Below are 144179 nucleotides of genomic sequence, written 5' to 3' on the forward strand. Positions count from 1 at the left end.
AGCTCTGGATGGTCCCGGAGCTGAGCAGCTGCAGAACTGATTAGATTCTGAGAACAGGCTGTGGCTGTGTTTGCCAGCTGCAACACCGGTTCCAAGGTCTCTCTTCTATCATCAGCCCTTCCATTCCTGCAGTAGCTTTCCCCTGCCTGGCCGTGGAGTAAGGCTCTCATTGCTCATGGATTCTCATGCAAGTTATAATTTGCTTCCATGGCCATGACCTCTTCACACATACAAATGAAGGACATCACAAGTAACTGACTAAATCCATGGTTTCTCCTGGGGGAGGCGATTGGAGTGGTTCTTTCTTCAACTATTTCCTATCTCATTGCATTTTGCATGGAAGATTTTTCTAAAGAGCAGCACTACCCGATAAGGTAACCACTAGCCACACATGAGGCTATGCAGCATGTGAAATGGGGTTAGAGAAATCGAATTTTTCATGTAATTTAATTTCAATTCATTTAAACTTAAGTGATCATATGTAGCTGGTGACTACTGTGTTGGATAGCACAGGTCTAGAGGCTGTTCTCATTATATTGTTCTTTTGTTAATTTATTTTTGGCTAATATTTATAGAACATTTTCTACGTGCCAGACACTATACTTAGAATTTTGCATATATTCATCCAAGTTTTGCAAAATCTGATGAGGCTGATTATACTATTTACATTTCTCAGAGCAGAAAGTTGAATCTTTCAGAGATGAAGTGTCCTGCATCAAATCACACAGGCAGAAGAGAGGATTCAAAACAGTCTGCCTGGCTCCAGTCCTGTGTTTCCTGTACAGAAGAACAAGGCTAAATCAGCAGGAATAGAGGGTGAAAAGAAATGGACACAAGACAATGAAAATATAATCCTTGTTATAATAGATTCTTTCATTTTATTGCTTATTGTAAACACTTTGGCCACAGCAAATATGTTAGTTTTTAAATAACCATAATTCAAAGCTTTCACATCATAGACTATTTTCCCCCAAGAAACATCATCTATGAAAAACAATCAGTGAACTCCAAAAGTCTATAATGATAATGTGCACATTTGTGCTATTGTGACACTAAATACAAACAGTAAAAATACTCATCTATTGTAGGTCTATGGGTATGTGATATGCCTTAAGGGAGGCCATAAACAACTCAAAAGAGAGATAGTGTGGACTGAAATGGCTTCTATGCGGGGAATATTTGCAGAACATAGGAGGTATGCAATAAATGTTTATTGATGGTGAAGATGATGAAAATTCTATTTCTGCTGGTCTTTTCTCTCCATTTTTCTTAAGGAACATATGGTATACTTGCACCCGACATTCTCAAATCACACAGACCCTGTCACTTTGAGTGTCATAGCTGCAGTATAGTTGAGTCTGATTATACACAGAAGAGAAATAAATTAAAACATACGTACTATTAAAATTGTGCTAAAAACTGCATGGAGGTCAGGGAGCCCCTGACTAGAATAGGTTGGAACTCTTGAATGCTTTGATTCCTCATATGTACGAAAATCATCAGTGCCTAAAAATCAAGCAAGTCATTCAAAGTAAATCTAGCGTTTAGACCTTACTGGTAGTTAGACTTTATTTCAGTTAGACCAGTGTATTTCTAGTATAGTTATTTGAAAGTAAAATATTCTATTTATATCAACTATGTAGTAAGTTTCTTAACATAATCTATATCTTAAGACATTTCTTTTGATTGTTTTATTCAGCAAAATTCTTGGCATCACTTTGAAATTTCACTGAATTATGATGATGATATTGGATTAAACATTTTAGATTTAAACATGTATAGTGATACAAAAATCTGATTATCTATTCCCAATGTTCAAGACACAATTTTTAAATACATGAAAGGACTCACATAAAAACTGTAGAAATGTTAAGGCCACTTGCAGCAAAATATGGCACATTAGAATTATTTATTAAATGTTTTTATATCTAAAGGTAGGCACTTCATAAAATTTGCATTTTGGTAAAAGGTGACAATTTGATGTCAATATCTTAACTTTTCTATGAACTCTGTAACTTTTTCAAGAGAATATATTATCAAAATTTTACAAAAAAAAAAAAAAACCCTGAAATTTGTCTAAGACTTTTGCAGAAGGGAATCCAGACTTCATTTCCCCCTCTTACTTCTTTTTGTAGCCTTCTGTATATCTTTATGGTCAAGTTCTGAGATTTCACTCCCCAACCTAAAATCCTGTGGGAATATTTGGTTTCTCATCTTTTGCTCTGAAGTGAAGTATGTCTTGCCTGTAGAACTTGATACATTTTTTTCCCCTTCACAGTTGGAATAACCTTTACCTGATCCACTAAATAAAACCAGATGATTTTTAGGTGGCAGTAGCTAGTGTTCAAGAGCTCTTGGCTTTAAGCAGCTGTTTAATCCCTTTGATCCTGTTTTAGCTTTCTAACTGAACAAATAAGATTCAACTATTCCTGTTGTTTTCATTCCTGAACGCATATAAATTCACTTCACACCTACCTAAAACATAAGCAGAACTTGTGCGGCCCAATGGACCCATCTGCCATTTGACTTAGATATCCCTTCTAGAGCATATCTCTAGCTGATAGTCGGCCAAGTTGTGTTTGAAATCTTGGCAGCAGGGAGCTTCATAAATATAATCCAGTGAATCAGAAAGCTCCAATTGCTATTTCTTATACTAAAACCAAAGTTCCCTTTCTGTAACTTCCATCCAGTGTCTCAAACAGTGCCAGGCACATAGTGGGCTCTCAGGCACTTAATAGACGTTTACTGATGAATGAAAGAATGAACAATTCTAGTTCTGGTTTGTAAAGCTACATAGAATAAAGGCGCTTCCTAATGCAGCCCAAGCCATTCTCCTGTCCTGCCTTAAGTCTTCTCTTTTCCAGGATTGATATCAAAATTTAAGGACTTCATCTAGTCCTTAAACAACATGATTATCAGATGTTTCACCCATCTCATTACTCTTCTTTGTGCTTAAGTGGATCAGTAGATCTCTTAAAATGTGGTCTTGCAGAACCAGACATAATACTCCAGATGAGGTCAGCTTTGAGCCGAGTAGGAAACCTGTGTCTCTTAGCATGGACATTCCACCTGAAAAAGTATTCCTTAGAGTAATCCTTTCCTGCCTGTTTCTGAGTAGAAACATTTCATTCCAGGCAAGATCACTGGTTGGTACATGTTCTGTGCTGGGGGAAGGATTATTTCCTTGAATTTCCGGGATAAGGAGGGGGTGGAGAACGCTGTGCTGAAGGCTGAGGGGTCGGGGAGTAGGGAGGAGGCAAGTCTGCGGGGTATTCCATCTCGTGGTCGTAACTGTAGGGGGGTGGCGCTGTTGAAAAAGAAAGGGAAAAGAGCGTCAGGCATTTAGCAAATATTTGAGTGTCTACTCTGTTGAAGCCACTGGGCTGAATACTTTGGGAGGGGGAATAATTTCAGCTGTAAAAATCTAAGCTTTGTAAGATTAAGGACACATATGCATGAAAGGGCGAATGCTCTGAAATGTGGGGCCATGGGTCAAAGTGTTTAGAGGTGGTGGTTTAGGGAAAGTTTCTTAGAAATAGGATGCTGAAGGGGCAGAGAGAGAAGCAGCTGAGGGACAATTCAAGTTTGAGCAAAAGCACAGAAGCAGGAGAGGCCTTTGGCTGAAGCAAATTTACAGGGAGGGGAGAAATGGGAAAAGACACCGAGGACTCTGCTTGTATCATCTTCATGGTGGGCCTTGAAATTCATGGAAGTAGTGCATGACATGGAGTTAACAGAGATTTTTTGACTATGCTAGTGAATAGGCTTTGGGAAGATGACTCTCTCTGTAGTATGGATAGAGGAAGACCTAGGAATATGTGCAATGATTTAATCGCATACTTGAAAGATTATAAGGGACTCATGACAGTGAAGGGGAAAATTATAGAGCCCTTGAGCAGCTGAATACTTAGGTGATGATTGTTGTGTGGAAAAAAGTGGTGAGAGAGTAAAAGAAGGGTTGAGGAATTAGGTATCCAATCTGGGACTCTCCTGTAACTTGGAGGATGGTGGAGCCATTACAGAAATAAGAAAAAAAGAAAGAAAAAAAGGAAGACAAGCAGGTTTGGGAATGGGGATGAAGAATTTAATTTTCCGAATCTTATGTGAAACATTTTCTTCAATTAATTTTTTACTGTACTATATGTCAGGAGGCTTTTAAATCACATTTAATATACGTTATAATGACTATATGTGGAAGTCTATTTTGTAGTGATTTCAATCCCGTCTCCAGGGTTGAAAGAAAGATACTCCTTGAACTGAAATTCATCCATATCTTCAATAACTGAATCATTCTGCAACATCTGAGTAACGCTCCTGCAACCAAATCTGATGATTCGCCAGTAGTTGAATCACTATCATGATCCTGATTCTGTTTGGAAATTGACGTGTCTTAACTGCCTACCATGAAAATAGCCTAAATCACAAGGCTAGTGTCATAATAATGCAAACAAATGGCCAAGTTTTTAACATTAAAATGGCAGAAAAGAACAAGCAACACTTCAATAAACGTTACTAACTGTCTTGTAAATTGCACTCTTCCCAGCAAGAATTTGATAGTGTTCTGATTAAACAGGCATATACAAACACAGAGCCTCAACGGATACAGAGACACAAGCTATGTTATCTTCGGGATCCCTTTAGTTTGCCTCTCTTTACCAAGAGCTTGATGATTTGACTAATTTACTGATCTCCCTATACTTGGAGGATGTGAGGAAGCAGAATTGAACCACTGGAGAAAAGAGGAAGACAGAGTCACCGAATTGGGTGAGATGTCCCAGAGTATTGCTTCATTGAGCAAACTTCATTGAGGACACAGCTCTGCTAAGAAATCCGAGAGGATGCACACAGCTTCTCCAACGCTCCTCAGACCCTCAGAGACTGGGTGACTCCGATCTGTTCTCTACAACAAAATGTAATAACTCCTGTGGAGTCTGAACACACGTTTTCTCTGCATTACACCCACTCCTCGGCTTCATTATAGCTAGGACTGAGACAAAGAGATTCATAATAAACTTCATCCAAGCTAAGACAGAAACACCTCAGCCTCCATGGAAAATAGGAAGTTCAGCTGGATACCCATTGAATTGTTTATTACAAGCATGTGGTTCTACGGTGGTTTTGTGCCAAAGCTTTTCCCTGCCTCCCACTTGAGGAGCACACACCAACTGATACCACTGATTGATTCGACATCATTCACAGTCATGAAGCCACGGCATGTGTTTATGTGTTTGTAACAAAGCGTTTATATTCTGCCATCTGCATAAAAACTGCTGGAGGGCATTTCAACAAGAATTCCTATGGTTTATTCAGCTGCATGTTCAATATGAGAATCTGAGATATAAAACGGCATTCTTTCATTCATATATCTTTGAACTTTGATAAAGTGATATAATGTTAAAGAGCAGTATTTTCAGGACTATGCATCATGAAATAAAAATGGAACATCTTTTATAACATCAGCCCCTGGAGGACATTTGAAATAATACTTGTGTAATTGTGGATGTGTGCCCTTTCTTTCTTGCAGATGGGATTTCACTAGGACAGAAGCTTTTGGAGGTATCAATTTTAGAATTCCTATCAATTTTAGAACAAAACAAAAGAAGTTTTGTTCTTTTTTTTTTACAGGTCTAATCATCTTTAAAAGATGTATGGATGCAGTTGGACATATGGTGTTTTTGAAATTCTTTCATAATCGATATTCTAATTTTCCGATTTAAATAGGGTAAATATGCCATTTATCCTCAATGTCTAACATAGTTGTCCACAATGCTAAAACATTTAGGATGCTATGAAATTCAGAGAAGAAATGTCATGTTTTCAACCCATTCAGTCCAGTTTTTCTAAAGCTGGTGTGGTGGGAAGATGTATGGTGTTATTGAAACTATTCAAGATTATTTTAGAAAATTTGGAACAGAGGAAAATCATCTATAATTTTGTCAGCCTAAATAACAAATAATATCTTTGCATACTATTTTTTAGACATGTGTATTTATATCCTTGCAGTCATGGAATATGGTATATACTTTTTCACTTTGTATTATGACATGCCTTTTTCATTCTGCTACATATTTTTCATAAACTTTATTGTTAGTGGCTGCATATTATTCCACTGGCCATTCACTTACTTGAAGGTTAAATTTTTTTATTATAAATAATGGAATGATGAATATCTTCTTACACATAGACTTTTAAAAAATTATTTTGATTATTTCTTTAGAATAAAATTCCAGAAATTGATTAACTGGCTTAAATAATATGTAAATTTTATTGCTTAGAGAACATTATAAAACTGTTTTCAGAAAGAATTGTTTCATTTTATAAGGATATCAGCAAGGCATACAGGGACACTATCATTTTATATTTTGGTAATTTAATAAGTGAAAAAATACAGCTCTTTATTTTACTTTATTTATCATTTCTTTGATAATATTTAGTTTTGACATTGTTCTACATCTTGTCCAGTGTAATTCATATTGAATAAATTTTTTTTGTTCTGTACTGATAATCTATAAATAAGGATCTTAATTAAAATTAAGATATAATTAAGATATAGACAAGCATAGAAAATTATATATCTTTTAAGAATGACTCTGTTAAAATGGTTTATTTTATTATATAATTTTTAAACTTATTGACATACTGAAGTTTGAAACTTGTATATAACAAAATATATGGTTTGTCATTTTTTTGATCTCTTTTGTGTTGTTTACAAGTGTAAAAATTAGTCATCTTTTTCACATATTAGATATATAACCATCCTATTTATGAATTTATCCATTTGAATTTATATATTTAATGCTTTTTGACATCTGTTATTTTACTTGGTGTATTTTTGCCTCAGAATTTATTCTTTCTAAGCTTTTAATGTCAGTTAAGCCAAATTATTTGAATGCAGCCTATTAAATAATCCTCACTTTTTACAGTTTTTTAAATGTCTCCTTTCGACTATGTAAGATTCTAAGCTATCTGTTGTGTTCCAATGACCAAGGCATATCTTTTTGTACCAGAAACACCTTGATTTATTACCGGTTTTAGTACCTGGTTTTAGTACCTGGTAGAACTGGTGAATCTCGTCACTTATTTTTAAAGACAATTTCTAATATTTTTGCTAGACGCCAACCTTCTCTGCTCTCCTCCAAACCCCACTATTCGCAATTCACCTGAACCCCTCCCAGAGTAGAGGGTTTCAATGAAGGCCCACAAAGCCCCTGGCAAGACTTTTACTATCTCTACTTGAGCCATGTAATCTCCATACTGCCTATTTCTCCTCTACAAAGGCCTAAGTTGCTAAGATATATTTGAACCCATCATTCCTGTTCTCCTCAGAAAATGTCAAGACAATTCCCATCAAGTTTTATATCCCTCTGTCACCATGAGAGGGATGAGCTCCTAGAGCATCCTCATTGTAGACCTCTAACCCTGGGAGGCTTTGCACATCTAATCTCATTGATTTTCCAAACTTTCTCCACTCCATTTCTCTGTGCTCAGTGGGAAACAGTCTACCATCCTCTCCCTCTTTTTATTGCTCTACCATGTTACTGCAGCTCAGAACATGAGGAAGCTCTCTTCTGGTCATGCCTGTTTTCTCAAAGAAATAAGATCTGTTGAAAATCATCTGCTGAGAGTAAGAAAGGCTGAGGGGATTTTTGAGTTTTAAGAAGAGAGAAGAATGTATGATAGTTACCCTGGAATGGAAGGCAACATTCACTTTACCTTTTTACTCTAATTAAAATCTGATTTTCATGAGAGGACAGCTTCCTGGGCAGCACTACCAAATCAGAGCTGTTTTTTTTCCTCCCCCATCCTACAAACTACAGGGCTGGGGGGTGCTCAGGGTGTGTGTGATATTCATAAGCACTTTTCAAACCATTATCTTCCAAACACTCGAAAAACCTGAGCTCTGAGTTCGAGACCAGCCCGAGCAAGAGTGAGACCCCATCTCTACTAAAAATAGAAAACTTAGGTGGGCACAGTGGTGCATGCCTATAGTCCCAGCTACTTGGGAGGCTGAGACAGGAGGATAGGTTGAGCCCAGGATTTTGAGGTTTCAGTGAGCGATAATGATGCCACTATACTCTAGCCTGGGGGACAGAGTGAGACTCTGTCTCAAAAACAAAAAAATAAAAAAACCTAAAACAAAAAGCCAAGCCCCTGAACGTTTTTGCAGCACATGTGCTACTACCTTCCACTCTTCTTGTTATCAATATCTGGGGCCCACCCTGCCCCAAACCCTCATTCACTGAAGGTTTAGCATCTGGCCCATGCTCTTTCCACCACAACTTCTATTATTCTCCGAGATTTCAACATCCACATAACTCTGCCTCTCAGTCCCTTGACTACTTTGGAAGGTCACTGTCCAACAAAGAGTCAAGTATGGCAGCCGAAGGACATTTTTTTCCTCCCTAGTGCAGAGTAATAATGTTCACTGTAAGGTTTCCCACTGAGGACTTTCACCAAGGGATATGATAACCTTCACTATATATGTTCTCCTTATTTTTCTGGCCTCTAGGCAGTAGGACTACACAATAAGTTAGGCTGTTATCTCAATTATTACAGGGTTAATTAATTAATGTGGGTAAAAGCATTCTGTATTTCCACAGATGAAAGATTTCAAAAAGGATTCAACACTATTATATGTTGTTTGCTGATCCTTTAAGTAAAAGCTTAGTGACTTTGAGAAGGAAATGAGAAGTAATCGTGTACATTATGTTTTTGAAGACCTAGTCTTTTTGCAGTAAAAATGCTTCCAGCAAAAGGTTCATTATATTTCTTGCATTATTCAGTTTTTAGAACAATGCATTCACTGAAAATGCAACACGCTGCTGTGATCTGCCAGTATGAACGATGCCACTATAAAGCTTTAAGAACATATTTCCATGCACAAAATAGAAACCTCAAACCCAAGAAAACACATAACATCACTTTAAAATATCGAGCCCCATTTTGTATCTTGTAATTTTATTCAAAGTTTGGACCTACAGAAGGGCAAAATAAAATGTATTTTATTAAAGTATTTAAAAATGTTTTTAAAAAATATTTTTGAGCAAGCGAGTATCTAGACTGTTTCTATGAAGCAATTCTCACTGTCTTCTCTCCAATTGTCTCTGCTTGACCTTCCTCTGTTCTTCTCTTGGGTTATGGATTGACCCAGGGACAATGAAGAGATGTGAAGAATAAAAAATAATTCCATCCATTTTTTTTTCCTTATATCCCAACATATTGACACCATCCCCAACAATATTCTTGCAAGTTGGGAAGATCTGAAATGGCAAATTGCTTTTGTAGTGAGTAAAAGCTATGTATTTCAGGGTGGAATTTAAGGTCAGTTCCACAGGTATTGATGTATTACTAAATCAGGTCTTGTCACTAGCTGTGTTTGTCATTCATTCAGCTGACTGCCCGCCATCTTCCAGCCTGGTCTTACCCGCTAGGGTTAGAGTAGTGAACAAACTAGAACAAAATAGTGTTAACATTCTAGAGGAAGGAGATGGGCAATAAATAATAAACATAATGATCAGGTAAACTGTATGACATCTTAGAAGATTTAAAGCACCCTGAAAAAAAGCAGAGTGGCACAGGAGGATTGGGGTGCTGTGGGGAGGGACACATCACGATCTTAAATAGGGTGTAGTGGGGCAGACTTCATTCAGGAGGTGACCTGTGGTCAGAGACTTGAATGAAGTGAGGGAGTCAGTGTTCTCGGCAAAGCCCTACGGTGGGAATGTGGTCTGTGTGTTCATGGAACAGCAAGGGGAAAAGTGTGACTAGAGCCAGACTAGTGGAGACAGAGGAGAACGGTTGGAGAAATAAAAAGAGGAACCAATTAATGTGGCACCTTGAAGGCCCTGGTAAAGCATTTGCCTTTTACTTTGGATAAAATGAGAAACCACTGGCTTTGGCTCTTCCTCTGGGGCAAACAAAGAGCCACTGGAAGGTGTAGAGCACGGGAGTGATATGATCTGACATCTACTTTAAAAGGTTCACTTTGGCTACCGGCTTGAGAATACACCCCAGGTGCCGAAGGCGGATGCTCACAGTAATGGAGGAGGAGTAAAACCAAGGTAGTAATAGCGTTTATTTCTCACTGTGAGAAGTAGGCAGATACCAGATGTATTTTGACGATGGAGCCAAGAAGTTTTCCTGGTAGACTGCATGTAGGTTTGAAGGAAAGAGGGAAATCAAGGATGACTTCAGGGTTTTTGGCCAGAGTATCTGGAAGGCTAGAGATGTCATCAACTGAAATGGTGAAGGCTTTGGGTGGAAGGGAATTTGGGGGGAAGATATAGCTTTACACAGGTTAAATTTGGGATATTTATTAGACATTCAACTGACTATGTCCAGTAGGCACTGGGATAAAATGAATCTGAAATTCAGCAGAGAGATTTGGAATGGAGATATATAACTTTGGGAGGCATTAGCATATAAATGATACTTAATACCTCAAGGCCCAGTGACACAACCAAAGAAGTAAGCGTAGACACAGTGTAGGAGAAGACATAAGACTGACCCCTGAGGCATTGCAGGACATGAAGATGTGAAGATGATGGAGAAGAGGACACATTGACAAAAGAAAAATGGGAGAAACTATCATTCCTATGATTCATCTGAAATTTGCTCCCTCAAGCTGAAGATGATAGAGAAAAGATTAAAGGAGGAAGGAGGGATTAGGAAATTAATACACAAGGCAGATTGCATGTAGAGGGTACCCTGTCCTTTTTATATAGGGACTGACAGAGAGGGGACATGAGTGTAGACAGGAAATTATCTTCCTAAGGGTGTATTAAATTTAGAACTTGCTTGCCTTTTATACGTCACATTGTACATGCACAGATTGACCTAGAAAGCACTACTGAAATCATCTAATTCAAAATGAAGTATTTTGTTTATGGATTCACATGTGCTCAATATATTTATATGTGGAAATTTAGCATAGTCTCAACAAATACTTGTCAAATTATTAATATATTACCTTTGCTGTTTGTTGAGAATTTTATTAGATTAAAGCTATTCTTTGAATAATGAGGACATATAAAAACTTTCTTCAATAGTTTTTCACAAGACATCTATATCTATTGAATTGGATGCCAGTTTATTGAGACATATAACTTTCTCTATAATAACTTGTCAGAACTCACCAGCAGGTAGACACAGTGGGTGTGAATTGTCTATTTATCTTAATTCCGGCTGACTGGCAATTGTAGTCGATGAGACAGCCATTGAAAATATGAATATCTTCAAATATGAGATGAACTTTATTACTTGTATCTAATCTCTGTTCAAAGCTAGAATGTCAATCTTCAAATACTTAAAGATATCCTATAAAATGGGAGATTATTTCAGTGAGAGTCTGTAATGTTTCCTTCTCTCTCTAAGGTGTAGAGCCTAACTCAAAAATCTGACCTCTCCTTGGGGAGTAAACAGTTTGCTTACCAGGGTAGGAGGCGATGGTGTTGATGTGGGTAGTTCTGATGACACCCACCCGGGTGCCCCGATTGTTTTTTATGCACATGCAGATGCAGATGGCAATTCCAGCAATGACCCCCATGATAAATACAATTCCAAACACGATGCCAGCAATTGCAGTGCCCCTAAAAAGGAAACACAAAAGTATGTTCATTTAGAAGGCTCATAAGGATTCTTCAGTCTTTGAAACACAGCTCGCTGACTATATGACAAGTGATTCTTTACAAATGTTCTTAGGGATAATGTTGAAAAAAGAATGCCCTAAATTGACCAAGCAAATACTCTTCTGTATTTCAATAGATAAGAAAAAGTTATAAATCTTTAGGGCATCTTCTTTCAGCACAGTTGACCAACTCATCGTTCAGTCTTGTTCTTAAAATTTGTATATTTATACAAAGCACAATTCTCTAGATATGTTCTCTAAAATAATAATTTAAAAACCATTATGCTGTGTGCCTAAACAGCAAAGAATTTATCAATCGGACATACAGCATATATGTTTAATAAATGCAATTTGGTAAATGTCAAAATATTAACTAAAATTTAACATTTATGACTGACTAAAACTCTTTGTAGAACAAGAATAATTTTTTTTTTCTTAACAAAACAATAAGAAAACCCAAACCAAACATCACAATTTTTAATTATCCAGGGAACAGTTATGACAAACAAGTATTCCCATTAAATTCAGGAACAATGTAAGCAAAAATTCTATGTCTGTTAATGTTAATGGTTTCTTCCAGAAAGTTTTAGATCATGCAACAAAACCAAAAATAGAAAAAACTTACACAAAAGAGTAAACATTATCACTATTTGTGGATAATACAATTTGCAGGTGTAAATCCATTCATCCACTATTTTGAAAAGTAATGAGGAAATATTTGTTAAAATGTAAGTTTTGACCAGGCAGTATCATTTCTGGCAATGCCTCCTAAGGAAATATAGCACATATATGCATAAATAACAAGGATGTTCATCAAAGTGTTGTTGTTAATAGCGAAGTATGAGAAACATCTTAAAGGTTCATAAAGAGTGATTGACAGAAAAAAAATGGTACATAAGAAAATGAATCTTATATAATGATTAAAAAGGATGAAGAGATCCACAAGGATTGAGGTGAAATGTTTATAATACATGGTTAACTTAATGACTGGAGAAGCAAGTCCTAACAGGATAATACCAGTATTAACAGAATCATTGCAATAGGGTAAAACTGTATTTTTATATATCAAAAATTTCTATATATTAATATATAGTGATTATCTTGTAAATATGTGAAAATAAAGAAAATTTTCATAATGTGCCTGGATTTAAAAAAAAATCTATTTTGTCAGATCCTTAGGATTCTTCATGTTTGGAGACTCATGTTCTTCAGTTCTTGAAGCTGTTTCATAAATTGAAAATTTCCTCTCGACCATTTTCTGTTTCTTTTCTGAAAATCTAGTCTGAAATAAGCTCCTGAACTTTCTGGATGGCTTCACTAATTCTTTTAAAATCTCCTTTTTTTTTTTTTTAACTACCTTCTGGGGACTTTCATTGATTTTATCTTCCAAAATTTTATTGAATTTTTAAATTTCAGCTATCATATTTTTAATTTTCAGATGCTCTATCTTATCCTCTATTGCACACCCCCCTCCTTTTATAGTGTCCTATTTTGCTTTCACGGGTGCAGTCTCTCCTGTCAATCACTGAAGGACCAATGATACATTCTTTGAAACTTTTTCTGCTCTTTGTATTTCCTCTGTCCTATCTAAGTTCCTTCTTATTGATTGTTTATTTTGATCTCTTTCATGTTTGATGTTTTCCTCAAATGTCTGGAGATCATTGAATCCCCTCCTATTTAAAACAGCAACAATGAAAAAAGAGGCTCTAAGCATCTACTTAAAAGTTCAGTGGGTGAGGCCAGAATCTGACAGGTGAACTGCACAGAAGAGTACCATTTGAGGTCAGTTCTCATAGATCTTTTCCTTGGGGCTGTTCATTTTTCTCCATGAGAGGATTCTCCAGTTTTATACGTTTGAGGTATCAACCTGACTGCCTGTATCCTGGAGCTTGGAGTTTGACCGGTAAGGATATGAACTTTCACAAAATCTTCACACTTTCAGGTCAGAGACCTGGTTTCTGGCTCTTCTGTGACCGCTGTCTTTCAGGTTTAACTGTGGAGGCTTACAGGTTTATGTCTTTGGAAACAAATCTTTGTGGTTTAAAACCATGATCTCTGAAGCCAGACCACCTATGTTCCAATTGTAGCTGGGGGATCCTGGGGCAAATTGCTCGACCTCTCTGTGCCTCAGTTTCCTCATTTATAAAATGAAGATCAGATTGATGCTTTTCTGACTCTCCTCTCAAATGTCTTACAATGAGTCTTGTGCTTATGGACTTATTTGTAGGATAAACAAGTTCTTATTTTTAGCACCATCTAAACATCTATTCTATATTTTGCTAGGACAGGCCCATAATTTCTCACCCTAAACTTTGGGGCCAGACATGTCTTATAGTCAGGAATTTTCAGATTTTGGAAAGGGAATACAGTCTATGTGCTGTATATTGTATAATACTCCCAGGGACAGCTGGGGCAGCCTCCTGAAGACATTGAGGAGACATTTACATTTCTACAGTGAAGGTGAAAATATTAACACTCGTAGATAATATAGAGACTACACAAAAGCCACAGGTTTGTTCAGGTCCAGTCTTGCAATTTCAGAATCTGCAATTCTGAAATCCTCAAAAAGTTTTGAAAAGTGAAAGTGCAGATAAAGGACTATGAACCTGTATTTGTACTTTCCAGAAGATATTTTTCTCTCTAAGACTTTTTCCCACTCACATCAAAAAATGGAATACCATTAAGAATTTCAATACACTCCTTTAAAATATTTCTATAGGCATTTTCACTTTGTTATCAAATTAAGAAGGCAGAATGTGAGACATATTTGGATGTGCTGCTATTAGTAATCAAAGAATGGCAGAATCTAGTAGTTTATTTAATATTATAAATCTTTTCAGAAAAAAAGATTTATTAAAGGAGATAATTTGAAGTAAGAAAACTAAAAGTAATCTGGAAACCTCCTTTTTATTGTAATTTTCAGGTCCAAATAAGATTAAATTGGAGGGCTTAATTTATGTTCCAGAAATAATCAATGGCCCAATTACTCAGAAATGGAGTTTCCAAAGTATGTGTTATGGAAGCTGTTAAGATATCAAATTAGGGCATATTTATGTTCCTTAATTCCTTTTTTAAATGGAGGAAAGTAGAAAATTAGTCACATTTTGTGTTGGCAGCTCTAGCAAAAGTGCCTGCTCTTGAGGTCAATAATAAACTTTCAACCAATGTATTAAATTAGGATTTTTGCTTAAATCATGATTTTGGTGTCCTTCGTTCTTTGATATCCACTAGCAATTGTAAATTAGTTATTTAAGACATGGCAAGTATAAAATTTATAACATCATTTACTGTTATTAATTAAAAGAAACAATAAACAAATAGTAACCTTCTTATATATAAATAATTTGCTTTAGTCAACTGTTGGAAATAGAGAAACTATTTATTTATTTGAGAAATTTGGTATCATTAAAACCCTGACAAAATTTTAGGGAATGTATTTTGTTTTGAAACAATGCTTTGTAAGGTTTGCACATTCTCCGCCCTCTTTTAAACTTTTATTTTAAAATAATTATAAATTCACAGGAAGTTGTAAAATAGTACAGAGAGTTCCCTTCACCCGGTTTCCCCTGATGATTACATCTTAGGTAAATATAGCGGAACATCAAAACCAGGAAATTGGCATTGTTATAAAGTGTGTGTATAGTTCTGTGTCATTTTAACACATGCACAGAATCATGTAACCACTAGCAAGCAAGGCACAAGACTATTCCACCATCACGAAATATTTCCCTGGTGCTACCACTATGCTTTATGGTCTTACCCACCCCCTTTTTCTCCCAATCATCAGTAACTCCTGGCACCACTAATTTGTTCTCCATTTCTGTAATTTTGTCATTTCAAGAATGTTATACAAATGAAATCATACAGTATGAGACCTTTTAAGATAATATCTTTTTCTCTCAGCATAGTGCCTTTGGAATCCATCCTAGTTTTTGTGTGCATCAATAGTTCATTCCTAGAGGAATAGTATTTCATGATATGGCTATAATACAGTTCGTTTAACTATTACTTATGGTAGGATATTTTGGTTATCGGCTTTTACAAATAGAGCTGCTATAAAATATCATATGCAGGTTTTTGTGTGGAGAAAAGAATTCATTTCTTTGTGATAAATGCCCAGAAGTGCAAATTCTGGAATGTATGATAAAATAGATGCTTGATTTTTAAAGAAACTGCCGAAGTATTTTCCAGAGTAGCTGCACCATTTTTAAATTCTTTGTGTTAGAGATCCAGTTTCTCTGCATCTTTGCGAGTATTTGGTGTTTTCATTAGTATTATTCTTTTGCAAATTATGAATTTTACTATAAAAATTAAATTTCACAACAGGGAATATAGTTCAGAAAACAATTTTTAAAGGTTAGGACATTAATCAGAAAGCCTTATTTAACAACAAATGATTTAAATTGACTTGTAGTGTTTATATTTTGATTTATGCCACTACTTCTATTTGGTCCTTCTTTTTCTAGGCAAAGATCTGTCTCATAATTGACACAAATACCTTTTCCACAATCCTCCCCAAAATTTGCACATAGCACAATTGTCAAATAAAATACAGAGTGGCTTCATTATTTTTTATTTTAGCTGTTTTAATAGATGTGTAGCTGTATCTCACAATGGTCTTATTTTGCATTCCCCTAATGGCTCGTGAGATTGAACATCTTTTCATGAGCTTGTTTGTCATTCATTTTCTTCAGTGAAATGTCTCTCCAAATCTTTTGCCCATGTTCTAATTGGATTGTTTGGTTTTTTAATGGTTGAACTTTTGAGATTTCTTAATAAATTCTAGATATGAGTCATTTATCAAATATGTAGTTTGCAAATATTTTTTTCCAGTATGCAGCTTGTTTTTCCATCCTCTCAATTGGGTTTTTCACAGAACAAAAGTTTTAATGAAGTCCAATTTATCATTTTTTTCTTTTATAGATGGTGCTTTTGGTATCATGTCCAAGAACTCTTCACCAAGCCCTAGATCCTAAAGATTTTTCTATAAGATATATAGTTTTACATTTGATATTTAAACCTATGATCTATTTTGGTTTAATTTTTGTATAAAGTGTCAGGTTTAGGTTCAGGTTCTTTTTGTTTTCTTTTTGCCTGTGGATACCCTCATTACTCCAGTACCATTTATTAAAAACACTATCTCGCCTCCATTGCATTGCTTTTGCACCTTCGTCAAAAATCGGGTGATCATGCTTGTGTGGGACTATTTCTGTTTTGTATATTTTGCTCTTATTGCATAAGGGGTTTTATAAACGTTAATTAGATTCTATTGGTTGGTGAAGTTGTTCAGTTCTTCTATATCCTTGCTGAGTCTTTTTCTAATTGTTCTATCAATTATTGAGAGAGGAGCGTAGATGCCTCCAACTATAATTGAGGATTTGTCTATGTGTCTTTTTAGTTCTATCAGTTTTCGCTTCACATATTTTGAAGCTCTTTTGTTGACCTTTGCCAGTTGGCATTGGGGTCTGGTTGTATTTTTTTTTTTCTTGTGGTGTTTGTAGTCAAATGATTATTGTCTAAAAGTTTTCTGTCTTGCTAGGCTGCTTCTTTCTGACTCTTTTGGACACAGAGAGAAAGCTTTTGTTGGGGCTTTTATTGTGTGAGCCCTTTGGTGTTTCCAGGTTGGCAACTTCTTCATCTCGAGGTTTGGGATGATTGAGGCAAAAAGAAAACCCATGGAACTTACAGTTGCATTGTTCTTCAGGCCATGAGGTTCCTAGCTGTTCTGCCTTCTTTTCTGCACCTTTCAGAATCTTCGTATATGCTTGTTTTATATATAACATCTAGGGATTTTAAGTTGTACTTAGAAGGAGGAATAGGCAAAAATATATCTACTCCAGAAATATACTTTTGTACAGTAAAATGCTGTAATAAGAGACATTGTTTAAAATTGTAAAGGGATTTTTTTGTAAAGTACAAGTAACATATAAACACCTTTATATAATAGATTAAAAAACGTGATGAATATCTTTAAAGACACAGCTTTTAATACTGCTTAGGTTTTTAGGGCAAAAACAATGGTCATTGACCTACATATATCCTATGATTCTGGACCTTTTCCTTTGCATATTGGAGGTGCTCAAAAAATCTTTACTATATACACAAATTAAGCTACTTCAACCACATTTATTAAACTATTGTGAAACGATTACCTACAAACTCTTCCTCTGTAATAAAAGAAGTGGTACCCTTCCTTAAAGGGATTCGTCAATTTTTAACACAAATCAAACCTGAAATGGCATTTTTTGGAGGGAGAAGAAAGAAATATAACTTCTTTTTGATGCTGTTAATTATTTTAATTTTAACTGCCGATTATCTGGATAATAAGGTACAATCTGGATAAGTATACACGGAAAGAAAACATTCTGTTTTCAAAATGCTACTCTAATACCTTTCAAGAATTCTACAAAATTTCAGAATTATCTTCTCATGATATTTAATAATTTTGTGTGAGTTTGGTATTAAACAAAAACATTCAGCTTTCATGGTTACCTACAACAATCAACAGAAACAAACCAAGGCAGTATAAACAAATTTTTCTTTTAAATTATTCATTATAATTATTCCTCATAGTGAATGCTTTTTTAGTCAATTTAGTCCAGGAATAAGCAAACTAAAGCCATGGGCAAAATGAGGCCCACTAGTTGTTTTTGTAAATAAAGTTTTATTGGGATGAAGCTACATCCATTTGTTAACATGTTGCCCATGTTTGGTGCTTTGGTGCTACAATATCAAAATTAAATAGTTGTGACAGAGACTACTTGGCGTACAAAGCCCAAATGTTTACTATCTAGCTCTCCATAGAAAAAGTATACTGATCACTGACTTAATTGACTCATGAGTAAATTAATGTTGCCTTTCCCTAGGGGACTTTTTCTAAAAAGTTATGCCACCAATGACACTGTAAAAAGCAAGTGGTAGCATAGGCAGGACAATTTGTACTAAAAATCTAACATTCTATGGTATTTGGAAGCTCTTTTAATTCCATTAATTAGAAACTCTCAAGAGTTGCAAGGTTTGAAGATTCTTTTTGATTAACCCTATTAATATTATTTATTCACTATAGTACATTTCTGATGCTACCTCAACACAAAAATCACTAATGTCTTGTGGGATAATAAAAAATATTTGATCTTTGTCTTTGGCTCCTGGCACATAGCTCTGAAAACCCTTGGAATCTCTGGACAAATGAGTGTCTTTTGTATGCTAACAATATACCTGGTGGCTGGGGGGTCCCTAGATAGTTTCAAGATAGGGGCTGGTTGCTAGAAAGAGCAAGGCATGGTTAGAGCCATTGGAACTTTCAGCCCAATGGCCAGTGATTTTATCAAATATGCCTATGTAATGAAATTTCAGTTAAAAACCCCAAATGAACTGATGAACCCCAAATGGATGATGAACACATCCATTTGGACGGTTGCATGCCTGGAAAGGGCATGGAACTTCTAGAATTTCTGTGCCCCTTCCCCCATACTTTGCCCTATGCATCTCTTCCATTTGGCTGTTTCTGAGCTGTAAGCAATGTGTTGTACTGAGTTCTACAAATTATTAAACTTCAAGGAGGGGTTTGTGGGCACCCCTGACTTTGTAGCCAAGTCGGATGGAGGTATGGGTAATGTGAGGACCCAATGTGACTGGTGTCTGATGTAAGGGCAGTCTTAATGGGACTGAGCCCTTGAGTCTATGGAGTCTGAGGCTAACTCTGGGTAGGGTTAGAATTCAACTGAATTGTAGGCAGACACTCAGTTGATGTCAGAATTGTTTGGTGTCAGGAGAAAAAAAAAAACTCACATGCTTACTTTTCTGTTATACAAAAATCTTTGTCGATTTTGTTTTTTTTTGGTAGATGCATGTAAGTATCAGCTGTTAATGTTTAATTCCATAGGTAGATATTGACCACTTACTGATAATGAAAACATTTTGAATAAAATCATGGGTTGAAAATTTATAACAAAATGAAATTTTGTAATCAAGTTGTTAAATGTATCTGTAGTGGCTCTAATAATGATATGAAACTTTTTATATGAAACCTTTTATAACAGGGCTCAGAGATAATATATTTTATTCCATAAATAGCTTTCATAAGTAAAGATGATTCTGATAATGTTGCAATTGTGACAATAATATTTATAATACACTTTTAGGCTTAGCACTGCTATATAACAAGTTAATACAGATATCTTGATGTGGTTTTGCTATTAAATAATACTTAAGGAAAATAGTAGATATAAAAAGAACACCAGTGTAATAATTCTCTTCTCTGATATGACCCAATTTACAAATGCATTTTGCAAAACAGTATAATACAAAGGACTTATGAATATTCTATGTGTAATTTGATAACATCAGTTCCAATAAAATAGGAAAATTAAAAAAGGCCATGGGGATATTTGATATCCATATAAGAAGTAGGCAAAAGTACAGAATATTTTTGTTAAGAGAAACTTTCATATTGACATAAAAGTTTTTAAGAAGCATATAAGCAAGAGGTAAAAATTTTAGAAGAGGAGTTTTTTAAAAAAAGACCATATTTTCAAAAGAATAAACTTAAAATGAGTTTATTTCTTATTATCATGAAAAAATAAATTATAAGCAAAGCAAAAACATTTTTATCTTTTTATTAAAGAAGGGAATATTTAATAGTCCTATTTATTTATGATGATACATATGTGATGAATAAAGCAATGAAAAAAATCCTATTTTAATTACAGGGATGAAAGTATTAATAAAATGCACACATGAGAAGAGCAAAACTTGGCAAAATTCTCCATCAGACTATTCCATTTACTCAACAATCATTCTTTTGGCCAATGTAATGCCCTTCAAAACCAATATTTTATTATCAACTTATTGGCAATTTATAAGGTATATATTTTAGTGAAACTTTGACTTGCTTAACTTAAAAATAAAGCATTTTGTTCTCTGTTGCTTTAATAAATCATTGCAGAATGGTAAGAACAGACAAACATACTCAATGGAATATCATTTTCAATATTAAGAGTATTTACTTCTGTAACTTCCATTAATAACTAAAGGACCTCAGAACTATCTTTCCTTGTTTCTATTTCTATCTTAAGGTCTGTATCTGGCTACATATACATCTATATATATCAAATAAGAAAGCTGTAATTTCAAGTGGCTAAATTATTGCTAAATATTGTCACTATTCCATATATAAAATACTTATGGAGGGTAAGGAAAACAATCCATATGATTTTCCCAATGTCTATATAACTTGCAAAAAGTCCTGCAAAATCCAAATTTGCCAAAAATGTTTACTTTGCCTTTTTTCATTTTAGTGGCTTCCCTTTATAACTTTGCTCAACAAATCTTTTTTTTCGGGGGGGAGATTTTTATAGGTAACGTCTTTCTGTCCTCCTCAGAATAATAAAACTAGAAACTAATGTCTCTGAATGAATAAATTTAAATGATTTATTGATTCAAGCTCTATGGTTGAGTCAACTGTCTACTTCAATATCTGTTCTCTATGTTTTCCTTGATAAGACTTGAAGATTCACTTGATATATGGCTACCTGAAATAAATACTACATCTTCTAGATCCCCTTAAAGCTAGTCGTTTTTGTATTAAAAGTTTTAGAAAATAATTATAAGTAAAATATGTTGTGTCATCTTTCAGGAAACCTCCTTAAAAGATGGCTGGAATGGGCTTTTTGTCTCATCTTCTTCATCTTACCCTCCATTGTACTTTCTGAAATGTGGGTTTAATGGCTGAGCTCTATTCTCCATGCTGGACCATGAGGACTAGGGCCATAGCCTAGAGATAGAGAAAGTATGAGTTTGATGGAGTTCACATCCCTAATAGGTACAGGGAGTTGTGATGCAGATTGAGTATCCTTACCCAAAATACTTGGTACCAGAAGTGTTTCAGGTTTTGGATTTTCTAAGTTTACGGAGTATTGCATTATATTTATTGGTTCAGCATCTCAAATCTGAAAATCCAAAATCTAAAATGCTCCAATGAGCATTTCCTTCGAGCATCATGCAAGCACTGAAAAAGTTTCAGATTTGGGGGCATTTTGGATTTTGGATTTTCAGATTTGGAACACTTAACCTGCATTAGATCTCAGTTGCCTTTCTCTGGATTTCCCTTGCATGGGAGTGAAATGAACTAGTTTTTTTTTTAATTTCATTAAAGCTTCTGTTATTTTGGTTTGAGTGCAAGTGTGTGTGCACATGCATTTGTGAGATACACTGCCTAACCTAATATTCCCTAATACGACTCCTTTGCCAAGATTATTATACAGTGTAAACAAACACAAACATTTAATGTGGAAACAAAAGTTTTAATGAATTTACAGGTACTCTGAAACACTGTATAAAGGTTCCAAAGAAGCATACCAGGACCAAGAAAGCAAGAGACTGTATTTAACTTCCATTAAATTGGGATCATTCCCCTTACATCTTATGTGGAGTTAAATTTTATAACTCAGAGAGAGACTTTCAAGAAATATCTGTCTTGCTGAGATGTCAAATAAGTATACAAAATGAGAATAAAAAAGGGCCTTGAATGTGTCGTGTACAGTAGGGTGATCTACACAATAATACTGTATCACTGGAGTTCAATTATAAATGCCTTGATTGATGAAGAAAAACTACTTTTTGAGAATTGGTTGGTTTACCCTTATCTCTACTGATAAAATTTTCTGAACAAGTGCCTAATTCCTACCTGATTTTATGCCAATATAGATTCAGTAAAGTACATATGATTAAATAATAGTAATTTAAAAATATCAATTAAACATTGTTTTACAATTTGCTATGAGGTTTTATGGAGAGAGAGAGAGAAGAAGAGAAAATTGATATATAGTTCAGGGAATCTTCACTCATATTCCTATCTTTCCCCCCCAAATCAAATATCCAATCTATTTCTCTCATATATATTACTGTGTGGCTACCAAATGTCATTATTCGATTAACGGTCAGTATAGCTTTGAGAAAGCACAACATAACATATTGTATATCAAAATCTAAATGTGGTAATTCATAGTTACAGAAGTTTCTAGAACATTTCATGATATATACATTAAAGTGATTCATTTAACTGTTTGTTTAACAGCAACATTTGGAAAAGTAGTATTGACTCACACTTAAATAGTTTTAATTTTCCAATTATGCCCTCAAGGTGTGTGATTTATCTCTCAGTCATTGTGCCTACAATTCTATAATAAATGTCTGCCACTAGATAGCAATGTCCAGTACCTCATGAAATATATACTGAGCATCTACCATGTGCTAGCACTATGCTGGGTACTGGGGTACAAAGTTGAATGATACACAATACTCCCCTTGAAGGATGTTAGAGCCAGAGTAAACAAAGAGAGATTTTGGAGGTCAACTATCTCTAGGCATAGAAGATTAAAACAACAAAACAATGAAAGAATTTGGTCATATGCAGGAAAAGAGGACTTTTTTTAAAGTATGAATATAATAAACTAAAAAGAGTACTAATGATTTTTTAAAACTTTCTCTTCATTACATATAACAGTTTTTTGACCCAGAGGGTGCTTATGTGAAGTTGAATCCAACCCACGTGTTTTACAGGTGAGGAAACCAAACCTGTGAGAGGCTAAAATAAAACAGTTGCCCAAGGTCTCCTAGCAAATTTCACGGTAGAGTTAAGAACACAGCTCGGTGGTGCTAATTTTCACCACAGAGCTGTTTAGATAGCAATGGGCTGCCTTCCTCCCGTTCTCTCATCCACTGGACAAGCGCTTACGGAGGCTCTTCACTGTGCCAGATACTCTACTAAACACTAGGCCTGTAGAGATGAAAAAAGTCTAGTTGGGAAGTAGAGAGAAAGAAGAGAGAAAAGATTTCTGGAATGTCTGGGAAACTGGAGCTCTGAGATATGATGACTGATTCATGGGGAGGGGGGAGAGTAGAGGAGAGGCAGGAGTGTAGAATGCCTTCCATATGGGTGATTGCCTCTTGGTGCACCATGCAGTCAATAAAAATGTGTTGAAATGAAAAATGTGAGACATGCTAGATTTAAATAGATACAGTCTCTGCACACAGGTTCCCCTGCCTTCTCCCTCTCAAATCTAAAAAAATTCTCAATTACTTCTAGGTGTAATATTCTCATTTATAGTGCACTGGCATAGTTCACCCTTGAGAAGTAACCTTTGCTGAAACTTCCCACTGAGCTAATTACCTTAACTTGCTTATGATGATTACTTTAGACAGGACTTTCTTCTTTTTCTTTCTGTACCTTTTTATCATGCTTTGAGGGGAAAAAAGAAATCACAAACCAGTTTTTCAACAGTCACTACAAGGATCTCTATTGAAAGTCCATTTGTTGAGATTTAAATCCTAAGAGCATATAATATTTAAGAGATTGAATGTGATTATGAAAATTCAAAGCTAATCCGCTTTCCTTTCCATTGACTTTAGGATGGAGAGTTTCAAATAAACATGGAGGCTCACACAGTCATTGACATGGCAGAATAGCAGCTACCTTTCAGGGTCCGGAAATTTAAAGATTTAGTAAGGTTCTTATAGGACTGGGGTTGATGTTGGTGGTTGTAAACCTTTTCAAATTAACTGTTGAAGCAGGTAACAAACAGACCTTGATGGCATAATGGAGCCCTGGCAATGAGCCCGCATGCCTAACGAAGTGTGTTGTCCTGTGGCTCTGCCGGCTGCTTGACTGTGAATTACTAGCTGGCCTGCCCACCCAGTCCTCTGCCTGGACCCTCACAAGTCCTCATCCTCTACCAAGACAAAGCCTGTGATTGATTACTCTCTGCTGAGGGGATCTCCTGTTCTAGCCCTGCCAATGATTTGCCTGGTTCTGACATTATCTGCACATAACTCTCATGAGCCTGGGGCTGCCCATACCCGACAGCTGCTGCCTAGTAAACACCTCTCCAAAGGGTCTTGCTCACAACCTCACCTGTGCCAGCCTGATGTGATTGATTACAGGTGTCATAATTTGGCTTCCTCTTAGAATCTAGCCTCATGCTTTTTAAAGTCATCCATAAGCAATCCATTCTCATGACAGCATCATTCTTTTTCACTATAGATGGCTGCTGCTACACACCTCCAAATATTTTGAGTTTTATGTCTTACCATTATCCCCTAGATTTCAATCTTGTCTCATTCTAGTAGATTCAATCCCAGAGAAGGAATGTGACTGGCCCAACTAGGGTTGGGAACCCACCTCTAAAGCAATTCATATGGCCAAGGCCAAGGATACTACAATTACCCCAATTTGGATTAGATGCCAGTCCCTTGACCTACCATTTGTAACCAATGAAAAAAGACATGAAGGAAATAGAGGGAGTAGATTCAGGAGCAGAGGCAGGGGGTGGTGGTGGGGGGGAGCGGGTGGCTGGTAAATAGAAACATAAACATTTACACACATTATAACTTCAAGTCCAAGTATGAATTTAGTCTACAGATGTGAGCTAAAATTATAAAGAATAAAGGACACATAGAGACAAAAGTCCCCAAATCTCCATTTCATTTGCTCTTCACCTAAACGTATAAGTAGTATCACAAAGTCAGAAAGGTAATTTTGGGCATGTTTGCAGGTGTGAGAATATGAGATTTCTAATGGCCATTTGTCTGGCAGACCTTATTTAAAAAAATAATTTAGTCTCAGGTTTGGTGAGAATCATAAATTATGCCTCACCAAACATTTATTTGTATTCAAAATATTACAGGAATACAAATATTTTTGGTTATAAGGATCACTTTTGTAATGCTTGAGGCAGGGTTTTCAGTGTGCCTGTCACCCAGATAGTGTTCACTGTATCCATTAGGTAGGTTTTTGCCTGTCTCTTCTCCTCCTCCCCCTCCTCCCTGATTGATTCCCACTGAGTTATACTTCCCTCTATGCACATGTGTGCCCATTGGTTAGTGCCAATTTAATGGTGAGTACATGTTCACACCAAACATTTTTGAGCATCTCTTCTGGCCTAGGTATGGTGTGGGAAATTCAAGGAAGACAGAAACTGGGAAGACACATACACATGCATGTAATTATAATGTATGGCATTAAATGCAAAGGGTGAAGCACAGACTAGGTTCTATGACAGCAGAGAGGACAGCACCTAATTCAAATGTTTTAGTGTGTGTGGGCACGTGTGTGCGTGTGGGTGAGTAGAGATTGGGTGTGTGTGAGTGAAAGAGGTCATGTGTGTATGCATGTATTTTGGGGGGTACCTGAGGGAAGTAACCCTCTCTGAATCTTAAAGGAAGAGTAGGAATTAATCCAAGAGAATTGAAAGGATTGGAGCAGAAGCACATTTCAGAGCATAAGAAAAACATAGAAATGCTTAGGAATGTAATATATCATGATGTGTTTAAGGGACCATGAAAAGTTGAGAGTTTCTGGAATAGAAAAGAAGGCAGTAAGGCTGGAGAGTAAGCAGAGGTTTGGGGGCAAATTAGGAAGGTCTTCAATGACACTGTAAAGAACTTGAACTTTTGGAGTTCATGGGAAACAAATGAAAAACTCTAAGCATGGATCAGTCTAACAGTAACATGGAGAGTGGATTTGATGGGTACCAGACTGTAGCCAGGCGCTCTTACTAAGAGATTGTTGTAATTATCTGGACAAAAGATGGTGAAAGGTTCAACTTGACAATGTAGTGGGGTAGGAAAGAAGGTTGGGAGGAGGGTGTTCAAGAACAACAAAGAAGGTAAAGCTAGTTACCAACTCACCAAGTCATCAAGTTCAAATACCTAAAGAACTATTATAACTCTATGTTATCCCCAGCCAACCAAAGCTTTTGTACACCCCTAGTATTTAAAAGTCACTAAGTCTGGTGACAGCTTATTCCATTACAGAACAATACTCCTATTGTGTGTGACATTTTAGGATGAATTTAGTCTACCAGTCTCTTATCACTCCCAAAGAAAGGGCCTCTACAGAGGGAAAGCTCTGACTCCTTATAGGAAAGAAGTAACAGGTCAGGCCCAGGAAGGTATCATAAAGAGGGCAGGAGATAAACTCTGCTTACTCTCGTTGCCTACTGGTCTAACTTTAACCAAGTGTGTTTTCCAAAGATGAATGTGTTTATAAAAGGCATATCTACTCCTTAATAGTGCATAACACAAACTTTTAGCATAATGAGCGTGTATAGATAGGTTTGATTTATTTATATAATCAATGGACCCTTAATTGTCCTTCTCTGAAACTAATGTTCTTAAACTTCTGTAAAACATAAATTAAAAATAATAGTCTTTGAGTTATTCTCAGATTGCTTCATGCAGTTTGATCTTCCCATCCAGATCTTTGTACAGTTGGAAACTAATTGGATCAGACAATGCCTGAGGTTCCCTCCAGCTCCCCAGTACCACAACTAATTAGCAGAAATTCTACTTTAATAATGCAGTTACTGCAGGTCAAGAAAGGAAAGCAAAGCAGAGGTGGAAATCACAGCCTAATGAACATTGAAAAAAGATTAGAAGTAAGTTAAATTTCAGTGTGATAATTAATTACAGTCCAACAAGAACAAAATTCTGTGAATATTGAGTAGTTGTAATTTAGCCTATATTTATTCATACAATTCTCTCCCCCAACATCACTTCCAATTCTGAGGAAGAAAAGAGAATATTTCTTTTCAATAATTCTTGTCTCATTTATTGTCAAGATAAGCAACAATCTCCAGTCTGTGAAGATATTATAATCAAGGTATCATTCAATAGTTTACATAATTATAATTGCATGTACTCATTCATATGATAATATCTAACTAGCTCTTAATTACTTCTTTCTTGTTTGGAAAGATAATAGTTCAGGCTCAAAGATCTTGGCAAAAAATGGATATACCATGACATACTAGTTGGTGGAAAAGATATCTTACATGGTTTTTTTTCTTAAGAGAATGAAAAATTCAAGATATGTTAATTAGCTTGATTTACTCATTGTACTATGAATACACGTATCAAAACATCACATTGTACCTCATAAATATATATATTATTTGTCAATTAAAAAAAGAATAAATGATTAAAAAATCAGGTGGATTCTGTGCATTTTTAGGAGCAGCTATTATAATGTGTTTGAATGTTTCACTGTATTCGTTGGAATTCTCCTAGGCCAGAGGGTTACTCACTCAGACAGCCACACAATTTACAGGGCAAAATTTATGCCAGGTTTGAACCATGTGATTAATGGTTCTTACACCACAGCTTTGTCTCTTTTGTAAGTCCCAGAAGTCAGGCAGACTTCATCCTGTTTCATGTATTAGGACAGGCAAAACGGAGGAGTAGCCTGAGAAATGACTGTTTTTCTACCAGGGGAGAAAAAAATTAGTCATGATAAACTGTGTAGACTGGCAGAATAAGGCAAACTACAAATATTCAAGTAACTTACACAGCCTGTGTAGACAGGCAGAATAAGGCAAATTACAGTCTAGGCAATCACCACAGATTAGAGATTCTTCTGATCAAATTAATGCAGATTGGGCAGTGAGAGGCAGATCCAACAAGGAGAAACACAGCAATTGGGGATTAGGAGGGAAATAATCTTTAGTTTCATAGATCCATCTAAATCAGGCGAGTGCTGGCAGCAGACCTGAGGCAGAGGCAGTTAAGGCCAAATGTCCACACATTCTCTGCAATTCACAGCTTCCAAGGCCTCTTGGAGGGGCCACGTAGCTAATTTTCCCCACAGACTATTAACAAAAGTGATGTGTCACTTCCTGTTGCCATCAGCCTGCCTCAGTGTTTCCTCTTCACGCCCTGCACTCCCCAGCCTGCTGCCCGCCTGGAAGCAAAGGGTTCTGGGATGGCACCCACAAAATGGAAAGAGACTGAGTCACTGAGGCATGAGGGAGGCCACCCAGGTGAGCTGCTGATGTGATCAAGAAATGAAAGTGTGTTGGGCTAAGCCATGGAGATTTCAGGGTTTATTTGTTTCTGCAGCATAATCAACTTCATGGTTAAGAGAACAGGATGTGGATTCAGAATACTGGCATTTAAATCCAGTTTCCACTACTATAAACTGTGTGGCTTGACCCCTCTGAAATTCACTTTTGGGGGCACGAATCTTGTTATCAGAATGGGGCTTGGGGTGGGGCACGGTGGCTCACAACTGTAATCCCAGGACTTTGGAAGGCCAAGGTGGGAAGATCGCTTGAGGTTAGGAGTTCTAGACCAGCCTGAGCAACATAGCGACAACCCACTGATACAAAAAAATAGAGAAATTATCCAAATATGGTGGGGCATGCCTGTATTCCAAGCTACTCAGGAGGCTGAGGCAGGAGAATCACTTGAGCCCAGGAGCTATGATGATGCCACTGCACTCCAGCCCTGGCACAGAGCAAGACTCTGTCTGAAACAAAAGGAGGGGGAAAAAAAAGAAGAATGAGACATAGAAAGGGTTTTAACCTCAGGAAATGAAATGAAACGTAAGTACATACTGTGACGAGTCCCTGGAAATACTAAATTCTAAGACAGATGAAACTTCCAAGGACTCAGGTTTGGCTATTAGGCTCCCTCTAATAATGTCACTTATTTAGCTGAATGGGGCTATGCAGGGCACCTGATTTGGTAAAGAATAACAGTCGGTTCCATTTTGTCTCTGAGCGAAGGCTATGATCCTCAACTCTGGCCACAAGTTAATTTTAAATTAAATCACAAAAATGCTTTGATGCCTGAGCCCAAAGCCAAATCAGTTAAATCAGAATCTCTGGGGATGAGATCCAAATATTGTTATATTTTTGAAGTTAACCTGGTAGTGCTAATATATAGCCAGAATTGGGAATCACTGAGTTGGTGTAACTAAAGGCAAAGATTTCTATTACACAAAGGAGTCTAAAACTGTCGAAGAGCTTTCTGTCTCAGTAGAAATTGGTTCAGGAGGTGACGGACTGAGCCCAAGGGGAAGAAACATCAGGCAGACTCAGACATGCGGGACTAGAAAAGATGATTTTATTTAATAGCATCAATTTCTCAGAGAAAAAAGAGATAGCAACTTAAGTCAAAATATTTCCATTGATAGAGATTACATAAAAGAAATATCATTATGAGTATTACTATTATTTTCTCAGCCCTCATTCTATTTCATATTCTCAGTCTACTAAATGCATTTAAAATATGGGAAGAAATCACAGGTGTACCAAAATGAATATCCAACATAGAAACCTTTTATGATTGGTTAATATATGAAACTAAGAAAACATTACAAAATGTTACAGAGATAGGGACACTGAACAATTGCTGGCAATGTTTTCTGTTTATATGTAGCCATTAAAAGATATGTTTGACTATATGAAAATAGGCAGATAAGTACATCCCAAATAGGGAAAATGAGGAGGAGATTTAGTTTAGCAACTTAGAAATTTCTACATTGGTTCAGTCCCATTATTTATCCAATATCCTAGTCCATTGCTGACCTAACCCACATTCAGCAAGGAAGATCAATTTCCCACCAGAAGTGAGTGAATCTTAATGAAAAGGTATACATTAATTTCCTTTAGTTATTTATAACTGTTACTCATAAAATTTCCCAGTTTGGGGACCACTGAGGTCTAGTGGAATGATAAACTTGAAAATATCTGCTAGTAAGGAAAGATACTTGTTGGATAGTACCTTATTAATTATTTGGTTTTGACACTTTAGAAAGTTATTTAGAAATAACCAAATAACTAAGTTGTACTGGTTCCAGAGCTTTTTATTTTTCTTTGCTTGAAATCAAAGTCAACTTCCTTAATAATTTTGACTAGCGCTTAAAACATTCTCACATTTGGTCAGATTTAATTTGCAAAGGGGCCCTTTCCCACCAATATGCCTTCAGAAGGAAATCCAGATCATAAAAATTCCAGGGAACACCACCAATGACTTATTTTATAGAAACAGTTTTGGATTATGCCAATCAATTCACCAGTCCATGATTTCAAAGACTTTTTCATCAGTCCTATGTTACTCAAGTCATAGAACATAAAATAAGCCCTTTAACAAGAATTTGGATTTGATTCTATAAGAAAGACAAAGTCATTTTTAAAAAGCAGATCAGCTAGGAAGAATTCTATGAGAAGCATACCTACAAAGAAAAATGGTCATGGAGGCTTCACCTCTGTTCCATAAATCTTGACCTTTATTTTTCCCTTCTGCTACTAGCAGATAGTTTGCTTCTTATATAGTTCCCTAAGGGAAGTTCTAGTATCATACGGGGCTAACAAATGTAATTTGGTCTTTTACCATTTTAAATTCAAGTTATTAAAATGCCATGGACTCAGTGAAGTATAGCTCATGTCCATATGACCCACCTTAAAAGGAGTCATACACACTGCCTCCTACAATGATATCACAATCATGTAAAACTAATCATTGCTTTTATGGGGGACCGATCAATTTAGAATCAAGGCCCCTAACTCTTATGTTGCAAAATGCCTTAGTAATGCACATTCTTTTCTACATTGAAAGACACGTGAGCATTTCCCTTCAGCAGACCCATGTGTAAAAATTTATCTTATGCCCTCTATTGAATTAAATTAAGTCTGAACTGAGTCTTTAATTGAGGCCACATATTTCATTTATATTATATATTTTTATTTGGTTTGAAATTTCAAGAAGCTAAATTTGGTGTCAGCTTTCCAAGATGTCTACCTTTTACATGTGGCAACTTCTTCAAAAAGAGGGGAGGAAACATCTCTTCATATAGGCACCTTCACAGATAAAGCACCTAGTAGAGGTGTTTTTCTAGGAGCTGTGGATACAATGGTGATCTAGAAGGTGTCACATTTGACCTCCACTGGGGAAGAAAGGCAGACAGACAACAAATGTATTTGATGTTTAAGATGTTAAAGTGTCAAGGAAGTAGTAATTAAAATGAGATTTGAAAGATGAGTTAGTCAAGGAAGAAAAGAAAGAGTATTCAGGGAGAGGAAACAAACTTCAGGAAGGTGAGATAGTACAGGCCTATTTTAAGAGAGAAAAGTTCAATATAGCAAGTTCTGGGTATAGTTTGGATGGTAGGAAGGTGTCTGACTGACTATTGGTTGCAGATCAGACCTGCTCATGAAAGGCCTTGTGAGCTATGGTAACATGGGAGTTGGAACACAAGGGGGTTGGTGGCAGGAATAGAGTTGTGTTTCAGGAGGGTGTCAGAACAAAAAATAGAATCCCAGAGGCAAGACTGGAGACAGGGACACCAATTGGGAGGCTGCTATAGTAACTGAGGTGAGGAAAGGTATTGGTAGGTGCAGTGGTTGAATTGTCACCAAAAAGGTATGTCCACATCCTAATTCTCAGAGCCTGTGAATGTTACTGTATTTGGAAAGGGTCTTTGCAGATGTAATAAAACTAAGGATCTTGAGGTATAGAGTTCATCATGGATTACCTGGGCCCTAAATCCAATGACAGGTATCCTTATAAGAGACACACAGGGGAGATGTGACAGACAGAAAAGGAGAAGGCCACACGACCATGGAGGCAGAGGTTTCAGCATGAGCCAAGGAATGGCAGCAGCAGCAGAAACTGGAAGAGGCAAGGAAAATTTCTCCTCTAGGGATTCCAGAGGGAGCACGGCCCTGCCAAAACCTTGCTTTCAGATTTTTGGTCCTCAGAACTATAAGAGAACAAATTTGTGTTGTTTTAAGCTAGAATTTTTGGTAATTTGTTACAGCAGCCACAAGTAACTAATGCAGTAAAGTAAGAGACAGACATAGGAGGAAAGAGAGAATATGGTGCATTTGGGTCACTGCACAAGTCCTGTAGGACAAATCTAACAGTATTCTTGAGTGAGAAGCTGGCAATGAGGTTGGACAGATCAGCAGGAGGTTATGTGTGTGAAAGGCTGCTGGGTCTGAATGCACATGGAATGTCAAAAGATCAGTGAGTGGATCAGACTGGCGGGAGGAGGAGTATGTTTTTGAGCCATGGAACAGAAAAACTGGAAAGGGAGAAAAATGAACAGAACACAATATCTTCATGGCAGAAGAGGGGTCTATGGCAGTGTAGGGAGAGAAGAGGAGAGGGCTGGGGTGGGGAAATATAACACCCTGCCCAAAATATGGCAGTGACTTAGCTTGCATGGCTTAAAGAGTAAGATATTTATTTCTCACATTTATGGAGACTGAAAACTCTAAGATCAAGGTGCCAGAAGATTCAGCTCTTGGTGAGGAGACACTTTCTGGCTTGTAGGCATTGCCTTCTTGCCGTCCTCACATGGCAGAGAGGAAGCTTTGCTTTCTTCTTATAAGGACACTAATCCCATCATGGGGTTTTCACCCTCCTGACCTCATCAACCTAAATTTCCCTCAGAGGCCTTGCCATTCTAATACTATTCCAAGACCATCACATTGAGGGTTAGGGATTCAATATATGATTTTGTGGGGACACAAACATTCAGTCCATCACAGGCAAGGAATTTAACTATTCATGCACTAGGTATGGGCAATATGGGATAGAGAGTCAGCCTGGAGCTCTGCTGATCCTGAGAGAACCACCTGGAAGGGCAATGGGCTGCAAAAGGAGCATCTTGAGTCTGTGTGGAATGGATGAGGGAAGGCCAGGAGGTGGTGCAGGGAGGAAGGGACAGCAGCCACTTGTAGTAGATGCTTGCAAGGCTTCCAGGCCAGCAGAGGAGAGGCTCTAAGTCCTGGGAGGTGCTATCAGAGGGGCCCAGCAGCTTAGGACAGTAATTATTGGGCACCAAGCAAGAACTTTCCTCTGCCTCCATTTCTGTCTTTCCTCCTGCAGCTCTGGTTGGGCAGCACTGGCAGGCAGGAACTGCTGGGTGGGAAATGGGTGGGAAAAGAGAATACTTGGCCACACCCTTCTCCCCAAAGGCAGGTGACCCACTGACTGCTGGCCTCAGCTGGAAGCTGGGGAGAAGCCTTGGATAAAGTCTGAAATGTTTGCTGATATTTTAGATTAGATATTTCTGAATGAGAGTGTTTTGAGACCTAGAAGACTTGAAGACTAAAAGTGAGCAGAAAAATTAGATGAGTCAATTTCAGCCATCAGAAGGGAAAGCTTCCTGTGAAAAGGTCGTGGGGTAGAGCTGTGTTTTGCCTATCTGTCAAGTGTCATGTTTGTTCCATGTACTGTTCAGACATTCAAAGAAAAGAATGGGCATTTCCTCTAAGAAATCCTAGTGAGTTACATTTCTTCTTGGAACAAAATCAAGAAGATGGCAAAGGCCCGTTCTGCATAGATGCTTTTCCAATTCCCTAGTGCTAAACTTAGGATGCACAAATCATGTGCAATGTATTTGGTTAGTTCTATCACTTCTAATTCTTAGAGAAAGTTTTATACAGAACTTTCTAAAGCATCATGTACAGATTCCATTTGTTTTCCCAAGCTAAGAGAGGCCTGTAACAAGGTAAATACAAAAGACCCAGAATTGAGAACTGGAACTGACAAGCCTTTTCCACTCTGTTCACAAGGACTCTCTTTTTCCCCTTAGTTCACCACTTAATCTTTCCGTCTCATTTTCTTCATCTGTACAGTGGAGATAATGGGTCCCAATTTCATTTTATGTTATCTTGATGGAAGGATTCCCACAGTTAGGCTGAATGAAAATCTGACCAGTAATACCCACTTATCTACCTCTCTGAAGTGTTGTAGGAATTAATGACAGCCTGCAAAGCACACTGAAGATGAAGGGCACACCATGAGAGAGAGAGAGTGCGTGAACTGATGAGTATTATTAAAAGTGTCAAAGAATAAGTATATTTTAATGAATTTGGATAGAAACATGCAGCATAGGATCATGGCTTGCTTGCCCTAGTGCTTCTATGCCTTAGGGTAGAAAGGAATTTGGATAATATCTGAGTAGAAAAATAAAAACAATAAGAAAGTCTGACAAACCCAGACATTAATAGTGAACTATTCTTTGCATGCTAAAAAGTTTCAGCCTAAAATTTTAAAATAAAGCACTGCTTTATGCACCCAGAATCTAATGAAATCAAGCAGTATGTCTTGGAAATTTAGAATAGTGTATATAGGAAGGCAAAGGACTAAAGACAGATGTTCAGAAATAGAATCAAGGCAAAGAGATCAAAGATCCTCTCTTCCTCAATTCAAAATGTAGCATGTGCAGAATTCATTTGCTGTATATAAACTTGATAACTGCTTTTTTTTTTGGTCTTGCAAAAGGAGATGAAATGGATATATGAATGTTGCTTCCTTAGGACAGTCAGGCAAGTACAGCAAATTTGACAGGAAGAGCAACTAATAATTACTTTGGTTAGTTACATTTATAGAGCAATAAGAGAAGAATAAGTTATTTATAAATTTAAACAATTTTAAAGAAAAAGTCACTGTTTCCTTCCTATGCACTAATTATTTCAGGTTATGAACTCTCCAGCAAATGAAGAATAAATTTTGGCCCTTAGAATTTCTCCTGGTTTGTGCACACATGAGGGTGGGATATGACGATGCCTGTTTCTTCTTTTAGAGGACTCTGATTCCTTGTGTACACAAAACAGGCGTCCGTTAGTCTAGTTGTAATATATTTAACTGCAAGTATATTTTCTATTTCATACTTTGTCTCTGTGTTGTCATACACCAGTGAGTTATATAGCTAATGTTAAAGAAAAGACGTTTAAGTTCTCTTATCTTTAATACTATATGCGAAACAGGTGGTACTCTACTCTTGAAGATGATGAATTGTTTTCTTTTTATTCCTTACTCACATGCACTAGTTTATTTTTGCCAAAATGTTTGTGTTCTGCCCTATAGATGTGATCTGAATGTATTTGCTGTAGTCAAAAGTAACTATTTTATACTTGATTCTGGAGCTAGGTGGGAAAAGGAAACAAAAGTGAATGGAATTCATAGTGGCCTTACTGTTATTTTCTCTTTTTCTCACAAGGCTCAATTTTAGAACTGCACTGGAGTCCACAAAACCATCAGTTTCTATGACAACAATTCTGATTTCAGTAGAGTAATTTTAACACCATTAAAGCACTTGGAAATACCATTATAAAGAAGAGAATATGGGAGGGCTTCATTTATCTAGGATATTAGTGAGATAATTTGTCATCTGTTCTTCAGTGGGGGGCATACTTGCAAATATTTAAGTTTTACCTTCTTTAGCCACTTGTTTCATTATTTAAAAAAGTAAGTAGCAATTTGAAGTATATGATCAAAATTAAATCAAAATTCTATTTAAAGAATATGCTACTGAGTATTACATTTTATTGGTAAAAGTTAAAATATTATTAAGCAAATCCTGAATAAATAACTAAAAATCCTAGTCTAATTTAAGCAACTAATTACAGATTGAAAATTTTCCTGTTAACTCTTCTCTCTGAGACACTAGAACATTCCTGTGTATATGGAATTCTTCTGTTTTCCAATGTACCATCTCATCTTATCTGTTCACTTTTGTGTCCACGGCAGTATCTGCCTGGGAAACCTTATTGCCTGGAGACCACTCTGGAAGAACATCCCACCTCTTTGGCCTCTTTGAGATTTAAGACATCTAATGAGGAGCTGGCAGAAAGTCACAATAAAACACTTATTTGGATATTATCTATTGAGGTAATCCTAACAACTAAAGTATAGGTTGCAAAGGAGAAAATAAGTACCTTTAGAAAATTGTACAAATCCATACAAAATGAAGAGGGGATGAAAAATAAAATCTATACTTTCCTTATGGGAGAACCTTTCAGATCCTCCCACACTATGTATTTATTCTGAGTTTTAAAACTATTCTAAAAGGCTTATATTAACTGTACTTTTAATTCTATTATTTGTCTGTTGTTCTCTTTAGCCCAAAGGAATTTTGAAGCAGTAAATTCAATAAAATGGTATAAGGACAACTGTGAAAAAAGTCAACAATAAAGGAGACAAAATGCAGCTATACTAATTCCATATCAACTTGTGGCATCCTGAGTGTGGTCCAAGAGTCCAGCACATCTTAATTGTGTCTGAGTATCTTACTGTGTGCTGGCAGAATACAATCACCAGCAAAAGATACTAAGGACAGATTTATACGTGGTGGAAGGTGTGCTCTGTTTAAGAAGTTAGGAATATATTTGGGCTATATTTTGCATTTTTGAAAGGTGGTTAAAATACTTTAGAAAGGTTTATGCTCAAAGGGAAAAAAGTTCTGTAAACTGGAAAAATTGTACCAATTAAAACACCCCTCAGAGATGAAATCTGAAAGAAAACATGGCCCCTCTTTGCTAAACTTTTATAGTTTGATGCTATTAATTACACTTTGTTTTTCATATGGTGCCTCATGGTCAGCAAAATAAGGGAAATTATTTAGAATTAATAATTTAAATTTTTATCCCAAAACGTGTAAAAAGCAATAAAAGGCTGGGTGCAGTGGGTCTTTGCCTGTATTTCTAGCACTTTGGGAGGCCGAGGTGAGGGGCTCCCTTGAGCCCAGGAGTTCGAGGTTACATTAAGCTACAACTGGGTCACTGCATTCCAGCCTGGGCAACAGAGCAAGAACCTGTCTCTAGGAAAAAATAATAAAAGCCTGAGTTGCCAATAACAATGTGCTTCTACAAGAGAATTTGAAGAGAATTTGGAGGCTTTTGGAAAGTGGTACTTTCCAGAGAGTTTAAGACTGAGCTTTGATAACAGACAAACCTAAATTTCTGCCACATTTCACAATGTGGCCATGCGTTGCCTGCTGAACCCTGCTAAGCTTCAATTTTTTGTAAGAAGAATATACATATTTATTGTACCTAGAAGGTTGTTAAGAGAATGAAATGAAAGTATGTATATAACCAGAGTACCTGGAACATTAAGTGCTTAATGCACATTAGCTATTATCCTTATCATTATTTTCAAGTTAAATTAAGCCAATATGATCATAAAGTCCTGAGGCAAAGTTTACGAGGGCAGTTGCAGAGCTGCACAGCTAATCACGAGCTGCTGTTTAAAAAAATGGAAGGAAGTTATTGTTTACGTAACACCATACAAAAAGGACATTCTGGAGAAACTAGGTTAATATGAGGAAACAAACAAAAGAGGTTTTTAATGCTTTTCATAGGGTGAGAGAAGAAATTGAGAAAAGGCTGCATTAAGGAACTATTTTATTCTTGGGAGATGTACAAAATCCAGGTCCTGCCCAGTTCTACCTTATCTCTGCTTTGTTCATCCTTTATGAAGGTACAATTTACATCAGTAGACTATATACATATTAAGTGTGCTGCTTGATGAATTTGATGGTTTTAGGTATATGCCCATGGAACCACAACCACACCAATATAGACAGTATCGTCATCTCAGCAGGGATCCTGTGCCCATTCACTGTGGACCCACAACCCCCCAAAGGTAATCACTCTTCTGTTGATGGTAGGAGGCTTCTGAGTCCCTTCCTAATCTAAGAAAAGGACCCTTGAGAAGTTTGAAGCTCTCATTCTCTTCCCTAGCTAAACTTGAATCCTCACCCATTAATTTTACTTTACTTACATTCTAGGTCACCTTGGCTCTAGCCTACAGTCATGCTATCATCCACATGCCCCTAATCCTAATTTGTCTGCATTATGACATTCTTCTGACATTTAGGGGGCTTTCTCTCAGCTATTATGTCAATGAGGTTTCACTGAGTTTTTTGATTCACAAACCCTATAAATATTATTTTTTTGACCATCATTCTATTGTGTTTTTTAAAGCATCCTGGGCCAAGGCTAAGTAAGGAAATGGAAAATGGCGCTTTAAGAATACAGGAAGGTGAATTGTAGAGGCAGCTAAACTCTCAAACTCAGCTTCCCTGAATAAGGTTTTCTGCTTCCAATTTCAGAGTGAAGTCATGATGCAACAGCAGAACAAGCTCAGTGTTCTTTTCTCAGTATGAAGCAGCTCTCCATGTGTTTTTCCTGCCAGTATCTCCTGTGCTCTTAACCTTACCAGGGAGACCTGACTCAGGTGTCCATGCTGTGAATCCTTCCATTTTAGGAAAGAGAAACAGGCTCAAAAGGTGTATTGACCTCTCTAGGTTTCTTACCCAGCCTAGGTGGGTACCCACTTACTAAAATGATTCAGGCCCCTGATTTGACCACTGGTAATTCTACCAGTAAATGATGTCCCTGGTGACCAGAGGATCAAGGTTTATAGTGGATCACAGTATTATTCCTAATATCATCTTTTTTCATAACCACTAACCGCTTTGAGCTTGGATTTTTCCACTCACTGTATGAAAATACAAAGAGTATAATAATGTGACTTGGAAAAACAATCAAATAGTAGCTATGAAAACGCTCAGCCCATAGGTTGCTGTGATTTTGACTTCAGTATGCTGAAGGTTTCATTTTACTTTCGGCTTTAAAATTCACACTCAATTTTGACACATGAGACATATGTCTCAGTTCCTTACAGTACCAATCGTGTAAAAACAGATGACTCAGCCACCAGTTAGAATAGCATATTATTGCAGTATTCAACCAAACATGCCTTATGCTGACGAGAGAGGGGTTTCAAGTTGATGAGGCAAAAATAGCAATGTCCCATCTCAGAACATATGCTATACCGTAGTAAGAAAAAAAGAGCCAAATATAAATACCAAACAATGTTGTAGTGCAGAAATGTAATCCTTTAGAAACATTAGGTGTCTTTATGTTTCCCATTATTTGATCATTAATTTTAGAGTAGCTACTCTTTTAAATGAAATCTATCCTTACACAAATTTTAGAACTAAATCTCCACATGAACCAAGAAACCAGGAGCTGATTTTTCTTAACGAGTTTCTCCTTTATAGCCAAAGCATCTGATGCACAAGAAAATGAGGTCAGTCCTAAGAAGAATGGCAATCATTTAATAACAACAGCTGTTATCCAAAGAAGAATTACAAAATAAATCAATTTGGGACAATAAAATGCTAAAAAACCCCACCCTGAGTAAGAAAAAATTGGAAATTGAAATACTGTTCATTTTCATGTTACCCAGCAAACAGCTCAAAGAAATTACTGCATTTTCCCTTATGAAGGATATGACAATATGACATCATTTTCTATCCGCTGAGCATCACAAAGGTGGGTCTTGAGATACAGATATGACAGCCTCCTAATTATCTTAACACCAAGCAGCGGAACCAGAATGGTATTTAGAGTTATTACTTTATTCAATACAGATTGAGCACCTGCTATGCATTTGCTTTTGTTTTAGGGGTTTGGCATAGAAAGAGTTGTCTTGTGGGGGTATCAGATGTAAGCTCTCCAAGTCATCACTGAAATAAAGTTACCTATGAGGGGTCCTGAAGGTGAGGTCAAGGAAGACTTCACAAATGACATGACATATAAACAGAAGCGGAAAGCAAGAGGAATTTGCCAGTTAGACAAGGTGAGAAAATACTCCAACAGAGGGCATGCCATTTGCAAAGTCATGGATGTGTGAAATAGCTTAGGATGACTGAAAAACAAGTAGCTTTTTGTGGCTGCAGCAAGTATGGCAAACTAGAAGTGGTAAGAGATGTGGCTAAAAATGCAGGCAGGAGATTGATCATAAGGAATCTTTTTTTTTTTTTTTTTTGGTATTCTTTCCTATCAGATAGGTAATATGCTGATGTTGTAATAGGTTTCAGGGAGGCACATCTCACACATGAGCACGAAAACCCAATCATTATGCCTATGAACCACAAAAGGACCCAATGAGTTTTGGTCATTCCTCGCAGGGAGAGGAGTGACACCCCAGAATTGTATTTTAGAAAGATGCTTTTTGTGGCAGTGTGAAATGAGAGGATGGTGCCTTAGAGACCCATTAGGGGTTGTTCCACCAATTCACCTGAGAGGGAATGAGGGCTGGACTTGAGGTTGGATTGGGTCCTGGGAAAGGTGGATTTGAGAGGTGTGTAGGAGAAAGAATCTTTAGAAACAATTACTAATGTCTGTGGTTTCCGACTTGAGATACTATGGTAATGGGGATTTTCTGAACTGAGAAAAGGAATATAATGGGCACGAGTTCTGGAGTAGGTAGGTAAGGGTGGAGAATGATTTTATTTTTTTGAGATACTCAGTCAAAGGTGTCTTGGGTATGCAGGTGGAAATGGCAAAGTAAACAGTATGGGAGAAATGCATTCATTCTGTCATTACCTAGGACACTCCAAGTGATAGCTTCATATGCTATGAAATTATATCCAACTATTTTTGATGATTTATAGTGGAGACTCTGGAGAGTAAAGGTTCTTGCAAAGATCTCTTGATAGCTTTATGGACAGTGTTTCAGATCAGGAGATTGCAGCTTAGGGTATTAGGAACCTTAGATAGAAGCCCAATTATCATCAATATAATGTGCACTGTGAACTATTACTACTGGCATTGGTTTGGTCAGAATTACTCATGAAGCAAAAAAACGCATGATCAAAGCTACCAATATATTGCAACACCATCTAATGTAAATAACTGTTCAGTGCCATAAATAAGCTTTTAGAAGACAATCCTTTAAAAATATAAATCAAACCACATCACTGCACTGCACCACACTGCCCAGTGGCTTCTGGTCTCACTCAGAGTAAGAACCAAAGTCCTCACAATAGCCCAGAAGTTCCCCCCAGGAGATGCCTCCTTCTTGTCTCTCTGACCTCAATGCTCTTCCCACTCCTCCCTCTCAGTCACTGTATTCCAGCTACACTGGCCTATTTGCTGCTCCTTAAACATCAAATGCTTGACAATTCCTTTTTGCCTAGAATGTGTGGCTTTAAGTCATGGATCAGATGTTAGCTTTTAAGTGAGTTCTTCCTTGACCACCAATTTAAAACAGTGGCACGTAAACATTGACCACTCCTTGCCACCTTCTGCATTATTTTCTCCATACTATCAAAGAGCAATTTTTGTGCTTCCTTTAACATCTTAACCAGAGATAATGGTATATTGGGAGATAATATTGACCTACTGCTGATAGCATCTGTAGAAAGGATCTGGATGAGTTGTATTAGAATAGGCAGAGCTTATGCTGCTATGACTTAAGAAATCTCAATGGCTTAATTAAAAAAGTTTATTTCTTCCTCAAAGTCTGCTTAAGTCAGATGACTCCCCAGGATAGCGCTCCTCTATGCAGTGACTTAGTGATCTGGGATCTTTGCATCTTATGGCTTCACCGTCTCAACATACGGCTTCCGTGCTTGCCACCAAAGGGGAAATGAGCATATTGAAACATCCCACCGGGGCTTTCACCTAACTCAGGCTAGATGTGATACACATCATTCCTGCTCATGGTTTAATGGTCAGAACTAGCGCCATGGTCCCACCTAACTGTTAAGAGGGCCGGCTGGGAACTGGGAAGTGTAGTCTCTTAAATGCCCTGTTAGGAGAGGACACCTGGCTACTGGTGAGCATTCCTGAGGTCTGCCACAGCAGCCAATTTGGAATGATCTTCTTAAGATGCAGAGTGATGCAATGTGGAGAGCACAGAAGTAGGATTCAGCAAGACTGGGGATAGGTTTGTTTGAACCAATCACTACCCATGTGGCTTTAAGTAAGTCAGATATCTGCTCTGCAACTCAGTTTTCAAACTCACAAAATGGGGGAAAGGATACATACTCTGCTCATATCAGAGAGGTTTCTGAGTCTCAAGTATAAAAGTTTGTAAACAGTATTTCCAAATGTAGGCTCCCATTCAAATGCCAGTCCATGAATAATGCAGTACAGAGCATAGAAAACCTGCCCAGATAAGATAAAATGAATTATACTCCCATTTTATGTCAATATTTATAAAACTATCTCATTGTTAGAGCCATAGAGAATGGTACCATTTCCAGACCTGCTGGCTTAACAGCTGGGATACCTAAGCAGTGAAGTAGGGAGCTGTTTATGTATCAGCATTGGTTTATTTTCTATGTGTGAAGCATAAAAAAATGCCAAGGAAATTCAGATATATAACAAACATTTAAGATTACCAAAGGCGAAATTCATTCAAGAGTGAGTGAATCCAATATTGGCAGCTTGTGTGGTATCTTATGTTCTGCTGCTGGAGGACATTGGCTATTGTGCAACATAGTCAACCATTTTTCCAAAGATTCATGAGTATTAAGCACAAGGTGTGATGTTCAAAATATCAGCTATTTGAAAAGTCTCATTAGTATGTATTTAAGGATATATTGAAATCTTTTAATGACATTAGTTTTTATAAATTTGGGGAATTAATGAATATATTTGTTGTCAGACTTCAAAAAGATACTGAATTTATACATAATAATTTTGTTAGCCACCTCATGGTTGTTGATGACGATAAAGTGTTAATGTTAGTAATGAAAATAATGATATTCTATTTGTCAATTTTCCCTATTCAAAAGTCTTATAAATAGCAAATGTAATCTTTTAAATAAATTTAATGCAAAATACTCAAATATATGGATTCCACTATTAAAATATGCTTTGGGTCCTCTAGAAAACTTAGCAAAATTCTACAACATTAGGGTAGAAGGAGTCCAAGTTACCTCTTCCAATTCGCTACCCAATTAACATGCTGTCCCTTTGGAGAATTTCACATTAATTTGTGATAGCATACCATTTATTATCAGTGAGAAAGTTCATTTCATTTGTGTATATTTATACCCAATAGAAAAGTATTTTATATATGAAGCAGATATTTGCCTCTGTTGAAACTCCACTCATTATTCTAGATCAGAAGATGCTTCTTGCTGCTAGTGACTGTATTGTACACACACATACTAAATATTAGGAGCATCTTTACAGTCATTTAAAGGTCACAGATTGAGAGACTAAAATATTAGAGACCATAAAGCTGTCACTATTAGGGTAACCAACACATAAAAGTCTAGATGAGAATTTTCTAATTTTGAACCTTGTCATGGAATTTTCCTGCCTAGTCATTGGCAAGAACAACATAGCTCTACTGTGAAGAACAAAAGAAGATGGATCCAAAAGGCCAGACACAAATAGCTACCCACAGCCACGTGCTGGAATGCAGACAGCATATCAACAATGAGATAAAGCTTTCTGCAACAGAAGTTCACTGAACCAACATTCTGAAACATGCCAGGTGCTTGCTTTTAAAATGGAGGGTGACAGAAAGCACAGTGAATTTTATAAGATGTTCTATATGATGTTATGATCAAAAAAGGGGCAGGTTGTTGCAAAATGAACGCTCTTTTGTTTTCTTTAGCTTACAACTTATACTACTGCCTCCACTCAAGGGTTTGGGTTACTTTCTCCACCGAAGATTATAACCTTGAGAATGATTGCTTTTCTCTTTTTCTTCTCTTTAGACATTTCTGCTGTTGTCTTTTTAAAAAACACTCAGTGCCAAGTTGATGGTACATTGTGTAGGCAATTTGGAGTAAAAAGTGTAGAAAAATAGCTGCATAAAAACAGAATGCCTGGCTCAAATGTCACTTTTTAAATGGCAGTTCAGAAATGTGTCAAAAATATTGTAAATACACAAAGTACACAAACATACATACACTGCTTGAACTATGGCAGGAGCCTCAGAACTGAATTCTTTTCTCCCATCTTTTCTCCCACTGATCTGTTTCTTATCCAGATTAGACAGTCTCATGCTTGTCTTTAATAAGCACCATCAATAGTTTTCCACCATGGCCCCCATGTCTTGCAGCTCCAGGAGTGTCATTTGCATTGAGTCTAATCAGGAGGCAACACACTATATCCTGAGGGCCAAATCTGGCCTGCTGCCTGTTTTTGTGTGGCTTAGTAGCTAAGAACATTTTTGTTTTTTACATTTTTAAGTGGTTGAAAAAAGTAAAAGGTAACATTTCGTGAAATTCAAATTTCAGTGTCCATAAATAAAATTTTGTTGGGATACATCTTCACTTATTTGTTTACATGTTGCCTTATGACTTTTTTTGAGTTACAAAGGCAGAGCTGAGTAGTTGTAACATAGACCACATGGTTTGCAAAGCCTAAAATATTTACTATATGGCCAGGTAAAACAGAAAAAAGTTTGCCAACCCCCAGTATATATTAATGGGACCCTTTGGGAATTGGCAGGGCATAACCTGTGTGGCTGTGTAACACAGCTCTGCTCTGGAATATCCATCATATTAAGTGCTTTTTCCCCTAGCCAAGAGTTTAAGATTTTCCACAATCTGGACCCAGATCAGATTCTTTCTAGCCTCCCCCACTCCCTTCTTACTCTCTTCCCTTGGTACCATTTAACTACTTCTGTGTCTTTGTTCATGTTGCTTTCCTGTACTAGCTGTGTCCTCTCCTTTATCTGTCTGTTGATATCTTGCCTAACGTTGAAAGCCCAGCTCAAATGTCACTTTCAACATGGCAGTTCAGAAACATGTCAAGCTAATGTGATTTCTTGCTTTTATGAATTCACACAGTGCTTTGTACTTTGTTGACACACTTAACCCTGCCTTGCCTTGTCCTTAGTTATACACACATCTCAAATCCTCTATTACAGTTGTCCCCAACCTTTTTGGCACCAAGGAACCATTTTTATGAAGACAGTTTTTCCACTGATTGTGGGAGAGGAGGGAATGGTTTTGGAATGATTCAAGTGCATCACATTTATTGTGCACTTTATTTCTATTATTATTACATTGTAATATATAATGAAATAATTATACAACTCACTATAGGTTTGGAACTCCTGCTCTATTATATCATGTGATCCTTAAGTCTAAGAAGTGGTCTTGGTCATCTTTGTACCTTCAAGAATGCTGTAGAAGTGGAAAGGCCTAGTTCAGATTCCCATAGACTGAGTGGTACAAGAACAAAGAGCCACGCCAACCCTTAATATGCGCACAATCACTTACTTCCTTAGTTGCACAGTCCAGGGGAAATTCCAGTGGTGTGGCAAAAGACCCAAGTTAGTGCTCCAACAAAGCTGCTATGGGGAAGGGTGGCTTAGTTCCATAAAAAACAGACAACAGTTTTGAAAGGCACAAGCCAATACGGAAGGGGATAAAGTGGGGGCTGGGGAGTTTGGCAAGGAGATGATGGAGGCTCAGTGTTAGAAAGACCAGGGCTCTAAGGAGGTGACTGGGAAAAAGTCCAAAGACAAGAAGCCATGCCTAATTTCAGAGAGAAACTACTACAGACAGGGTGACTTGAGCTGAGTCCCAAACATTGGGGGCAGGGAGATCCTTAATCTCCTCTTTCTCAGGTTTAGATGTAATCCTAGGGTTTTCAGAGTGGAGAAACTTATAAAGAAGGAAGACAAGAGACAGCAACACAAGAGACACAGAAGAAGGGACAGGGCAGAGTGTGGAAAGGGCCAGAGTGAGGGGAAACTAACTTATCTTGTGCACTAACCATTTGTCAGGCCCTGTGATAAGGCTTTTACTCACAATATCTCATTTAACATGCATAGTAGCTCTGCAAGGAAGTAGTATTACCCCCATTTTACAGATGAAAAAATTGAGCTTTAGAGAGACTAAGTAATTGGTGGAGCTGAAAATTGAAGACAGGCCTAAAAGAACCCAAATCAATTCCCCCACATGTCCTCACCACTATATCACACTTCTTCAATAAAGGAATTATGAAAGTAGGAAAAGTATAAATTGACAGTATTTTTACAGTTCAATATGATACATGTGAAAGTATTAATCTTTTCCCTCATGTTTTCTCTAGTTTTCTCTTGCAAGCTAGATAGCTTTTGTCTCTTCCATCACTGGACCACTCAACTCATCACTCAGGCATACTCTGTGTCCCACATGTCAACAGACGCATGAAGTAATCTAAGAACATACGGATTGCTCTAGGGAATTGCTTTGGATCTCTGGTCTTCAAAGCCTTCCACCAACTCATCCAAGTTTCCAAGAAGTTCTATTTAAATCACTGCATAATTTCTTTTACTACATAATTTACATTGTTGTGACAGTTTGATAGTTATGAAGGCCCTTTGAAAGCTAATTTGAATTGGAGGGCAAAACATATTTAGGACATTTTAAAAGCATATTAAAAGAGACTTTTCTTCTTATTTGATAAATATTAATGTATTTATTAATGGATTACCAATGGGTACTAAATTATGAAAAAAATTGAGTTTTCAGTGAATATAAGAAAATCCACTGCTATTAAAGCTAAAAATCTGAAATACATTATTCTGAAAATAGCACCTTAAAACAATTGATGGGAGAATATCAAACTCAAGGATTCTGCTGGATGTTAAGTTTCCTAGTTTTGACACGTTTATAGAGATCTTCCAAAATATAATCAATTTTTAATTATCTGTCTAAATAGGCAATAGTAGCTGTATATATTATGCATGATAATAGTAAAATTTAAAAGTCACTTATATTGGCCTCTAGAATGTCTTATGTATTTTAAGGAATATTTGCTTCAAAAATCTTTGCTTAACATTAAAATTCATCTGCAGCTAACAAGTAATGAAGGGCTCCCAGGGAATAATAAAAGCAATGTTTAGTCAGGATTTAAGAATTAACTAGGATAATCTATCCAATTATAATTTTGACTATAATCAAGGTTTAAAAGTAATGTACCTATCAATAAAGTGAATTGCTGTGGAAGAAATAGAACAGCCCTATACTAGGATTATCTGAGCCTATTCCTTCTACAATCCATTTTTTACTTTTCATGTTATTGTACACAGTTTTAATATGGTATTACTTTTAATCTTTCAAGTACCCTGTCAGATAAACGTAATTATTTCCCAGAAGTGGCTTGCAAGTGAAAGAAAAATAGAGCAGAAAACTTATCTGGATTTATTTAGTTTGTATAAAAATATTTTCCTCCTTATTCTTTTGTCTAAAAGGAGAAGACTTAGATGGGGAATCAGACATATTAAACCTTCTTGGCGTGGAGAGGTGAATTGCAAATTTGAGATAGCCCAGCTCAGACCCCAGAAGATTTCCACACAGGCACATATAGGTATTTCTTGGAGACCTCAGCACTTGTCTGTGACCTGAAGCTTTATCAGTGTCCCTCTCACATGGCCCTGAGGTCTTGGCCCACCACATCAATGAACCTTTGTGTCTCAGCACTTACATTGACTGGCTGGGTATAGCTGTGTTGAAGAAGTTGGATGTTTAACAAGAAAGGATTTATTTCAACATGGGTGGGGCCCCTGAGCATTTGGGAAGACAATGCTGAGATGGTGTTTGGGTTATGACAGCAGAAATCAACAGCTATGTATCTGTGACCACCTGAGGTTCCAAACTTAGACCGCCAACATGTTTTTCCAGGACGCTAACTTCTTAATCCTAATTGCTATGGTTTGAACGTACCCTCCAAAACAGTGTGATGGTATTGGGAGGTGGGCCTTTAAGAGGTGATTAGGCTCTGTCCTTCTGAATGGATTAATGTCATTATTACTAGAGTGGGTTGGTTATCACAGAAGTGAGCTCCTGATAAAAGGATGAGTTCAGCCCTATTTCCCCTTTATGTCTCACATGTTTGCTTTCGCCTTCTGCCTTCCACTCTGGGATGGCCTTTACCAGATGCTGCCACCATGCTCTTGGACTTTCCGGACAGACTCCAGAGTCATGAGCTAAGTAAATATTTTCTTTATTAATGATCTAGTCTATGGTATTCTGTTATAGAAGCAGAAAATGCGGACACGACTGCTTTAATCTGCTCATTTGTGAAATGCAGAAATTATGCTACTTTGTTCCTTGTAGCTCCATACTTTATGATGCTTCCAGACCAGTATGGTCCTAAAGCTAAGCCTTTTGACACATTAACAAGTAGTTCAATTAATTTGGATCCTAGCTCCTCAACAATTCACTATCTTAAGAAAGGGGCATGGCTCAGCATCAGGGTGTCACTCTGAGTTCAAGAATTAGACAGTAGCTTACATTTTTGAAGTATCACTGAAATCCTTGCAACAGGTGCCTTTTCTCCCAAAGTAGAATAACTTTTGTAAACCATCCCTGCTCCTTCTGGAAACTCAGGCCTCTTTGTGATTATCTGCAAACATTTTAATATAGTCCCAAAAGTTAGAGGTAAAGTCAGTTAGTTTTTGGAAGATAGGACCAAATCTTCTTATTAATTTTTATAGCCCCAGAATGAATTAAAAGCAAATTCTTCGGCTGTACAGCCAATCCATTCATTCACTTGACTCAGCAAGTATTTATTGAGAGCCTTCTATGTGCCAAGTATTATTTTAGATATTTGGAATACACCATTATGTAAGATACTTGTCCTTAAAGAGATTACATTTTGGAGGGGGTTGGGGAACAGGCAATAAACATAATAAATAAATAAATAAAGTATAAATATTGTCAGAAGTTATCAAAGTCTATAAGGAAAAAAAGAATAAGTCAGTAGGATAAAGAGGATCAGGGCAAAGGTTGTAGGTGAGTTGGGAAACAAAGACTTCAATGTGATGAAGAAGTTGGCTAAGTAGACATCTGGGCAGGAGCATTCCAGGCAGATGGCTCAGCTAGAGCAGGGGTCTGAAGGCCTGACATATTCAAGCAATAAAGTAAATGCAGCTGAAAACAAATACACATGGAAAAAAATGGCAGGAGATGAGATCAGAGGTTAAGGGGCCAGGTCATGAAGAAATTTGTAGGCCATTTAAGATTTTGGTCCTTACTCTGTATGAAAATGGGGACCTACTTAAGGGTTCTGAACAGAGCAATGACATGATCCAACCTCAGGTTTTGGAAAGAAATTACTCTGGTTGCTGGGCTGAGAATAGACTGCTTGGAGTGAGAATAAAGGAGGAAAATGAATTAGAAGGAAATTGCAGTAATCCAGGTGAGACAGTTTTGAGAGATTAAATCAGCAACGTTGGTTCCCCCATTAATTAACCCATCATGTTAACTAGCCCAGACTGAAATTGCTTTATACGTATACTAAAGAAATCTGTTTAAATTAAATAGTACTGCCAATCAGTTTTCACCTGGAGATAGTTTAGGTATTTTCTTAGTTCTTACATTTTGTAAACAGGTGGTACACTGAGTGGACACTAAATTCAATAATAAATTCCAATGAAAACCAACAGGACTAACTTATCCATAAAGGAACATTCAAATTAACATGAATCATCAATAGCAAATAATAACCTCCTTCATCTTGTTCCAATTTTCACTAAGGAGTTGTATTTCCATATATTTTCTAAAATAATTCCTGATGGACTGTTACCTCTATTGAACTCTTGAGTATATCTCATTCCAAAGAGAATGGTCAGCAAAATATTGTTTCATTGGGTTCCAAATACATGCTGTTCATTCCTATCTGTATACCCATAGCTTATCCATGACACAGCCTCCAAAGCAAGGCAGATTAATCATATTTCAAATAAGAAAACATGAAAAGACAGACAAAGTATTTGCTCATGTTTTGAAATAAAATTCAACCCATTTATTTATCAGGCAAAAGTACCATTTATAATGTTTTTCTCCTTGTTTTGGAGCTGTACTGTCCCCTTGTTAGCTGTTTTGTCTTTCAGGAAAGGACCTGGGGTGGTATGGATTGAAAAGTTTACACTAATCATTGTACAAATAAATTCTATCTGAGGTGAAAATTCACTAACAGTTTTACATTGATTTTGTATTATTCCATGTGGTATTCTGTCAAAACTATTATGTGCATTCTGGAACAAAGATTTCACCTTTATTTTTTAGCACATTTCAACCAATCACAGTATCAGACACCTACACTAGAAGGTTAATAACAATTAGCAATATGGGCAATATTCCTGTTATAGAGAAGATTTACCATGCATTATTGAAAAAAAAATATCTTGACCTAGTCTTGATCTACTCCATGAGTAGGTTTTAGTGGACCTAAAAGCCCCTAAAATTATTTGTGAACTTGTAAATCTGTTCAATGATCCAATAGTTTTTATAAGAATTTCAAAGGCATCTGTGATGCCACATCCCTGCAAAAGAAAGAAAGAACACTTAAAAACACTGATTAGACAAACAAATAAATAGTATTTATTTTCTTCAAAATATTAAGGGGATACAAGTACAAATGTTTTTGTTACATGAATATGTTGTATAATGTTTAAGTCAGGGCTTTTAGAGTGACCATCACTAGAAGAGTGTTCATTGTACCCAATAGTTAAGATTTTATCACTCAGTCCCCTCCCACCCTCCCCTCTTTTTTGTTTCCAATGTACTTTACATCTCTTTGTGCCAGTGTGTGCCCATAGTTTAGCTACCATTTATTAGTGAGAACATGTGTTGCTTGTTTTTCGATTTCTGAGATACGTCACTTAGGATAACGGTTTCCAGTTCTATCCAAGTTGCTGCAAAGACATTATTTCATTCCTTTTTATGGCTGAGTAGTACTCCATAATGTGTCTATACATATATGTATATACGCACATTTTCTTTATCCACTCATCAGTTGATGGGCACCTAGGTTGATTCTATATCTTTGCAATTGTGAATTGTGCTGTGATAAACATTTGAGTGCAAGGGTCTTTTTGATAAAATGACTTCTTTTCCTTTGGGTAGATACCCAGTGGTGGGATTCCTGGGTCAAATGGTAAGTCTACATTTATTTCTTTGAGGAATCTCCATACTGTTTTCAATACAGGTTATACTAATTTGCAGTCCCACCAATAGTGTATAAGCATTCCTTTCTCTCTGCATCCATGCCAGCATCTATTGTTTTCAGACTTTTTAATAATGACCATTGTGACAGGGATAAGGTGGTATCTTTTAACTTGCATTTCCCAGATGATTAGGGATGTTAGGCATTTTTTCATATGCTTGTTGACCATTTGTCTATCTTCTTTTGAAAAACTTCTGTTCATGTCTTTTGTCCACTTTTTGATGGAGTTGTTCATTTTTTTCTTGCTGATTTGTTTGAGTTCTCTGTAGATTCTGGATATTAGCTCCTTGTTGGATATGTAGTTTAAGACTATTTTCTCTCATTCTGTGTGTTGTCTATTTACTTTGTGATTATTTCCTTTGCTGTGAAGAAGGCTTTTAATTTACATCCGATTTATTTATTTTTATTGCTGCTGTATAATATTTGCCTTTGGGGTCTTACTCATATGTATTTTGTCTAGGCCAATGTCTAGATGAGCTTTTCTTATGTTTTCTTCTAGAATTTTTATGGTTTCATGCCTTACATTTAAGTCTTCTTTGCATCTTGAATTAATTTTTGTAATGGTGAGAGGCAGAGGTTTTATTTTATTCTTTTGCATGAGGCTATCCAATTTCCAAGCACCATTTATTGAATGGGGCTTCTTTTCCCCAGTGTATGTTGTTGTCTGCTTTGTTGAAGAGTTGGTCATAGCCATCTGGTTTTATTTCTGGGTTTTCTATTCTGTTCTGTTGGTCTATGTTTCTGTTTTTGTACCAATACCATGCTGTTTTGGTTACTATATACTTGTAGTATATTTTGAAGTCAGGTAATGTGATACCTCCAGATCCATTCTTTCTGCTTAATATTGCTTTGGCTATTCAGGGACTTTTTTGGTTCCAAATGAAGCTCAGCATTACTTTTTGTAGATCTATGAAATCTAACATTGGTATTTTGATGGGAATTACATTGAATCTGTAAAATCACTTTGGGCAGTGATTTTACATTGCTATTGATACCTTGCTATTTTGTTTTCCCTTTTGTGCTATTGTTTTATAAGAGCCATGAGCTTTAACTTTCCAGTGTTTTTACACTGGTGTATATCTGTTGTGCTATTGCATGTATAATGCACTCTTGAGGATTTCCTGTAGGGCAGGTCTAGTAGTGACAAATTTCCTTAGTGTTTGCTTGTCAGAAAAAGTCTTGATTTCCCTTTCATTTATGAAACTTAGTTTTGCAGGATACAAATTCTTGGCTGGCAATTGTGTTCAAGAAGATTAGAAACGGGGCCCCAATCCCTTTTGGCTTTAAGTATACTGCTGAGAAGCCTGCTGTTAACCTGGTGTGTTTTCCTTCATAGGTTAATTGTTGCTTTCATCTTGCAGGTTGAATTTTCTCCTTCATTTTGACTTTGGCTAGGTTGAAGACCATGTGTCTTCGAGATGTGTTGTTTGCTATAATCTTCCCAGTGTCAATGACCATCTAGTATCTGGATATCTGAATCTCTGGTGATACCAGGGAAGTTTTCCTCAATAATTCCTTCAAATACGTTTTCCATGTTTTTTTCTTTTTCTTCTTCTCCATCAGCAATACCTATAACTCATATATGGGATGGCTCTACATGGTCCCATATTTCTCTGAGTGATTGTTCATTCTTCTTTATTCTTTGCTCTGCATCTTTGACTGATTGGGTTAGTTCGAAGCCTAGTCTTCAAGTTCTGAGATTCTTTCCTCTGCTAGGTCTAGCCTGTTGTTGAAGCTTTCTGCTGTATTTTGAAATTCCCTAAATGCTTCTTTCATTTCTTTAAATTCTATTATATCCTTCCTTATGTTGTCTATCTTTTTACCAACTTTTTCATTTCTTTTCATTCATGTCCTGAAATATTTTTTTGGCTTTAAACTTTTTCTTCAATGCCATTCGTCTTATTTACCATCCATATTCTGAATTCCATTTCTGACATTTCAACAATTTCCTTTTGGTTGGAGTACATTTCTGTAGATCTATTGTGATCCTTTTAGTGTTTTGAACTATCTCGTTTTTTCATGTTACCAGAGTTCTTTTGCTGGTTTCTTCTAATCTTAACTTCTCTCAGGTCAGGGCAGATAGGTGCATGTTACTCTGCTCTGCACAAGAAACATATAAAAAGGCATTTGGACATTTGGAGTAAATTAGAGCCAAAGCAAAGGCCAGAAATACTGCTAGTTTCCTTCTTCTCTCTCTAGGCCAAAATATTACCAAAATAAGTAGTCTCATCAATAAGCTATGGTATGGAATTTGGAGTTAACCAACTATAATTTCTAAAGTATTATGGCCATTTTTTTTTTTTTGGCAGGAATGAAGTTGTGTAAGCTCAATGTATTTTAATTATATGAAATAATCCAACTTATATAACCAAACAAAATCCAATCATTTTTATTTTTACTCATCGAATGCTGTATATACCTCAAAGGTTAGAAAGCCAACCAAAACAGAATGTCAAATATGTAGCTTTCTATATTGGTTCTGAATTTAGAAATCTTTCATTATATGGACAATTACTGCTTGTTGAATAGATCTGTTTTCACCATCAAGTAAAAATGGCCTGTGTTGGCATGAATATGCTCCATTTTATTGCTGCTTTTGTACATTTCTTTTGTCCGGATATGTCCAGATCAATCATATATAAAGAAAGCTCAGCTCCTCCAGAACATTGCTATTTTATAAAGAGTGCTGCTGCCAAATTCAAAGCTAAATTCAGGTTTGAGATATCAGAATTTTTTATAGGTCCCAAGAGAATATTTTTTTCAAATAATATAATAGCTCAGTGATTGGGGTCTGTTCACCTGTTGAGTCTCTAGAAATATAATATTCTATAAAGTCAGAGATAATGAAGGCTGAGGCATCATTATTACCTGTTTTTTTAAAAGTTCAGACAAAGGAATAAATTGTTTCATAAAAATATCACAGAAATTTCAAGAAATAAACTACAATTTTATAAACAATAAAGTAAAAAATTCAGCAACACTTAAGATGAGTAAAAATCCAGTGACATTCTATTAGAAATATGGTTAACAATCAATCAAAAAAAACCAAATATCACCATAGAAAAAGGATTTTGACAGAATAGACATAGAAATATTTATTTTATTCCAAATTATGATTTTTTTCATAACTAAGTTTCTGACTTTAGCTCAAAAAGTTCGCATTTAAAACTTTTTTTCTTTCTCTCATCTCAGTATTTCTTTCTTTCTTTCAGTATTCCTGTTAAATACTATTTTCCAGAAATTTGTTAATGCAACTTGGGAAAGAACTTAAAATGAAGGAAATAAATGAAAGTAAAATCTAAGACTCAGTTCAATGTATTAGATGGTACCATTATTTATGTACTCAAAGGGAAGTGATTTCCGGATCAGAAATTAATTTGACCTACTGTTACCGAGGAGCTTTGTTACTCATTATATCTGGTCATCAGAAAAGAACATATACAAGGGAAGGAGGAACATTCAAATAAATATCTTATGAGCCTTTTCAACATAGGTTTTGAGGTAGCAGGTGGACTAACACTGCAAAATTTTCTTGGCTTACCATCTATTTAATGCAAACGTAACCCACTATTAGCAGCAAACAAAGGGTCATAGGTGGGATTAAAATAATTATTGAGTCCTTCCTCTTGATGGAACTTACATAGATGCTTTACCTATAATACTTATTTGTCACAGCAATCCAATAGATGTGCACAGTCATTGCTTCCTAAAGTATAAAGAAATTAAGGCTCAGAGGAGTTTAATAACTTGCCTAAGGCCACTTAATAAGTGGCAGAGGTGGCAATTTGGATAGAAGTAGGTCTAGTTTAAAGTTTGTTTTATGTTATCACATCAGATACTCTTACATGTGTTTCTTTAGCATCTTTTTAAGAAATCCAAAGTTTTATGAAATAATTAAGTTTCTGATAAACTGGATATAAATTAATTTATCAGCTGATTCACATATTAACATATATTGGAGGCACTCGCTTATTCAATAAATGTCATGCATTACACTTGTAAAGTATACAATTCATGAAGTAATCAGGTTGCCACAATTTTAATTTAAATTTTAGATACAAATGATCACTCTTGGCTTTGCCTAAAATGGGTTAAATCTACAAAAATTGTAGTTTTGTTGCATCCAGTAGCAGCCATTAGCATGGTTTGGGAATAAATGCCCTGCTGACAATTTGGAGGATGGCTGGACCAGTAGCACGGCACATACAAATGCAGATCCTGAAGGCATAGGGGAGCATGGTTTGCAGTAGCCAAGGATGATATCATCAGTCTCTATTTCATCTAATTTAAAATTATCAGCCGTAGGTAGTACTATTTTTGACAAAGGTCAACGAAGTTCAATGCTATTATCTTATTAAGCACTTAGTTGTTTGCTAGAATGATTGAAGGGCACAGGTATATTCAGAGAGGTTAAAGAGTTAGCTCTTAGACCTTTGGTAACAATGAATAGCTCATTTTTGAAAGCTCCTTTCTTGAAAATGTTATGTTATGGATACCCATCCCATCTTTTCTAGTGACAATGATAAACTGTGTTGAAACACTAATATATGTCAATAGGAATAGTGACATATGTTGTCATATACAAGTGTTGGTAAGCAACTCTACAGCCGTGGTAAATAAATGAACCATTCTTCCATCAGAGACTAGAGCAAACCCAAGCTATGTTATTTGGGATGCACTAATTAGCTTTGTTTTGTCAGCCAATTTGCTTGTACTTGTATGTCATGAAAACCATCAGAGCTGAGGAACTGCTTAAAGAATTAAATCTTCTCACAAGAAGATTGTTTTGCCAATAATAAAATTATTTTTTAATGGAGAAATGGAGTATTACATTATACTTACTAGTTCTCCATCCCAAATCTGAAGATCCAAAATCGAAAATGTTCCACTGAGCGTTTCCTTTGAGTATCATGTAAGCATAGCAGCAGCACAGTGAACAAATGCCACTTAATGCTATGTCGATCATGAAACAAGTAAAGGTCTATTACAATAAACTGAAAATTGAAGGGCTGTGAATATTCAACTGGCTTGGTACAGAAATTTAAGAGAAGACATGGCATTAAATTTTTAAAGATTTGTGTTGATAAAACATCTGCTGATCACAGTGAAGGAATTCATTGACAGGTTTGCCAAGGTCATCACTGAGAAAAATCTGATGCCAGGACAAGGCTATAACACTGAGGAAACATCACTGTTCTGGTGTTATTGCTCCAGAAAGATATGAACTACAGCTGATGAGACAGCCCCTACAGGAATTAAGGATGCCAAGGACAGGGTACTTGTGCTGGGATGTGCTAATGCAGCAGGCATGCATAAGGGTAAACTTGCTGTGTTGGGCAAAGTCCTGTGTCCTCCCTGTTTTTAAGGAGTGAATTTCTCATCAGTCCATGATTATGCTAAGAGAAAGGCATGCATCTTTAGGGACATCTTTTCTGACTGGTTTCACGCAAACATTTTGTATCATTGGCTTATGCACACTGCAGGGAAGCTGGACTGGATGACAATTGCAAGATTATGTTATGCCTTGACGACTGTTCTGCTCATCCTCCCGCTGAAATTCTCAACAAAAATAATGTTTATTCTATGTACTTTTCCCCAAATGTGACTTTTTAATTTAGCCATGTGACTAGGGTATCCTTAGATCCATATAAAAACACTTCCTTGAGCAGCATGCTAGCAGCAGTGAACAAGAGTGAGAGTGTGGAAGGTTTTCAAAAGGAGTTTAGCATGAAATATACTGTATATGCTGTTGGCAATATTTGGGACACACTGACTAAAGACACAGTTGTTGCATGCCTGGCGCAACCTCTGGCCTGCGATTGTGTTTAGTGATATTGATGAACAAGGTGGTAACTTTGAAGGATTTCATGTATCAGGTGAGATATGTAGAATATATTCTGTATATCAAGCGAGAAAAAAATGTTTGACCTCCTTACATAAGCAAAAAATGCACCTTATATACCTTCAGACTTCCTCACCAGGCTGGAGGAAGTGGATAGCAAAGATGTTTTTAACATTGATATTGAGGCTCCACTTGTTTATTTATTGACCAATGGTGAAACAGTAGAAATGGTTCTGATTCAAGGTGATCGTGAGAATAGTGACAATGACGATGATGATGTTAACACTGCAGAAAAAGTGCCTATAGATGACATGGTGACAATGTGTGAAGGGCTGATCGAAGGGCTAAAGTAGCATGCATCTTTAGAATAAGAAACCATGGTCAATTTATAAAATTAAAGGGAGACTTCTAAGACAAAAATTCTTGTTAATAATGTAGATGACTCTGGAGGAAACATTTTATAAAGCCATCCGGCAGAAGGCCTCCTCATCCCTAGAGGACTCACTTTCTGGTCCCTCAATTGCTTCTGGTGTTTCTTCTCATATAAAAAAATAAAATATGTGTAGAGTAACCTTTTAATCAAAATAGAGCCTTGTAGGTGAAGACTGAAAGCCTGATGTTGTTTGTTTTTGCTGTTGTTTAGCAGCTGATACAGGTATCTGGTGATACCATTGTGTTGTTTAGTTACCCTGAACACATTTTTTTCACTGTATTAATGGTACATCACATTTTTTACTGTTAAGCACTTATGTGTGAATAAGGGTAAGAAAATTATTGCTTATTGATAGCATATAAATTCAGTTAGGAATGACGATGATGCCAAACAATCAAAGATTATCCCCATCGGTGGCTGAGATAGTGACACCTTTGCTTTCTGATAGTTCGATGTACGCAAACTTTCTTTCATACACTAAATTATTAAAAACATGGTACCAAATTGCCTTCAGGCTATGTGTATAAGGTGTATGTGAAACATAAATAAACTTTGCATTTAGACTTGGGTCCCATCCCCAAGATATCTCATTATGTAAATGCAAGCATTCCAATTTTTTTTTTTTTAAAAACCTGAAATCTGAAACACTTTGGGTCTCAAGTGTTTCAGATGAGGGATATTCAACCATACACACACACATACACATATATACATACACACACACATTCACACATATTTACTTATTATGGGACTGGCTCACAGGATTATGGAGGCTGGGAAGTCCCATAATATGCCATCTATAAGCTGGAGAACAAGGAAAGCTGGTGATGTAATTCATTCTGAGTCCAAAGACCTGAGAACCAGGGGAGCCAATTGTGTAAGTCCCAGAGAAAGAAGGTCTGAGAACCAGGAGCACCTTAGAGAGAGCAAATTTGTCCTTTTTCTGCCTTTTTGTTCCAGCTGGGCCCTCAATGGATTGGATGATGTCTGCCCACATTGATGAGGGCGAACTTCTCTACTGAGTCTATAGATTCAAACGCTAATCTCTTTCAGAAACACCTTCACCGACACACCCAGAAATAATGCTTTACCATCTATCCGAGTATTCTTTAGCCCAGTCAAGTTAGCAATAACCATTACAACTAGATTGCTGCTACTGCTGCTGTTGTTATTGGTAGTAGTGGCGGTGGTGGTATGTGTGTGTGTGCGTGTGTGTGTGTGTATGTGTTTTGTGTTCAGTGCTTATTGGTCCTGAGAGTGGAAAGACTGTAAAAGTGAATGATAGCAAATACTAGTTTTCATAAAAACCAACCAGAGCCACTTATTCTTTCACAGCAAAAAGCCTAGAAGCTTTCGTTAAGAATTAAGGACTCAGATGTATCTCAGATTGATTCACATAATATCAAATTCAGTATCCAAGTCTAGTACCACTGACATGGAGCTCTAAGCACACATGGCATGCCACTCACCATTATTTCTAGCACTATTTCAGCATTTATTTCAAATCCATTTAAGCAATTTGTCAACTTGAATCTCATAATGATCTTGCAAAAGTACTTTGTCAATATTTCACTAATATTGCTGTAATGTATTCTCCTTTGTCTGTTTACCTGCCTAATTTCTCTATTACTACACTGTGAGGACAGAAATGATGCCTATTTCTTCATGACCTCAGAAACTAGCGGAGTTTCCTTACATAATAAGGGCTTAATAAAGTTACTGTTAAGTGAGTGAATTAATGAATTAGTTGCTGCTTTCTCACTCCACCAGACTCAGCTTCTGAGGCAGTGGCCACACTGTACCTCTACTATGTGTTAATGTGCTGGATATTTTCTTCTTATCCCTCCCAATCCACCCTTCTACCTTTCTCTGTCTTGCTCAGTAATCAGGAAGCCTGGCCCATAATGACTGTATCTAGAGACCAACTTGTTCTCTGACTTCTGTTTGAATTTGGCTTGGTATAGGAAAACAGATGTTGAGAGAACAGTGAAAAAAAGACCTTTGATCCTCAGGTTCCCCATCAGTGCTGCTGCTAGTGGGCTGTCTTACTCTACAGACAGCCCTGGCTCTCACGGATGCCCTTTGGATTTTGGCAACTGCTCCCTCCTTGCCCCTTTCAGGCTTAGGGATGGTAAAGGCTCTCAACTGTTGATATCCCAGAATACCATCTTCTGTTGGTTTCTCCAATCCCTGCCTGCACCTTTAAAAAAGATTTTTTTTTTTTTTTTTTTTGTTAAACTATCTTCACTTTCCAGTGTGAGTGTACTATTTGTTCCTGCTGGGACTGACAGATACACACAGGTACAGTAATAGTTGCTTGCATAGATTTCATGTAACTAATTTTACTCCTTGCACTTGCAAGGTAAATATGACTATTCTCATTTTACAGAGTAGCTATGATAGAACTATCTCTTATCTGGAACTTTTATTTTATTATTTATTTATTTAATTCATTCATTTTTGTTTCCCACAAGTCACTGGAAATTTGTCTCTTGATATGTGACTGCTAGTGCGGTTGGTACAGAGACAGCCTGGCCCAAAGGGAGAATCTCCATTGGATAAAAGGATAAGCCAGTTTAAGAGGGTTCTTTGTTGAATGAAGCCAAATGGGGGAGGGGGAAAGTTATAAAAGGTATAAAAGGAAGAATGGAAGAGGCTCAGCTCAGAATAATTTTGCTACTATAAAGAACTATATTATTAAAGTTTTGCTCATTCTCTTTATTTGGATGGAGGAAGGAAGGGTTGTGAGATTCTCACTAACAAATATCTAGCACAATGGCTGTGGAGTCAAGACAATGAGTCCTAGACCAGGTTTTACTACAGCACCCTCTAAAAACCAGGGGTTCTTTCATTTCATTTGTTTTATATAAAATATTGGCATTATGAGAGCTCCTATCCCATGTTGCAACAGGGAGTCAGTGGCCACTCTCAGATCCCCACTCTCCAAGGGCTACCTCAGTTTCTCCATCAGACTCAAGAGCAGAGTGAATTCTGAGGCACCTCCACAGGAGGATGTTTGTAACCTCCCTGTCCAGTAAGAATCAGTGAGTTATTATGTCTCCTTTGCCAATTCAGTTTTCAGTTGCCTGAGAAGTATAAAACAGAGGCCAGAGGTAACCTCTTGTTGAAAGCCGCACAGGTATCAGCCCTGCTTTTCTGTGAGATGCTTTATTATGCTTTTGACAAATGGGCCTATGTATAGTCTGTGTGAATTAAGAAAAATAAAACTATCTTATCCTAAAAAAAAAAAAAAAGAAAAAGAAACTGCACACACTATCAAAGAGAGGCAATGTCAAATTATAACATTTCAAAATCAGGTATGGCAGGAACGTAAGACTTTTTTTGGAAGATATAAGTGAGTCACCTTAGTCCATTTGAAACACTATTTCCTCCATACTTCAGAGGTTTTCGCTTTAGGAAAGCATAACAGGAGTCACTCTAATGTGATTATAAAGGGCCCGAAGCTTTGCTTTTAAAATTCAATACCAAGGTAGAAAGAAAATGATCACTTTTTCCCTTTGATTTTTATTCACTATTTTTATACCACTAGCAGCCCCAAGACACTGGAATGGAAATGTCTACACCTCTTGATGTTACCTGGGCACCATCACATCACAATCCTTTATGGGGTCCATTTTCATCTGTGCCTTGATCTTTATTTCTGCATTCCTCCCAAACGACATCACTTCTGCATTCTCTAGACTTAATCTCAGCTTTCTTGATGCTACGTTTGCTTGTTCATTCATTCAATAAACAATTTATGGAGAACCTATTGTGTACCAAGCCCAGATAGAGATCCTGCCCTCACAGATTCCAGTCAAGCAAAGGAGCCAAGAGTGTGTAATTGTAAATACTGATAAGTTCTGTTAAGGAAGGTTTAAGCGTAGGGGTGTAAGGCAAGGAACCTTACCTGGTGTGTGGGTTCAGAGAAGTTTCCTAGGGAAATGATGTTGGAGAAGAGCTGTGATTGATAAGCCTAAGCTAATTAATTGAAGGGTACAAGAGAAGGTCTAGGGAAGTTTAGCAGATAGAAATAATGGCATACGCAGGGACTCAGAGACTGTGTGGTGCTGAAATCAGGTCTTGATACATGCAGTGTCTGACTTAAAACCACTGTACTCCAACACACTCATGCATAAGGCTGAGGCTCGGTCATTAAGAAGTTTAGGTCTGCTTTCTCTATCCTATTCTTTTTTGCAGAAATCTTCTTTAGTTCACAGCTCAGAACACAGAATGAGCAGATACAGGGAGGTAGATGGTAGAGATTCTGGCTTTTATTGCAGCACAAACAACCTCAAGCTCTCAGTGCTTGGTCCAAGCAAGGTTTACATTGCTTTATGTCCAACTCGGGCTAGCAGAAAGGGAACTTTTGTCCTGTATGGGCACTCAGCAATTCAGGCTGGCAGAAGCTTTATTTGTGACAGAAATAAGCATGTGCCAAATAGTGAACCAGCTCTGAAAACTTGTCTCCAGAAGTGTTGCATGTTTTACTGGCCAAAGCAAGTCAAGGGCAATGCTTAACCTCAGAATAGAGCAGGGTGGTGAAATCCTACCATGAGGCTGATGAGTAGGGAGCTAGAAATATTTGGTGAGTGCTACAGTCTGAATGTCTGTGTCCCCCCAAAATTCACATGTTGGAACCTAGTCACCAATGTGATGGTGTTAGGAGGGCAGCCATTGGGGAAGCTGTTAGAATGGGATTAGTGCTCTTATGAAGTAGGCCCCAGGGAACTTCCTTATCCCTCTTTCACCGTGTTAGGAAAAGGTGAGAAGTTGCCACTCATAAGAAAGCAGGACCTCCCTAGATCAAATCTGCCCATGCCTTGATCTTGGAGTTGCCAGTTTAGAGAACTGTGAGAAGTAAATTTCTATTGTTTATAAGCTATCCAGTCCATGGTATTTTGATATACCGGCCTGGAGAGGAGGCGTTAATATAGTTTGGATGTTTGTCCCCTCCAAATGCCATGTTGAAATTCAGTCCCCAGTGTTGAATGTGGGACCTGGTGGGAGGTGTTTGTGTCATAGGGGGGATCCCTCATGAATGGCTTGATGCCTACGAGTGAGTTCTCACTTTACTAGTTCTCGCGAGAGTTGGTTGTTTAAAAGAGCCTGGCAGCACCTCCTTTCTCTCTTTGCTCCTTCTCTGGCCACGTGACAGACCTGCTCCTGCTCTGCCTTCTGCTTGGATTGGAAGCTCCCTGAAGCCCTCACCAGGAGCAGATGCTGGCACGATGCTTCGTGTACAGTCTGCAGAACCGGGAGCCTAATAAACTTACTTTCTTTATCAATTACCCAGCCTCAGCTATTTCTTTGATAGCGGTGCAAATATGGATTAACACAGCCTGAACAGACTACAGTGAGCAAGAACAGTGATCACCAGAGAGACAAATCTTCCTTTATCAGATATTACAGTCTATGGAAAAAGCAAATTGCTGATGCTCTGCCTGCAACCAACATGTTTTTGAACCTTTCCTTATTTCCAACCATCTGTCACTGCACAGGTGAATGGGCGTGGGCAGGGCCATTGTAGTGGAGTGACAGTGTACAGAAGTGGAAGTCAGAAGGTGTTTACTTAAGAGGCTCAAAGTTTTATAAGTGGAAAATAGTTATATTTGACTTTGCCCTCTGTTTCCTGGAAGAAGGAAAAAAGTAATGTTGTCCTTAATATTATTTTCTAATTATCTGTTGAATTCTTTATTGAAGCTACCTTAATTTAATTTCCAAGAGCTCCTTTTTGTTCTTTGTTCTTTTGTACATAGTGTACTGGTCTTGTTTTATGGATGCAACATAGTCTTTTATTTCTCTGAGGATGTTAATTATGATATTTCTTTCATGTGTTTATTTTTCCACCACTTTGTTTCTCTCCTCTCTTTTTTTCCCATTTGATTCTGTTTTGTTTTGTTCTGTCTCTAACTTTCATGGTAGAGGCTTTCCCCAAAGGTCAAATCTTCCTTAGCTTTCAAATTATCTTTAAAAGTGAGGCTCAAAGAACCTGGTTTGAAAGCATGAGCATGGCTTATCCATTTGTGAATCTCACTGTAGGTTTGCTACTGTGGGATCATTTTTTTTTTTTTTTGGTTGGAGAAATCTCCAAATGCCTAAGTCCTTAGTTTAGATGTTCTTAAATGTTTTTGGTGCCATGGCAATCACGTGAAGCCATGGACCATGTTTCAGAATTATGTCTTTAAATGCATGAAACCAGTTATATCATAATCTGGTTATCAAAATATTAAAAAATTAAATCTGTGATATAGTAATATATGCTTTTTATTAATGTATTATAGAATAAACTCTAGAGTTGCATCTAATAACTACTATAATTTTGAAATAATGATGCACATAAATGCTATTTTGAGATATTGCCATGAGTAATGTAATAAGAAAATAACTGTGATTTCTATTGGTCACAAAGACACAGGTACTGATTATACTATGACGGTTTGGTGCCTATATTCAGAAATGACAGAAATGTGAACTTTCAGAGGTTAGTGAAAATAAAAATGAATTATTGCTCTCATTCAAGTTCACTGAACCTCTGGTTAAAAATTCCTGCTATAGGTCTTTACTTCTGGGTAGATTGATTTCTTCAGAAAGCAGTTCAACAATCTCCAACCTTGAGTGTGTAAGCCTGGCTGCCAGCCTTTCATAAGTCATGTAGGGAACAAATCTCTCTTCAGTTGGAAGATTTTCCCATAATCCCCCTGATTTTGACACAGTAACTCACCCTCCAACCTCAAATGTACTTGCTGACTTCAAATTCAGAGTCTGTCTGATAAAACCTCTCCAAAAATAAACCTTAGGTTTTCTCTTAATGTAGAGAGTTGGAAAGGGAATATTCAGAGTCTAGCTTCTCTTTTAAAGATGTTTAATCCATACTCCAGTTTTTAGTCCCATTTTTTGTACATCTGCCTTTAAAGTACCAGTTGTCTCCAATCCCTGAGATTTCTGTAGCTTTGTGTGGAAATGACCAGCTATTTGGCTTTCTCCCTCAATATACTTGAGTCTCTGTATTCTCTAGCTTAAAGCAGTTACCAGCAGTTAAACTATTTCCCAGATTTCAAAATGTTACTTCTGTTGTCTGCTATCTTCTTTTTGTCCTTGTGAGTTTTTTAAAAGAACTCCTTTACTGTTATTGCTTTGTGAAGATTTAGGAGAAAGTACAGATAGACATTTGTATTCAATCTATGTTATTTAACCAGAAGCTTTGATGCATTCATATGTAGCATTTTCTTACGTCTGGGATTCACATCTTTCTTCCTCTTCATAAAAGTAATCTATCTCCTTCTCTGTGATTTAATATAAAAGTAAGTGGAAAAACAAGGCTGATATGCACTGCCACATTAAGGAAGACATCTATTTTGTGTTTCAAGGAATTGTTTCTTAAAAGAACTTATCTTAGACTGTCCCTAGATGTTTTCAGCATCTTTGTTTAGGACATTAGACTATGAGTTCTTCAAAGGCAATGACCAAGGATGTGAGCAGTTTCCTTTTATTTTGCTAAAATGGTAGGCTTAGCATAAGCCTACCACAGGTCACAACTATATAAATTCTTGACAAAAGTTAAAAACAACTCCCTAGTCACTGGAGAGAAACCAAAAGCAAGCGTAAATTGAAAGTGAATCAAAACTGGGAAGGAGGAAATGGAATTGAGTGAATGTCCCGTTGATAAGGCTTTTCTCCTAAGGGCATACCCCAGTCAGAGTAAGCAAGTTAGGTAAATCTTGGACAGAAACACCTGCAGTGCACTGGTGTTAAGAACCAGAGGACAGAGTTTAGATCTACCAAACCAGATAAAATATGAGAGGGGAAATCAGGGAAAGGAGAAGCTACAGAGGGCGGGTCATCAAAATTTGTGCATAAATTCTGGGGAAAATCTCAGGATACATCTGAACCATGCCTGCACGGGGTAAACTCCCAGCCCCCCGCCTAGGTTAACAGAACTGAACAGAAATTTTTAGGAGCTACTCACTGCAGGAATGACAAAAACTAGATCTGAATCCTGCCAACTTAACTACCAATTAAAAATCAAACAAAGAAATCAATATTTAGAGACATAACAGAGTTCAGTCTCTTCCATGTACTTTTTTTTTTGCAGTGTTCAGCATATAATCAAGATACATAGTCAAGAGGAAAGGCAATTAAAGAAACCAATCCTAAAATGATCCAGATTTTAGAATTAGCACATAAGGATTTTAATGAAACTATTATAACAATACTCAAGAATTTAAAGGAAAATATGTTTGTGATGAAGGGATATACAGGAAATCTCAGCAGAGAGATGGTAACTATAAAAAAGAACCAAATGAAAATTCTAGAAATGAGAAGTAAAAGGTCTGAAACAAAAAATGTTCATTGGATGGGCTTAATAGCATGTTAGAGATGAAAGAAGAGTCAGTGACTAGAAGACATCTCAATTGTACAATCTCGAGAACAGAGAGAACAAAAAGATAGAAAAAAATAAGAGTCTCAGTAATTGCAAGATGGTATCAAAAGGTCAAATACATGTGGAGTTTTAGAAGCAGATCAGAGACAGGATCAGGTAGAACCCCAACATTTGAAGAAAGAATGGATAAAAATTTCCCACATTTTATAGACTCAAAAACCTCAGATATCTTATGCAGTATAGAGAAAAAAAAACTTGGAAAAATCACAACTAAGTTGATGAAAACAAAAGATAAAGAGAATCTTGAAAGCATGTGGAGATAAAAGACAGATAACATATACAGGAACAGAAATACAAATCACCACTAACTTCTCAGCAGAAACAACAGGGGCCAGAATATAGTTTAATGTCATCTTTAAAGTGCCAAATGAAGACAACAATGTACAAATGTAGAATTCTATATGAAGCAAAAATAACTTTCAGAAATAAAAGCATTTTCAAATGAGCAAAAGCAATGATAATTCATCTCAAGGAAACCTATCCTATGAGAAAAGCTAACAGAAGTTCTTCAAGTAAAAGAAAAATTATATTGGATAAAAATTCAGATATTTATTTAAAATACTTATGACTGTTTAAAATCAAAATGATGGCATGCATAGCATTTTATGTAATAAACACAAAAACTACAGCATCAATGAAAGGGGCAAAAGACCTATAGGATTGCAAAGTTATTTCATTTCATGAGAAGTAGAAGAATACTAACTTTTAATAGACTGGAAAATTAAGGGTACATATTGTAATCTGCAGAGTACCTCTGAAATAATAATACAAAGAAGTAAGCTAAAAAGCCAATAGATAAATTAAAATGGAACTCTAAAAGCAATTTCAATTAACTCAAAAGTGGTAGGAGAAGAATGACAAGGGAACATGAAACAAATGGGACAAATAGAAAAAAATAGTAAACCAATAGACCTAAATCCTACCACATCAATAGTTACATTAATTAGAAATTAAGTACTCCATTAAAAGGCAGATTGTCAGAATAACTTAAAAAGCATGAACTATCTGCTCTCTATATGAGAAGTACTTTGAATACAAAAATTCAAGTATATGGACTCCGAGTACAAAGATTCACTTAAAGGCCAGGAAGATATGTTAATACTATTATACCATGCAGCATAAGCATCTAAGAAGGTGGGAGTAAGTACGTGTGTGTGAGAGAGATTTCCCCAGGAATGCAAGGGTGGCTTAAAATTTGAAAATCAATCAAGATAATTCACCTTACAAGAGAACTAAACATGCAGTCATAGTAATAGATGTAAAAAGTATTTGATGAAATTCAACTTTCATTCATTATAAAACTCTCAGGAAATTAGGAACAGAAAGAAATATCCTCAATTTGGTAAAGAGGATCAATGAAAAAAATTACAGTTAGCATCATACTTAATTGAGCATTTTCCCCTAAGTTCCAGAACAAGGCAAAAATATCTACTCTAACAACTTCTATTCACTATTTCTAGGGAAATGGAAAAAGAATTAAAAGTTATACAGATTAGAAAGAAGCAAAACTCTGTTTGCAAATGACTTTTTTACATAGAAAATCCTAACATATGTATAAAATAATTATTAGAAGTACGAAGTGAATTTAGCAATGTTGTATACATGATCAATAAACAAACACCAATTACATTTTAATACTAGAGCAGCAAACAACCAGAAAACAAAATTAATACTAATTCTATGTATTAGAGTGTTAAGAAACAAATTACTACTCAAAAATAAATTTAACAAGAGCAAGTACTGAATCATATTTATCTTTATTTCCACAATGATGAGGAGAGTGCCTGATAAATAGTATATTTAATAAGTTTTATTGAAAAGCTAAAGAATGTTTGTCTGCTATAAAAGAGATTTACATTAAAGTCTTTACAAATTAGAAGTTGTTTTCTCCTTTATCTATCAGGACTTAAGTGCACAGGGTTCAAAGGATGGTACCCTCATGCTTTTTCCCTTCTGTACTTGAACCCTGCACTACTTGTGCATTCCAGCCAGAGTGTGTATTGAAGTTGCACATGATCACCTCTGCTCACATACCATTGGTTGAAAGTCAGTCAAATGGTCACGTATAGCTGCAATGGATGGTGGGAAATGTAGTATTTATCCTGGAAAGCCACTGCACTCTATTAAATTGATATTACTATTGGATAAGAGAGATTGAATATTATTAGCAGAAAACAATTAGTCATCTCTAATACACCGGTTCCAACTGTCTGCCAGATACAGCCAGGAAGAATTTTAATTGCAACATTTTACAGTTCTTAAAGTGAAAACACTTTGAGATCATCAATGAGTTTAAAACTTGCCCCTAATCTACCCACCAGAATACATAAAAATTTCTGTTCAGTTGCTGTTTTTATTTAACTGAATTATGTGCAAATAATCACTTTTAATCATCAAAATCCTATGATATGAATTTATGAGACTCACTGCTAAAGGCAGAGCACTTGAAAACTAAAAACCTACACTGACTAGGATTTATGAATCCTATGTTAAAACAGAAATCAGAGAATAAGATGTATGCCTGATCAAATTATAGATTTTAGCATACTCACTCATAAATCAGTCACTTGAATCCCAAGAGCAATGAAAGGATTTATAAATCAAAACTTATTTAGAATTTATTGGCTGAATGTCTATTATAAGAAAGCCATGTTTATAAATCTCTTCTGGCTTACGAAACTAAATTTTATAAATTCTGCAGTCAGGGTCCATCTCTAATGACACTTTTGCCAGCTATACACTGATGCATCCTGGTGACACTTCAGATGTACTGATTAATGATAATGTCAGAGGAAAGATAACTTTATTAAATTTATTTAACATTATGTAAATAAATTTTAAAGGATAAACTTATAATTAAAAAATAACATTTTTATATTATGGAGATATGGGTTTAAATAAAGTATAAGATGAATTATTATGTGAGTATAAAATGACATACAAATTATGGAGCTCAGGAAATAGTACTCCAAAATGAAGACCTCAGAAGCAGAATTTTTTCTCTGAACTTCTCCTGTCCTCCTGCCTCTCAGCCCCATTTTTCCCTGAGGCTAGCCATAGAAACTAGAATCCCTCTTCCCCCGGGTGGGTCATAAAGGCCAGACCCCCTTTTCCTGAAAGCTAGCCATAAAACCTAAAATTAATCTATGCAAAAACTGGCCATAAAATAATTATGTGACTACCTTCTTTGCCTGTTGGTCATAAAACCCCCATTCCTGAGAGGACTCTGCCTTACACATGGAAGGAATGAATGAGCTAAGAGGCCAAGAGGAGTCTAGACAGGCCTTGCTGGGTTTCCCCACTCAGTATGTTAGCATTAGATCATACCCTTTTTATCCAATCGTGTTTCTACTTGGCTGTCCATACTTTGTTGAACCTATGCATAAAAATGGGCAATTTTCCCTGTATCCTCGGGTGTTTATTCTGAAGGCTCCTGTATATACATATTAAATAAAATATGTATGTCTTTTTCTCCAGTTAATCAATCTGCCTCTTGTCAGTGGTTTTTGAACGAGCCTTTATGGGGCCAAGGGCCTTGCTTCCCACAGTTGGACGTAATCATGGCAGGATCTCCAAAGCCACTCTGTTTTTCTGGAAAGCTGTAGTGAAGAGAACCCAGGAACCTGATCTGCTGCCAAAAACGGCAAGAATTTCTCCCCAGGCTGGCTCCTGGCCTCTCTCTCTGTAAAATCCGATTGAGCAGAACTTAAAGATCTCTATTTGCAGGGTCTTGATTAAGGGGAGAAAAAGGATTTGTGTGACTAGTCTTCATGCAGCAACTCTGGTGTACTTTTGGTATTTTGTGATAAGAATTCATACTGTTTGACCCCTTTTCTCCCAGAAATATTGTTTTCCTTTGTTCTTTTTGTGTTGTCTGTCATAAAGAGGGGTACTGCATAAAGTTCCCTCTTGTTTTGTGTCCTTGAGGGCTTGTCACGTGGGAGCACTCTCTCTTAGTCTCCACCATCTGAGGGACATAATTTTTGGGTGAGGTGGCCAGCAGGAAAATGGCTGGGAACTCCTGATTTTTTTTTTTTTTTTTTTTTTGAGACAGAATCTCACTCTGTTGCCTGGGCTAGAGTGCTGTGGTGTCAGCCTAGCCCACAGCAACCTCAAACTCCTGGGCTCAAGTGATCCTCCTGCCTCAGCCTCCTGAGTAGCTGGGACTACAGGTATGCGCCATCATGCCTGGCTAATTTTTTCTGTATATGTTTTTAGCTGTCCATATAGTTTCTTTCTACTTTTTAGTAGAGATGGGGTCTCACTCTTGCTCAGGCTGGTCTCGAACTCCTGAGCTCAAACAATCCGCCCGCCTCGGCCTCCCAGAGCGCTAGGATTACAGGCGTGAGCCACCTCGCCCGGCCTGATTCTTTTTATTGTTATTGTTCAGAACATGTCCAGTTCTTAGGAGTGTTTGTCATAAGAAGTCCTATCAATAATGGGCTTTTGTAATCTCAACCCTTGTTCCCTGGTTAGTGCTGAGAAAGTCCAAGCCCAGGAGGGCCTACTCAGTGTCACAGATTAACTGGTCTGTAACCGGCAGCAACCTCCAACAAATGTGTGGGTTGACATTATGCCTAACTATCTGTGCCCGCAAGAGTCTTTTGTTATCTTAGCCTATTTCTGGTAGAATGAGGGGATGTTTGGGATTGCTGCTTCTCTGAAGTGGCTATTGGATTAAGTCACTTTGGAAAAAGTACATTATTGAAAATTAATGGCCAAAAGGTGGATTAAATTAGAAAGACTTTTTAATTAGAAGACCCTTAAATTAGAAAGACTCCTATATTAAGAAAAAAAAGATTTTAGAGCTCTCTCATTCTAAACAATTGCCTTATTTGTAGTGATAGAAAAATTAAATTAAAAGAAAGATACACAATAGTGTCATGGCTAGCCTTAGAAATTCTCTTGACAAGATTAGAAAGTCTGACATAAAATAAAGATAAAAATCCTTTGTATGCTGCTCCTGCAGGGATGGCTCCCCCTTTGGAAACACCAAAGGCCAGTTCAGCTTGTGGCCTAGTGGTTAAGATTCTGTACTTCTACCCCAGCATCCTGGGTTTGAGTCTCAGGCAGGTAATAGTCTGTTTTGGTTTGATATTTGTGTGACTTTTGCTATTTATTGATCCTTTTCCTTTCTGTAGACAGCCTTAGATCCCTGTTTTCTTCCGCCTGTGCGAGGCACGTGAGGCATTTGAGCTTTTGTTGTGTAGACAGTCAGCTGAGAAGCTAAGACCCTAGAGAATATGGCCAGACAGAAAAATGGGCTGTATCCTGTTTGTGGCTAGCGAAAACTTCCTTTCATAGAGCTGTTTTTGTGGTGTTTTGGGATCTTGTGAAAATTGCTCTCTACCTCTTTCAAAACACCTTGTAGGTCCTTGGTTAAGTTATAACCTTGGTTAAAGCTTATTGGTTTAAGGGTACCTTTTAAAAAAAAGAGTTTGAAAGCCAGAAATACCAGCTGTTTGTCCTGGCTAAAATCTGCCCCCATCTACTTTTACTCCTCCCTACTTCTCCTTTCTCTTTGCTGTCTTCAGTACTACATGAGAAAACCTAGAGGGGACTTCTTATGACTCAGACCCCTTTAGGAACTCAGAAAAATGTGCCACTCATTGCCTTTTTGGGGTCTTCTGCTTTCCTTATGGCGTCTAAAGAGTCATGGACAGATTCCTTTCAAGTATAAAACTCTACTCTCTTTCATATTACCTCGGTATCCATTTTTAATCTTACTCTGACATATTTAAACCTCTTCTTTAAAACAAAAGTTCAGACTCTCTCTTTCTCTGTCCTTTGATGTGTAAATTGCTACCCTGTTTTCTCGAAAACCCAGAGAGGGCTTCAGGCCAAATGTGACAGATAAGCTTTAAGCTTTTCCAGTCACAAAGAGTTTGAATCCAGCTGTCCTTTTAAACCAGTAAATTTTGCTTAACTCATAGTTAAAATTCTAAAATCAAAACTACAAAGTCTTTGTGTGTATATGTGAATTTCGTATGCTGTATCTACTTAGACGTATATGTCTATACATATGTTTATATATTGTCTACACAAGGTACCAAATTAACTTAAAAATATGAGTACTCATAAATTAAGTAAGCCCAAATGCTTTTCAAGTTCATTTGACTTTAGTAATCTTTAGCAAACAAAGATAGTTTTAAAATTGGTAAAATAAAAACATCTTCAAAATTTAATTTAGATCTTTTTTTCCCCTGAATATACTGGGTAGGCAGGTTTATGTTATTTCAACTAAATGGTTTAAGGTCATAAAATTGTCGTTTCTGTGATATTTTTAATACATGCTTCACTTGTCTATAAGCTTATGTCTTTAATTTGAGCCTTTAGGCTATACTGAGGTCTAGGAAAAAACACAGGCCTGTCTTTCTGGCCCAGCTGTGCCTCTTGGCCATACTAGAAAAGATTAGATACTCCAAACATTGTCTTTTGTCCTGGGCTCTGTATCTGATACATAATTAATATTGCGTCCTTCCTGGTTTTTCACTGAAAAATAATGTTTACTAAGAGTTGTAATTAATTGTAATATATTGTAATTAATATATATAAATAAAACTACTAAATATAAGAGAAACAACTCTATATACAAAGTGTATAAGAAAAATAGGATGTGAATTTTGGTTAAAAAAGGGTTATAAGAAAGCATGAGAATGTGGTTTCTGTTAAAGGAAAAGCAATTTTATGTAGTTTAGACATTTTAAGGATTATTTTAAATTAATGTCATAAAAATAATGGATAAACTAAATGGATATAAAAAGTTGGGAAAGAAAGAGAATAAGGAAATTATAAAGGGTTTATAACTTTGTGGTCAAGCTGATTAAAATTGGATTTATTTATTTATAAATTTTTATTAAAATGAGCTTTAACATTAACAATACAGTAATTACTAAATACATTCATAATACACCAATACAAAGGTAAAACTTGGTTTTATCTTTTGAACAAGATTTTTGTGTAATATTAATAAAGATAGTGAAAGACTATTGTTCACCTTTTGAGTAAACTGACAAAAAGAAAGGGGAGAAAAAGAGAGATGTAATTTACCTCTTTATTAGCTTGTATTTCAGTTTGTCTTTATTCGGTCTTAGAATTATTTTAGAAACTGAGTCTCCTCTCTATCAAAGGGTAAAGTTTTTGTCTTTTAAAATCTTTGAATTATCACTGTAGTTAAATAACTTATTTTACACTGAACTGTGATCCTGTTTTGTGATGACAAGTGTTTTAAATCTTTGATACTAATATTTGACAAGCTTTCTAAAATCAAAATTCTAAATTCAGTCTTTTTGACCCAAACTAACTTTATTAATATTAGAGCCATTGAAATCCCAAGAGAGACATATTAGGCTTATTTGGTATGTTAAAAACATTGTCAAGTGTGAAATGGTGTTTAACTTTCTTTGGATTATATTAATATTTGTATGTGTTATTAATATGTGTTTCAAAATTATATGAGATTCCTAAATTCTGATATGTCTTGATATATGTTATTAGTAATAATTATGAATATTATGTTAAATTGTTGTATGACACAAAAATAACCAGTGTCAATTGTCTCTTTAACTATGGCTATTCTGACACTTTTTTTATTGCCCACAATTATTGTTTGACTTTGATTCTTCTCAAAATTGGTTTTTAACTGGCTACAGTCTAAAATTTGCTTCTTCAAGGAAAGTCATAAAAAATACTGACAAGTACTCTTGAATACAGGTTTCTGATAAGTTTGGAGATCATACTATTTGGACAGAGAAAACTTATAAGACTTTAATTAAAAAGCTTATGTGTTCATGGAGATTGCTAACCTAACCTCAAATAGAACAAAAATTAATTACTTGGAACTGAACTACTTTTTTAATGATTTTTTTGGTTGTTTCATTGCTAATTCTTTTTTGTGTTTTGTTTTCCAGTGCCAAGAAAACTGTTTTTTCCCTTTTTAGCTATTTATAGCTTACCAAAAATTGGTAAAGTATATTTACGTGAGCAAAATTTGAAGCGTTTGTTTTTCTCTCTACGTGATTTCTCCAGGTTTTGGGAACTATTTGTGAGTATACTTAATTTATGACAATATAGTTATTTGATAAGTTCAATAAGAATCTGTTTTCTTTTATAACAGGACACAATTAGAGACACTGGTTATTTTACCAGAGCTTTAACTAGAACGGCATATTTTCAGATATGTCCAAACTGCTTTGAGGAATTAAGGTTGACTTTATAGATCCAATAAAAAGCCCTTTGGAAATAATGGCCTGGTACCTTGTCCTTTAACAAGGTTTCCCCATTCAGTCTGTTAGCATTAGATCACACCCTTTCTATCCCCAAATATATTTCTACATGGCTGTCCACACTTTGTTGAACCTAAGCATAAAAATGGACAATTTTCCCTGTATCTTTGAGTCTTCATTCTGAAGGCCCCTGTATATACATGTTAAATAAAGTTTGTATTGTTTTCCTCCAGTTAATCAATCTGACTCATGTCAGTGGTTTTTCAGTGAATGTTTATGGGGCCAGAGGCCTTGCTTCCTATAGGAGGAGTAATTTACCTAAACACCCAAACCATTTCTGTGCGTATTGAATGTTTTAGAACACATTAAATGACAAAATTTCTCTACTATATATCCCATTCTCTTTTCAATTTCTAATTTGGCAAATATATTTGATTTTATGTTAAACTTATACATTTAATTAATATATAATTTTTTGTGCTACTTTGTACTATTTTATTTTGGGGGTTCAATTTTCTAATTTATCACATTCTGTTTAGAATGTCAGGATTTGCTCCCACTTGGTAAAATGGTTTTCTTCTAAATATTCACATGGGTGACTTCCTCATTTTGTTCTATTCTCTACTCAGTGTCACCTCCCTAGGGCCTCTTCTATGTTCATCCCTGACTGTCTAGCACGAAGTAGCACCCCATTACTCTATCTTTTAAGCTGCTTCATTTTCTTTTTTCATAGAAAGATACTAATAAGCAACTTGAAGTTTCAATTCCAAGATGGCAAAGTTAATGAGTGACAGCACAGGCAAACAGTTGAATTGTGTAATAGTTCTATCTTTGGTTTTATTCTTAATAAAATTAAAGATGGTTTACATCAGTGGTCTGCAACTTTTTTGGCACCAGGGACCTGTTTCATGGAAGATGATTTTTGCACAGACTTGGCGGGAGATGGTTTTGGGATGATTCAAGCATGTTACATTTATTGTGCAGTCAGACCTCTCTGCTAATGATAATCTGTATTTGCAGCCACTCCCCAGTGCTAGCATCACCACCTCAGCTCCTCCTCAGATCATCAGGCATTAGATTCTCATAGGGAGCTCACAAATTAGATCCCTCACATGTGCAGTTTACAGCAGGGTTTGTGCTCCTATGAGAATTTAATGCCTCTGCTGATCTGACAGGAGGTGGAGCTTATGCGGTGATGCGAGTGATGGGGAGTGGCTGTAAATAAGGTTGAAGCTTCGCTTGCTCACCCGCTGCTCATCTCCTGCTGTGTGGCCCAGTGTTGGTCCATGGCCCAGGGGTTCAGGACCACAGGCTTATATTATTCACGTCTCAATAAGGGAAGATCAAACAGATAATCTAAAGTAATTTAAATAAGCAAATAAATTCAGTGTTTGCTTAGATGGGACATAAATTTTGTTGTCCAGCCTACATATCAGAGATTTCTAAAGCAAAATAAATTAGGAAGAAATAGTTTCTGACTTTTAAAACAAAATGCAAAGTTCAGTAAATGTATCAGCAAAATTATGATCTGCTCAGTTATAAATTTTCAGAAAAGGTTGGGATAATATTTCTGTGGTCTTTAATTCTCTTGATATTTTCTTAAAATGCAGTTTTAAAAAATCAAAATGGAAAGTGTGATAGTACCTTTATTATAAAACAATTTATTATTGAACTGGTTTGGTTACATGTATCCCTCCCTCTTCACAAGATCCAATAATTATAGTGATGATAATAATAATAGGTGATTCTGCTATGATATATGAATCCCACCAAAACAAAACAACCCCCCCCCAAGTTTTACAATTTCACAAATTTAAAATAACAACACTTATGAGAAAAACAAATTCAAGGCAGTGTGGTTAAAATCGATGTAACTTGCTAATCACAGCCAGTGAGGGATCTGTATTTCTTTTTTTTTTATTTCAAAATATTAAGGGGGTACAAATGTTTATGTTATGTGGATACCTTTCATAATGCTTAAGTTGGGGCTTTTAGTGTGCCCATCACCTGAATAGTGTTCATTGTACCCAAGAGGTAGGTTTTTACTCCTCACATTCTCCTCTCTTGCCCCCTTCTTGATTTCTAAAGAACTTTACATCTTTTTGTGCCCGTGTGTGTCCACTGATTAGCTCCCAATTATTAGAGAGTAGGTATGGTGTTTGTTTCTCCATTTCTGAAATATTTTACTTAGGATAGTTGTCCACAGTTCCACCCAAATTGCACCAAAACATATGATTTCATTCCTTTATATGACTGAGTAGTACTCCTGGTATATATGCACCACATTTTGCTAATTCACTCATGAATTGATGGGTACTTATGTTGATTCCACATTTTGTGACTGTGACTTGTGCTATAATACACATTCAAATGCAGGCATCTTTTTGAAAAAAAAATGACTTCTTTTTCTTTGGGTAGATACTCAGTAGTGGGATTGCTGGATTGAACTGTAGGTCTACTTTTATTAATAGTTCTTTGAGAAAATCTCTATGCTGTTTTCCATAGAGGTTGTACTAATATGCAGTCCCATGAACAGTGTAAAAGCATTCCTTTCTCTCTGCATGCATGCCAGAATCTATTGGTTTTAGACTTTTTAATATAGGCCATTTGGACTGGGGTAAGGTGGTATTTCAGGTTGTTTGTTCTTTTCTTGCTGATTTGTTTGAGTTCTTTGTAGATTCTGGATATTAGCCCTTTGTCGGATGTATAGTTTGTGAATATTTTCTCTCGTTCTGTAGGTTTTCTATTTACCGTGTTGATTATTTCCTTAGCTGTGCAGAAGCTTTTTAATTTAAGCAAGTCTGATTTATTTATTTTTATTTTTATTGTACTTGCCTTTGAGGTCTTAGTCATAAATTCTTTGCCTAGGCCAACGTCTAGAAGAGTTTTCCTCTATTTTCTTCTAGAATTTTTATGATTTCAAGCATTACATTTAAGTCTTTTATCATCTTTAATTAATTTTTGTATATAGTGATAGATATGGGTTCTGTTTTATTCTTCTGCATGTTCTATCCAGTTTCCCCAGCACCATTTATTGAATAGGGCTTCCTTTTCCCAGTGTATGTTGTTGTCTGCTTTGTTGAAGATCAGTTGGTTGTAGATAAATAATAGTTTTATACCTGGATTCCCACAGACAACATTATACTGAGTAGGGAAAAGTTGAAAGCATTCTTCCTAAGAACTGTAACAAGACAAGGGTGCCCACTGTTACCAGTTCTATTCAACACAGTACTGAAAGTCTTAGCCAAAGTAATCAGGCAAGAGAAAGAAATAAAGAGTATTCAAATAAGGAAAGAGGAAGTCAAACTATCACTTTTTGCTGATGATATGATCTTATATCTAGAAAATCCCACTCCATCAAAAGATTCCTAGAATTGATAAACAAATTCAGGAAAATCTCAGGTTACATAATCAATGTACACAAATCAGTAGCATTTCAATGTACTAATAACAGTCAAGCTGAGAGTCAAATCAAAGCCTCAATACTATTCACAATAGCTACAAAGCAAATAAAACACTTAGGAATATATTTAACCAAGAAGGTGAAAGATCTCTACAAGGAAAACTATGAAACCCTAATGAAAGAAATTGCAGAGGACACAATTAAATGGAAAAACATCTCATGCTCATGGATTGGTTGAATCAACATTGTTAAAATGTCCATATGGCCCAGAGTGATTTACAGTCAACGCCATCCCCATCAAAATACCAATGTTATATTTTACAGATCTAAAAAAAATAATTCTACACTTCATTTGGAACTAAAAAGAGCCTGAATAACCAATGCAATCTTAAGGAAAAAGAACAAATCTGGAGGCATCACATTACCTGACTTCAAATTATACTACAAGGCTATAGTAGCCCAAAGCTCACCAGTATAGTACTGGTATAAAGTAGAGACATGGACCGATGGAACAGAATAGGGATCTGTATTTCTTCAAGTCTGAGGCTTGTAAAATTGTGGGGGCCCTCTTTAAGGAAAATAATACATTATATTAACTGACTGACATATGTCAGCAGAGTAAATTACTACATGTTTTACTACAATTTTTGGCTGCAAATTTTTTGAGCTCCTCTTCATGGGACAACTTTGCAATATCTTTTTCAAAACAGAAGAGAAAGATAATATAGAACTTCCTATAGCATGATGTATTGTAATTGGTTTTTGGCTATTCTTGGTTTAAAAAATTCTCACAGCTTGTAAGTGGTAATGTGTAAATATTTAGGACTCTTACCACATTTGAGAAATCTTCCATTAGGTTTCTTTCATATACAATGAGTAATATTGTATTTGGAAGAATTTGCCACAGAGTCTCTTTTGGCTCCTATATTTGAAATATCGTTTCTTTATCACTACCCATAAACTTTCATTCTGCTTAGTTGTAGGACACACTTCAATCACACATTCATGTTGCCATTTGACCTCTGGTTTTGCCCTTCCCGTTGGACTACAGGATGAGTTGGTGCAGTGGGCTGCTGATCATGCTAGGGTGATCATTCCTGTATTGGAATGGCTAGCAATAACTTAACTATACATGGAAGTGACTATGACTTACATAAATATATACGAAACTCAAAATAAACTTATTCACAATTCCGCTTCCCCCAGCTGGATCCGCTAAATGGTGCAGCCAATCCAAAGCCCCTGAGGGAGAGGAAATTGAAGTGGAAAGGGACAAAGCTCTTGATAAAGACAATTAAAATATCTTACTTTTGCAAGTGCTACAAAAATGCAAGACTGTGTGAATGCACCCTCTTAGATGCAAGGAAGGGGAGCATGCAAGACAAAAACCCTGAAGTGAAAGCTTCATTAGTGTCACAATAGACTCTACTCTGCTTAGAGTACTACAGCAACAATAATGGATAGATACCTCAGGAAATAACTTGCCTAGCTCAGGGAGAAGCTCATGGTGGCCTCAGGCTGCTTCAGAGGACATTAAAAAGGCACAAAGACAATCTAGTGGAAATGCCAGCTTCCCAGCTTCCAGACAATGAAGGTGGAAGTGGCCCTTGAGCACAGGAGGAAGTGCAACCTGCCAGAAGAAAGAGCGAGCAAAGCGTATTTTTCCGGTTAGGGGCCAGGATGGGGCTCAAGCATTCATTTTTATTTTTCTTAAAATAGAGCAAAAATGATGGATCCAGCCTGTTCAGCGTTTGGGCTCAGAAACTAATATCCCCAGATACGGCGTTTTGACATGCTGAACTGAACAAGAATCCTCAAGGTCTCTCTGACCTTCCCGCACTGCTGTCTCTCAGTCCTCTGTCTCTCCCAACACACCGCATAGACTTTTGCCACAAACCATTTTCTGCTCTGTGGGCCCTTCAGGCTCTGCCCAGGCCATTCTATGTTTTTGAAGCCCATTGAATTTTCCACAAAATCATTTACTATCCCTCTAAAATTATCCACACTTGCCCATCTTTCTTGCCCCTAAAAAGAAGGATATAGAACCATCTGTACCTCCAATGCGTGGTGGGGTAATCACTCTGGGTAATTCTCCCTTGTGCATGTTAGTAAATTTGTATACCATTTCTCCTATTAATCAGCCTTTTGCCAGTTGATTTTCAGCAAACCTTCGTACAGCAAAGGGGAAGCTTTCCCTTGGCCCCTACAGCAGCATTTAGGCTAAGGGTGTTGCCTTTTGCTGCTGAAGGTTGTAATTCTATGTCCACTTTTTTTGGGCTCCCCTTGCCAAGGAAAAATCATGTTTGAAACAACACAACTTCCCTGTTAATGCTAATGCCATTCCCTGATTGACCCATCATGTATGAGGAGTTAATTGATGTAATGGAAGCATACATGAGAGAATAATAGAAGGTACCTAAGAATTACTGAGCACCAGCTGCTGTTCTAAGTAGATTCATAATTATTAACTCACTTAAACCTTGTAGCAACCTATGGGGCAGATTCTGATGTTACCACTATTTTATACCTATTACATTTATGCCATTTATATCACCTATTTTGGGTAGGGTAAAAGCTTTGTAAATTTGACTGTTTGGGGGCTGAGAAGCCATTGGTTTCCCCTCCCTATTTAATTACTATGACCAAACAAAAATTAATCTTCATAGCATTTTATTTTCAATAGCTCTGAATATATTTACCATTGTAATTTAAAATAACCCTACGAGGTTTTGCAGATCTTTATGTAGGTCTACGCAAGTGTGAAGTTACAGTTAATGAAATGATGGCTGATTATATCTTATAATTTGATAAGAGGAGTACAAAATGAAATGTTTTTTGGTATGATTTATTTAGACCAGTGTGGTCTAAATAAAATGGTCCCAGGACCATTTTTTTCCAAAATCTCCTAGTTAGGGACAGTTAATAAAAATATAGATTTCCTGCCCACATTTTGTACCTACTGAATCTGAATTTCTAGATTAGATCTTGGGAAAATGTATTTTTAGCAAGCACTCCCAGGTGATTCTGATGCATACTAAGTTTGAGAACCTCTAATTTAAACTAATTTAAATGCTGTGAAATCTCTACTTTCCACTGAGTAGATATAATTAGGGTCTGGTGTTTACAAATGAAAGACATTTTAAAGCTTGAATGTGATTTAAGAAATGAACAAATATGATAAATATGTTTTTGCTCCTTGTATGCAAATACAGGCTTAAAAGTGTTACCTGAAACAAATGACATAGTCCAGGAAAAAAAAAAAAAAGCCTTACGAGGTTTTGCAGATCTTTAAATCAGACCATGGATTAATTGAAACATATAGGGCTTAGTCTTCCTAATAGCATAATCTGAAAAGGAGAACAGATTTTACAGGCTTCGGATAAATCGCTTCAGGATAAGGTCTTTTCCCTTATGTACTACTACTTTCTCCCTGAACCCAGAAAGGAATGAATTTTGGGGTCTTGCCATTCTATGTGAGTGCTCCCTTCTCATAAATATTCAGATTAGAAGAAAAAAGCCAGGATCATTCTTTTAAAAAATTTAATGAATTTTTAAAAATGTATGAACATAGTTGGGAAGCCTGCCAGTGATTAAAGAGTCTTGGTTTTAATATTACTTTCTTTTCTCTCCCCAAATTCTCTCCCACATTTCATGAAATAGTATATTTCTCTTAATAAACCTAAGGTAAAATTATTTTAGTCATTTTCATCACAAAATTTAATTATCAAAGTTCTTCATTTTCTGTTTCTTATTGTTTTTATCCCAGGTCACTTACAGGAAACACTGTCTACACAGTATGTTAAATTAATATTTCTATCGCCGGCGCAGTGTTTTTGGTTCACTACTGAAAAGTGTATGGTGTGGGCTATTTCCTCAAAGATCTCAATTCCCAATTGAGGTGTTTACATATACACAAAATGTAGGGGACTGCTATGTTTTAAAATGGTTTAGAATTAGAATAGAGTAAATCTAAGCTTCTATGGTATTATTAATAGTTACAATCCACTGGCACAACTCATAATAAAATTTTAAAAAAAAGAAAGGAAAACTGTCAATAATTTCATTTAACTCTGTATGTAAATCAACATATTGGTATTGTTCCTTTTCCTTTGTCAGGTGAGTTTCAACAAATTACAAGCATACCTCCTTTTATAGCGCTTCATTTTATTTTGCTTCACAGATATTGTGTTACTTACAAATTAAAGGTTTGTGGCAACTCTGCATCAGGCAAATCTACTGATGCCATTTTTACAACAGCATGTGCTTATTTTGTGTCTCTATGTCACGTTTTGGTAATTCTCACAATATTTCAAACTTTATCATTATTATTATATCTGTTATAGTCATCTGTGATCAGTAATTTTTGATGTTACTATTGTAATTGCTTTGGGGCACCTCCAGTTGCACCAATATGATGGTGAACTTAATCAGGAAATGTTGTGTGGGTTTTGACTGCTCCATGGGCCAGGCGTTCCTTGCTGTCTATCCCTCTCATGGCCTCCCTATTCCCTGAGGCACCATGATATTAAAATTAGGTCAAGTAATAACTCTACAACGAGCTCTACGTGTTCAAGTGAAAGGAATAATGCATATCTCTCACTTTAAATCAAAAACTAAAAATGATCAAGCCTAATGAGGAAGGTATGTTGAAAGCTGGGCTAGATAGGCCACAAGCTAGTCCTTTTGCAACAGTCAGCCAAGTTGTGAATGTAAAGGAAAACCTCTTAGGGAAATTGAAAGTGCTACTCCAGTGAACATCCAAATGATAAGAAAGTGAATCCACCCTATTGCTGATAGGAGACTGTTTTAGTGGTCTGGATAGATCAAAGCAGCCACAGTATTCCCTTAAGCCAAAGCCTAATCCAGAGCAACTGTCTTCAACTCCCTAACTGTCTTTAATTCTATGAAGGTGAGAGGTGAAGAAGCTGCAAAAGAAGTTTGAAGCTAGCAGAGGTTAGTTCATGAGGTTTAAGCCAACTCCAGAACACAAAAGTGCAAGATGAAGCAGCAAGTGCTGATGGAGAAGCTACAGCAAGTTCTCCAGAAGATCCAGCTAAGATCATTGATGAAGGTCGCTATACTAAACAACAGATTTTCATTATAGATGAAAGAGCCACCTAGTACTTTCCTAGGTAGAGAGGAAAAGTCAATGTCTGGTTTCAAAGGACAGGCTGACTTTCTTATTAGGGGTTAATGCAGCTGGTGTCTTTAAGTTGAAGCCAATTCTCATTGAACATTCTGAAAATTTTAGGGCCCTTAAGGATTATTGTAAATCCACTCTGACTGGGCTCGATAAATGGACGAACAAAGCTGATATGATAGTACATCTATTTGCAGCATGGTTTCCTGAATATTTGAAGCCCACTGTTGAGACCTACTGCTCAGCAGAAGAGATTCCCTTCAAAATATTATTGCTCATTGATAAAGCACTTGTTCACCCAAGAGCTCTGATGGAGATGTACAAAAAGATTAATGTTGTTTTCATGCCTGCTAACACAACATCCATTCTCTAGCCCATGAATCACAGAGTAATTTAGACTTTCAAGTCTTATTATTTAAGAAAAATTTTTGTAAGGCTATTACTACCATACATAGGGAATCCTCTGATGGATCTAAACTAGTTAAATAAAAACTTTCTGGAAAGGATTCAGCATTCTAGATGTCATTAAGTACATTTGTGATTCATGAAAGGAAGTCAAAATATCAACATTAACAGGAGTTTGGAAAAAGTTGATTCCAACCCTCATGGATGACATTGAGATGTTCAAAACTTCAGTGGAGGAAGTAACTGCAGAAGTAGTGATAATAGTAAGAGAACTAGAATTGTAAATGGAGCTGGAAGATGTGACTGAATTGTTGCAGTCTCATGATAAAACTTGAATGGATGGGGAGTTGCTTTTTGTGGATAAGCAAAGGGAGTGGTTTCTTGAGATGTAATCTACTCCTGAAGAAGCTGCTGTGAACATTACTGAAATGACAACAAAGGATTTAGAATATTCCATAAACGTAGCTGATAAAGCAGTAGGAGGGCTTGAGAGGATTAACTCCAATTTTGAAAGAAGTCCCACTGTGGGTAAAATGCTAGCAAACAGCATTGCATGCTACAGAGAAATATTTCATGAAAGGAACTGTCAATGGTTGCAGCAAACTTGATTGTTGTCTTATTTTAAGAAATTGCCAAAGACACTTCAAACTTCAGCCACCATTACCCTGATGCTTAGCAGCAATCAACACTGAAGCAAGGTCCTCCACCAGTGAAAAAATTACAACTTGCTGAAGGCTCAGATGATCGTTAGCATTTTTTAGCAATATAGTATTTTTAAATTAAGGTACATACATTGTTTTTGTAGACATGATGCTATTGCACACTTAATAGACTACAGTATCATGTACACATAATTGTTATATGCACTGGAAAATCAAAATATTTGTGTCACCCCCTTTAATGAAATATTTGTTTCAGTATTTGTTTTATTCAGTGGTCTGGAACTGAAGCTGTAATATCTCTGAGGTATGCCTTTACTTTGTCTTATGTCAACATAGCCACCCCAGCTTTCTTTTGGTTAATGTTTGCATAGTATCTCTTTTTCCATTCTTTTACTATTAACTTACCTACATCAGTAGAGTTGGAGTGAGTTTAACATTGATAACATATATTTGGGTCAGTTTAAAAAAAAATTCATTCTCTCTTCTTAGTTGGTATGTGTAGACCATTAATATGATTATTGATATGTTTGGATTTAGGTCTATCATTTTATTATTTGCTTTCTATTTGTTCCCTCTGTTTTTCATTCCTTTGATTTCCCTTTTCTGCCTTCTTCTCAATTATATGAACACTATTAGTATTTCACTTTAATTGATTTATTGTGATTTTGATTAAGGTGCTCTGTAGTTTTTTTATTATTGTTTTTCAGTGGATACTCCAGGGATTACAGAATATATACTTAACTTTTCATCACCACTTAAAATCAATTATATACCATTTTAGTTGGGATATAGAAACCTTATCATCTTATAGACCCCTTAACCTTTCCTCCTGTATGATATACTCATGTTAAATATTACATCTACAACCATTGAAAGTGCTATCATGCAATGTTATGTGGTTTTGCCTTCAACAGTCAAATGCATTTTAATGAATTCAAGAGGAGAAAAATAGGCTACTATTTACCTGGACATATACCCATTTTCTTACTCTTTTCCTTTCTGCTATTTCAAGTTTTCTTCTGGTATCATTTGCTTTCTTTCTGAAGAAATTTAGCAATTCATTTAGCTGGCTTAATATTTTCTCAGTTTTTCTTAATCTGAGCATGTCTTTATTCCATCTCTATTCTAGGAGAATATTTTTTACTTGATATAGAAATCGATATTGACAATTCTAATCTTTTGGAACTTAAAAAAATATGCCACATGTCTGACCTCTGTGGTTTTTGATGAAAAATGTGAAGTCATTCAAATCATACCTCCCCTGTAGGTAATATATTATTTTCATCTGGCTGCTTTCCAGATTTTTTTCTTTAGTTTTCAGGAATTGATTTTGATGTGTCTGGGTGTGGATTCCTTTGGATTTATCCTGTTGGAATTTGCTGAAATTCTTGAATCTATAATTTCTTTCTCTCACCAAAGCAGGAAATTTTTTAGTATCACACTCTTTCTCCTCTCTTCTGGGCCTCTTATAACGTGAATGCTAGACCTTGTCCACATTCATGTTGGGTATTGTCCCACAGATAACTGAGGCTCTGTTAGTTTTAATCCCCCATATTTTTCCCTCTGTTGGATAATTATCTGACTGGATAATTTCCATTGATTTATCTCTAAGTTCACTTATTCTTTACTGTGATATTTCTATTTGGCTATTGATCTCATCTAGAGAATTTTTTTAACCTTGGTTACTATAGTTTTTGTTCTAAAATCTTCATTTCATTCTTTATATTTTTTATATAAATATACATCTTGAGAATTTTGATCTTTTCACTAATTTCAAATAGTGTTCACCCTTACTTCTTGGATACTTTTCTGAATAGCTGCTTTAAAGTCTCTGTCACATAATTCTACCAACTCTGTTGTGTGTTGATGATATTTTCACATATGAGTTGAGATTTCTTTGGTTCTTTGTATGCTGGGTAATTCTGAATTGTGCCCTGGATTTTTTGAATATTATATCATGAGACTTTGGGTTTTGTTTAAGCCTCTGGTTAATTTTGATATTTTTGTTTTAGAAGGCAATCAGTTAGGTTCAGTTTGGACCATAAATTCTAGCAGGACTTCTTTGGGTTGTGGTTTCAATGTAAATTCCATTTTCAGAGACTGTGTAGTCAAGTTTTGATATGTACCAGGTGTACTATATACTACTCGGTCGCCAGTCTGGGACTTGGTTGGTTGTTAATTCTTTAGTCAGTTATCAAGGTCTATGGGAGGCTGTTTAGGGTCAGATCCATGTGTGTGCAACTTGCTATGAGCCTAGGAGTTCACAAGCAACTATGGGGGTCACTTTCCTGAGTTCCTTCATCTTGACAATCTCCCTAGTACTTTTTGGTTCTCTTGCCAGGAAGATGGGCTTTATTTTCCCTACTTTTTGAGTAATTCCACAAATGGGTTCATATCCAGGGTCAAACAGTGGAAAGACAGAGGGAGAAAAAAACCAGTGAAGATTTCCCCCATCTTCCTGGTATTGCATCATTCTGATCAGAAAAGAAGATTCTCCATTTTCAGAGTTTTGGGGTCCTGTTGCTGTCATTGTTACTGATGCTACTGCAACAACCAAAAGATCACTTGGCAATTGGGGGCATGAGAGAAGAGAGAAAAGAATAAGTATCAGAGTATTTTCCCCACTGTCTTTGAGTATGAAGAGACATTGCTTATTTAGCCAAAACTAGATGGCTTCTCCTACAACTGTGTCCATGTCCTGAAGCTCACTTAAGTCTTTTGGGCTATATTTAGTGCAGAGCAGAGTAAACAGAAGAAGAAAACTGGTAAACTTATGGCTAGTTAGGCAGGACTTCAAATTTTGGTCTTGTTCCCCAATCCACCTGCTATTATTTACTTTCCATGCTCCTGAAATAACTGCACCAGGCATTCTGTCCTGGTTCTATAGCTGCATCAGTGGGAGGCACAGGGTGGCATGTGCTTTCTCCATCTTACCCAGAAGGACCCAACCCTTCCAGCTAAAGATAATGAGACAAAAACTATTTTACCACAAACACTAAGCAAAATACATAACGTGTGTAATAATCTGGCTGTGTAAAGCCAATAGGCTGAATAAAAAGAAACTCATTTTAGAATTGATAGACCTCAGCTGATCCTTGCTATGATCAATGACTTTTTATTTGGCCTGCCATCTGGCATTTATTTACTACCACTGAAAACACTTTCAATCTGGCAGTTGTTGCAAATGTAGGTTATGCACAGTATCATCAGAGGCAAGTCGTTGCCCTTTTTATTCTTATAGTTCTTACAAGCACTGACTTACATTGAGAGAACATCTGATTAACACAGATTTTTCAAGAGCTTAATCAGGACAATTATAAAATGTTACATGCAAAGGCACACTCAAATCTGTAGAGCACTGTGATCACTCTGCTAAAATAGCCAGCAGTTAGAACAAGGTTGTGTGCATTCGTTATTGACATATTATCATCAGAGATGAACCAGGCTTATGCAGAATATATATTTCTGAAAAGTTGTGAACAAAATAAATTTTGAAAGAGAAATTCATTGGAATTCTATAATGAATCCCTTTGTAAAGTAAATCATTACCACCTGATTTTTGATATTATATGTGTGATTATTTTCATACATGGGGTTTAGATGTATGAAAATTTCATACATCTAAATATTTTCATTTAGATTTGGATTCCTGGTTTCTGGGTGGGTTTCTCCCTCTAACTTAGGGCAACATGGCAGGTTTGTATACCAGTGCACACGACTTTTCAGGCTGTATTATGGTTTTAGCAACCACTGGGCAGCAGGACACAGTACTTAATTAGCTGCCTTTGCAGTTATCAGACTGCAATCACATTTGATCAAGAAGGCCATTTATTTCACTCAAGGCTGAGAACACACTCCTGGGGAGAGGCAGGTGGTACTCTCCTGTTGATGAAGTCCAGAGAGCTAGGGGGAGAGCCTCTCGCCAGAAGTGCACTCTGGAACTCAGTCACAGACTTCCCAAATGACCTTGGAGAAGTCACTTTGCTCCCTATAGTTTCCCCTTTCCCCCAGATCCAGATGTTTTCAAAGCCCAGCATTGTCATTAATGACAGGAAAAATCTGTAAAGTCCTTCACCGTGCTTTTATGTACAAATATATCCTTTGGCCCAATTATGAGAGAAAGGCAAGTCGTTACCACTATTCCCTTTTTACACGTTAACAAACTGAGGCTCAGTGCTATCAGGAGAACTAAGTTCACACAACATAAAGAAAGAGGAACTCAAACCCAATGTTTCTGAGTCCAGACATTCATGGTCTTTCTTCTACAACTTCCTAATGCTAAAACTACTGTTAATTAAGAACAGAATTACAAAGAATTGTTTCCTGTTTGATTCTACCTGACAAAGGGCAAGAAGGTCTAGCTACTTAATATAAGAATGGGTATTAACCTCAAAGCAGAGTTTTGAGCATTTATTTGATAAACCTAAATTCTAATATATTCCTATGTGTAATATTTCAGAGGCTGATCTTGTATTATTCCCAGTGTTTGTAAAGGAAAAATGTCCTATCAACCCTGCGGAGTTGGTTATTTGCAACTACAGGTAGCTCTTATTTTTTGCAAATGCAGCATACAGTTCTACTCATGTTTTAGGACAGGGCAAATTCAAAGAGAAATATTTTAAAGGTAATTCAACATGTTTTTCTCTATATTTGTCAGATGTGTGCAAAAGCATGAGAACATTCTTCTTATTAACTGTAAGGTCTTCTTTCTTCTTTCCCTTTCTATAGCAGTGAACGTAGATACTACAAATTCTGTTTGTCTCTGAGTCACAGAGAGTGATCGTGGGCTAAATAGCTAAGGCTTTCACCCATAGCATTTTCAGATGGAATCCTATTGTACTTTATGAGGTGATCAATGCCCTCTGAAATTTTCATTAGTAACGGGTGTACACATCCCAACATTTTGTAGTTGGGAGACAGCTGGGAGATACTGTGTTCGGGACGGCAGCCGCCCACCAGAATTCTTTCAATATAATGGAGTAAAAATCACTGAGTGTCTGTAATTCTTTCCTCCTCCATTTGATCAATAGAACATTTTATTTCCAAAAATTATGCAGGTGACTAGAGTTGCATAGGAGCCTGTTGTCTTAACAGATCATATTGCCTCATTGATAGAGCACATGACAAGAGGTTAAATCATTTTGGCATTTCAATTCTATTAATAGTTCCTATCATCTGATTATAATTTTCTTAAATAGTGTGATTAGAAAGTGATGATTGATTCCATCACTGCTTTTATGCTGTAATGCTACCTAATCTGTATTCCATGAAAAGATATTATCTGAAACCAATAACATATTCAAATGGTGATCTGATTTTTCTAAGCAAATATTTATCCAGATAATGCACATTAATTTAGGACCCACAAAATGTCAGGTTTTTCATGTTTGAACAGAAGATTGACCAGGGTTTAAGTGATCCATTATGGATCATTGAGTCCATTAGGCCCCGTAGCTTCGATGGCGAGTTGGCCAACGAGCTGCTTGTCCTCTATAGTCTGGAGTGTAGAAGGGTAGACAGATAATTTAGAAACATCAATGAACTGATAAATAATAATTTGTTCTGGAAAGGATAATGTTACAGCAGCATACGGGAGGGAATTTAATCCATATATTAAGGATAATAAAAGGCTTTCCCCAAAATATGGTGTTTAGGTCTTCATAAGGACAGCAATGACTCCTTTCCATTCATCCCATCTCGAAACCTTCAGATCTTCAGGAGTCAGTGGGGAATAGCAGAAACAGGTCAAGAACATCTCATTTTAAATGCCAACTCATTACATAGCAGTTGTGTGAAATTGGGACAAATTACTTAACCCAGAGCCTCAACCTCCTCATCTGGACAGACAATAATCACATGTGGGTCACAGGGTTAGTCTGAAGATTAATAAAACAAACATATTTTAAGCATCTGTGACAGAGAACACATTAAAAGGTAGTTCTTGTCACTCTAGTTCTTGCCACCACCTAACACACTTTCTTTTATAATACCCATCTGCAATTTCTATCTAATTAAGGTAGCTCCTGAAACTGGAATAAGTTGATCTGATTTGGGCACAGTCCAAGTAAATAAAAATGGATCCTCACATAAACTGCTTTGTTACATAACATTAAATTCAGAATAAAGTGAAATGTCACCAATCCTACATTTTGTATAATATAGAACACAAAAAGCAAATAGAAGAAAATAAAGGCATTCATTGTTCCCACCAACATAGGATGTGTATTCAGGTTTATCTGTGAAGGACAGAACAGTTTTGATGGAGGTGAAGGAGGCTGAAATAGCATCCAATGTAGAGAAGGGAGAAATCAATGTATTCCTGCATTTGCTTGGGGTTCTGTTGTTGGCTTGCTGTTCTCTTTCTTGTACCTCTCTGCAGAACATCTCATTTATTCCAACACACCTTTTCAACCAGCACCTCTAGGCTTTTCACTCCCAAATTTTTGTGTGATGCTTCATGCTCTCCACTGAGCTTCAGACCGGAATATTCCACAATTGAAAGATCATTGAATTTGGTTCATAGCCTATAGGTCTCTCCCTATTCAATGTATTAGAAATGAAGTTCATTCCCCTCTGTGAACCTTCCTGAATATTCCCCATTAGTTCCTGGCACACCAGCCACCCAATTATCCAAAGCAGGAACTTCAGAATTAATTCAGACTTGATCTTCTCATTCAGCCTGGTCCCTAGCCCCACATCCCATGAGTCCTAACATCCTAATCTCCTCTACCCTTTCATCCTGTAGCACAGACATTGCCAGACAGCACCAGCACTCACTCCCAGGTGCGGCTGAAGGCTGGGCTGCATGTTAACAAGGTGTCCAGGGGATCCCATTCCAGCCATCATCAAACTTTTCCATTGCTTTTTTTTTAATTTTAAGGATTTCAAACATATAAGGATTACAGATAATATAAAACACCCACATACCCCCACCCAGATTTATTATATGTTAATAATTTATAATATTTGCTTCAAATGTTTAATTTTTTTAAAAAAAATTTGAGATGAACTCTTGCTGTGTTGCCCAAGCTAGTCTCTAATTCTTGGGCTCAAGATCCACCTGCTTCAGCCTCCTAAATAGCTGGGATTATAGGTGCATACCACTGTGATTAAGTAGTAAAATATTAGAGTTGAAGGCCACACATCCTTAGGGTGACATATTGTGCCAATTTTCCTGGGACCATCCAGATTCCAGCACTGAATGTCCTGCATCTCCGGGAACCCCTCAGTCCTGGGTAGTCCTAAAATTCATGTGTACCCTTCTTTCCCTCATATATTTGTATATTTACCACATTTGCATGTTTTCATAATAAAACACAGATTTTACGTGTTTAAGTTTATGCAAGTAGTATCATGTTGTATAGACTCTTCTTCAGTTAGCTTTGTTTCACACAGCATTTCCTGTATGGAGATTTACTCTAATGGTATATGCATTGAGTTATTCTAATTGCTATATCCTTGGCATGAATATACTCCATTCATCTACTCTCTTGTGATGGAAATTCTGGTTGTTTCCAAAGTTTTGTTGTTTTAAATATATGTCAGACAACATTACAAATGACTCCTTGTTCATATCTGTGAATTTTCTAGGGAATATATCTTGAAGAGGCATTATTGCTAAACCCTAAAGTATGTCCATTTTCAGCATTACTACCTGGGGTCCAATTGCTCTCCAAGTGTTTGTAACAGTGTATGTTCTCCCATTGGCAATGTGAGAACCCTTTTATCTTTGCCCACATTGCTTGATACTATTAGACTTATGGAGTATTGACAGCCTGATGGGTGTGAAATGGTATTTCATTGTTTTAAATTTTTTCTTCCCCTGCTTTAGTCAGGTGAAGCACCTTCCACACGTCTATGGTCCATCCAGTTTTCTGCTTTATAACATTTTTTGTGCACATACATTGCCCAATTTCCTATTGAAGTGTTCTGGAAACTAATCTTTTGTGAGTCATATCAATTGCAAGTATCTTCTCCAATTGACAGATTTATTTGCCTTACACTTTTATCTATGAATCCTGTTGCTCTATAAATTTAAAAGTTATTTGGGAAAAATTGAGATATAATTCACATACCATAAGACTCACCATTTAAAAGTGTACAGTTCATTGGCTTTCAGTAATCTCTTCTTTTACTATTTGTGCTTTTTATCTTTTATTTTGGAAATCTTTCCTGATGCCATAATGCCGTTCTCCCCCGTTTTTAAAAAATTGAAAACTTTTGCTTCTTGTATTTATGTATGTAGTCTGATAAGAATGGATTTTTGATTGTCAAATGATGGACTGATCTAGTTTCATTTTTATCCATATAGATAACTAATTGTCTTAGCATCGTTTCTTAAATAATCTATCCAATCTATCCACCTCCAGTAGTTTGTAACGCCATGTAAGTTATTTATCAAATTCCCTTAAATACATAAGTCAGCTTCTAAGCTCCATATTCTTTCAGTTTATCTGTGAACCAATGTCACACAATTTATTTTTTATTACTTTATAATAAATCTTGATGTCTACAAGACATGTCTTCTCACTTTTTCTTTTTCATAACTATCGTCTCTTTTCTAGGCCCCTTACTGTCCCACATAAATTTTAGGCCCAGTCTGTCAAATTTAAGAAAAAATGGTCCTGTGGATTTTGATTGGAATTGCATCGAATTTACAGATAGTTCAGGAAGAACTGACATATCCCATTATTAACATCCTTACCTTATTTCCATCCATAATTCGATACATCTCAATTTCTTTAGGTCTCTTTTTTATCCCTTGAAATTGTTATATATTTATATTACTCCATAAATGCCATGCATATATTTATTATTGTATTTCCTACCTGATATCTTATAGTTTTTACATTTTAAATCAGGTTCATATTTATTTTAATGTCAAATTAGGTACTTATCTTTGTATCATTATTAAAACAAAGTCTCCTACAAACCTTGACTTGTTCAGTATGTACTTTTCAGAGGTGTTTTTTTCATATCTAAATACTGAGATTATTTTAATTTAATTAATTAAGTGATGTTTTTTTAAATGCCAAAGGCCTTTTTAAATGCATTATATTTCTGTCTGTGTTTGAATAGCCTTTCGTGTTTAATCCAGAACACTAAGCTACTTAATGATCATAGGACCTCAAATGCCATTCGAAAATGTGAAACCTTTATCTTTTAACTCAGTTTTGCTTTCATGCATAGCATGGCTCTAAAATCACAGTTGTGATATTTATTAGCTGTCTTTGCAAAACTGTGGGTAATACATCTTTCACATTTCATTGAGAAGAAAAGAAATTTAATCCCACCAGGATCTCCATTATTAGTTCTTCCTCTTGAATTTTTTTCCTATGGGGATTTTATGCTGGCCAGATGGTGCTCTGAAGAATCCTTAGACAGATCAGCATTTTACAATGGCAAAGTGAAAAATCAAAACTCTATCTCTAAGTTAGGAGGTTAAATTCTGTATCTTGTCATCTGGCTCAATATGTCCAAACTTGTCAATATTTGGTTCATATTCAATATTGTACAATTACTGTCTTATGTAGTCAAGGACCTTCATTTTCAGTGAAGTCCTGTTTTTGCTTTGTTCCATTGGATAAAAGTAATTAGCCACTCAGTTGCACCTTCTAGTTCCTTGAATTCTACCAATTCTAAAGAAACCACATCTTCACATTGGATCTTCTCTCTAGGGAACGTAAAAAAATTTCATCAGCAGCAAAATTTATATATTCGTTTCCATATTCATCACAGAATATTTATCTTCCATGGAGCAGGGTTGCTGAATGAAATGTTCCAGAATCAATCTGGTAGTAAATTGTTTATTTCTCAAATTGGCCCAATACTCATTTTTAAACATCCTGAGGCTTCTAATCTTCAAGCAGTTGCCTTCATGGTCAAAAATCTCTTAAATGGAGTAACAATTACAAGATCACATAGTCTGTCATAAATGGCTTCAAAGAGTGTAACCATCTCAAAGTGTGCGTTCCAAATCTTTCATCTATGGAATGAAAACCCTATCTTCATTTGGAGCCTTCTCACCTTAGTCCACTGTCTTAATGATGTCTAAGAATGTGTCCTTTCTCTATAAAATCAGATGTCTTATTTCCAGAAAAGTACTCAATTATTTTGTTTTAGCTTTGCAATAAAAGGATATATCTTTTGCTTTACCTACTTATTCCTACATTATATCCACAATTTACCCTTCCTGCTCTGGCTACACTGAAGAACATGGATTTTTCCAAATGGACCATTTCCTTTCTTAAATCATTGCCTTTGTATGCAAGAGTCTCTCTGTCTGGAAAGCATTTCCCTTGCTTCACTGTCCATTTATTTATATCTACTCTTCCTTTAAAATTCTGATCAAATTCCATGTTTATGATGAATGTCCTCACTCACATACACACACACACACACACACACACACACATGCGCACACACAAAGACTTAGCTATAGTCTCTCTTTCCATCCTCTAATAACACTTCATAGATTAGTTAATTCAATTAGAATCACTTGTCTGCGCCCTCTTCTCTTATTAGATTTTGAAGTCTTAGAAATCAGAGTACATCACTTATTCATCTTTGGATCCCAGGACCTAGTACAGCACTGCCATGGTAGGTAAAGCCACTCAATGTGCATTTATAAATAATTAATTGATTGAATTGAACATGCTGTAAAAATTATTCTTAAATTCTGGAAGATAACACTATGGTTCTTCTGTACTGAAGTCAGTATCTGTGACCATAATGACCCAGAGTAGATGTGCCATTTTTAACTAATTTTTAAAGTTTTTCATGAGAGAGAAATAAATCTTACAGTTCCTAAGGCAAATAAGAAAAAAATTTGGCCTGGGGATAGACAGGGAATCTGAATTTATTTGTCAAAATTCATATTTAGAATAGAAAACATTTCAAAAAAGGGAAGAGACTTAAGACTTTCCAATGAAGAGATAAATTGAAAATTAGCTCCTGTGATTGCTTTATAAACAAATTGTAATGGTTGGTTTGCAAACCAGCAAGGGCAATTGAAGTTAACAGAATTAAGGACTAAACATCTCTATTCAACTCTGATTATTTTAGGGGGTGACTAGGGAGGCCTCGGTTAAGAAGAGTCAAGTGGACCAAACCTTACCAATACACAGTCTTGAATGGCCTGAATGACATTTTACGCTCTTTCTATAGCTCATTTTAAACTGAGGCAACAGTTTTATTTCTCAAACAGAAAAATACAAATCAAATTATAAAATTACTCATTTATGTTACATAACATTTCCTTGTATTTATTTGCTTTCTCCCTTATTACTTTTCTGATAGCCACAAAGATTTGACTTTCTATTAAGACAATTACAATGATTTCACTAAGAATGGGCCTGGATGCTTGAAAGAAAGGAAGCATAGTTTATGAGTTTCAAAACAGCAGTATTTGAAAACATGTGCATGAAAGAACTCTTATAAGCATTCTTGGAATAAATCTTTTTAATACCTACTGCACCCCCCGCCCAACTTAAAAAAAGAAAAAAAACTTTGGGTGGAGTTAAGAATTCTTTTCAAATGTTAAACAATAACTGGATATCCTGCAAATGTATTCTCCTTTATCCAGTAGGAAAATATTTTAAGGTCCCCTCTTTTTTTGGCTAAGAATTGGTTAGCATGAGATTTACTCAGTGCTTTAGATTTTGAATAGAAAGTTCAGTTTTCACGGCCTGAAATATAATGCCATCTGTGTTTATTTTCCCTTCCAAAGCACAACTCTTTTTTTTCCAAACATAACAAGTACATGCTCCTAATAACCCAGATACATGTATCAACTCAACTAATTCATTACTTTAAGCAATAGTGAAATTAAAGACCTAGAACATGTACCATATGAATGTGAACTTCATTGTAAACACAAATCATATCAAACACATTTATAAATTCAAAAAATTTTAAATATTCTGATAAATAACTAATCCTGTGTTTTATATACATTTACCAGGGTGGAGGTAGCTATGAAGTGAGAAATAGGTGCACAATGCACACCATGGTGTAGTTAGTGCACAGAGAAATGGGCCAGAGGCCAGAGGACCAAAGAATTATAGAATCAATTTGACCTCATGGTCCTCAAATCTAAACCACCTGCTGGGCCACTCACACCTCTACCTGGAACAGCAGCATCTGGCATGTGGAGACCACTTGAAAATAAAATTTTAATTTATTAATAATGTATTTTATTATAAATTACTTTAAATACTATAAGGGGATATACAACTGTAAACACTATTATATATTTATATTTGGGCTGACAAATTCCTGTAAAAAATCATTCTGAAAGTTTTCTAACATAGGAAGTGGGCATAATTTCTTTGCCACCAAATTATCCATGAGGAAAAATTCAACATTTTATGAAGAGTTTATTTGCATTTCAAAGAATGCTTAAAATCCATACATCATTTTTTATTACAGCCTGACATTTCTTTCATGGCTATCATGGTGCTCAAGGGCATCCCAAAGTATGATTTTTTGGTCTGTATTCAGAGGGACGTACTCTCTTACCATCAGCCCCAACACTGATTCTAGAAAGTTTATGTGGTGCCAAGTTTTCTATTCTCAGGAAACTGAGGATGTGTTATGAGCCGTCTCAATGGACACGTCCCTAAAATAGCTGGGCACGTATGACTTAGTGCCTAATATTTCCTGTTTCCACTGGAGCCTGCATAGGACATGAATTACGCAGAATTGTTTAGGAACAGAACATTTCCCAAATCATCCTGATACTCACTTGAAAAACAAAAACCGAGGAGGACCGAGGCTAGATTGCTGCTGCTACCTCAAAGCCATGGGATTTTTGACTCAATAAATTCTGCTGTTCCTAATCCTCTAGCTTTTATTTCTCAACTGTGTGCTGCTCTCTGGAGGAACTGGCAAGTGCACACTTTTACAGACATACGACCCTGGAAGCAGGACCTGCTTCTCCGTTTCCCTTGGCCCAGAATCAGCTCTAACATTCTTAATTTGTTACGGAGAAATGCTTAACACATTCTACATGTATGTATTTCCTTCATGTGTACGTGCTTTGTTATTTATCACTTTACATTATTCATACCTAGCTTTTCTTAGGCTCCAAACTTGTCTCCTGAAGTTGTTTTATATGTGTTATGTGAGAACCGACATTTCATATCTCAACTGTTTTTTCATTCATAACCTTTCTTTTCCCTGACATACACTGGATACATTAAATTAATACATAACAAAATAAACTGGCCACAATTAAGGAACAAATTTTGACTTACAAATCCTTCAGCAAAGTAGAAAAAAATATCATTGACATTGTTAAAATACTGTCAGATGATGTCTACTTAAAACATTATTATAATATGCAAAATTAAATAAGAGAATACTCTTTTTAACTGTCTTCTAATAAAGGCAATTTATTTTGTATATTAATTTCCACATTTTGTCTAGTAATATAGCACATTAGATAGTGATGAGTGTTTAATATCTCTTGTAAAGGTTTTATGTCAATAACCAATCTTAAAATCTCTTGCCTTAGTACTCCTTGAAAGTATAACCGGATGAAGGAAAGAACATCGATATTGCCAAATTTGACTAATACTCACGAGAGGATATTCCCAATGTAAGCATAGTAGGAGCAACAGTAGGGTGTGGTTCCATCACAGCAGTAAGATCTGCAGTCTTTGCCACACTGAGCAATGCAATTGTCTACAAAATAAAAACCACATGTGAGCCGTTAATGTTGTAAAATCACAGTTTAAGGAAAAATTATTCTATTTCGCATCTTAATCAGCCAATGACCACTCTTTAGTACATTTAGATCTTCATTTTCATACTCAGAATTCTAAAATAAGGGTCTAAACTAGCCTCTCTTCCCCACTTTAAGCTGGTAAAGGCAAGGACAGTGCTTGAATCTTGTGCACCAAGAACCATCACTGGCAGTTAGGGTTGGTTGAATGACATAATGAAAGAAGGAATGAATGAATAATTCAATAATCAGTCATTAAATTTGTCAGTAAAGTTTTTATAATAATTTTTAAATTATAAAGTCTTTTGACTTTAGGGTATTATATTTTCAATTAACCTCAATTAATGGAAAGGGTTACTGACATAGATAATAAATAAGGATAATGCATACTTTCCATGACAATGCACTGTAAGCTTTTCTTTTATACCATTTTTTTTATCTTCATAATTACAGTTGGCATACATATAGTAACACAAATGAGTCTGCTTCCTGTCCATCCCTTTGGGTTGGAAGTTGATGGGTGAGTTATAGGAAGAAGTTCTCATAGGTAATTAATTTGTGAATACTTAACAGTTTAATGTTAGATTGAAGGATCAAACTATCAAAGAGCACCATGTGAAGGAGAGTATTTTTTGATTTAAAGGATTTGTTGGAACAAACAACTAAATTACTAATTTTTTCTATATATTTTTCAGCAAGAACAATTATACCAAAAATGTTTTAAAAAATTACCCTAGCTTTTAAAAATTCTTTATTCCACCTAAATGATTTATGTTTGACAAGTTAAGCTTCTCATCGAGCTATAATCAGTAGTATAAATTATTATGGATATGTGAGTTTCAGGGATATGATCAGGAAAACATTAAGTACAGCCTAATTATTTAAGTTGCCCGTTTAAGAATCACAAAATAAATTATTTCCAACTCAATTCCTGAAGGTAATAGCAACTATTATATAAATTATAAAAAACTTTGCTTTCCTATCAAAATTATCACATCTAAAGTACAAAGTATGATATTTTTGTTGACATATCTATGTAATTGATTTATCTAGAAAGGAAATTTTACATAGATTTTAAATCACCTCCCTGCCAAGATGATTCTTTACAGAGAGAGGTGATTAAAAGGTAGCAAAGTTCATCTGCCTTTATCAACAATGCGTGGCTTTTGTGTAACTAGTGACAAAGTTCATATTTTTACTGCCTCAATTTTATTTCTATATCATAGATTGATAAACACGACCATGGAGGATTTCCTCTGGGTCATGGTAAGAAGGGGAAAATAATTACTTTGTAAGATTTAGTAACTCTACTTAAATCCACTTTTAACATTTGAAGACAGAAATACAATCTAATGATTTAGATCCAAGGGAGAAACTAATATACTGACAGTAAATGCATTTTGAAGAGTACATCATACTTTTTAAGGCTGCTTATTTTATAGTTTTCTCAGTGAATTTCTATAGCTCTCATTTTTAGTGCTGTTTATTCAAACATTTAGACTATCTCAAGAGCTTAGCAGGGATGTTTTGCTTCATGCTCTTAAAAGCCATTTAGATTGTGAGAAAGCTAATGTCTCATTATTCTGTCAGAGTAGGACAACCAATGTGTAAGTAACTTCATGGGTGCCTTTTGAATGATGCCCAGGACAATGACAGTTTATTAAACTCTCCATGAATATCAAAGATTCAGTTACCTACTATTGTATTCCAATGAGTACTGTTATAAGGACAGGGTGTTATCAAAATATTTTGAGCCAATATTACAGGAAACCAAGCCCAAAATTTTGTAACCAAGAAGCTGGATCATGCTTGCAGCAAATATCTGGATCATGCCACACACTGGTCATGATTTTTAGGATATTTTCCAGTGCTCTTGTCTACTTCCCAGAATCAAGCTACCGAAAAGGGGGAGATTTAACAGTATGGCAAATACATTCACAATCACAACATTTCCAAACTGAGCTTTCCACCACACCTCAATGCTTATTTTGTTATGTTAGTTACTTTCTCTGGCTTATTTGAGAATAATTTTATGAAGATCAGTGTTTGGGCCATTCAGGAACTTTTTCTCACTTGAGAAAGAATAGAATATCCCAATTTGTCCTCACAAGATACTTCTAATATTCAAGTTAATACGCCTGAAAATTAGCCACTTCAAATTTTCTTCAATGATTTTTTACTGAAAGGCATGATCTGGAATAAGGTTTCCCAACTCACCGCTGCCCCCACACCCCCCTGTAAGGAATGTGCAGAACAGGAAAAGCAATATCTGGCTTGAACCACTTGCTTAGAAATGGCTCTTGCAAGCCATAGCTAAGATAAGAGAGGAAGGAAAGGGAGGGGACAGAAGTCACTGGCAAGTCCCGGAAGGTAAAACCTTGACCAAATCCTGTCTTTGTAACCTGCAGTGGGAGTTGGATGATAATATCAACACTTCATTGGGTCTCTTTCCAAAAGAGACTCTATAGTAAAACACGATGCTTTAGGTATAGAAACCTTGCTCTCATTTGCCTAACTAGATGGAATGCGAATTTATTGCATTTGTTGTGGGGAAAATAATTCAGGTTATGAATACTGCATCTACTTAGGTTTTTGTCCCATAAAACCAGCAATTCATTTAACAAGGTGTCTGAACTATTTTTATTTCTGTGGCATTCCAGCATCTAACCCCAGCCCTCACTTCCAGTCATATCTCTTAGTTCCAACCAAACTGAAATATCCATTGTTGCATATGCACATCTCACAATTTTTGCCTTTGTTCACCCTATATCCTACTCAATCTCCTTTTGTTCAGGGTTTCCCTGTATTTCAAAGGTCTAGTTCCTTCAAGTCCTCCTCAGTTTAGTTTTCCTGGGCAAATATTTATTAAGCTCCATTTTGCTGAGCAAAATAGATATTGCTGTCATAGAGCTTACCTTCATAAGCCAGCAATAAGGTCCTCTCCTTCGAACACACGCAGCACGTGACTTTACCTCTCCTCTGAAACAGCCTTTTACACGTTAGAGGTATTTATGGGCACTCCTTATTTCTCAGAGAAGACTCAGAGCAGACCTCTGTTCTAGGTATCACTCAACATATCTCAATAAATATTAGTTGAATGAGTATGAAAAGCATAAAAAAGGCCTCTGAAATAAGAATTCCAGTAATTAACACCAAAGAACTTATTAGCTACATGATTCTTATCAATGACACTAAGTCAACCTAGTATTGGCTTGCAACTATTTTGTAGCCTACTAGGGAAGGATTTGGAAGCACAGAAATGAATGGAGTGAAAACTTTCTAAACTAATCACCTTTGCTGTTGGCTATCTTTACTGGTTTCCCGAGCCCTGGGAGTTGGGCACCTAGCACTGGGGAAACAGGAGGAAGGGAAGGACAGGTGTGTAAAGTACAAGCTTTCAGTTTACCACAGGGAATAAAATAGACAAAAGAAGAACAAAAATAAGTTGTGGTTCAATGGACTGGTTGAGTAAGTGTGAATGAGGGTATTAAAGTTTCATTTGCTTTTTGCTATTTCCTTATTTTTGCTTTCTTTTGATGATCAGAGGTGGGGGCAAGAATCATCATTGTTTTAAAAGAACTAATGAAGAGATTTTTTAAAATGTAAATCTAATATTAATGCAGTTGATTCTTTTAATCCCTCAAGTGCTGAAAATCTTATAGATTTCAGTAAAATAAATAAATGTTGTAGACAGATTACAATGTGGACTCTCTAAATAGGAAGGACTTATCCTAGTTTTATGAATTTCTGCATTAGAAAGTCAGATTAAAATATCTTTAAAACGGTAACTTCTAGACAGGCACTAATTTACATTTACATTTCAATAAACAGACTGAAAATTTCTATAAGAGTTACGGTGACTCCTTTGTGGCAAGGTTGAATGAGAAATTCAATTCTTTTGATGTTCAGGCAGCAATGTGGAAAATATCTTCCTTTCGCTTGCAGTATTTTTTTGAATATCAAAAGATAAATTGCAGTGCTACACATACATTTATCATTGCAGGGTCATGGGTAAGCCTGTGATTTCTGTCATAGGAAGTTAAAGACAGGAAAACATTTCACAAAGAACTTTGCTTTTAGCTTGCTCTGTTTTGTGAATATGAACAGCTGCAAAGAACACATGTGTAATTAACTTTATACCTGAATAACCAATGAAAGGGCATTTAGGACTTCCTATTAATCATGGAACAAGAAAACCCACTTTGCTTCATTAATTATTAGCAATTCTCACCAAGAATAATTAGAAGGAGGGAAATGAGATGCCCTCCACCTATGAACAAACCAATCAATGAAAACTGATTAGACTGGGCGAATTCATGTCTCTCAAAAAGCTTGTATTTGAACTCAACACATCCAGCTGCCCAGTCTACCACACTGTGAATCTTCCAAAGAACAAAATCAAGTTCTAAGGCTTTTTATTTCTAAAAGGGAAAACCTGGAATATTCAGAAAATGTAAGGTGGAGGGGGCATTGGGTAGCCTACAGAGAAAGGGAAAAGTCACCAGATTAGTTTATTTTAAAATTTCAGCAACACCTCTAAACTTCAGGTGCTTTTACCTGTAAACTTCAGGTGCTTTTTAAAATGCTTTCCTGAGTCTCACCCCTTAGCTCCGACTGCACCCTCAGATTCCTCTGGAGTCGTGGATACAATTGGATACATTTGATGCTACCCAGAGAGTACAATCCCCTAAACCTGCCGATTGCCAAGAGAGAGGAAAAGAGAAAAAAAAACGCAAAAAAGAAAAGTCAAAGGAAAAGGAACAAAACAGAACCGCATGAATGAAAGTCGAGAGGAGGGTTGAAGCGCGCGGGTTTCTGCCGTCGCTTCCCAGGGACCAAGCAGTCTCCGCCCTGCCACGAGGGGCCAGGTGCATCTCGCCCAACCCGCCTTGGCCCGGACTGTGCCCCAAGCGCGGCCCCAGGCCCCCTGACCCTCGCCCGCCGTGCTCTGTCACTGACCTGCGTAGACAAAAAGCAGCACCAACTTCGAAAGCAAGACCCTTGGATGCCCGGGCGGCGTCGGCGCGTCCATCCAAGCCGGCGGCGGGAGGTTGCGCACCAAGAGGGACAGACTGGGGAGAGGCCGGGAGCGAATGGAGAGAGCCCGGACCAGGAGGGATGGAGAGAGAGAATGCAGGGCGGTCAGATGGAGAGAGCAGCGCCGCACGGAGCCCTGGCCATTGCCCAGGTGGCGGCGCGGAGCTCCGCGGAGCTGGGGCGCGCGTGGCCCGGGCCGGGCTGCGCCGGGGACGGAGGTGTCTTTGTCTTGCCCCACTGCGCTCTGGCGCGGGAGGCCGCTGCTCCAGCGTCCTCGGCCACCCGGCTCACATTTCATCTCCGCGGGTGGCATCGACCCTGGGCAGGGGGAGGGAGTGGCCCTGACTCCTCCCCACGCTCCTGTTCTTCCTTCTATAGAGGGACTGGAGGGCTTGGCCTGCTGAAGGGACTTTTTCTAACCCTTTGCTTTGGCTATTGCTAGGGAGTTCAGCGCCTTGTCCTCCGTTACAATTTCTCCTTTCTAAGCAATGGATGACGAAGAACTTTGCTTTTTATCTTTAACCCAATGGAGGGAATTTTCAAGGTTGAAGGTATTGAACAAAGAATGACAGCAAAGAAAATCCAGGAGAACTGAGAAGTACAGAAAGTGTATGGTATCTCTGCTGAAAGGCGGTAAGATGTTTATTATTATTTCCAGTAAAGTCAGGGAAAACAAAACAAAACATGAATGCACACTGTTATCACTATTGTTTGGCAATGTTTTGGAGTTATTGGCCTAAGCAATCAGACAAGAGAAAGAAAAAAGATTTATAAAAATTAGAAGCAAGATTGTCATTACCAAATGAAATTCTTGTGTAGGTGGAAAATCAAAGAGAATCAACTATAAAGTACTTGTCTAAAAACACAATAGTTTTCTTTCCTGCAAATAAAAATCAGTTAGAAAATTCTCAATGTTATGCATGAAGGAAAAAAAAAGATGTGACTAAGTGAATGGAGATACTGCTCTTGACTAAGAGAATTCAGCATCACAAATATAACAAGGTTCTTTAAATTAGTTTAGAAATTTAGAAATGGAGCTAATCTCAATTCAAAAACATCAACATGAAATTTTCCAAGCCAATCTGATTCTAAAGTTTCTCTGAAAAATAAGCATGTAAGAATATTTATTTAAAATAAGAGTAATGAATGGGATTAGCCTCAACAGATTAATTAAATATAACATTACAATAATTAAAACAGTTAACATTGCAATAGATAGGCTCAATGGAAGAGAACAAGGAATCCAAGGTAGACATAAAAATGTACAGCAAGTCATCCTTACTTCCAAAGAAGAAAAAAAAGTAGAAATAAAATTGATGGTGGGGTATCGCTTTTTTTTTTTTTTTGAGATAGAGTCTCACTCTGTTGCCCAGGCTAGAGTGCTGTGGCGTCAGCCTAGCTTACAGCAACCTCAAACTCCTGAACTCAAGCAATCCTTCTGCCTCAGCCTCCTGAGTAGCTGGGACTACAGGCATGTGCCACCATGCCCGCCTAATTTTTTCTATATATATTTTTAGTTGGCCAGATCATTTCTTTCTATTTTTAGTAGAGATAGGGTCTCACTCTTGCTCAGGCTGGTCTCAAACTCCTGACCTCGAGCGATCCACCCGCCTCAGCCTCCCAGAGTGCTAGGATTACAGGCGTGAGCCACCTCGCCTGACCGAGGTATCGCTTTTTATATGTCAAACTAGCCACCCCCCGGAAAAAACAAAAAACCAAAAACAAATTATCTTTTAAGGAGAGCAATGTGGCCATATGTATCAAAATTCCAATACATATGTACTTAATTTTGTCAGTCCTCCTCTAGGAGTTATTTCCTATAAATTCACCACTGCAAGGACATAAGAAGGTGGGAGGATATATTACCTCCAAGATAAATGTAACCTGAGTTCCTTACTGTGCTTTACACCTCTATGAAGTTTCAACCATCCACCTGGTCCAAAAGAAGCCTGATCAATTCCTCTTTTTCTCTCACCCACAACAGCCAATCTATCACTGAGTTCTACTGATTGTATAGCTAAGCACCACCCAAATGTATTCCAAATTTATTCTCTATTTCTGCCCTAATCTAGACTCTGCAGTCTCCCTTATAACAGGTCTCACTGGCTCCAGGGAGATATTTGCCACACTGAAGCTAGCCTAATAATATGCAGGCTAGAAGCAGTTTCAGAATAAACAAAAAGTGAAAAGCAAACAGCAAAGCATTTTTTAAAAATTCTGAGCTATAATAAAATTTGACTTTTCAGACTTAAAATGGTAAATGAACTCTAAGAAGAATTTTTTGAAAAGAGGCACACACACATATATATCTTAGAGACCTATTTGAAAAAGTATAAATTTAAAATTGTATAAATTTGAAATCATACAAATTTTCATATATAATTTTTAAAAGTTTACTTGAAAAAGAAAGGGAATAAGACAGGCATCAGACTTCTCATTTGCAAATCTGGAATTTAAGAGAGTGAAACTTTTTCTAAACCACTGAAAGATAAAAGCTACATTCCAAGAATCCTATTCCCAAATCAGATTCTATTAATGTTTGAGTCCATTAAGATGTTTAGAACAGTGTTTGTTATAATTTTAACACATGAAAAAGGTTTTACATATCCAATAGAGGTAAAAAAAATGTTAAGTAAACTAGGATACATGCATATTATGGATTAACATCCAATACTTTAAAATGATGGGGAAAATGATATGATATGTAGTTAAAGGGAAAAATGGAATACAAAATGAACTCAACAATGGAAAAATGTTGATAATATTTTTTTCTTTTATTGAAATTTATTTTTCCCAAACTTCCTCCTGGGTACCTCTTTCTTTTTTTTAAAAAAAAGGTGCCTTAGAAATAATGCTGATTTTTAATTTTCAATTTTAAAATATTATCTGATCATTCCAATGACGTTACACTATAGGAACAAAGAACATCTTGGGGAAAAACGAAGTATACAGGACAGATTCACAGCCTTCAAGATTTTGTTTAAATGTCTCATCTTTGAGGAGGCCATTCTGACTGCATTTTAATATTACATCCAGCCCTTTCTTCCACCCTACACTGGATCCCTCACACCATGCATGCTCTCCTTTTTTTAGTTTTACATAGTATATTTTATCTTCTAACCTACTATTTAATTTACTTACTGATTTTGTTTACTGTCTGAGTTTGTGTGTGTGTGTGTGTGTTCTGCCAAAACGAGCCCCCGTTCATTTGTTTTCCCCTTGTCAAATTCTGCTCCACCACTAATTGGCTTTCAGTCTTGTGATCCAAGCCAAGCCAATCAGATTCTCATTCTTGGAAATTTGAATACTGATCAGCTCTTTTGCGTAGAAGGAAGGAGATTGTACCATACACAGAAGGTCAAGGAACTGTTGACATCCTCAGGATGCCCCAGGCTCCTTTTTATTCCAGAGATTTGTCATTCCACTCATAGGTGTTTAAGAAAATGAAAGCATATGCCTACACGCACAGTTGCACTGGATGCCCATAGCAGCTTTAATCATAATGACCCCAACCTGGAAATGAACCATGGATAAACAAACTGTAGTATGTCTATACAATGAAATACTATGTTGCAATAAAAAGTTTGAAGTATAGGCAAAGATATGGATAAATCTCTGCAACAATATGCTGAGCAAATAAACCAAAGATAGTCCATACCATGTAATTTGTTTATATGAAATTCTAGAAAAGGCAAAATTAATCCATAGTGACAGAAAGCAAATTAGTGATTGCTGGGGTGGGATTAGAAGACTGATTGCAGAGGGTCATGAGGGAAATTTCGGGGGCTGATACAAATGTTCTGTGTCTTGATAATGGTGATGGTTGCACAGGTGTATGCATGTGTCAAAGTCATAGAACTATATACTTGACAGTGCACTTAAAATGTGTGTGTTTTTGTATATGTAAATTAAATGTCAGAAGTTGATTTTTAGAAGTGGTAGGTAGTACGTACATGAGGGATGAGTGCACATAAAATTTTTATATAGCTATTTTATTGACTTATAGAATTCTAATTGTTATTTCACAATTGCCCCAGATTTTCACAATAGCTCCATAGCTCTTAAAATAAATATAATACAGGTGAATGCTATTTTAAAATATAGCATTTTACATAGGTCCATGTTTTGTAATATTATTCCATCAGTCAACCCAAGTCTGTGGAGAATATTAAATAGTATAGGAAAATACTCATGGCTTCCCTAAGGAAGAAACAAAACTGTGTTTACTTTAAGATTCCAATTTAGTGAATAAATACATATTCACTTTTTTATTCTTTTTTGTATGTTTTTCAAATATTTTACAATAAACATGTATTGTTTTGGAATGAGAAAAATGGGTTTTAAAGTAAAACCCATTTTAGCTTGGTTATGTCAACTAGGGAAGATATTTTCTAATAGCTAATATTATATGAAAGTCTTTAAATATTATTACATTTTGAATATGGAATAGTTTCACCTCTGGAGATATTTTAATTTTAACCATAGTTCTGAAATTTTAAGATACGTGTTCATTAATAAGCATTTATTAGTATATCATGTGTAATTTGGTGTTATATTTGCATTATAGTCCTGCCTTTGGATGATGTATATACCTACATTTTAAATGCTTGAATATGATTTAAAAGCTATAGGTGAAATAAGACAGGTGAACAGTTTTAACTTATAGTTTTATTTAGGACCAAAAAGTTAGAATAAGACAAGACTTCAAAGATTGTCTAGGTCAGTTTCCCAGTTTCTTAGATGAGAAAACTAAGGCCAAATTACCAAGTCCATTAGAGGCCGACAACATCCCATGCCCAGAGATCACACATCAGCTTTTGCTATGATGTGACAGAGTGTGCCTGAGTTTGGTGAAGTGTGCCTTTGAGTTCTTCTGACACACACTTCTATCTCCAAATAATTTATTTCACCATGTAGTCAAACAGAGCAGTATAACTTCTTGCAATTGCTTACCTATTAATAAATACAAAAACATTTTATGTACATTTAAGGCTTCCACTTATGTTTGTTCTTCATCTCCATTAGAGGATGTGTGAATGCCAACAAAAGAAAGTGCCCCTACAGACACATGCAAAAACACCAGAATAAAACATGTAGAAAAAAACATGGGACATGATTTCAGTGTAGCATTCAGGGTGCAGAAAGAACATTGATGCTTCTTAGGCACCACGACCATTTCTAAGTTCTTTAGAAGTATTAATTAATATTCTCAGCATCCCAATGAGGTAGATACTGTTATTATCACCCCTATTTGTATGAATAAAGGCATCAAGACAGAGAGGGTAGGTAACTTTGCCCAAGGTCGCACAGCTAATGCCATGAGCGTGTGACTACAGAGCAAAGCTTCCACTCTTAACCAGCAAATCTAAACTGTCTTTCAAGACTAATAACTTGTTTGGTTTGGGGGAAATTTGACATCTCAGTCTGGCTATATCAAAAAGAGAAGATAAAATACTTGCTAATGACCTTTCCCAACAGCAATTATTTCAGTTAGCATCAATAAAGCTTTACAGAAGCACCTGTTCTGTGCAAAGGAAATAAACTTTATTTAAAGTTTCTTCAGATATTGGTTAGATAAAAGCACAAAGTAACTATTGATTTTAGGGTTTTGTATCTTACAATTTTACATCACACAATAATCTACCATTAATAATGTTTTTTATTACAGTTTAGAAAATCATCTTCACATGTGTAATATCTTATTTAATCACCCTAACAATTCTAAAATGTGTTATATTACTGTTGTTATTACACTATAGTTTAGAAGTATGGTTCTGAAAGCTTTAGCATGCATCAGGATCACCTGCAGTGTGTGTTAAAATAGAGACCACCAGACCCTATCCTGATTCAGTTGGTCTGGGGTGGCACCTGATAATTAGCATTTTTAACAAGTTCCCAGTTAATGCAGAGGCTACTCACCAGGCACTGCAATGAGAACCATTGATTTAGAAAATTCTTGCTTAGGGAATGTTGCCCCTTGCCTCTAGTTACTTCCAACTGAAAAAAGCAAGCTTTGAATCCAGGTTTCTCTTTCTAGATTTCATGTCTATTTTAGTGTACAACTGTTTCTTGCCCTTGTCTTTTCACCAAGGTTTGACTCTTAACAGCCCTCAAAATCACCCTCTCCATGTCCTCATTTTTATGCCTCACAGGGTTTAGGATAAGCATCTCTAAATTAAAAACGGGCTTTGAGTTTGTGGGTATTTTTTTCCTCAATATGGCCATATTAGCATTTCAAAAGAAATTTGGAAGAGAGTTCTTGTTCAAAATATGCCTTAAAATATTAATTTAATTAAAAAATCTATCTCTAAGGAAGTAATTTTGTTTTTGTAATTAATATTGGTGGAATTAAGTACTCTTAAAGGCTGCAGTTTAAGAACTTCACATTTTTAGGCTGGTCATGGTGGCTTATGCCTATAGTTGCAGCACTTTGGGAAGCTGAAGCAGGGGGAGGATCTCTTGAAGCTAGGAGTTTGAGACCAGAGTCAGCAACATAGGGAGACTCACATCTCTACAAAAAAAAAAAAGAACTGGGCTTGGTGGCACATGCCTGTAGTCCTAGATACTTTGGAGGCTGAGGCAAGAGAATCCCTTGAGCCCAGGAGTTGGAGCCTGCAGCGAGCTATGATCATGCCACTGCACTCCAGCTATTACTAAGTATGTAATGTAGCCTATTTTATTTAATTATTTTAATTAGACACTTCATCATTTTTCTAAGTTTGTGGCAAATACCCCAAAATCTGTCCCTAATTCAAACAAAGACAAAGGACAACATAGAAGCTTACTGTCTGAATATTTTTCTGTTAGCCTTATCAGCAGACACTGATAAAACACTTGCATTCACTCAGAGGATGATGAAACAATGGCATTTGTATACATTTTTTTTTCTTTTACTTTTTTTTTTTTTTGAGACAGAGTGTTGCTTTGTTGCCCTGGCTAGAGTGAGTGCCATGGCGTCAGCCTAGCTCACAGCAACCTCAAACTCCTGGGCTTAAGCGATCCTACTGCCTCAGCCTCCTGAGTAGCTGGGACTGCAGGCATGCGCCACCATGCCCGGCTAATTTTTTCTATATATATGGGCAGATAATTTCTTTCTATTGTTTTTTAGTAGAGACAGGGTCTTGCTGTTGCTCAGGCTGGTCTCGACCTCCTGACTTCAAGCAATCCACCCGCCTCGGCCTCCCAGAGTGCTAGGATTACAAGCGGGAGCCACCGCACCCGGCCTTTTGTTTTTACTTTTTATTTGGAAATGTCAAATAGAAAATTTGCAAAAGTAGTACAAAGACAGCCATGTATCTTTTACTCAGATTTACTTATTGTTAACATTTTGTCCCATTTGTTTTATCACGTGTCCTTTTTCTACATATGTGCCCATATTACTGTTTTTCTGAACCATTCAAGAGTGAGTTGCACACATTGTAGCTCCTTCCCCCTAAACACTTCAGGGTGCATGCTAATCTGTTGGAAAGTTCCAGTGTATGGTTGCTAATTTTTCCTTTCCTAACAGTATATGATCTATGGGGATACATTACCATGCAAATATCCTGCTTTTCAGCAAAATATCCTCCTTTAGATTTAACATGTATTAATAATTGTTGCTTGAAGCAATCTATACTGTGATGGCTGCAAAATAATCAATTTTTGAATTCCCGCTTTCTGTCTTTCTTCCTTCTCTCTATTCACTAATTGGTGTTTGGCATTCAAAATAAGCATGCCCTCTCCCTCATTGATTGATTGATTGATTATCATTGTGGACTTATGAATTCTTATTTTTTCAAAGGTTTTTAATTCATTAATCTCAAGATGTCCCATATTTGACCCATGGATCCCCTTCAAGCTAGCTACTTCGTCCTTGTGACACAACCCTGTAATTGTTTTGGGCATTTCCTGACTTTCTGACATAAAAGATGTTCCAGGTTCATATTGAATCTTCCCTGCCCCGTCCCTGAAATCAGTCATTTCTCTAAGGAGTCTTTGTTCCTATTAATGGATAAAATCAAGATCTCATTACTAGATGTGCTTGTTGCTATTGGAGTCCCTTTGTTTCTTGTCCCTCTCAGAGGACAGAGCTAGGAAATATGTGCATGTTTGTACACACACAAACACACACATAGGTGATCATATATATGCATGCATATATAACACATACCTTAGAAACCATGAGTCTACACAGATACCTCCAATTCCGACCCACATAAGGGCTCTTCCTGACTTTCTCTCATTCCATATCTGTAACTTGTTTTACATCTTTGTGTATGTTTCCTCCTATAATACATCTAAAATGGTTTCAAAATTGCTTTGTCTATACCACCACCCAAGATAATAACAATACAAAAAAAAAAAAACACTAAAAAGAGTTCAGGATGTGCTTTCATTTTATTTCCTTTCCCACTCCACTCCACCCAAGACTGAGGCTATGCACTCAATTACTGTGTTCATAATCTACTTGAATCAGTAGTCCCCTCCACACGACACCTACAACCCCAACTTTAATTCAGTTAAAATGTGGTTGTCTTCATTTATTTCCACTTACTTTCAGTTTTACTTCTTTGAGGTTGTTGCTGCTGTTGTTGCTGCTGTTTGCTTTGTTTTCTTTTCCCATCCTAGTTGATTTAATTTAATTTTGTTTTTTGAATATGCAGAACATTGGAAAGCTTCTAAAAGTCAAAAGCATACAGAAGGCTATATTCAGAGGAGTGCTGATTCTTTCCATAGGCCTCCATCCTTCTCTCCACTCCTTGAACATAACCAGAGTCATTATTGTCCAGATTCTCTCTCATGTGTTTCTTTTTTAAACAAAGATAAGCAGATTTTTAGTAGGTCTTTAAAAATGATACAGCAAGCAATTCTGGAATTATTTTAGATGCATTATAGGATTGTGAAACTGGTAACAGCAAGGAAGAACCTTGTGGTGAGGCACAAGGTTAACCATGTAGACTTTGTTATTTGGCAGTGTGGGAAGGCTGGCTAAGGGTTTGTGCCCAGGGCACATGAGGAACCTACCTCCTATAGCCATGGTGCTACTGAACAGCTACTCTGATTTGCAGTCTCCTTTGTCTGAGTTTCATAGCAGAGTTTCCGGGGCTTCAGATGGAAGGCCTGCCTGCCTCGTTTTTCTCTGCCTGTCTGCAGGGCTATTTCTCCCTTCAGACAGTCATGATGCTACGTGTGGGTTAAGGCAAGGACAGGTCTCCTGCCAGGGAATCCAAGAAGGAGGGGGAGCTTTTGACCACCTCCATTTTATCTTTTCCAGTGTAAAAACTGTGAGTTGGGGGGAGACTTTTCCCCCTGTTGGTGCCTGGAAGAATGAGGGAAAGGGGCATTGAGGATGCAGAAGTCTGATTCTCCTAGTCTGCTCAGAGTTTATCTACTTCTCTGTGGCCCTGGGAACTATCTCATCCTCGTACTTGAGCTCTGGGTTGTTGCTGGTGTAGATCTCTGTGTTGTATGTTTGGTTTTGATTTTCTGTGGTGGTGGAGGGGGAATGAAGCCAGCTTGTCACTACACTGCCATTTGGGAACCAGAAGTCCTCATTCGTCTTCTATTGCTCCATAGACTTACCAATACATTGAATGTATGTCACTGTTTTCTCATGTTTCCATATTTACGTAGTTTCCAATATTTGCAAATACAAATAATGATGCAATGAATAACTCTGAGAATACATATTTTCTTATTGTTGGGGCTATATCTTCAGGATAAATTCTCAGAAGTGGTAATACATAGGTAGTTTTGCTAAATATCGCCAAATTCCCCTCTAGAGGGACTCTGACAATTTGCATTCCCACCAATAATGTGTCTCCCATAGCTTTGCCTATATAATATGTTTCCAAGCCTTTGATTTTTTCTGTATCACCAATTTGATGGGAGAGGTGGCATTCCTAGCATTTCTCTTATTATAAGAGAAACTGAACATCTTTTCACTGGGCTATTATTAATGATCTTTTTGTGAGTTATTTACTCAAATCTTTACCCATTGTTCTTCAGGATTTTGATGTTTTGCCCTCAATTAAACAAACTATAATATTTGTATATTAGAGATACTAGGTCTTTTAAAGAGATATATGTTGTGATTACTCACTCCCAGTTTGTCATTGTCTTTGTTATGGTGTTCATGCCATGCAAATAATTTTAATTTTTAAGAGGTCAAATTCATTAATTTTATTTTTGTGGTATCTGGATTTTGAAGTTATAGTTAGAAAGTCTTTTTATACTCCCAGGTTACAGAGGAATTTACCCTCTATAATAATACTTGTACAGTTTCATTTTATACATTTAGATCTCTGTGTTGTTAGGTGCATAATTCAGTAGGGTAGCAGGATATAACATTAGCATGTAACTTACATGAATCATAACTACTTAGAAGATATATTTGTTTTGTTGATGAGAAATTATGTGGGGAGATTTGAAATCAGATAGTTACCATTGTTTTCCAGTTGGAGGTCTGATGCATTAATTTTAATATAATTGGAAATTCTTCAAGTAGATAATATATTTGTGCTTGTAGTACAGACAGTGATATAAAAAAACCAATGGAATGCCTCTTTATACTAAAAAAGCCCTCAGATTTACTTATGCAGTGATGAACACAAATATACATATGACTCATATTATGACAATTTTATCTTCTTGGTGGATGACAAAAAATGTTTCACCCTAAAGAGGAATGATGAGAGAAATCTTTCATTTAATTAGAGCAAAGCTCCCACTCTATGTTGTTGTAAAATAATACTACATTAATTTAAATTTTGAAAAAGTACCATCTATACTCCCACTATATTTTTTGAGGGAGGTAAGTTATACTCTTATTTAGTTTTTGTCTGTATGCATATATAACTTCACAATACTGAGGCATAATATCTATATAATTTTATCTTTTTTTCACAATTAATGTTGTATCCTAAGTATTTCCCGTATTTTTAGTCTTCACAATTATTATTTTCAATAGGTGCTAAGTATTCCATAAAGTTATCTTAGCATATTTTACTTAGCACTCTCTTTTGTGTTCCAATAGCCTTCTTCTTTCTCAATTTCCAGTCTTGCTCATATCCAAACAGTAACAGCTGTGTAATCTTTTAGAAATGAAAACATATCCCAATCCTCCAGTGATTGAAACTCTTTCATATATCCTCTTTGGACTTTTAATAAAATTCAACCTTTTTACCAAGACCTAAAGAGTAACACACGATTTGGTTCCCAGCTGCCTTTCTGCGTTCTTTCCCTACTAAATCTGACCAAAAGAGCCTCCTTGGAGTTTCTCAGAAGTACTGATCATTTCCTTGCCACTTGCTATTCCATTTCTCTGTTGTAGTCCTCTCCCCAAATCTTCACCTTCAGATTGTGCCTAAATTATCACTTTCTCAGAGGTCACTTCATTGATTATTCTTCCTTATTTTCAATAATCAAAATATCATATTGGTTTATCATGCCTTCCAAGTAATTTTGATGCGTATTAAAATTTGAGAACCATTGGTCTAGAAAATTGCTGTCCAATAAAAGTACGTGAGCCACATAGGTAATTTAAAATTTTCCATAGCCATGTTAAAAAGGTAAAATGAAAGAAGTACAATCAATTTACTAATGTATTTTGTTTACCTTGATCAATCCAAAATTGATTACATATTATTTCAAAATGTAGTTAACATAAACAATATTCATGAAATATTTTACATGCTTTCTCCCCCCACCTCCCTTCCTCTCTCAGGACATATTTTACTTCATTTATTTTTTTAACTTTTTGGACATATTTTAAGTAAGGACAAGGGTTAATACCATTGCTAGCAGTGCTGTTTAAATAGTCTACTCGAGACCTATAAAGTGGATATGAATTCCCAATGAAATGTAATTAATTGTATGCTGATTTGATAGATGTGTGACTTTGATGTGCATGAAAAAATAATATGGGTTGATCATTTGACTTAATTTTTTCAGGAGCTATTAAAGCATTAAATGACAACAAAATGTCAGCAAATGAAATATTAAGACTGCTAAATTCAACTTTTATTATGTTGCTTGTGGCAACATTTATTCCCAGGAAATCAATTTCTAAAATGATCATGGATATCAGTAAAAAATGGTATTTCAAAAACAAAGCAACAAAGAAAAGGAACAGGGCCTTCCTGTGATTTTGTGGAATTCCACCTTACTGGTAGTTGCCACCTCTTCCAACTTACAAAGACTGTCCTGCTTCCTGGACCACACTACCTGCTCCCTGCACTCAACTGTCCTCTCTGTAAGATCAAAGACTGTGTCTTGTGTACTGTTGAATCCCCCAGGGCCTAACACGGTAACAAGTACATGACAGAATCCAACCTGATTTTTAATGAATATATAATAGTAGCACAAACATTGCTACCCGTATCCATCCTCTACTAGGAAGGGGGAGCTAATGCGGTCAGAAATAATTAAGGGACAGCAGGAAGGTTTGGATGATATTATGTGGATATGTGTACCTTCATTCTGAAATTGAATAATTCTTGCCCATTTTACAGGAAAAAGAAAGGGGACTTAGGGCCTGCTGACCAAGGCCTAGGAACTTTTCTTGGAATGAGACTCATAGTGTTCCCATGTTGAACCAGAGATCATCTGGCCAAACACTTTCATTTTATGTGTGGGGAAACTGAGACCCATAGAGAATAAAGTGACTTCTCACACCATCCCCCCCACAAGTCCTTCAACCCTGAGACCTGGAGCACTGAGGCCTTATAGTTAGAGTATACAGAAAGGAGCCAGACGCAGTAGAATTCCCTGCTGTTTATTGGCCACACTCTCTGCACATCCCCCTACTATGCTGCGCAACCCAATCCCCCTCTGGAAGAGTTTCAGAGATGGGAAGAGAAGGTGGGATGAGGAAACACAGCCCAACACTCAGCAGCCACACTCCTTACCAACAGTAGTTGGGCCACACATCAGTCCCATTTTCTCCCCAAACCCCTCTGGTCCCTAACAAGAGGACAGACTTTACATGCTTTTTAATACAAAGTCTTCAAAATCCTATGTTGTGTGCATTTTACACTTACAACCCTTTTTAATTTGGGCACTAAATTTTCATCAAATATACCAGATCTACATTTAGATTTCAAAAAATGTCCAGTTGAAAAAATAAATTTACATATCAAAGTTGCTCCAAACAAATTTAAAAATTTTCCAGTAACTGAAAAGAAGTATATATTTTTAATTAAAATTTAAATGACTTCAAATGAAATAAAATGGACAATTTAGCTCATCAGTTGCACTAGCCACATTTTAAGTGCCCAATAGGTGCATATGACTAGTAGTGACCACACTGGACAGTACAAATCCAAGTATACCTTGGATACCCAAAGTATACCCTGAGGCAGTGTAATAGTGGAGTCCACATCTTGGGCACCAAGTACCATTAGGGGAATGCCTGTTGCTGCTCCCTCTCTGGCCTGAATGACTTTTTGCAATGCCAAACCACCCTTATGAAAAGTAGATTCTATGTGTGCTTTCATCTTGATGGCTCTTTCTTCTGTATTTAATGTCTTAACAATGCATCTGATAAGAAGAGCCAAAATCATATGCCTGAGCTATAGTAGCAAGAAAGGCTGAGATGTTGAGTTTCTGGAATCTCCCTGGGGCTGGCAGTTCTCCATAGATGGAAAATTTGCAAGTCACAGGAGAAAAACTCAAAAAGTGCTAGGTAGTCAGAGATGCATGGCATGTATCCACTGTATGTACCCACTACAATGGAAGCTCCCAAAGGTGGGAACTGGGTCTATTCTGTTCATGGCTGTTTTACCAGGAGCTTTAAACACAGTTTGGCTCATGAATGGATGTGCAATAATTTTTGGCTTATTAAATGAATTTATGATTTAAATTTGGGAAAGTGAACTAAGAAACATAAAACATATGTTCGTTTCAGCATCTGGGGAAAATTAGTTTCAATCTTACACTGTCATGAGGAAGACGTATGCTTATCTATTTGCTTTTAACCTCTGCTACTGCCAGGTCTATTTGTCTGATATCTTCCAGGGATTTCTCTGGAAGATAAATTAAAAATGAAACATGAATGATAGCAGAGCTGAAGGGTAGAGTGACCTTGGGTATGCAGCAAAGGATGATTCAGCTGGTGATTTCACGAGATATGTCAGTCAGGAAACTTGCTTACCTTTAAAGGGAAATGGACTTGATTGAAGTCAAACTCAGCGGAACTGCAGGCAGATGTTTTGGTACCAAATGACCCTTTCCTCTCATAGCCTTGTTGATTAGATTAAGAAAGGACATCTGATGCTAGAGTAGTCAATCCTTAGATTGACAAGCATTTTATGGCACTACTTAGAACCAAAAGATGAGTTTGGCCCATCAGACTACAATACTTGGGAATTCAAATTAGGAAATACTGAAATAATGAGGCAGGAAACAATGGGAGCTGAAAATGCAGAAGTGTGAGAGAGGAGAGGGCATGCAGCTATAACATGCCATTTGCCAGCTCAAGTTAATGACAGAGGAACAACTATGAATAAGTAGAAGCAAGGGCAGAGAGAAGTTAATTTAAGTGCATGTATACATACATATACACACATATGTGTATGCTCACACACACAGAGCACTGGATGTTTCCTTTTCCTGAAGTCCTCTTTCTAGATTTTCACATGGGAAACCTTTAATTATGTCCTCTAATTGTCTTTTGGGTTTTGAGTCAGATGTCAGTTGATGTTTCCCTTCTCCTCTCCCACTTCCTCCACTCCTAATTCTCCCCAACCCTATACACACCCCATATTTAGATGCTAGACAGTTTGTGAACAAGGGAGTTTCTGAATCAGTGACCTCGAGCATGGCTGTACTAACATAAGCAAGGGGGTAGTGTTATGAGATGGTAGATGATAGTATTGTACTCAAGCCTTGATGGTCCTGGTAGACCATGGTGAGAAGCACAGTATTCATTCTAAATATGGAAGGAAGAGTTGGAGGGTTTCAAGAAGAAGAATGCCATGATTTGATTTATATATTTTAAAAACTATTCTGATTGCTGTATGGAAAATGGATTATAGAGAGATGATGATAAGCAAGGAGGTAATTCGAGAGACTATCTTTGTTTCCATGATGGTCTGGATATGTGTGGTGGCAAAAGAGATGAAGAAATTGATGCTTCAGCTGCCCTTATGGACAGTGAAGCAACAAGAAAAAGCTGTTGGAATATATGTAGGAGATGAGGATAAGGGAGGAGCAACAGGTGACTTTTAGATTTTTAAACTACACAATGGTGCAGATGTGCGGCTGTGAGCCCTATTTACTCAAATGAAGAAGGCTGGGAAGGAAAGGTATGGAGGTGATGGGACAGTTGGGATAGTTGATAAATTTGACACTTGTTGAGATGCCTGTTTAGATAATCAAATGGAGAGGCCAAGTAGGCAATAGGATCTCTCAAGATCACACTAGAGATATAAGTGTGAAAGTCATATGTGTATAGTGTTCTAAGTTAAATTTCATCACCCAAAAAGGTATGTGGAAGTCTTAATCTCCAGTACCTCAGGATGCAATCTTATTTGGAAATATGATCATTGCCAATGGAATTAGTTAAATTAAGATGAGGGCATGATGGAGTAATGTGGGCCCTTAATCCAATATGACTAGTGTCATTTGAAGAGGAGAAGAGACACACAAACACAGATACACTGGAAGAGAACCCGTGTAACAAGGGAAGCAAAGATTAAAGCTCTGCAGCTCCAATTCAATCACTGCCAGCAAAGCATGAGACACTAGGAAGAGGCAAGGAAGGATTCTATACTATAGGTTTCAGTAGGAAAATAGCCCTGCCAACATCTTGATTTTGGACTTCTAACCTCCAAAACTGTGAGACAATAAATTTCCGGTGTTTTAAGCCACTTCTTTTGTGGTACTAGGCTATGGTGGCCCTAGGAAACTAATTTAGATAGTATTCAGGGACAGAAACCTAGAGAAATCATTGAAGGAGAGAATGTATACAGAAAAGAGGGCCAAGACCTGAGCCATGAGCTACTCCAACTGGGAGGTTCTATGGGTCGCCCCAGTTTCTGACTGGTTTCTGATCCCAGTGGTAGCTAAGTGCTTCCTTCCATGTAGATGAGCTTGTGATATCCTACTTAGACCCTCCAAGAACTTTGATCACGGTTTTTCCTGGTATTGTTTTTGTGTTTATGCCTGTTACATACCAGCGCTGCCTTACTAAGAGGGTAGACAAAAAGAGCAGCAAACTTGTGAGGTACTGCTTGTATTACCATCTTGTTAAAGGGGTTTACAACTTGTCTAATTATAGCTCATAAACAATGCAGCCAGAATATTAAACAAGATCAAAGGACTTCAAAACTCATTCTCTTTCCACTGCAGCCTATTGTGCCAATTCTGAGATGCGTCAGCCTTTACACATGAACATTACAAACACGATAATAGTCTGCTTTAGTGGAAAAGCAGCCTCTCCTTCACAACATCTGATGCAATCCATATTTCATATCATAGGCTTAAAGATCAACCCACCTTCAGTACGAGACATTCAAGCTGACAAGGAAGAAATCTTGCCTTCTGTCTACTGAAATTAATTCCTCTGCTCCATAGTTTTCAAGCAAATGTGTAAGGCTTCTCTTACATATTCCCTCTTGATTATGAACACAATTTATATACTTTAATGCAGGTTTACCATCTTCCATTTCTTTATGATCACACATTTTCTATTTCTATATCCTGAAGTGAGAAGTAAGCTGGGATACAGTAATATTTCCTTTTTATCAAGTTAATTCAAACTTAGGGACATAAAGAGGCTTGTTGACTAGCCACCCATAAATTAATTGTCCTATTACCCATGTATTATTAGAGATATCAGTCTTAGTTTAGCATCTTTTCCCAAATCTCTACTCCCAAGCCAAGATCAGCTTTTTTTCCTATCCAAGGTTAATTCATCCACTTGTGTTTTGACTTCTGTCTCCTAATTATTGTCCTCCTACAAGATGTTTTTTTCTTCATATATCTCTTATATCACATTTTAGAATATCTTTCTTTCTTCCTTTGCTCTTTTCCTTAGTATGTAAACATGACTGCAGATGTTATAAACTGAGAAGCCATGTAGTCTCTTTGGTAATTTTAACTGTTGTGTATAAGTTTTTGGCAGATATATATCTCTACAGATTTTGTTGCTTCTTTGAGAGATGTGTTTCTGTTTTATGAAGATATTTATAATGTAGCCTGCTTGTGTACTGTAATTTATTCTTTGAGATCGCATGTATTCTTGCTTGAGCAGCTGTTTTCTGGAATGAGGGTCTCAAATGAAGAGGATTTCAAGAAAGAGATACAGGAATAATTTTAACTCATGCTGGAAAGAAACCAGAAAAGGAAAGAAATGTTTTTTGTGTATGGACACCTTTGGAGACTCTTGATTTCTTAGCAGTGGTGTTGTCTGAGACTGAATGACCTAGACTCTGGGAAATGACTTTATTCAGGGCTACTGTGTTCAGTTATGGTTGTCCTGTTGGGGGCAGAGTAAAAGCCACATCTCTGTGAGGGGGAGTCTTTCCTTAAGGGAGAATACAGTCCCTCAGTTAATTAACTAGGAGAAAAGGAGATCCTGTGACAAAAAGGCAAAGCTCACGGTGAGGTGAAAGAGAGCCTTTTTTTTTTCAGTTCAGTTCTTGAGACAATGGAGACTATATTCAGAGGTATGACGACAGTCAGGACACTCTGTAGAGGTATGAGTTGGCACTGCTATATCATCTAATGAAGGGATTAATCATTAGGTCTATGGTATGGAACATGGATTGAATCAGATGCTATGAAGAAGCAGCTATAAGTCCATGTATTCCATGCAGCTAGAAATACTGCATAAATCCCAGGAATGGGCCCAAACCTGGGGACTCTAAGAGCATGTGTACACAGCAGAGGTTAATAGCTACCCTCTATGCTGTGATTTCATTGAATCTACAGTAAGTCATTGAAAGATTCAGTCTGATCTTGACTTTGTGGCTTAAAATGTAGTCAGATGTGCTTAACATGGTGACAGCAGTGGTGGGCACCAGTCCAGGATGGGTGGGCCTGGCAGAGTGGCAATCTTATGCCGAAGCAGCGGTGGCCAGCTCCATGAGAAGGTCAGCACATTTGAGAAAGGCTCATGGGAGACTCATAGATATAACTGGAAGATTAGTCAGTCTCTAAATGTATAGCTATTGCTGAGTCATGGCACCCTGGGGCACTGTCACAAGCATTTTACCTTTGAGATTAGTTAACATGATATTATCTTCAATAATCTTTCATTTTCCCTCCCATATCACAAGTAAAACTATTTCTTTCCTCTAATCCTGAAAACATGCAATGAAAAAATAATTATAGTACTCTTTGTGACCCATGGAGAATGAGGAATTTGCCAGAGGAATTGCAGAGAAAATATAGTGCCTAATTAAAAAACAAATCTAGAAGCTATAAATGGTAAGTTGGATATTGATATTTGACCACATTTGAGAAAATAATTTTCAGGTAAGTTTTTAAAGCAGAGTAAACTATAAGCCAGTACAGGATAATGGGAAAAGAAGTAGAGTAAACATCAAAAGATCAGGATTGTAGTTCTGACTAATTCTTACTAACAGTGGGTCATTCTAACTATCATTTTACCATTCTGAGTTTTCATTTCTTTGATAGTACAATGGGAACACTTATATTGTCTCTGTTTATAAAATAGTAAGAATAAAATTAAGTGATATATGCAAAAGATATAATGTATATACCTAAGTCGTCAATTCTACTACCATTCAGTGATCTCCTATATCCTTTTGAGTCATGATTCCTTGACTTGGTGAAAGTTAAACACATATAGAAATATTTAAAATTGTTAATAGTAATTATAATAATATCCATATTATATTGAGAGACTGGAATAAAAATATTTTCAACTGTACATTTGGTTTGTAGATCCAGAGTTAAAACTTCGTACGATCAATATTATTATCCTGGTGAATATAAACAAAATAATAAAGCTTTGCCATCCATGAAAAAAGGCATTTTCAGTTTGTCAATTATTATAATTCCATATTTCTTTATTCAGTTTTCTTAGCCACCTTATAAGAAAGTGTATATGACTTTGGGGGACATAAGGTAAAACGTTGAAGAGTTTTTGTTTGAGAAGTAGTTACAAAGATATGAAAGTAGCCATCTGTATTAGACTGCTAGGGCTGCTACAACAAAATACCACAGACTGGGTGGCTTCAACAGCAAAAATGTATTTTGTCACAGTTCTGCAGGCTGGAAGACCAAAATCAAGGTGTTGGAAGGTTTGGTCTCTCCTGAGGCCTCTTTTCTTAGTTTGCAGATGGCTGTCTTCCTATTGTGTCCTTTCATGACCTTTCCACTGTGTGTGCATCCCTGGTGTCTCTTCTTCTTATAAGGACACAAATCATACGGAATTATGTTCCCACCCTTATGACCTGATTTAACCTTACTTACCTCTTTAAGGGCCCTATCTCCAAATCCAGTCATATTGGGAGTTAGGGCTTCAACATATGAATTTGGTCCAGAGCAACATCATAAGACACTTTTCTAAAACCGATTCAAATTGGCAACATCTAAGGTATATTAACAATGTACAATGTACAATTAACAATGTAACAAATTAAAACCCCAATGCTAGCTAATAGCAACAAAAAGAATAATTAGCTGACTTATTACTTTTCCTTCTGGGTGAAGCTTAATTAAAGAAAATTATTGACTTATAAAAAATACTTTATGCTTAAATCCCAGGTATGGACATGTTGACTGTGATCAATTCGTTAACATAAAAACATAATTCATGACATTAAACTATGGAATATTAAAAACATTGTTTCATTTATTATAATCAAGGTCCAAGATTTTATATGAACCCACATAAAGAGAGGACAATTTAGAAATTTTTAAATTGTGATACCAAGTACAATAAAGATGACCTACCTGTGTGTTAATAAGTAAAGGTTTTTCTGGAAGAAAAGAGTCACCTCCCCTGGGGAGGTTGCTTAATGTTTTTGACTCTCAGTATCCTCAATGGCAAAATGAAGAAGTTACATTAGTGAAGACCAAATTCCTTTCCATTGCAAAAGCATAAACTGGTTCTCTGCTGGGTGCCAGCCCAGAGTGAAAGGGTGAAAGGTTCCTTGGGGCTGAGGGGGTGGGGATGGAATGGAGAAGAAGCTCTCGAAGAACCTCTCCTGTTTCTTTGCCCAAGGACAAGGACTATTAATCTGAGTGGTCAGATTATAGGACCTTACTGGGGGCACTTTTACAAGTGGGCAGGTGACCTTGTGTTTAGAGGGTACAAAATGGATGTGGCTTTCTCGTCTGTCCGTTTTCCTCAGGGGTAGGAAGAGGTGCACTGAACCAGATTCACACCCACAGAAGGAGCACTTTCATCCAGCTCTATTCTTTCTCTTCTCCCCTTGAGATATTCTGGGAAAGTTGTTCAGGGCCTTCTCTACTGAGAGACTGGACTGGCTGTCTCTATGGGACTCTGGCACTGTTGCCTTTTGGATCTGTTTTTCTCCTGTGTGGCCAGCAGTAAGATGAGACTTATAAAGATAAGTCTTTTAAAGATAAGACTTATAAAGATAGGACTTTTATAAGATGAGACTTATGAAATGTGATTTGGCCTAGTTTATCAGTAATCTCTTCACTAGAGTTTCTGACACAAATCCAGTCATCAAATGAACAAAGAGTGACCCTAAAAAGGAAAAAATTCAAACAAATAACACATAGGAGTATTAAAAGATAAATGATCTCTAAATCTTTGATACATTGAACATTAAAACGTCAAGAAAAGTGTATTTATTTCGTTTGAAAAATTTCATAACAACCTTCTCCATAAAATACTCTATTCCTCCTTTAACTTACTGAAAACATAAGAATGAGGTTTGAGGGAAGATGTTTGAGAGAAGAATATGCAATACGATGCTGTGTTATGGGAAATTTAATCCATTTCCATGGTAGTTATAATCGTTTCCGTGGTAGTATGAACATCACCAAACTGATACAAAACCCCCCAAAAAATGAAAAACAAAAAATGATAAAATAAAGCAGGGGGAGAGAGAGAGAGAGGTAATTTTTCTCTGATATAAGGTGGTTTGAGATAAAACATTTTGTGAAAAGGTGCATCTCAAAGATCTTTGTGAGAGTATGAGACTATGGCTTATGGAAAATGCAGAGGACAAACCCCTCCTGGCCATTCACAAGATCCTGTTGAAGATTCAAGTGATCATTACTGCAAATTGAGTAAAAGTTTATAATCTGTTTTTTCTGCTTGTTTGTTAATAAGGAAGATACATCAAACCTATGGTGCAATTTTAATATATAGGATGTGCATCTTTTAATCTGTCACATGACAAGACAGAAGATAAAGCATTTTCTATACATTGCTGACGACACTCAACATTTGCCACTATTCTAGGAAACAAAACTGGTTTAGATGATGTCATTCCTTGCATTTAAGTTTTTCTGTGGTTTTTTTGCTGTGGATCCAAGTTATGTGCCTTTTGTTCAGAAAATGCCCTTAGAATAAATATTCCCTGAATGATCGTCTTGATTCCTAGAATCATTACTGACTGTTATTGATTCTTAAGATGGCTGGGATTTTATTAGCTCATCTTACAGGTCCAGTATGAACTTAAGTTAATTGACGTTACACTCAAGCATGTGCTTGCCAGGTTACTCACCTTTGTGGATTTGTTCTTAAGCACCCATTGCCCTTTTAAACTGCATCTTCCCATTCTTCGCCCGAAAGTGAAAGGGGAATGAAAACTAATTTTAACATTATGCAAAGCAAAATGTAATTAAGAAAATGCATAAAAAAATTAAAAAGCTGAAATCCTCATAATGCAGTTCAAAGCTAAATAGAAAATGATTTTTTAATTATATGCTCATTTGAGTTATGTGCCACAGCTTCCCAGGAGAGATGCCTGTTTAAATCCAAGCACTGGCCTCAGTGCTTCATTATTACATTTTCAACTGTACACCTTGGGGTGATATAAAAGGAAAGAAATTATTGTTCCCCTTCCTCTCCTTCATTCCTTCTTGCCTGGGCCTAGGGATGGAGTATGGTAAAAATACGCCCCTTGCTGTTCTTAAACCAACATTCATCCTTCTTTTCAAGGATGTGCTCAATACCAGGGCAATGGGTTGGGATAAGGTCTCAGACAACCCTCCTGTTTGGAGCCCAGTCTGTCCACCACATTCACTTCCTTAGCTCTGTTGTGGCTCTGCAGGGCTAGCAGATTTGCTTGCTGGGCAGACAGGTAGCTTTCTGCTGTCTCTGGCCAGTTGAATCTGTTATTATCCATCTGTTTGTTCTCCAGCTTCTAAAATTTTGTTAACCTGTCTGTTCTTGTCTCCTCTACTGCTCTCTTTATCATTGTGGAATTATAACTTTTACCTTTTTTTTTTTTCTTATTTCTTTGCTGTCGCTTTGGTTAGATTCCTGAAGGCAGCATGGGAGAATGCATCTGTGCAATCTGCCATTCTTAAACAGATGTCCCTGAGACAGTATTTTGAATCAGGGGGAAATAGGTCTTTGCTCTTTGCCTTTCTCCCTTTCTCTCTACAATCTTCCTCCTTTATTTCCATCTCACTTATGCTGCGAATGGACTGATAGTGTTTTCAGCCAGCTGTCAATTCATGTCTCTTAAGGCATTAGTTGGTATCAGCTTACAGAATTAGCCTATGTAGGAACACTGCAAGTATTTTTTTTCATACTCCAAAAGGAATTCAAGGCAAAATGATACAGAAGGGTACAAAGAACTAATAAAATTTCTTTTAATGGGGACTCTAAAAGACCAAAAAATCCTCAAGACTACCAAGGAATAGATAAATCTTGATCGAAATTTCAGGCTGAGCCTATTGTTTATAGATAGAAGACTGTCTCCAACTAATCTGATTTACCTGAATCAATTCAGGCAAACAACTTGCCCCTCTCTGAGGTCCAAGCACTGGTATGATATTAACCAAAAGTTTCCCCTTGTAGATAAACAACTGAGTGAATCAAAAAAAGATCATTTAAAGGAGTAAACCTTTCTTTCCAAAAAACTCAGTATTTTTACCCTGGGCTACTTTTTAATTGATTGACTTAGGTGACATTTCTAAATAGTGTTTATGTTCCAAAAGATTAGAAAAAAGTATTAATATCTTTTTTCAAAAATTCTAAGCATCAGTTCATACTTTTGAAAAAATGAATTTTTAAAACCACTTCAGTTGACAGCATAAAGACAGGTTAAGTAAACCACCTGAGAGTCAATTGTCTGAGATCTCTGAGAAAAATTACTAAAGCAGCTCTCCTTTGAATTACTATTTGTGTTAAGCCTGACTTACAGACTTCATAGCTGGGGAGACCCTGGAATCAACATAAGAAATAAGTTCTTGAACATGTTTATAAATCCTTTAAAAAATAATTCTTGGGTATATTATTTCTTCATAAAATAGGCAGAATATGAAACAAACCCCTCAAATCCCAAGGAAAAAATAAGCAGTAATTAAAAATCTATTATTAAACAGTGACAACAGCAAAATTTATTTTTATGGCTCTGTGGCAATAATGGAAGTGTTTTTTAAAGCTATGTATGTAACAATATTTACCATTAGCCAGCTACTGAACATTCCCAAATGAAAGTTTCAGAAATCTTATCCAATATTAAATCTTAAACAAGGAAGCTGACATAGTAATATTCTTAAGACCTCTTAGAAAATCACATTGTTCAGGCTTTCATCCTATTGTACTTTAAAAAACGAAACTTCCTAGGTTGGATCCTCTTTCTAGGTTTGAGCTAGGGTTAAAAAGTTTGCATAGTGAATGCCATCATTTAATAACTGTAGGTGGCTGGGGTGTTGAGCTGAAGGTAATGAGACACAAAACAAAAACTCTGGTTTAATCATAGAATTTCCCACATTATTTGAAGTTTTACTCTATCACAAAATGTTTCTTAATCTCCTTTCAGGAGTGAAACTCAAGCAGGCCTGCAACCTGGATGGACTTAGGGAAGAGTCTGGAATATTGACCCCTGCCTGTCAGGAAACATCAGGAATGTTTTGGAGGTTGTCTTATGCCTGATTTATGCACAAATAGGGTTGGCAGTGTCTTTCAAAAAGTCTGAGTTTTTCCAAAAATTCAGTGGTGGGGAAGAGTGTGTGTGTGCATGTGTGTACCGTAAACCATCTAAGTAAATGTATGAGAAACTTCTCTCATCTGGTTACATTCTCTCTCTCACTTCACAGATAGAAGCATGCACCACTATCCATCCTTACCTCTTTCCATGATATTTCTGGAAACTGAGAAACTGAACCTCTATGTAACCTTTTTATGTCACTAAGTCCATACATTTTCATACCTTTTGCTAACACTTTAGCTCTTTTTAACTGTGTTTGTTAACTTCATTCTATCAAGGACACTACCATTTTGTTGTGATAACAATGCACCACCACCAATTTAGAGTATTCAAGGCATCAAGGCATTGGAACATTTTATTAGAAATAAATCTGTTTTCCAGAAGGGTAAAGCCTTAACCTCTGAAATGCAGGAAGTGTTAAAAACTTGTACTCTTAGGTCAACGTAGGATATACTGCTAAGTTTTTCTAAGAATATCCTGCTCTTTTGTCTTTTCTTTGTTGTATTTTTTGAATCATTTTGTATTTGTCTGAGTACTGGGAAAATCCCAGTAGCATCCTGGGCAGTGGGTGACTTCCATGGTGTCAGACCTCTCTAGCCTCTAGGGGGGATCATCTGTGACACTTCCCTACTTCTGCTGCAGTGAAGTGCTAGAGGTGGATCATGCCAGCCAATTGTGTTCATCTCTTCCCAACTTTGCATTTGTACCGTGAAAGGGCCATGTATGTAAAGCACACTCCCAATGCAGAGAAAGCCAAAAGACCAAAGAACAGGGCAGAAAAATCCAGTTTGTCTGCACAGGGTGATTTACTGGGGAACATATAGACAGAAGCATGGTCTTGAGTGGCCACAAGACAGGTAGATCTCCACACTATTACTCCCCAGGCATAGGGCTTGTATAACATAGGGAAAGCATATCCATGCAATGTGTAGGACAATTAAAGGCAACTCTCCAGAACAGGCAAGAATGCTGTGTGCATCACTGCTGAGGCTTAGGGTCGAGACATGAGAACTGCAGGAGTGGGACAGGACTTTGCCAAAGAGCAATCTGTTGACATGTCAGTTCATTAAGCAAAAGCAGCTAGACCTTGAGAGGGATATTCCACCGATCAGGGATGTCTGCAAATGGATCCTGCCTTGAAGCCTGAGGGCCATAGCCTGGATGTCTGCAAATGGATTGGGGCTTGTAATCCAAAGCCAGAGAGAATGATCAAAGGATTTCAGCCCAGCAGATAAGAGCAGTTTGCTATTCTAAGCTTGAGGCAATGTTCGTATCTCTCTCCTGAGTTCATGTCACAGTAAATGAGGAACTAGATAAAGTAGAAAGAAGCACGTGGTCTCTTTGTTCCCATTTAGATTATACACTTTACTGTTAACTCACAAGCTTTTCACATGAAATCTTTGTGATCTCTAACATGAAAAAGAGAATAAAAATGGGTGCTAGACTTCAGCCAGTACCACCTGGCTCACAGGAATTCTGATGGTCACCTTACTTTTTGTGTCCATATCTTTGTCTCTCCCATCTCTTGCAAAGCACACTGCCCAGGGACCTGGTTATACTAGGGGCATCACGAACCCCCAATACATCACAGCCTATCATTTGTGTGATAACATCAAGGTCACTTTGATCTAAGGGCAGAATTTATAGTGAGTACCTGTTCTCACATTAAGGACAGTAAGTAAAGTAGAAATCAGGAGGTGTTCCTGGAATTGAGGTTAATTAGAAGTCAACATGGTGGATTACAGTACAGCATTCTGCAAAGGTAAGTTGGTAACATGGACCAACTATGGTGGGAGTGTTTACACCATTAAAATTGACCATCAGTACAAATTAGGGCTTTTTTTTGTTGTCTTCCTCTCCCTAAATAGGTTGTCAAACATTTATCAGCATTCCACTGTCCCGAAGTATCTTCATATACATTCTGATCTATTTAAATGTGTTATGTTATAGTATAAATAGTAAAAAAGATCAAAATGTCTTTTCAAAGCAACTTCTCCAGTCTTACAAAACACCACATGTTCTTCAGTACTTACCCAGTCCCTCACTCATCACGTTTAGCTGTTTGCAATGTTGACACCCAGACTCAGGAGTCCAGAAGCTCAGCTGCTTCAGTGTCTCCCAAACATTCTAGCTTAAACTCTTCTTACTCCACTATACTTTCTGAAGTGTCCTCTTAGGAATTTGCTGAATCATGTGTTCACTTCTGAGTGGTTTAGTACCATGAAAGAAAATTTGTATTACTGTAAAATATTTCAGACAAAATATAAGGCATAAGGGATATTATAATGATCTCTCTTGCATTCACAGCTCAGCTTAAAGAAAATCAGTTGGAGCTTCCTGCCCCTTGGCTCCCTTTCATTGTTGCAGAAGTAGCTATTATCCTTCACTTGATGTTTATCATTCCTATATATTTCTTGATATATCTTCTACACATGTGCTATTTTTTTATTGTTTTAAATGTTTGATTAAATAGTATCATAACATTCTTTTAAACTTGCTTTTTTTCTCTGCTTAATATTATATTTGGGAGAATTATCCAAGTAGCCCATGTTTAGCTGTTTTCATTGCTGTATAGTGTTCATTTGAAGAATATATAACAGTTTACCCATTCTTCTGTTGAAAAGATATTTATGCTATTTTGACTTTTTGTTTTTATAAACGTGCTGCTATGAACATTTTTTGTAGACAATTCCTTATGCACATATATGACAATTTCATATATAAATAGGGATGGAATTACTGGATAGTGGAGAATGCACCTCTCCTACTTTCTTAGATATTTGCTAAATTGCTCCCCAAATTGATGATGATAACTTACATTACATCTAGCAGAATATAAGCATTCTGATTGCTCTATAATTTCCCTAAAATGTGATATTATTAGACTTAAAGTTTGGCTGGTATGATGGATATGAAATTAACAAAGTGGTTTTCAGTAAAAACATCAGATATATAAATATATTACTAAATACAAAGCAGCAGGAGAATCAAAAACTGGAAGAAGTCAGATGTACCTCAACATGAGAATGGATAAAAATATAGCATACTCCTACAATGGAATACCACTCAGTGATAAAAAGGAACGAAGTACTGATACATGAGAAATACGGATAAATCATAAAATGATTATTGCATCATTACACTGGTCAGCTCTATTAATTGTGGGGAACTGTCAGAAAAGAGGGCAAAGAAACTTTCTGGGTTAATTCAAATAATTTATATAGTTTAAACGTTGGGTGTTGGTTATATAGGTGTATATATTTGTCAAAACTCATTAAATTGCACATTTTAAGATTTTATAGAATATAAATTATACACATTCATTACCTTTTTAAAAATGTTGTATTGGAAGAAAATAAAATTGTAAGATCAAAGAAAAATATTGCATATGAATATCCACAGTCTCTTCGCCTCCCCCACAATAAGTGACAGTCCATTATATTGCTTAAGCAACAATATAAAAAGGATTGCCTTTTTATTTATTATTATTTTAAAAATCCATGTTTCTCAGCACAATAGAAGCAACTGCAAAGAATTAGAGAGTAAGAAGTTGGGGGAGCTGGATGGAGAGAGAAGGAAGACCAGTAGTAACTATCTTGCCATATTGTACAAGATATTGAAAGAGAGTGTCAGGTAAGAAAATTTTTAACACATTTTGCTCAGAGTTAAAAATATAGTTCCTCTTTAATGCTTTTCAAGAGCAGCAGTAAAAATTTAAATTGCCTTCCAATTTCTTTTGAATATTGCACTGGTGTTTCACCTAAATATATTTTCTTTGCTGAGGTAACAGAAAACAATGCCTCCTGAGACACTTTGGTATCATACATTAAATCTTAATATATTTTTATTACCATTCTTACGATATATCAAATTTTAGTTTTTTCAAATAATAAATGTTATCACTAGTTCATTTATTTTAAATACATTATACACAAAAAGTGTGATTTAAAAATAAATAATAAAAAGTTAAAAATGAAATACTTTATTTTGGAAGTCAAATATATATGGAATATTAAGTACGGTGGTATTAAAAACATACAAAAGCAGCTTTCATTATCTGGTATGGGGAAATCTTGCAATTTGTATTCTTTTTCATAATTTTTGTTTTGTTTTTAGATTGGATAAATAGAGAGGCCACTTATAGTTGTTATTTCAATAATGCTTTGTAAGTATGCTTTATGTGTTTAGGTAATGATTATTTCCAAAGAGACAAAAGTCAAATTGGAGGTATTTTATTGTTATGTTTTGTCTTTTTCACATCAATTTGTAAACTTGAAGAATCATTTAAAAATGCCAGTTAAGAATTTCAATCAGCTGAATCTAGTAACTATGACTCTGAAATAAAACTTCAGATTTTTATGTACCTCTCATTATAGTTAGTTCAAAATCATTGTTTTTTATGCTTCTTGCTTTTGATCAATGGTCCAATATGGGTATGCATGTTGAATATCTCTAATCTGAAAACTCAAAGTATGAAATACTCCAAAATCTGAAATTTTTTGAGCACCAGTATGACACCACAAATGGGAAATTCCACACTTGACCTCATGTGATAGGTTTTAGTGAAAAAGCAGTCAAAACTTTAAAAATATTGTATATAAAGTTACTTTCAGGCTGTACGTGTAAAGTATATAAAACATAAATAAATTTCACATTTAGACTTAAGTCTTATTCCCAAAATTGCTTTATGTATATACAAATATTCCAAAATCCTAAAAAATCCAAAATCCAAAGCACTTCTTGTTCCAAGCATTTTGGATAGGGTATACTTAACCTGCGTATTTTACAGGATATGACTAAAATTAAAAGTAGTTAAAAAAATTAAAATTTCCTATTCCCCAAAACTCTCACAGTGTCCAGTCAGGTACAGAGGAGTCATAAATCCATGAGTGATGCCCAGGAGACCATTTCCTGATCTCCACCACCTGTCACCACACTCCTCTGCACAGAGAATATGTTTAAATTTTGTTTTGTGAATTGATTAACAATAGAGAAATAGAAACAGCTCTCATGAACTCTCTGGAATGCTTTGACACACTGCTGGTCATTCACAAATTACTGGCTGTGAAAAGCTGATCTGGTTCATGCTTTTGATTTCAGGTAATAAAATCATCACTGTAAATAACATACTCCTGCCCCACTCCAATTTCCTAAGCTACAAGGTAGCACAATGTGCAAAGATCATAACATGGTAGACATAATCCAAATGAGTGAGTATGTTATACATTTATCAGGTGTTGGGCAGATGGGATGGGGGAGGAGGGGATGGATATATTCACACCTAATAGGTGTGGTGGTGTGCACCGTCTGGGGAATGGACATGCTTGAAGCTCTGACTCAGGTGGGCCAAAGCAATATATGTAATCTAAACATTTGTACCCTTGTAATATGCTGAAATAAAAAAAAAGAGTATGTTATATATTTTTCAATTAATTAATAAGGATATTAAAGCATGCATATAAGATTAATAAGTGAATAAGACAATTCATAATAAGATGCACTTGTAGGTATTTATTCAAAAGGATTGAAAACAGGATCTCTGAGATATCTGCACTCACTCCCATCTAAATGTACAAAGTACAAAGGTACAATCTACATGTACAAAGACAGATAAATAAATAAAGAAAGACAATTTAATATATACACACAATGAATTATTATTCAGCCTTAAAATAGAAGGCAATCCTGTCATATTCTACATGGATGAACTTTGAACACATTATGTTATGTGAAATAAGCCAGTAATACAAGAGCAAATACTCCATGGCTCCACTCTGATGACGTATCTAAAGTAATCAAGCTCATTGAAGCAGAAAGTATTAGGTTATTAAGTATGGAATGTCCGATTTCCTTAAGTGCTCAGTTTGAAAGTTGATATTGCTGACATTTCAGTTTAACACTTCTTCTTTTTTTTTTTTTAATTGTGAAGGTACATCTTCATTTTTTTTTCAAACACACATTGTGGTTTGTGATTAGCTTTCATTTTTTTTTTTTTTAAGAGCAATTTTTGTGAAACCATGGATAAGTCAAAATTTTGTGTTTTTTTTAGTGAGTTTGATCATGGAACCAATGCAGTGCAGACTGTTCAAAATATTAATGAAGTGTTTGGGAAAGATATGGCTAATGAACGCACAGTACGTCAAGGGTTTGAGAAGTTCCATTCTGGTGATTTTAATCTTGAAAGTGAGCCACGTGTGTGACCTGAGAGCAAGGTGGATAATGATGAGCTGAAAGCTATACTGGAAGCAAATCCATCTCAACCTATGTGTGAATTAGCAACAAGGTTTGACATTACTATTCCAACAATATTGGACCATTTAAAACAAATTGGCAAGGCAAAGAAGCTGGATAGATGGGTTCCGCATGAATTAAACAAGAGTCAGAAGAGAAATCGTCTCAAAGCTTGCCTTTCTTTTCAGTCACAACATAAAGGCAAACAATTTCTACACTGTATTGTTACTATTGATGAAAAATGGATTCTTTTTCACAATCACAAGCATTTGGCACAATGGTTGGGTAAAGATGAAGTGCCAAAACATAGTCCATAACCGAATATGAATCAAAAAGCTAATGGGGTCTGTTTGGTGGTTCAGCGCTGGTATTATCCACTACATTTGTATGAAACCTGGTCAAGCAATTACAGTGGATGTCTACTGCAACCAATTGGATGAAATGATGAAGATGTTTGTGATTAAGCAGCCAAGACTGGTCAATAGAGACAGGCCAATCCTCTTGCAAGACTACAAGTTGCAAAAAACAGCACTGCTCAAACTACAGAAGCTGGACTTGGAAACTCTGTGATCCACTGTATTCACTAGACCTTGCATCAATTGACTACCACTTCTTCCAGGCTTTGGACCACTTCTTGCAAGGAAAAATATTCAATTCTCAACAAGCTATGGAAAATGCCTTTGGCGATTTCATTGCCATTTATTCTCCAGACTTCTTTGATGCTGGCATAAACAAGCTACTGTTAATATGGCAAAACTGTGTTGATAGTTTAGGCATAAACTTTAATTGTACTGCTTCTTGTTTGAGATAAAATAAACTATACTTTTGATTCAAAATCAGACATTTCATATTTAATGACCTATAGCATGGTGGTTGGCAGGGGAGGCTAGGGGAGGAGGAAATGGAGAGGAGCTATGCAATGGGTGCAGAGTTTCAGTCATGCATGATTAAAAAGTTCTAGAGATCTGTAGCACAACAATGCACATATGGTTAATAATACTGTAATGTACACTTAAAACTATGTTAATAAGGTAGATTTCATGTTCTGTGGGTTTTACCACTATAAAATGCTAAATATATGTAATAAACATGATTTTGAGTTCATTGTCTGTAGATGGTTGCTTATATCAGTTTTCATAGCATGAGGAAGCTTTAGTAATAATAGGCTTCAGGGAGAGTTTGAGATTTCAGGGAAAGAAAGGGCTGTCTCAGGACAGGCTCCCCAGAAAGGTGGCTCTGAGTCAGACTTCAGTGTTCCGGAAGCTGCTATAGGGAGTGCTTTGGGATCAACAGTCCGGGGAGAGCAAAGGAAGTAGTATCAGGCAGAGGAAGGAGCAGGGCTCTATTGTGGCCAAAACCAGGCCCTTGCCAACCTGCAGTGGGAGCTGGATGGCCTTTCAGAGGCGTGCCGAATGGGGCCTTGGGGTCCAGGCCTCCATACCCTACATCTGCTAGTCGTTGGATGTGCAGACTCTGGGAAGGGACATGACTTGGATTAGGGTGTTCTCTTCAGTGGAGGGTAATAGCATGGGGAGGCAGTGCTCAGCTTTGGGCAAGGAGCACCTCAGTCTGGAAGGAGAATCCAAGAACCAAACTGGAGTGTCCACTAGAGAGGGTGGAGAGACATGAAGACAGGGAGACAGGGTGTTTAGAGGTTAAAAAGGGATGCAGAAAGTGCAATAGGAGAGAGGGAGATGAATGAATCCGAGGTGGGTGGTAATGTTGCCCATAGGAAGAAGAAAGATGCTGATTAGAATCTAGGACTATTACTTCTGAGACCCAAAAGAAGTTTGTCCAAATGAAATTTTATGCACATGTCCTTATTTAATGTTGTGGTGTTAGTGTGAAAATACGATCCAGGAACTCTGGTTTACCTGAACATGGTTCAATAAATGTCACAAACACCATTTGTGATTATTTTTGAAACAAATGCCATTTTACATAAAATCTATTTACCGCTAGTGTAACTTTCTGTCTTTAAACCTGTGTTTAAATATTTGCTATTGTTATAATTATCTATCTTCCTTACGCATGTTTTACTTGGGTATTACAGGTTCTTAATGAAAAATTTTCTTTACCCTCTACTCTCCCCTTCGAGGTCATAATGACAATTACACATCCTTCTTGCTCATACATAATACATGAGCACTGCAGAAGTAGGTTATTGAAGCATTTCACTTATCTCCTGCATCACCTTTTCAGCTGATGCGTAGTGAGGAGAAATTTAATATACAGATGTTTTCTTCCACTTTTATGCCCTAATTGTAAATCTAGGTTGCATATACATGAAAGGAAGTTTAAGGGAGTTAATTTTTGGAATAAACAGTGTGCTAGACCTGAATTCCAGTCCTTTCTCTGCTATTAACTTTGCACAGGACCTTGACACACAGTTTTATTTTTCTCAGTCTCATTTATTATTTGTAAAATGAAGTTTTGAATTGCATGATTTATAATACCTTTCTGAGAAATCAGAATTGTACTAACACTGCCTATGGGTCCCCATTTCCTCATCTGTTGAATATATCTTAAGTTTTCTATCTATTCACAATTTTCACTGTTTCACAGCAAATGAATGTTTTCTCTCCTTATTCACTATAGCTCAACATACACAGGTAATTTTAGGGCACAACTAAATTTCAAACATTACACTTTCACCTGGTTCTGTAAACTTAAATGCAGTTCAAAACTGTAGTAAGATCACTTATATATACCTATAAAATCATATTATAAAGTATAATGGTTTCACTATTTTCCATAATTGATCAAAAATTCCGAAGACCCTTCCATTGCTGCTGGAGGCAAGAAAAATTCAAACTCCTGTTCAGGTCTGTTTCTGTTTCGCATCCTATTTCCCAAGTGGAAGAACAGTTCACGTGTTCCCCTGGGATATGGGGAGGGTCTCAGATCAATGTGTGAGTGGTTGTGTGTCCTCAAGACTCTCATTGTCTCTACCCTAGGTGGCCACAGGCACTGGTGTCTGCTGTGCCCCAGCTGGCTGCTCTGGTGCCCTGGTTGTGATATGGTCTGTGTTTCCTCCCCTGTTGAAGTCTAGGATCTGGTGATACTTCTCTGTGGCCTCACTTTATAGGTGCAGGCTATGTTCTGGTCTCCAGAGCTATGACTTCTGGCTTCTGTTTCCTTGTAGGGCATGATTGAGGGTCTTCAGGCACTAGGTGGGGATCTCCTCCACAGCTTCCTGGAGTTGGGGGTCCATTGGAGTCTTGATTGCTCCCTCTACCTAGGGTCTGTTGAAAACAAAATCCCACTGCTCTGGAGTTCCTCAACTTATCTGGCTACTTTTAAACAAATTCACCCATTGCATAAACTTAAACATGAACATCTGACCTCCTGTATATTATTTTCCTCCTTTTTCCCTCAGGCCCCATCTGAAACCCAGAAGGTTTCTTTCACTTCCCTTTCCATCTAGTAGGGACCTCTCTGCATTGATTCCATCCTCCAACTTTCCAAAGTGGCATGTGGGTTATTAATAATAAAGGTCCTTTGAGTGGTATTTGAAACATATCATTCCCACTACTAAAGCATGTAGTTGATCTCCTCAAAACTGAAAGCTAAGTTGCTGCATCTTGTATGAGGAGAGGGAAAATGCATTAAATCTGGTGGCAACGTGCAACACATTGAGGGGCACTTCTCTGACCCACTCCCGGGTGACCCTGTGGGCTGCTGGGCGTAAGTGTGTCTCAGAGAAGCTTCCTCAGCAGGTCCTGCGGGGCAAGCAGCTCTGTTATTTGGACCTTTTGAATCAGCACAATCAATTTTCCTTGAACTTTCTGTAGCTGACTGGATTGTTCTCTGGTTCCTTTAGCAAATCCCAGTAGGAGAATGACTGCAAACCTTCTAGGACAGCATGCTGCAAACTGTGTGTTGTGACCCATTAGTGAGTTGTGAAATCCATTTAACAGGTCTTGAGCAGCATTTTTAAAAATATGAAAGAAGATAGAATAGAAAGGAAAAAAAATATCAGAGTACATAGCCTGTAGTAAGGGTAACATTTATTGAATCTTGTTTATTTTGTTCAAGATCTTCTGAGTGTCTTGTATTGGGTTACAAATTAAAAAGCAAAAGCATTCTTTCCAGAGTCCTGAGGCCACAAATGTTGAAAATCACTTCTCTAGGATATTTGAGCCAAGTCATGCCTGTTTTGTCAAATATTTGTTTCCTTTCTAGAAACAGCCCTTGGCTTGGTACTGGGAACTGGAAGATGGAGACCGGGTCCCTGATGATAACGCTAGATTGTCATATTGCTCTTCTTGAATTGGGTATTATCTGACTCACCAATCAATAAAGTAGTGCCTGCCCAGAGCCACTGTATCATCACATGGAAGTGCTATATATGGGATCAGACACTAACTAATCCAGAGCACACAAATAAGTAACAGCAGTAAGCTGCTCTCACTGTCAGCACACATCCTGCTCCTGAACTGCCACCAATCCCACCACCCACAACTGGAGTCACATGGGGAGTTCCATTTGATCTGTTGGCTGAGGGAAAAAAAATGAACAGATTCCAGTACACAGGTGGTTCCTCCTAAAGTTCTAAAATCAGCTGTAAGTAGATGTGCAATGTTACACCCCCATCAAGTGTGATTCTAAAGGATGGTGGACAGAGTTTGCCACTGAGTTGTCCATTTTTGCCTGGAAGAAGAGAGGATCTGAATAAAGGTTAATATTATTTTGTTGGTTTGGCTAGTTGGCCTGGGATTTGAGGATCGGAGACAAATAAATTTAGGGGAAAGAGGTATGTGGGGGAGCTTAGAGTGTGAGGCTGTTTGTATTTCATGTGAATAGAATAGAAAGGAAAATATCAGAGGTTACTTCTGAAGAGACATCTCTGAGTTAAGGTGGACAAAATGAATTACTCTGTGAATATCAATCAGCTTCATTTTCCACAAACCCCAATAGTGGTCCAGTGGTGTGAAAAGTGGCCACGGCAATACAAATCATACATTTAACACTTCTCTTGACCAAGGCTTATCTGAATATTGGAGGCTCAATTTGCCATCAGCAGCAAGCAAATCTGAGATTCTGTGGGAGATAGTATTGATCTTTCACTCAATAGTTATACCTTGAGAGAAGAGAGATGTACATAAGAAATAACGATCTGCCCTTTCCTCCTGCCTTTGGATGTTGTCACAACATGAAGCTCAGGACTGTGGCAGCCATTTTGCCACCTGGGGAAGAGAGCCAAGAGATTCATGAGAAAATCTGGACTGGAGCCCTGGACTTCTCAGAGCTTCTGAATTTACCAGTCCTAGATTATTGTGACGTGAGAAGATAAACCTTTATTGTTTAAATTACTTTTTTATTTGGTGTATTAGTTTTGTATGGCTGCCATAACAAATTACCACAAACTTAGTGGCTTAAAACAGCACACATTTATTCTATTACAGTTCTGGAGGTCAGAATTGCAAAATCATTTTCACTGGATTTAAATCAAGGTGTTGACAGGACTGTGTTTCCTCCAAATGCTCTAGGGGAGAATTTGGTTCCTCGCCTTTTCCCGTTTCTAGAGCTGCATTTCTTGCATTCCTTGGCTTGTGGCCCTATCTTCCATCTTCAAAGCCAGAGGTGTAGCATCTTCAAATCATTGTGTGCTTCATCACATTGCCTTCTATGTCCATCTCTCTCTCTCTTTCATTATAAGGAAACTTGATAATTATAGCTTGGCATCACCTGGATAATCCAAAATAATCTCCCATATCAAAATCCTAAAGTTAATCACATCAGCAAAGTCCTTTTTTGACATATAAATTAACCTTCATAGGTTCTAGAAATTAGGGCCTATATATCTTTGGGGGGCATTGCTAAGCCTACCATATTGGGTGTTCTATAAATCGCACGTGAAAGTTTTCTTACCGATACTCTCCCCAGTGTGGAACCTTACATGGTGTGTGGGGGGCTGCCAGCAATTTTTCAAGGCTCTAGGTTGATTACTTTGGACTTCTTCCATCACAGAAGACAATAATTATCCTTCCTGACTTATAATATCATACTGGATTTGAATTTTTTATTTTTTCCTACCATGCCATAAATTTGCCATCAGCAGAAACCAAACCTGAGACTCTGTTTGATCCTTGAGCTTGTTGCATGTCTAAAAGCCTCGGCATAGCACCATAGACAGCATTGTGGGAGCTGACACTCATGAGATTTAATAGTCTTATCATATCTCCAGTGAGTCTTATCATATCTCCAGTGAGCTTTAGAAGCTTTTGGTCTTCCAGAATAAAGAAAAGGCTTATTGTGACCTAGTTATTATCTAATTCACCTGGGAGACTATTTTTGCAGGATACAGTATGACCCAGAAGCCAATATGTGCTGTTGATTCTCCCATTGGCAGAATATATCAATCTTGAGAGCAGAAGGTAGAAGTGAGGGCAGCAATTCTCATATTACACACTCATAGAAAATGTGGCTTCTGTCCCCCAATTCTGGGATAGTTTGGATTAGAGACTTTAGGAACCAAGAAATAAATGAGACAAAATGGTCTCAGCATGAGACACAATTTAGACTGGCCCTTTGAGTCTCTTCAGCTACTAGATGAACATCCACCAAAAGAGAGGAGGGGGAGGGAGAGAGAAGGAAAGGAAAGGAAAGGAGAAGGATGTGGTAGTATTTTCTGGGGTGATTTGTCCTATCAAAGAGAAATAAGATTGTAATATTCATCAATATTTCTTTACTTGCAGTGTAATGTATATTTGTTTATATTTTATGTACCACCTTCTCCACCTTTGTGGTAAAAATGCAATTTAACCATACACTGAGGAATATCAAGGTTGTACAGTGACAGAACTAGAGAGAGATTGCAGTACCCCCATGATCCTGGAGATGATTCGGTTTGGGGAAAAATAATGTATTTTATAGAAGTTATAATCTTGGCTGATAAGATCAAAGGGCAAATCTGAAGCAAAGCATAAGTGTGGATATTAAGCTGGGGTATGTTCAGAGATCCTGGTCCCTTGAGTCTCCCCAGGTCTTCATTGCAGACTAACTGGTCACAGTGTTCTGTCTGACCATGGTGAGGTCCTGCCAGGTTAAGCCCTGGGTAGAGCTTACCAAGTGGCTCATTCCCCCACCAAGGCACCTTTAAATAATTACCTTATGAAGATCTAAACCCGCATTTACTATGCCACTTCAAGTGGCTCTGGCATTCAGGTTTCAGGTTCAATTTCTAACTGTGCCTCCAGTGCCATCTGCTCCATTGCCCTCAAGTTGTATTGTAATGACTAGGCATCACATGTGTGCACTTACAATTATGTAACCACTGATATCTCCTGTACAACAGGCCTGGAAGGGATACCTGGCTTACCACACGTTATTTGCTATACATAGCACAATATTTATTTATTTATTTTTTTTATTTCAGCATATTATAGGGGTACAAAAGTTTAGGTTATGTATATTGCCCTTGCCCCCCCTCCCCCCCTCGGCCCACAAGCATGTCCATCCCCTAGACGGTGCGCATCGCACTCATTATGTGTGTATACACCCATCCCCTCCTCCCCCACATCTGCCCAACACATGATTAATGTTATTCCTAAATGTGCTCAGTACATAGCACAATATTTAATGTATGGTATGTTCTTACTGTTCAGTTTTCATGGAATTATTGGAATCACTTCAATTTAAAAATATTTCACATAAATTAGATTGAGTGGATTCCTGAAAGAACATACGAAAGTGAATTCTCCTGAGCATATGCTACTGTGGGAATATTTCATGCTAATGTCATTGAATAAAAGACATCTGCATGACAAGTTTAGTTCAGGGGTTCTTGACCTTTATTAAGCTGTGAACTGCTTTGGCTGTGTGGTGAACCCTACGGAGCTCTGCTTAGTGTAATGTTTCTGAGTTCATAAAATAAAGATAGGATCACAAGTAATATTGAAATACAATTATCAAAATAATAGGATTCCAATTTTTGAAATTGTAATATATGTGCTTTTTTAGTAATATGTAAAATAATGTACTGTAGCAGTGGGTTGAAGTCTGGTGTAATTTCAAGTTAGTTTTGAGCACAAATGATATTCTGTAACAACCTGAATGTGATATAAAAGTATCAGCAATTTTTTGAAAGCACAATACTTTTAATACTATAGTGGCTTGTTGCCTACATTTATAATTGTAAGAAATGCTAATTTATTGAGTTAGAGATTAATGAAAATAAAAATTTATATTTTTTCTATCCAGGTTCAAATACCCCTGAATTCTATACACAAATCCCTTCGTTAAGGAACTGTAGATAAATTCTGAAGATTCTGATAGATATGCGAAGACAGTTCTTCATAAGAAGGCTACTATTATAGCAAATAGTAAATTTTTCACATCTTAATATCATTAATTTGAACAGTGCATTCTAATATTTCTTTTGTAGATATGTGTCTTAGCCACTTATCTACACTGTTTCATCAAAATCCTTACAAGATTTGTAGTGCTGTTTAAAAGAAGAGAGGGATACAACGTGACAACAGGATGAAGAAAGCTGATTCACATGATATGGGGTTCAGAGGGACACTAAGGTGGTAGGAAAGGGTGAGAAAGAAGTATGTGCAGAGGACCCACAAGGAGTTAGGTTGGTACTGATGGTTTGTGGATTAGAAAAATGACAGGTGTTAGAAAAGATGGATGAGGTGAGAAATATCAGTAGAAAGTAATACATACAATGTTTCTATGTGATACAACAAAAGTTTCTATTTGATTCAATGATATAAAAAATAAGAAAGTGTTTAAAGGATTTTAAATAGCAAACATTATTAAAATAAAAGAAAAATTACTACAATGACATAAATAATAGACTATATTCATTCAATGTATATATTAAGATAAATAAAATGTTATTACTTTGAACCTTTAATATAATAGAAAGTGTTGCCATATGTAAGTATTCCATATTCAAATGAGGATAACATCAAAATCAGATATCTATATGTTTATCATGTTTTTATAATCTTTAAAACTTGTTGGTCTTTAGGAACTCAATTTACTCAGATGGCTTTGTATCTATTTAGACCTTTTAGTCATTTGGCAATGACTATATTTCATTAGGATTGGCTATTTCTAAACCCTAAGCTTTTTCCATCAACCAAATATTCTTTGTGGATAAGTAAATTCAACTGTTCTTAGAAAATGTAACCTTTAACCTAAAAAGCTATATTTTATGTTCAGAAGCTATACAATTGGTATTATACATCTTAATGAAATGTATAAAAGCTAATTTCTATAGCTATTGCATAAAGTTTGCTCTTTTTTAAATCTTTTTCTTTTCTTTTATTTTCTACATTGAAAAAAATCCCAATATACATTATTGCTGTTTAAGAAAGAAAAACATCATTGAGTATTTAAGGAGTTTTGTTTTCTCTTCTTTTTTTAATTTTAGAATATTACTAGGGTATAAATGTTTTGGTTACATAATTTGCTTTTGTACAATTTGAGTCAAGGTTATAAGTGTGCCCATCACCCAGATAGTGTGCATTGTATCCATTAGGTGTGAATTTACCCACCCCCTCCTCTCCACTTCTGCCTGCTTGATTTCCGTTGAGTTTTACTTCCATATGTGCACATGAGTGTTGATTGATTAGTTCCAATTTAGTACTGAGTACATGTGGTGATTGTTTTTTCATTCTTGCAGTACTTCACTTAGAAGAATGATCTCCAGTTCCATCCAGGTTGTTACAAAAGGTATTAGTTTCTGCATTAGTTCCATTATTATCAAGCAAATAACAAAAAGAAAAACACATTGTATTGGATGTTCTAGTAAGATCTATGCTGTGTATATACTTGAATTTCATACTTTCTCCTGAATTTTTGTAACTGTAATTGACATAAATTAATTTTGGAAATCTTTATGTGGAATGGACATATTATAAAAGAATTACTTGTTTAGCTGATAGCATAAAATATTTTCATTAGTTTCGCTCTGGTTTGCCTGATGCATTCAATGATTGGTTTAAAAACAATCTCAGAAAATCTCTCACCTAATTATGCATTTAGTCAATGGACCATGAAATCTCAAAAGAGACTCATTCTAGTTTATTGAGTTAATAGGTATTTATTCATGATGGAGTTATACCAGTCTCTTGGGTGAAAGCTTATTTTAGAAATCCCTCCCCCAATTTTAAATGTACTTATATAATTGCAATAAAATTGGAATCTTAAAAATGCAGTTTAGCATTAAAACCAAAAATAAATTAGCTAGTGTTTGAATACTGAGATGATTTTCAAAAACAAGAATTTTTACTTTTTCTAGGAATAATTATTTAAATAATCTTATAAGTAAAAAAATTATTTTCAATTTCTCATCCATTTTTTCTTCCACCATTATCTTTCAAGAAGGAAAAAAAAAGTAAGCATTTTCAAAGCAATGATATCTGGAGGTATAATATAAATACATTTTTATTAATGAACAATTATTAAAACTATAGCCATTCTTTTTCTAAGCTTAATCTTTAAAGCAAATGGAAAAACAGAAAGAGGCAAATGTTTCCCTAGCTGTTTAATCGTACAAACTGGATTTTATTTGACTCTTAAAGGAGTTCCTTTGTTGGATTTGCACAGTCATGTTTAAATAGCTAGGTTCCACGTTCTCAGAGCGAGGGTCAAGTAATATGTTTCTGATTTCAGGAGTAGTTTCTCTCAGATTTATCCCAAATCCTCTAACACTGTATATTTCTATAAGAAACTCAGTTAAGAGTATTATTCCACTTAAATGCTGAGCCATCTTTTATGTTCATAAATCTCCTTTTGAATGAAATCAGACCTGTGTGAGGGCACAAGATGAATGGAATATGGGGGAAAAATGATAATCTGACCCTCAGCTTTTCCATTAAAAAAATAAAATAAAATGCAACATTTCTGTGGCTTGTGAAGATGATGTTGCTATGGAGACTGCCTTTATGAATCCCAATGAAATTGATGTTAGCAACATTATTCTGACTTCAACTACCCATGCTTCTTGTTCTCCAAACCTTTTTATTTTTTGTTGAATATGCATCTCTAGGGCAGCAGAGCAAGGCATGTAAATCTGTAAGACAGTCATGTTTTTTCATAACAAAGTAGAAAATATGGTGATAAGATATTGACATTTTCAAGGAAAATAAGCATTTATGCACGATATGGAGAATATTCATAAAATAGCTTTTTGTACTTGCTTTACACATGGGAGAAAGGAGAAAAAGCATAAGAAGTTTGAAAATCATTTTTCTGTGTTTTTTACAGCTTTTTATGTGGAAATAGTGCAATCAAAACAATATTTAATATTTAATTTAAATAATATTTTAAAATGCTAATTTGATCCCCATCTATTTACAAGAAATACAACATACACCAAATTAAATTTCCTCAGTAACATTTTTCCCTTTTAATTTTGTGACAATAACAGATGTTCTGTTATTTGCTTCCATAAATAAACACCGACTTCTGTTTCTGAATGTTACTGCAACCATGATTGTACTATTTAGGGAGATGAGAGTAACACTCAACCTATCTAAACCAAACCAAAATGAAAATCTGTCCCTTAAATGGGAAGACACAAATGACCCAAGATGAGAATGAGTAAAATA

General features: G+C 36.5%; 1 protein-coding gene and 1 non-coding gene across 2 annotated transcripts; both read right to left on the minus strand.

The window, feature by feature from the left end:
• Window positions 1-847: 847 nt before the first annotated feature.
• Window positions 848-102598, minus strand: CYYR1 (cysteine and tyrosine rich 1). The gene is given in 6 exon segments (XM_045540499.1): window positions 848-3307; window positions 11431-11588; window positions 97101-97203; window positions 102203-102296; window positions 102298-102440; window positions 102443-102598. Coding segments are annotated over 6 exon segments (780 nt in total). The 5' UTR covers window positions 102594-102598; the 3' UTR covers window positions 848-3176.
• Window positions 40049-40151, minus strand: LOC123630956. Its single transcript, XR_006732882.1, has one exon. It is a non-coding gene; the product is annotated as a small nucleolar RNA U13 (small nucleolar RNA).
• Window positions 102599-144179: the final 41581 nt, after the last annotated feature.

The sequence above is a fragment of the Lemur catta genome, chromosome 1 (assembly GCF_020740605.2).
Source record: "Lemur catta isolate mLemCat1 chromosome 1, mLemCat1.pri, whole genome shotgun sequence".
Taxonomy (NCBI): Eukaryota; Metazoa; Chordata; class Mammalia; order Primates; family Lemuridae; genus Lemur; species Lemur catta.